Source organism: Folsomia candida, unplaced genomic scaffold, assembly GCF_002217175.1.
Source record: "Folsomia candida strain VU population unplaced genomic scaffold, ASM221717v1 Fcan01_Sc004, whole genome shotgun sequence".
NCBI classification, from domain to species: Eukaryota; Metazoa; Arthropoda; class Collembola; order Entomobryomorpha; family Isotomidae; genus Folsomia; species Folsomia candida.
The window spans coordinates 5,934,318-6,075,152 of record NW_019091196.1 but is presented as its reverse complement, the minus strand read 5'-3'; the positions used below and the strand labels follow the sequence as shown (position 1 = coordinate 6,075,152).

General features: G+C 33.7%; 17 protein-coding genes and 1 long non-coding RNA gene across 23 annotated transcripts in view; 6 read left to right on the top strand and 12 right to left on the bottom strand.

The window, feature by feature from the left end:
• The first annotated feature begins 20,166 nt into the window (after window positions 1-20,166).
• On the top strand, window positions 20,167-21,820 carry LOC110848989 (piggyBac transposable element-derived protein 4). Its single transcript, XM_022096364.1, has 3 exons — window positions 20,167-20,319; window positions 20,392-20,741; window positions 20,800-21,820. The coding sequence occupies exons 1-3, from the start codon at window positions 20,167-20,169 to the stop codon at window positions 21,818-21,820; spliced, it is 1,524 nt and encodes a 507-aa protein (XP_021952056.1).
• Window positions 21,821-25,553: 3,733 nt separating this feature from the next.
• Window positions 25,554-27,399, bottom strand: LOC110849554. The gene is made up of 4 exons (XM_035851332.1): window positions 26,370-27,399; window positions 25,940-26,116; window positions 25,787-25,860; window positions 25,554-25,708 (listed from the first exon to the last, which is right to left on the bottom strand). Exons 1-3 carry the CDS (start codon window positions 27,378-27,380, stop codon window positions 25,804-25,806), a joined length of 1,245 nt encoding a protein of 414 aa, XP_035707225.1. The 5' UTR covers window positions 27,381-27,399; the 3' UTR covers window positions 25,554-25,708; window positions 25,787-25,803.
• A 7,639-nt stretch (window positions 27,400-35,038) lies between these two features.
• On the bottom strand, window positions 35,039-35,424 carry LOC118435173. Its single transcript, XR_004834555.1, has 3 exons — window positions 35,307-35,424; window positions 35,154-35,233; window positions 35,039-35,077 (listed from the first exon to the last, which is right to left on the bottom strand). It is a non-coding gene; the product is annotated as an uncharacterized LOC118435173 (long non-coding RNA).
• Window positions 35,425-38,044: 2,620 nt separating this feature from the next.
• LOC110849219 lies at window positions 38,045-39,387 on the bottom strand. Its single transcript, XM_022096600.2, has 5 exons — window positions 39,088-39,387; window positions 38,973-39,008; window positions 38,445-38,562; window positions 38,288-38,367; window positions 38,045-38,210 (listed from the first exon to the last, which is right to left on the bottom strand). The coding sequence occupies exons 1-5, from the start codon at window positions 39,292-39,294 to the stop codon at window positions 38,193-38,195; spliced, it is 459 nt and encodes a 152-aa protein (XP_021952292.1). The 5' UTR covers window positions 39,295-39,387; the 3' UTR covers window positions 38,045-38,192.
• Window positions 39,388-40,595: 1,208 nt separating this feature from the next.
• LOC110849248 lies at window positions 40,596-42,205 on the bottom strand. Its single transcript, XM_022096644.2, has 4 exons — window positions 41,780-42,205; window positions 41,615-41,689; window positions 40,825-41,242; window positions 40,596-40,749 (listed from the first exon to the last, which is right to left on the bottom strand). The coding sequence occupies exons 1-4, from the start codon at window positions 41,810-41,812 to the stop codon at window positions 40,667-40,669; spliced, it is 609 nt and encodes a 202-aa protein (XP_021952336.1). The 5' UTR covers window positions 41,813-42,205; the 3' UTR covers window positions 40,596-40,666.
• Window positions 42,206-47,362: 5,157 nt separating this feature from the next.
• LOC110848289 (cytochrome P450 9e2) lies at window positions 47,363-49,483 on the top strand. The gene is made up of 4 exons (XM_022095469.2): window positions 47,363-47,518; window positions 47,586-48,790; window positions 48,857-49,108; window positions 49,166-49,483. The coding sequence occupies exons 2-4, from the start codon at window positions 47,605-47,607 to the stop codon at window positions 49,336-49,338; spliced, it is 1,611 nt and encodes a 536-aa protein (XP_021951161.1). The 5' UTR covers window positions 47,363-47,518; window positions 47,586-47,604; the 3' UTR covers window positions 49,339-49,483.
• A 120-nt stretch (window positions 49,484-49,603) lies between these two features.
• On the top strand, window positions 49,604-51,906 carry LOC110848187 (28S ribosomal protein S27, mitochondrial). Its single transcript, XM_022095336.2, has 8 exons — window positions 49,604-49,864; window positions 49,949-50,019; window positions 50,093-50,345; window positions 50,426-50,586; window positions 50,666-50,902; window positions 50,976-51,286; window positions 51,354-51,474; window positions 51,547-51,906. The coding sequence occupies exons 1-8, from the start codon at window positions 49,678-49,680 to the stop codon at window positions 51,706-51,708; spliced, it is 1,503 nt and encodes a 500-aa protein (XP_021951028.1). The 5' UTR covers window positions 49,604-49,677; the 3' UTR covers window positions 51,709-51,906.
• Window positions 51,714-58,769, bottom strand: LOC110848186 (nuclear pore complex protein Nup214). 2 transcript variants are annotated; one of them, XM_035851371.1, is made up of 12 exons: window positions 58,613-58,769; window positions 58,434-58,512; window positions 57,999-58,370; window positions 57,742-57,935; window positions 57,472-57,668; window positions 56,419-57,403; window positions 56,001-56,327; window positions 53,746-55,790; window positions 53,094-53,669; window positions 52,593-53,024; window positions 52,448-52,519; window positions 51,714-52,384 (listed from the first exon to the last, which is right to left on the bottom strand). In XM_035851371.1, the coding sequence occupies exons 2-12, from the start codon at window positions 58,497-58,499 to the stop codon at window positions 51,960-51,962; spliced, it is 5,691 nt and encodes a 1,896-aa protein (XP_035707264.1). In that variant the 5' UTR covers window positions 58,500-58,512; window positions 58,613-58,769; the 3' UTR covers window positions 51,714-51,959. The 2 variants fall into 2 exon arrangements, with proteins under 2 accessions (XP_035707264.1, XP_021951027.1); XM_022095335.2 differs by having other exon boundaries at window positions 52,593-53,027; window positions 58,613-58,767.
• A 16-nt stretch (window positions 58,770-58,785) lies between these two features.
• Window positions 58,786-60,197, top strand: LOC110848125. The gene is made up of 4 exons (XM_022095250.2): window positions 58,786-58,915; window positions 59,089-59,540; window positions 59,616-59,736; window positions 59,808-60,197. The coding sequence occupies exons 2-4, from the start codon at window positions 59,133-59,135 to the stop codon at window positions 59,897-59,899; spliced, it is 621 nt and encodes a 206-aa protein (XP_021950942.1). The 5' UTR covers window positions 58,786-58,915; window positions 59,089-59,132; the 3' UTR covers window positions 59,900-60,197.
• Window positions 60,184-66,798, bottom strand: LOC110848123 (mothers against decapentaplegic homolog 4). Of its 2 annotated transcripts, none has more exons than XM_022095247.2 (14): window positions 66,432-66,798; window positions 66,252-66,356; window positions 66,000-66,174; window positions 65,878-65,928; window positions 65,285-65,812; window positions 64,934-65,185; window positions 64,650-64,768; window positions 64,516-64,575; window positions 64,332-64,408; window positions 64,134-64,267; window positions 61,221-61,358; window positions 61,113-61,155; window positions 60,912-61,041; window positions 60,184-60,838 (listed from the first exon to the last, which is right to left on the bottom strand). In XM_022095247.2, exons 1-14 carry the CDS (start codon window positions 66,582-66,584, stop codon window positions 60,761-60,763), a joined length of 2,043 nt encoding a protein of 680 aa, XP_021950939.1. In that variant the 5' UTR covers window positions 66,585-66,798; the 3' UTR covers window positions 60,184-60,760. The 2 variants fall into 2 exon arrangements, with proteins under 2 accessions (XP_021950939.1, XP_021950940.1); XM_022095248.2 differs by having other exon boundaries at window positions 61,113-61,143.
• LOC110848124 lies at window positions 61,353-64,064 on the top strand. Its single transcript, XM_035851372.1, has 7 exons — window positions 61,353-61,559; window positions 61,666-61,904; window positions 61,977-62,088; window positions 62,154-62,272; window positions 62,339-63,199; window positions 63,257-63,579; window positions 63,648-64,064. Exons 1-7 carry the CDS (start codon window positions 61,433-61,435, stop codon window positions 64,021-64,023), a joined length of 2,157 nt encoding a protein of 718 aa, XP_035707265.1. The 5' UTR covers window positions 61,353-61,432; the 3' UTR covers window positions 64,024-64,064.
• Window positions 66,799-70,149: 3,351 nt separating the features above from the next.
• LOC118435315 lies at window positions 70,150-83,730 on the bottom strand. 3 transcript variants are annotated; one of them, XM_035851201.1, is made up of 8 exons: window positions 81,957-83,730; window positions 80,851-81,517; window positions 79,728-80,301; window positions 73,548-73,990; window positions 73,352-73,483; window positions 73,229-73,275; window positions 73,091-73,158; window positions 70,150-72,466 (listed from the first exon to the last, which is right to left on the bottom strand). In XM_035851201.1, the coding sequence occupies exons 4-8, from the start codon at window positions 73,942-73,944 to the stop codon at window positions 72,103-72,105; spliced, it is 1,008 nt and encodes a 335-aa protein (XP_035707094.1). In that variant the 5' UTR covers window positions 73,945-73,990; window positions 79,728-80,301; window positions 80,851-81,517; window positions 81,957-83,730; the 3' UTR covers window positions 70,150-72,102. The 3 variants fall into 3 exon arrangements, with proteins under 3 accessions (XP_035707094.1, XP_035707095.1, XP_035707096.1); XM_035851202.1 differs by having other exon boundaries at window positions 80,851-81,514; XM_035851203.1 differs by having other exon boundaries at window positions 79,728-80,287; window positions 80,851-83,730.
• A 10,723-nt stretch (window positions 83,731-94,453) lies between these two features.
• Window positions 94,454-95,678, top strand: LOC110848909 (NADH dehydrogenase [ubiquinone] 1 beta subcomplex subunit 10). Of its 2 annotated transcripts, none has more exons than XM_022096260.2 (4): window positions 94,454-94,606; window positions 94,782-94,931; window positions 95,011-95,283; window positions 95,351-95,678. In XM_022096260.2, the coding sequence occupies exons 2-4, from the start codon at window positions 94,787-94,789 to the stop codon at window positions 95,494-95,496; spliced, it is 564 nt and encodes a 187-aa protein (XP_021951952.1). In that variant the 5' UTR covers window positions 94,454-94,606; window positions 94,782-94,786; the 3' UTR covers window positions 95,497-95,678. The 2 variants fall into 2 exon arrangements, with proteins under 2 accessions (XP_021951952.1, XP_021951953.1); XM_022096261.2 differs by having other exon boundaries at window positions 94,505-94,610.
• A 3-nt stretch (window positions 95,679-95,681) lies between these two features.
• Window positions 95,682-97,344, bottom strand: LOC110848908 (proteasome inhibitor PI31 subunit). The gene is made up of 4 exons (XM_022096258.2): window positions 97,176-97,344; window positions 96,285-97,084; window positions 96,079-96,210; window positions 95,682-96,004 (listed from the first exon to the last, which is right to left on the bottom strand). Exons 2-4 carry the CDS (start codon window positions 97,067-97,069, stop codon window positions 95,857-95,859), a joined length of 1,065 nt encoding a protein of 354 aa, XP_021951950.1. The 5' UTR covers window positions 97,070-97,084; window positions 97,176-97,344; the 3' UTR covers window positions 95,682-95,856.
• Window positions 97,345-97,549: 205 nt separating this feature from the next.
• Window positions 97,550-104,777, bottom strand: LOC118435269 (trichohyalin-like). The gene is made up of 7 exons (XM_035850996.1): window positions 103,524-104,777; window positions 103,285-103,421; window positions 100,792-101,058; window positions 98,809-99,204; window positions 98,116-98,260; window positions 97,854-98,048; window positions 97,550-97,790 (listed from the first exon to the last, which is right to left on the bottom strand). Exons 3-7 carry the CDS (start codon window positions 100,795-100,797, stop codon window positions 97,609-97,611), a joined length of 924 nt encoding a protein of 307 aa, XP_035706889.1. The 5' UTR covers window positions 100,798-101,058; window positions 103,285-103,421; window positions 103,524-104,777; the 3' UTR covers window positions 97,550-97,608.
• A 274-nt stretch (window positions 104,778-105,051) lies between these two features.
• On the bottom strand, window positions 105,052-108,569 carry LOC110848409 (SEC14-like protein 3). The gene is made up of 3 exons (XM_022095617.2): window positions 107,446-108,569; window positions 106,486-106,838; window positions 105,052-105,859 (listed from the first exon to the last, which is right to left on the bottom strand). Exons 1-3 carry the CDS (start codon window positions 107,934-107,936, stop codon window positions 105,453-105,455), a joined length of 1,251 nt encoding a protein of 416 aa, XP_021951309.1. The 5' UTR covers window positions 107,937-108,569; the 3' UTR covers window positions 105,052-105,452.
• A 7,797-nt stretch (window positions 108,570-116,366) lies between these two features.
• LOC110848988 (retinal-binding protein) lies at window positions 116,367-119,485 on the bottom strand. The gene is made up of 3 exons (XM_022096363.2): window positions 118,463-119,485; window positions 117,476-117,825; window positions 116,367-116,909 (listed from the first exon to the last, which is right to left on the bottom strand). The coding sequence occupies exons 1-3, from the start codon at window positions 118,786-118,788 to the stop codon at window positions 116,485-116,487; spliced, it is 1,101 nt and encodes a 366-aa protein (XP_021952055.1). The 5' UTR covers window positions 118,789-119,485; the 3' UTR covers window positions 116,367-116,484.
• A 16,805-nt stretch (window positions 119,486-136,290) lies between these two features.
• The window catches only part of LOC110848987 (putative SEC14-like protein 6), a 6,145-nt gene continuing 1,600 nt past the window's right edge, over window positions 136,291-140,835 (bottom strand). Inside the window, exons 2-3 of the mRNA XM_022096362.2 lie at window positions 140,414-140,760; window positions 136,291-137,809 (exon numbers count right to left, since the gene is read on the bottom strand). Of these exons, the coding sequence (XP_021952054.1) occupies window positions 137,409-137,809; window positions 140,414-140,760 (748 nt within the window). The 3' untranslated portion in view covers window positions 136,291-137,408. The remainder of the gene's footprint in view (window positions 137,810-140,413; window positions 140,761-140,835) is intronic.

Below are 140,835 nucleotides of genomic sequence, written 5' to 3'. Positions count from 1 at the left end.
CACTTGATTTGATGCATCTTTCAAAAACAGTAAATTCAAGTTTATTAGATTTCATAAGGTATCGATCTGATTATTATTTAATTAATTTTCTTAAAAAAACTATATTTTCTACAATAGAATGACTACGCATCTTTAATACAAAGTTGGGTAATTCTTTCAACAATTACATATCGGGTGCAAAACTCGGCCAATCTGAATCAAAATTTATACCCGTATGCTAAATTTGTATGTTAATGAGCAAGGCACTTATATAATTGCCTCGTATGAATTTTGGACATTTTAGGCATGGCATAAACTCCGTGGGCATTTGAATCATATTATTTCTGAAATATGTATTGTAAAACTACTTCAATGAAGTACATTTTTAATTTTTGTCAGTATTTGACGCCATGAAAAAATCTGTAGAATACAAACCTTAATAAATTTAGTGTAGATACCGATCCTGTCATATCAAAAGTTTAAAAAATTTTGGAAATAAAGCATTTCATCGTTTCTACTGCCTTTCGTGGATTTTTGCAAAAGATTGTTAAGGGACAAAGGTGTTTCTGTGGCCTTAATTTTGACCATGTTGCCAGCATGGAGGATTTGTGAAATCTGTTTTAAAAAATCGTACAAGTCTTCTCCTTCAATTTTATATATGTTTCACAAATCCTCCATTTTGGCATCGATGTGAAAATCCCATCCCAAGGGGGTGGGTTTTAACAAAATATGCAGTACTCAAGCCCAAAAATTCCAAATTATGGTAACTATGTAAGATATTTGAATTTCATTTTATTATCCCGATGATAAAATTAGCCCGAGCCAGAACTTTTGGAACCGTCGTGTCCGTCCTTCTGTCTGTATGTCTATCTGTATATCGGGTTTATGATAACTTTCGTTAACCTTATCCTATCGACTTGAAATTTGGTACACATGTAGTATGGGGCAAACAATGAGTTCAGTTCGAAGATGAACAAATCGGTTAACTGGTTGACCGGTGTGGGTCGTCTGGATGGGTCGGGTATTATTGACCAAAATTTCAAAATTATCATAGAAAGCTGAAATTTGGTACAGAGATTACTAATCGCTCCTAAAAGAAGAATATTGATTAGGATTGGGAAACTTTTTGTCTGGAGGGACCCGAGGGAGTGACCCATACCGATTTAATAAAATCGCCATATCGAGTTGAAATTTGGTAGAGAGGTTGCTCTTTCCCATGAAAGAGTATGCAATTAAAAGTAAGCAGGGTCTAACCAGAGTGGCCCATAGGGTGACCCCTTTCTAAAAGTTGTTATTCTGAAAGTTGATAGACCGATATTCGAGACATTGGTCATATGCACATATATGTGTACAATACCTGTGTCCATAGTCCGTAATTTGTTCGTGATTTGGTGATGCTTTCACAGGTTCATGATTTTAGCATGTTAATCACCATAACAATTATAAAATCAGAATAAAAATATTTTTTGAAATTATTATGGAGTGTGGATGCGAGAAACCATCAAATCATGACGAAATCATGAACAAATCACGGACTATTGATACAGCTTGTAATGACCGAATTACTATTTGAATCACCCAGTAGGGTCACCCCCACTGGTTTTCTAAAACGGTCGTAGACCGTAGACTGAAATTTGGCATGATGCTGAACGGATTTACCAGGACAATAAATATCAAGTAAATTTCAAGAATTTTTTGCCGTGGGGACCTAAAAGGGTGACCCATACTGGTTTTAAAAATTGTTATTTTCAACTAAAAAATTTTGACCTTCATACCATAGCCATTTTTAAAATTACGTCTGCGTAAGACATCCAACTTTGGATGTTCAAGGTTTTAAAGAAGCGAGCTGAAATTAAGCTTTTTTTAAGCTTTTTTTGCAAAATTTCGTAGTTCTTTGTTCAGTTTGGAGTTTTGAGCAAACTACACAATTTGTCATGTGGTGAAGTCTTTATAGAAAAAGATAGGTTTTATGAAAATGAATTAAATGCTGATTAGATAAGCAGTCTTGGAAGTAGCCAATGAAATGAATTTGCTGTCAAAATAAAATATAATTTTTTCAACACAATTCACAAATTGTGTTTTTGAAAAATGCATAAAATCAAGTGGACACCTTACCAGTTATAAAGGAATTTACATAACAAATGAATTTCTTACGTAACGGAAGGCATAATTAATAATAATTGCGTTTATGAAATTCATTTCATAAGTAAATTTATGATTTATTTTGACTTCAAATTCGTTTAAAGACAATTCTATGTAAATATTCATGAATTTCGCGTTAAAGTGCATCAATTAATAAATAAATATCAGTTTTTGTAATTTGTCTGGACAAATTTTAGGGATTTGAAACTCATAGTTTCTGATAAAGATTAAATTTTCCAAAATTATAACAATATTAAATGGATTTTGGGATCAATTGTAAGTCAGCTTTTAATTTACGAGAAATTGCTTGATATATTATTTCCGTCTGGAAAAAAACAAGCAAATACAACTTTAGAGACTCAAAAAGATTTTTGTAATTTTTGATGGAGTTTTTATCAAAGTTTTGATTTGCACACGTATTTGGTTTAACACGGTCAAACTTTAACGGCTCAAAAATCCTACTTTAAGTTGTGATTGGATGTCAGTTGAGAATTTTGGATAAATTCATAACATTAACAAATAAAATCTCAGATTTGCCTTTATGGCAAATAACATATTTTCGTAACTTAAAAAAAGGATTTATGTAGGTAACTTACAAAAAATCCTACTTATGATTTAATGCCACTTGAGAATTTTGAACAAAATAATACGCAAAATTAAGTTGCAAGTTGCAGATTTTAAGTATTCAGCACGAATTATTGTCTAAAGTTTCCTGGAGTTTTAAGACTTACGAATTTTTTCGATAATCTCATTTTATATTAAATATTAACTATTTAATATTTTAATATTATTTATTTTTAATATTATTAATTTAATAATTTAATATTTACCAATAATACCGGGTAAAAATTTTGACAAAATTTGTGACCGTATTAATAAAAATTTCAGGTTTTGTGGCGCAAATACGATTGTTTACCATTCAAAAATGTTTCAGGAAAAATCAAAAGCCAAATTTTCCAGGAAAATATATAACCATTTGAACAGTCAGTAATTATATTTTGGTGTCACATATCTGAACGATACGCTAACAATTAACATCTAATTTTCAGTTTTGAATTTTTCAGAAAACAATCACATGTACTACGTTAATTCTTGAAAATGTGGTTTTCCTTGGTTTATGTAACTAATGGGATATATTTTATCGGTTTTGAAAATTTGCAGCTGGTTGATTCCAATTAATAGTGAGCCTTTCTCCGTCCGATTTATCCTATTTAGAAAATTCTCACTGCACATTTTTCTTATTCTTTTCTTGTTTTTTTGGAACATTTTTGTTTTACAGATTTTGAATGACATGAACCTTTTTTTTAAAATAATAAATTACATGAGTTTTTATGAAATTTTTGAATTGCATATGTGCCCGGATTAAAAGCCAAATTTTAACGACTCGAGAAATCATACTTTTAAGTGGTGATTGTTTGCCAGTATTGTGAATTTTGGAAAGATTTGCAATACGCAACAATTCGCAGATTAACGGATATCTGCTGAGTAACATATTTTGGTAACTTGCAAAAGTGTATGTTATGCTATTATTGGACACCACTTAAAATTTCGAAAAAATAACAGCACATTGGAATTTTCGCACTAAATATGAAATAATTCGTGAAAATAATGGTCAAGCCATTTCCATGAGTTTTAAGAATGATGTACAAACTATCCCCGATAATATATTTTACTATAGAAAAGATTGAAAGGCGTTATTTAATGCAATGATTTCCTTTTAAAATAAAATTTGCATTGTAACAACTTTAAAAATCTGAATCTGAGGTTATGTTACGGTAATTTTGACAGAATTTGTGACCGAATTAAGATAAATTTCAGGTTTATTTTTTAATTAAATGTTTTCCTTTGAAAATAACAGTTGGGCATTTTAAAAACGTTAAAAAATCGAGTTTTTCCTACGATTTCACGCCGGTTAAGAATTTTGACAAATTTTGTAGTGAAATGTGATAGCTTTAGGTTGAACTCCACTGCTTCTTGTTTCCTATTTGTTTAATTATGAATTAATTATGGAAAGGGTTTAGGAAGCCATTATTCATGTTTCCGAGCTTTTTTTTCAAAAGATTGCCTGAAATGATGTCTTTTAAACAATAATAAATAATGAAATTGTATGAAATTCTTAAAACTGCGTGTTTTGCTGGTCTATCTAATTAATAGCATAAATTTTCTCTGCTTGACAAATTTCTAATTGGTTGGTGCCAGTTGAGAATTTGTGAAAAATATGTAAAGCTGAAATAAATCCCAGGTTTATCAGTTTTTGGATCAATAATTTTAAAACATTTAGTTTTTTGGTAAAGAAATTTTCTGGTATGATAGAAGTATTTCATGCCAAAAGTGTACCAATTTTAGAAAAATACACTTTTAGCTTTTGACTTGATAAATTTTGCCAATGTGAAAAAATCAAATCAAAAATTAAATTAACATTGAAGTTGACTTAATGCAGCTTTGGAAGATGTGACAGGCCCAAAATCTATCCTCAAAAATTACTATAGAAAATAATAATTAATTTTCTATTGGCGAACCTCTACATTGGCAGAAAGTGTCGTTTGCAAATTTCATATTAATTAAATTTGAGATCGATTTGGTCAAATTTTTTAGCACACTTTACGAAGCTTTCATTGTTAGTTTATGTACAAGTGGAAGGTAAGTAGTCTGCATTTAAATAATTAATTAATAGCAATAGTTTAGATATATATCGTAAATTATGGTTATATTTTTATTTATCCTGTAAAAATCAGTTGGGACATTTTAGGTCCATCTTATTCATGAAATATTTATTGTAGAAAGAAATACCTCAAATATAGAGTTCAATTTTATCAATGTTTGACGCCATCAACAAATATGTAGAATGTTCAAATGAACATAATTTTATGTTAAGATCGATACGATCGGAAGTGGACCTAAAAATTTCGGGAAATTGTGAATTTGATCAGTTTTATTGCTGATGAGATCTTCCTGTGGATTTGTGCAAAATTTCGTAGGTTGTTGTACAGTTTGAGCAAAAGTACACAATTTGTCATGTCGTGAAGGAAAATATAGGTTTTATGAAAATGAATTAAATGCTGATTAGATAACAGTCTTGACAGCAATAATGAAATGAAATTTAGTGTCAAAATAAAATACAATTTTTAAAGCGTAATTCACAAATCGTACTTTTGAAAAATGTATAAAATCAAGTGGACATCTTACAAGTTACAAACGAATTCAATAAACGAATTTTTATTACATAATGCGAGAAATATCTGGAATAATTCCTTGATGAAATGTATTTGCGATTATTTGCGGAGTAAATTTTGGATTTGTTTTTACTTCCAATTTTTTATCAAGCAAATTCTTGGTTTAACAAGGCAAATTTTAATTTCTTACTAATGAAAGACATAACTAATAATTATTGTTTTTATACAATGCATTTGCATTTGTGAAGTATATTTCTTGTATGTTTTTACTTCCAATTTTTTTCAAGAAAATTCTATATGTAAATATTCATAAATTTCACGTTAAAGTGTAGCAATTAAATAAATCAATCCGAGTATTCGCAAATTGTAAATTTTCGTAAATTTTAGCGATCCGAAAATTGTAATTGACATTTATTTTAAGTAATTAATTAATAGTACTAGTGCACCTATTGTAAATAGTAGTTACTATTTTTAGTTATATACTATTTTTATGTAAAACATTTCATAAAGGTTAAAGGTCACCATTTTTGATTCAGAAGAGCACTTTTCAACTCCCGCTGTGCTTTTTTCCATTAAGGCTGCATTTCTTGATAAATAGCTCAACTAGATGTGAACATATTGTTATCTTGCACACTTCCGTACAATTTTTTGAACAAAGTAGTGAACTTTTGATTAAGACGAATTTTAACAATTAAAAAAAATCAGCTTCTTAAAAAATTCATTACTTTGTTCAAAAAATCATACAGAAGTGTATAGATTATCAAAAATGTTCACATTTCGTTGCGCTATCGATAGCGAATAAAGCCTCAACGGAAACAAATCATCGTGAAACTTGAACATGAGCTTTTTGGTCAAAAAATTATGACTTTTGACGTTTATGACATTTTCAAAAATCAGGATCGGCATCCAACCACAAAATTTCTGGGCTACCACCATGCAAATTTATTTTCAAGCTGTTATCGTGGTCATTGTGTGAGATAGAAAAGTTTATCCATCATGTATTTTAGAATTGTTCCGTAGTGCCTACACTCTAAAGAAAGTTATAGAAAGTTTCTACAAGGTTGTGTAAAATTTTGTCCAATATTGGGTAAAAAAGAGGATGATACAACCGTTGGTTAAATTTTACTCAACCTGGTTGAGTAATTTTTGCCCAACAAGTTGTGCAATTTTTACTCAACAAGTTGTGGAATTTTTACTCAACTAGCAACTGAAAATTGATCAGATGATTAAAATTTACTCTTCGGTTGATTAAAGTTTGCTTTTTATGCTGATTAAAATAGATTTTTTTATTTTATTGAAATTCATTATTTATTATAACTTATACTCATTTTACATTTCATAAATTCTGCATAAGTACAAAACAATTAATTGATATTACTTCAACAAATACTTACATACATACAAGTAATTTTTTAGAGACAATCTGACGAAACCCTTATCTATTTACTAACCTCTCTAGTTGCGATTAATTTAGATGTGTGGCCAACTGAAGAAATTATTTCAGCAACCAAATGTTCTTCTGGTGAACCAGCGACACCGTCCAGCAAATTTAAAAAAGCTGTCGTCGTCATCGTTCTCTGCAAAAAAATAAGCACAAATGACAAATAAATATTTTAATTTATAACTATTAGAAAATACGACAAAATGGGCTAAAAATAAATAAAACCGCCTTACCTTTTAACTTATCTGTACATTGGACTTGACCGGTAATTTTAAGAGATTTTTCAAGTTGTTGGGTCATTTTAAATTTTGAATGATGAAAAGTAAATTTACTGTTGCTTCTTTTTTAACTTGCTGCAACCAACTGACAGCATCCGTGTGGCTGATAAATAGGCAGAGTTGATTTTACTCAACGCGTTGAGTAAAAACTAATCAACTTGTTGTTCATTTATCATCCAACATTGATTAATTTTAAATTTGATCAGCAAAAAAGTCAAATTTTGTTCAATGTTGAGTAAAACTTACTTTACACAACTTTATTGTGTAAATTTTATCGTTTAGAAGCATAAATTTTGTCCACCGTTGGACAAAATTTGATTTTACTCAACCAGCTTTGCTCAACTTTGTTTAGAGTATGTTTTTGTTGGTTTTTAGTAAGTACATAATAATAATTAATTATTGAACCTTGTGCATATTGGGTAGTATTAATATTATCTCTTGAGTCGGTATGCACATGTATGTAATTATAGACAGTATTGGATTTCATATCGATATAAACGGTTTAGGATTAATCCAATCCGATCCGAAATCCGTCGGATTGATTCGAATCAGATCGGATTGGTTGGCCAATCCCCCTCGGATCAATCCGATTCCCGGCGTAATCCAAGTCGGATTGATCCGAAGACCCCAAAATCCGATCCGATCCGAACCCATTCCTATTCGCGGCACTTGAATAAACTTTGGTAAACAGTAATTTGCTACGACTTGATGCCAGCTAAGAATTATTGGAAAAGTGAAAATTCGATGTTCAGTTATAGATAAATTATGAATTTTTGAGCGTTTTTTAAAGGACTTATCTGACATAAAGAATAAAATTAAATGTTTGGACGTAATGCGTTATTGGTCCAAAAACAAATTTTTGTGACTTGAAAAGAGTTTTTGTGATGATTAAATACCAGTTTGAAATTTTGGAAAAATCCATAGTACAGAAATTATTTACAGATTAACATGTAATGATTCATGATTGATCTTCTCGCAATAAATTTTATTAAAAAATTGTATATAAATTTTTGGGATTTCTTTCTACACATATTCTTGACATGAAACATTTTCTTAAATACCTTATAAAATGTGAGTTTTTATAAAATTTTTGGATTGCATACCTAGTCTGCTACGAATTCTTTTGACAAACATTTTTTAGTATATAAAAAGAACGGTTAATAATTTTTATTTAAAATTTTCCACATGGATGCATAATATATCTGTATATATTATAAAAATACTAAGTTTCAAAATTTCCTCTTCTGGAGTGCACAAACTTATAAAACCTGACGGCAAATTAGTCGCTCGGATTACGCACGGTTTCCATTGCAGATTTATCGGGAGCTCTGCGTAAATTTAGCAAGGAAAATACCAGAATTTGCACATGGCAAAAATCATATATATCCCTGGGAGTAAGAAAATGTCGAAGATCTCATCCCCCTATCTCTGTGATGGCTTGGATTAGAACAAGTCGGCGGGAGAACGCGAGACGCTGTTTTGTTCCAAAAAGGGTTACAGTGGAGGACAAGAGTTATACGGATAAAGCTGAAAACCCCACTGAAAAACCCTTGAAGTCCGACCTATTCAAAAATGGAACTTCGATTTCAAAACAGGTCACGGCTGCGTCATAAGGTGCAAAAGTTGTCAAAAATTGGCTATGAGTTCATTTCATCGATTTTATTACATGGCTAGGTACTATGACTAGATACTATGACTAGGTACATGTTTGGTTTAACAAAGTCAAATTTTACGAGTAAAAAAAATCCTACTTTAAGTTATGTATGATAGTTGAGAATTTTCGAAAAATTTATACCGTTAATAAAAAAATCTTGGATTTGTCCTTTTCTGTCGCATAACATATTTTGATAACTTACAAATAAATAGTTTTGTGCTATGATTTCATGCCACTTGAGAATTCTGATAAATAGTTTTGTGCTATGATTTCATGCCACTTGAGAATTCTGATAAATAGTTTTGTGCTATGATTTCATGCCACTTGAGAATTCTGATAAATAGTTTTGTGCTATGATTTCATGCCACTTGAGAATTCTGATAAATAGTTTTGTGCTATGATTTCATGCCACTTGAGAATTCTGATAAATAGTTTTGTGCTATGATTTCATGCCACTTGAGAATTCTGAACAACATAACATAATAAATAATATAATTTTGAAGATTTAAAATAGTACCAGAAATATGAAATAATTCGTGAAAATGATTGCCTATAATTTCCGTGAATTTTAAAATTAAAAAAAGATTCCATTTTAATTAGTATTTACTATTAATACGGTACTTTAAGAATATTTTATAGAATACGGGATGAGGTTATGCAATTTTTTAATTCAATGTTTTCCTTGTAAACTAACAGATACATTTATTTAACAACCTTAAACAATCAGAGTTTTTCCCACGATTTGACGCCGGTTCAGAATTTTTAGAAAATTTATGTCAAAATTTCGGAAAAATTTAGGTTTATTTTCATGGCTCCATGACGCAATTATGAGCTATATAAGCTTTGGTAACCCATATTTCTATTTCTGGACGTTTTTTTTCAAGGAATTTCGTGATCTGATTTCGTTTTAACAACAAGTCAACGCGTAGTTAACAAAATTTTCAGTTGTTCTCAAAATTCGGAACAAGTATCGAATTTTCTCCAACGAATTTATTCTTTCGTGAGAATTTAAATACATACCGGTCAACGCAAATTGCATACCAAGACTCTATAATTTGATCGTGGAAAAACTAATAGCGAATTTGCAATTATTTTGCAATATTCAACATGTTGGAAAACTGGGGTCAGAAATCAAGGTAGCGTTAAATTCTAGTCCAAAATTATTTTAAAAATTATTTCAAGTCATTCTAAAGCAAAGGTTTAGTCAAAACTTGAATATCTCAAAATTTGTCAAAACTTCGCACATTTTGGCTCGTATCGCGAAAACTGACCAAGCGCCCCCCAATATTATTTCAGATTCCCTATGTACAAAAAAATACGCAAATTTTAAGCTATTAAACTAGAAAATCGTTAGAGCGCGAATTGTACTACATTTTTAAAAGTGCGTTTTTTGTTGGTTTATGTAATTAACAGCATATGTAAATTTTATTCTGCTTGAAAAATTTGTAATTGGATGATATTGATGATAATTGAGAATTTAAATAAAATATTTAATTTTTAATGGGCTCCAAAATTGAACATGTGAGAGTTTGCGATGTATAAAAAGTGTATCGAGTAAAAAAGAATATATTATACTCTTAAGTTTTGTTTTGATAAATTTGAAATGAAATCATCATTATTTGAAACCGTGGTTTTTCGTTTTCACTTAATTAATTCAATTTGTACTTAATTCATAATATCATAAGTTTTATCCGGTTAAAAATTTTTAAGGCAATTGGTTAATACCGGTTGAGAATTTGCTAAAAGTTTGTAATAGTAAAAGTTCTGGCAGATATGTAGATAAGACCTGTTTTTGAACAAATGATGTCAAACCAGACCAAATGAGTTGTTTTAGTCTAAAGATTTTCTGATATGATATAAATAGTTCCTGGATTTCATGGCAAAAGTGTATCAATTATAAATTAATTACACTTTTAAATTTCGGTTTAATAAATTTTATCAACTTAATAAAACCAAATTCACGTTTTAAAACTTTGGAAAAATTTACCATCAATTATTGATCATGAAGTACGTACGTTTATAAATTTCTTGATTTTGTGAGCAAAATTGCAAATTTGTAATACATGTCGCAAATATTTGTATTGCCGGATGTGACAGAATCAAAATCTATGCTAAAAATCGAAGACAACAACAATAATAATTTTTTCTAAAGACCAACCTTTGCATTGGCAGAAAGTTTCAATTGCAAATTTCATATTAATTCAATTTGAGATCGATTGAGACTAATTTGATGAAAAATATGGAGCATACGTTGGGAGGCCTTCATTGTTAGTTATGTATGTATATACCAGTACGAGTTTAAGGCAAGTATTCTGCCTCTTCAAATTTAAATAATTAATGGTTATAGTGCGTAGATAGCTCGAGCTATGATTTAGTTTAGTTTAGTTGTCCTTTATTCATGTGTCAATAAATATCAGTTAAATTAACTGGTTTACAATTCATGACACTATACGCTAATTCTCTGAATAAGCATGTAATAAATATATTTACACTGAAGTAAACAGTTTGGGATTAATTTGGGTTAATTGATCATTAGAATACAAACAGGAATAGAAACCAAATCGAGTGAGAGGTCCACGTTATCAATATTAAGTCACCAGGTAAGGTGACGACTTACTTAACCCATACCATATCTCTCAAAATTATTTATGCAAAAATCATACTTATGTTTAAAACACTCGATTGTATAATACATTTCGTCAAATTGATTTCTTAAAGGATTTAACATTTTTACCAATTTACGCATTAATTTTTTATAATTATCTTGTTTGTTCATCAAAACGGTATCCAATTTACTTATGAAATCGGGGACGCAATTAGGACACGCCCAGTCTTTAGATAAAAAGAGGTTACAAAAAGTTATGTCGGAACATGTAATATTGCATTTGTTTTTATGAAAAAAATTTAAACAGTATACACATTGAAGTATTCCGCTATCGTCAGGAGATCCAGCCAGGTCATCTTGAAAAAGGGCGGTATATTTGGTTCCTTTGTATGTAAACGGGAAGGCTATTTCAACTATCACTTGTCCACAGAAGTGACAATCAGGACCAAACGCTTCGTCGTCGTCCCAATGTTCGAAATCAAGTAAGTCATAAATTTCGCTGTTTTCCTTGTGAGTCATCCCGCCAGTCAGGACTATTGATTTGGTTGTGGGATGCGCGAGCATTACGGCTTCATCTACGGACATAAATTTTGTCATATTGCGACAGGGCCCGACAAAAAACCATACAATAATTAGGTGAACCGACAGATATTTAATAATAAAAAATTAAGGATCGGATCTCGCCTTGTGAAGGCACTTTAAGTGCAACAGAACGGCCAGCCCGCATACAACCGCACGGTCTCAAACTCCGACCGAGCACTTGGAAGAGGACGCTCCGTATATAAGCGGGAATCCCCTCAGAAGAAGTATGAGTGAAATGGCGTGAGCAGAATTTTCCGTCTGGAACAGTCCACTTCAGCAGGAACGGGGGGAGGCCGGTAGTTGTAGAATTTAAAAGTTGCACAGAACGGTCAAAACACGGTCGAGGCAAAAAAATTCATCTACCACTATCTTGTTGGGGTCAATAGGGAGATGATGACACTAATTACAGAGTTGGGGGTGTCGAGAAAACTTCAAATTTTTAAAAACAAAAATAATAGAGAGAGAGAGAGCAAAAGAGAATATGTGTTCCCTCTCCGTCCGGCTCAAACCCTAATAATGATTGATGAATGATGATTTAACGGTGAGTGAGAATTTTAACAAAATACGTGATACAACTGGATAGTTGTATTATTACAGTTAACTTAACACTTAAGTTTAGATAGTCACTATTTTCTAAAACACTAAAATATTGAAATTTTTATCAGATATTTGAATTGCATTATGCAATTTGACTTTGTTTTGTGCAATTTTCATACAACAATGTATCGATCTGATGATTATTTAATTAATTTTCTTAAAACTCAATTTTCCACAGCCGGGCGATAATGAAACAGCAATTCATCTCAGTTGGTATAAAATTAGACAATTCATTCAACAATTAACCTTCTGGCGTAAAACTATACCAATCTAAATCAAAATTTAAATCTCTACACTAAATTTATATGATAATGAGCTAGGCATTAAAATAATTGTCTCGTATGAATTTGGGACATGTTAGTAGTGTTTCTCAACGGGTACGAAATCCTTCATCCGAACCCGAACCCGAACCCGATACCTTTTACCCGAATCCGATATGTACCCGAATCCGATAATCCGATATGTTTGGGGAGCGATCCGAATCCGAACCCGATAAGCTCTATCCGAACCCGAACCCGAAACCCGATAAGTATAAAATACCCTCATAAGCACACTTGTACATTAATTAATTTGTATATTATTCCCAATTATTGTTCAAACTATTAATAACAAATCACAACTATGAGCTTCAATTTTATAACTTCTATCTTTTTTCAAAAAGAAACCAGCCTTCTATTGTGTATATTTCGTTCTTCCACTAATAATAATCAGTCATGGATGATATTATTATACATATATAATTGTTGTAATATTTGTGGAACCCTCATAAAATATGTAGGAAAGAAAGGAAGAAAGAATGCGATTAGGTCGCCAATTTCAACCATGTTAAAATTTCTATCCCATAATGTGTATATGGAGAGGGAGGACCCAGAAATAGTTTAAATTTGGTTACATATTTTATGAATGTTCCATTAATTGAATGACATCAGTTATGTTAAACAACTCGCAATGTTTATAAAAGTTATCGACAATTAAATCTTATCGTTCAATTTGTTATAGGGTTTTCGGATCATCCGAAGGTAAATCCGAATCCGAACCCGATAACTATCGGATACTGAAAACGTGATCCGTATCCGAACCCGATAACGTTCGGATACAGAAAACCCTATCCGAATCCGAACCCGAACCCGATAAAGACCCGAAACCCGATAACAACCCGAACCCGTTGAGAAACACTACATTTTAGGCATAGCATTCATTCTCTGGGCATTTCAATGGTATTATTTATGATAAGTATTGTAAAAATATCTGAAATATGCAAAGTATTTAACTTTTTGTCAATTTTTGACGTCATCAACAAATACGTAGGATGTAGATATGAACTAACTTTGTGTAGATCGGTTACGGGTGGGAGTGGATCTACAAATTTCGAGAAATTAAGAATTTGCATTTTTAGTTCTGATCAGATCATCTTATGCATTTTTGCAAAATTTCGTAGTTCTTTGTTCAGTTTGGAGTTTTGAGCAAACTACACAATTTGTCATGTGGTGAAGTCTTTAAAGAAAAATATAGGTTTTATGAAAATGAATTAAATGCTGATTAGATAAGCAGTCTTGGAAGTAGCCAATGAAATGAAGTTGCTGTCAAAATAAAATATAATTTTTTCAACACAATTCACAAATTGTGTTTTTGAAAAATGCATAAAATCAAGTGGACACCTTACCAGTTATAAAGGAATTTACATAACAAATGAATTTCTTGCATAATGTAAGGCATAATTAATAATAATTGCGTTTATGAAATTCACTTGACAGGTAAATTTCTGATTTATTTTTACTTCAATTTTTTTAGACAATTCTATGTAAATATTACTGAATTTCGCGTTAAAGTACATCAAATAATAAATAAATATCAGTTTTTGTAATTTCTCTGGACAAATTTTAGGGATTTGAAAATCAGTTTCCGATAAAGATTAAATTTTCCAAAATTATAACAATTAAATGGATTTTGGGATCAATTGTAAGTCAGCTTTTAATTTACGAGAAATTGCTTGATATATTATTTCCGTCTGAAAAAAAACAAGCAAATCCAATTTCTGAAATGCTATTTTCATAGTTTGATACAGTAATTTGCTATGCCCTCATGCCAGTTAAGAATTTTTTGGGAATTTGAAATTGAATACTCAGTTATAGGTATTTGCAGATTTGCCGAAATCTTATTCAAGCCATAATTTTTAATTCTGAACGCTTTATTTTTACCTAGAAATTGTCTAATACGAATAACTTCAAAAATAATAAAATATGAAATGTTTGGACGCAATGCACTATTAGCCCAAAAGCAAATTTTAGAGACTCGAAAAGATTTTTGTAATTTTTGATTGAGTTTTTATCAAATTTTTGATTTACACACGTATTTGGTTTAACACGGTCAAACTTTAACGACTCAATAAATCCCACTTTAAGTTATGTTTGGATGCCAGTTGAGAATTTTGGATAAATTCATAACATTAACAAACTAAAATCTCAGGTTTACTTGTTTGCATCCAATAACATTTTTTGGTAACTTATAAAGAAGGATTTTAATAACTTGCAAAAAATTTTATGATTTGATGTGATATGATTTGATCCCACTTGAGAATTTTGAACAAAATATACAAAATTAAGTTGCAAGTTGCAGATTGTAAGTAGCTAGCACTGAGAATTATTGCCTAAAATTTCCTCGAGTTTTAAGAATGACGAAATTTTTCGATGATCTCATTTTAAATAATATTTACCAACATTACTCTACTACGATTGGATACCCGGTAAGAATTTTGACAAAATTTGTGACCGAATTAAGATAAATTTCAGGGTTTGTGGCGCAAATATTTACCATTCAAATCACTATGAATGTTTCAGGAAAAATCAAAACCCAAATTTTCCTGGAAAATATATATAGCCATTCGAACAGTCAGTAATTGTATTTTATGGTATCTGAACACACATTACGCAACCAAAAAACATCCAATTTTCAGTTTTGAATTTTCCAGAAAAAAAAATCACAGGCACGCACTACGTAAATTCTTAACAAGGTCCTAAAAAAAGAGGAAATCTTAGTGAGGTGGTGCAGTTACAACTAATAAATAAAATTAGATTGCAGAATTTTTGCATCACCGCTGTCGGTGCCATTTTTACTATAAACTTTGCTTGTACATACGTGAATTCTTGATTTTACTGAGTAAATTGAGACTTCAAGAAGATGTTTTTGCTAGAAATTTTGCGAGAATTGGGCTAAATTTACTGAGATAAAATATAATTGATAAACTATTGTGAACTATATACGGATTTGTTTTAAAAAATTCTAAAAAGCTAATCTATAATTTCCCTTATTAATTTGGATATTCTATTATTCTTACGAACAGACCAAATAAATATTTTAAATGATTATTGCTTCCAGAAAAAATTGTACCAAGAGCGGTGATGCAAAAATTCTGCAATCTAATTTTATTTATTAGTTGTAACTGCACCACCTCACTAAGATTTCCTCTTTTTTTAGGACCTTGTTTATACTGTTTTATACTCAACGAAACCTTAGTTGAAAAATGATTTCATACAATTCTGAGAATTTTAAGTGACAGATGAATTCGTTATACGAGAATTCCTTGTATTTATTTATATTTGCTCAGTCAGTCACTCAAATTCTTTATCCGTCTGTACTTCATACATTTGTACCTGTGAGACGGTAAAAAAACTACCTGAAATCCAAACGGAACTCGTATACCAAATTAATCATCACAATTGTTTACCCATAGTTATTATAATGCTTTGTGGCTGTCTCTGTCAGTGGCCGCGGAAGCGTGGGGACAGAGGGACAATGTCCCCACGGTTGTTCGGTGTCCCCATCTGTCCATGTCATATAAACCCCTCCGTCCCCTATCCTGTAATGTTAATGTCCCCAGATGTCCCCACGGCTTCCGCGGTCACTGGTCTCTTTTCACGACCACTGTTACAAATCTTACTGCATAGATCATAAAGAAGAAGGCGAGAAAAATGCACTTGCACTTCCGTCATTCGAGGAATGGAATGATTCCTCCCCTGACTTTCTTTGTGAGCCAGATTGCAGACGTGGCGTGATTGACAGGTGTTATTCGAATATTTTGGGAATGAATCATCGTCCACTTTAAACGAAAATACTATAAATAAATTTTAAAAAACAAACTTAGGTGAAGGACGCGCTTAAAATATTAAAACAAGAAGCATTACAAAATGTCATAAATCGTTTAATATTTACTAACTTTTACTTCACCGGGGGCCCAACTAACACAGGAAAAAAGGTATACTTTCAAGGATTTGGAACAATTATACGAAATGCGTAATATGTATTTGTATATTAAACTTGCAAGATTTGAATGATTATCTTTCAATAAATCGCGACACCTCTTATAGAGGAAATTTGCTCATGTTCTGGCGTATTTTTAATAACTTCTATAATGCTGCCCTTCATATTTAATCAAGTCGTTGGTTTAGCTACATTTATTATTGATTATCATTGCTTTGAAAATTTAACAGTTGGGCCCCCGGTGAAGTAAAAGTTAATAAATATTAAGCGACTTATGACATTTTTTAATGCTTCTTGTTTTAATATTTTAAGCGCGTCCTTCACCTAAGTTTGTTTTTTAAAATTTATTTATTTAATTATTTTTCTTAGTGAGGCAAATACCTAACAACGAAAAAAATTACTAAGTATGCATTTGACCCACCCCAAAAAAGTGACCATCTGCGATATCTCAGTCATTTCTCAACCGATTTTGATGAAATTTTGCACCGATTATTGATACATAATATAGAAACGGGATCTGATCCGACTAAGCGATTACGTGATCTTGATCGGAATTATGGGCAAAAATGTAGCCTTAGAAACACATTTGTAATTATTGCTAGTTACTAGCAAACTTTATCAACAGTTTGATACCCACGAATTGTAGGGCAGTTTATCCCGAAAATTTTAAGTATAACTATATCAAAATCCGTTAAGAATTGGCTTAGTTATTCCAATTTGAAGTTCAGAAATTCATGCTCGTGCTACGAATCATTGCCATTGACAACGACGCAAGACTAATAAATTGAAAACAAATTACATTCAAAACTGTAAACAGCATAACTAATTGTTTCTTTAACATGCTTGATAAACTGCGTGAAATTGTTGTTGGTTTTGCACCTCCAGATCAGGTCTTTTGGTGTTTAGTAATCTAGGCCGGACATTTTGACCAAAATGATATAAATCGGTTAAGAAATAACGGATTTATTCAATTTTAAACACCCAGCATTTAATAAAATTATTCCGCATCAAACTACTGAAAAGGGGTAGTGCAATGCAGTTATCCAATGGGCAATCTAATTACCCAATTAAAAGTTATAAATAAACAAGGTACCTAAAAAGGGGAAATCTTAGTGAGGGAGTGCAATCACAACTAATAAATAAAATTAGATTGGAGAATTTTTGCATCACCGCTCTCGGTACCATTTTTACTGGAAGAATTAATCGTTTAAACAGAACACTTGCTCCCTCAAAAGGTTCGATGATTTTGCATAGAGTAGCCAAATTAATATATGAAATTGAAATTTGTATATTTTTTTAAACAAATACGTAGCTCATAATTATTTAGTCATTATATCTTACATATCTACCTCAGTTAATTTAACCCACTTCTCGTTCACTACACAGTAAAAATGTATTTCTTCCTCAATTTATTCAATAAAACTAACAATTCATGCATATGCAAAGAAAAATTTATACTGCATCCAGTAAAAATAGTACCGAGAGCGGTGATGCAAAAATTCTCCAATCTAATTTTATTTATTAGTTGTGATTGCACTCCCTCACTAAGATTTCCCCTTTTTAGGTACCTTGTTAGTGATTTGTGAACTTATATGCATAAAATCATATGCAATTATAAAATCTTAAACGTTGTTAATTCTCCTGTTTGTGGACGCTTGGCATACCAATTTAATTCCGCAGTGGGTGTGGATGCGTGGCATGCCAATTTAATCCCCCAGTTTCAAAATTTTAAGGATTGTTCTGTTCTGTCAAGGATGCCTTGACACTTAGCGATCTAATAATAACGTAATTCGATTGTCTAGCAACATTGGATATGTTGAGTATTGAATAGCGATGCTGAATAAACTATCACCGCACGTTAGCAACCAGTAACTTAACACGTAAATAGGTTGCCTAATGCAAATATTTCAAAAAGCTCTAATTCCGTCAGTTTTGATCCGATTAAGTCGAACAAAGGCTTACAATTTGCGTATTATCCTGGAGAATAATAAAAATGGCAAGCCCCCGGTCGGAAACACTTCCTTGATGCCAAGAAATGGATTTGAAATTTTAGGCATCGGACTTTCTACCTGAAGGAATTAGAATTTTTGAAAAAATAAAAAAAACGTATCTGTAAAACAGAATTCTCTGGTTTTTTTGTTTCAGCATGTTTTCCATGCAACGAACGGTTTGGGCGAAATCTCAGTGCGACCTTTTCAAAGTTGCAGCTGATTGCATACCTAGGCTTCGCCGTAACCATGGTGATCTTTTAACATGATCACCTTATGGTTACTTTTCCTTCACCTAAGAAAAATGTAGTTTTCCTTGGTTTATGTAACTAATGGGATATATTTTATCGGTTTTGAAAATTTGCAGCTGGTTGATTCCAATTAATAGTGAGCCTTTCTCCGTCCGATTTATCCTATTTAGAAAATTCTCACTGCACATTTTTCTTATTCTTTTCTTGTTTTTTTGGAACATTTTGTTTTACAGATTTTGAATGACATGAACCTTTTTTAAAATAATAAATTACATGAGTTTTTATGAAATTTTTGAATTACGTATGTGTCCGGATTAACAGTCAAATTTAAACGACTTGAAAAATCCTACTTTTAAGTGGTGATTGGATGCCAGTTGTGAATTTTGGATAGATTTACAATACGCACAAATAAGTAACATAGTTTGGCAACTTGCGAACGTACATTTTATGCTATTGTTGGATGCCACTTAAAATTTCGAAAAAATAACAGCACATTGGAATTTTCGCACTAAATATGAAATAATTCGTGAAAATAATGGTCAAGCCATTTCCGTGAATTTTAAGAATTATGTAGGTACAAACTATCCCCGATGGTAGCAGTATATTAAATATTATGCTGATTCCCGACACTTGAATAAAATTTAGTATCAGGAAACAGTAATTTGCTACGACTTGATGCCAGTAAAGAATTATTGGGAAACTCAAACTTCAATGTTTATCTATAGATGTAAAATTCTCGTAATTTCAATTTTCCAGCGTTTTTTTCAAGGAATTATCAGATGTGACAAGAATAAAATGAAATTTTTGGACTTAACCTCTTGACGACGAAGTACACACATGTGTGTAGTATTATATTTACCGTTCACGGCGAAGTACACACATTTGTGTAGTATTTAATTTTCCGTTGACGACGAAATACACACATTTGTGTAGTGTTTTATTTTCCGTTGACGACGAAATACACACATTTGTGTAGTATTTTATTTTCCGTTGACGACGAAATACACACATTTGTGTAGTATTTTATTTTCCGTTGACGACGAAATACACACATTTGTGTAGTATTTTATTTTCCGTTGACGACGAAATACACACATTTGTGTAATAATTGAATTTTCCGTTGACCTCGAAATACACATAAATGCGAAGTCATATTTTTTTGCAAATTCGAGAATTTCGCAATTTAATTTCGCATATTTTTTGGTGCTATTGCTTGAAAATGTCCCAAATTATTTTCACACAATCTGAAGAGATTGTGGATGAACACCCTCAATTGCATACTCCTTCATGGGTCGAAGAAACTTATTTGGAGACACAATATGAGATGGGCGAGGAAAATATCGACGACGAAGCCATTTTGGAGTTCGAAGCGGTGGATGAAGAGGATGAGGATACTTAACGTACATATGCGTGCCACCGATTGTGCTAATTTTTTAATTTTTAGGATGGAATTGAATGGGATGGCGATCACGAATATTTCTTCCCAGAGGCGGAAGACTTTCAAGAGAGCGTCTTTGTGCGAGACCCGGAGGTCAACGATGCATCATCGCCATATTTTATACTTCGTAGATTTTTAACAGAAGAAATAATTCAAGAAATAATTTATCAAACCAACCTCTATGCCAGGCAGACAAATATTCCCAAGTGGACAAATTTATCAGTTCAGGAGTTCTGGGTTTTTTTCGCACTTAATATTCTAATGGGAGTCGTTCGAAAACCAACGCTTCAGGATTATTGGAGCACTAACTCGTTGATTGCAACGTATTCGTTTGGCGACTCCATGAGTAGAGATAGGTGCATACTTAAAATACTGCTACAGTTGTACTCAAGTGTTAATCTTGAAAATGAATAGGTTTTTACAAATTCTGCGTGCCCTTCATTTTGTGAATCTGGAAGACCCTGAATTGAATCAGACAGACAGGTTTCACAAGCTTGGATCAATTTTGTCAAGAATTTTGGCCAATTTTAAGAATTTTGTGAATCCTGGAGAATTTTTAACACTGGATGAAGAGTTGATGCCATACAAAGGAAGTCTGAGCATCCGGCAGTACAATTCAAAGAAAAGAGGGAGGTTTGGCATCGAATCATTTTTTCTCATGGATTCACAACATCGCTATGTATTGGACATTATTCCATATCAAGGGAAGGCCACTACAATTCATGATCGGTCTTGGATTACAAAATATGGCTTTGGAGGTGCCATCGCTCTGACTTTCTTACAAAAAGCATACTTTGGAAAAAATCATCGCCTTATCCTTGACAATTATTTTCAGTCCCCTACTTTGGCAAAAGTTTTAGTTAGGAAGCGTGTATTCGTATTAGGCACTGTCCGGAGGACTAGAAAATTCATGCCAAAATTTAATGATCCCGTAACAAAAAAGCCAACAACTTTAAAATCTGGAGAAATCGAAACATTCTCGGATGGGGATCTCTTACTCGAAAGGTGGGGAGATCGAAGAGAGGTTATGATGTTAAATACTTTCATAGAACATCGAATGGAAGAATGTCAAAGAAACCCTGCAAACCAAAGGTTCAAGCCAGCAAGTGTCCTTGTGTATAATAAAACGATGGGATCTGTGGATAATATGGACGCCATCATTCGACCATATCAGACTCTGAGGAAGACAAAGAAATGGTATCGTAAATACGCATTTCATCTTCTCGATATTTGCATCTACAACTCTTTTGTAATTGCTGGCCACTTCAATTCTCAAATAACGAAAAACGGTTACAAGGCATATCTTCTCAGTTTAGTGAACAGTATGCTTGATGAGAATCAACTTGAACGAAGTACCAAAGGACGTCGTCCCAAGTGCCCCAACGCTCAAAAAAGCCAAATCGAGTCCACATTATCCTCAAACTCTTCAAGATGACAATGGGAAAAATAAAAGGTCAAATTGCAAGCTATGCACACAGAATAAGCAAAGAAAGGCAACAAAATATTTTTGTGATGACTGCAAGGTGTGGTTATGTGTAAAGGGCGAAATAACTTGTTTCGAAAAATTCCATAAGAAATGATTTGTGATGTTTTAGAGCGTCTTCATGTTTTTCATGCAGTTTTCAGTATTTATATTTGTGATATTGCATGATTTTGAGGTTTTTAACTACAAATTATGGTAATTATGGTCAAATTCTAAATAAACCCATAAAATTCGATTGTTTAAAAATTACGGTTTTCGGGTTTGTTTCATTATAATTAACCCAGACGGCAAGGGCATGCCTCTAATTTTAGTATTCGTCTCCAATTTAAAGCATCCTAAAGTATCTTAGTGATAAATATATTTTAAGCTGATGTATAATTAGTCAGCAACGGATTATCTTTAACAATTCACTTAGAAGATAAGAGGTTAATGCGCTATTAGTCCAAAAATTTTTTTTTTGTAACTTGAAAATTTTTTTTTGATGATTAACTACCAGTTTGAAATTTTGGATAAATCTATAGTATAAAGAAATTATTTCCAGATTAACATGTATTGATTCCTGATACATCTTCTCACAATAAATTTTATTCAAAAATTGTATGCATTTTTGGATTTTTTATAGACATATTACTAACATTTTTTTTAATACCTAATAAAATATGAGTTCTTATAAAATTTTTGGATTACATACGTGTTTAGTGAACAAACATGACCATGACCATGAACAAACATGACCAAATTTTACGATTCAAATAATCCTACTTTAAGCTATGATGGGATACAAGTTGAAAATTTTGGAAAATTTCATAGCGTTAATAATACAAATTTGAGATTTGTATTTGTCTGTCCGATAACGGCGATAACATATTTTGATAACTCACAAATGAAGGGGTTTATGCTATGCTTTGATGCCACTTGAGAATTTTGAGCAAAATAATATAACAAATTGGGTTGCAGATTTATAATATCCGAAGAAATCGTGAAAATTCTTTGCCTACAATTTTTGTGAGTTTTAAAATTTTAAAAGGTTTTTGATCCCATTTTAATTAGTATTTACTAATAATACTAATAAATAATACTTTACAAAAAAAAATTGCAGTAATATCAAACTACGAAAAAAGTATATTTTCTATGATGGCATGACAAAATGATATGACAAAACTGCGTATTTGTAACTTTTTTTTGTATTTGCAACCTTTTTTATAAATAATAAACTGCATGAGTTTTTATGAAATTTTTGAATTACGTATGTGTCCGGATTAACAGTCAAATTTTAACGACTTGAAAAATCCTACTTTTAAGTGGTGATTGGATGCCAGTTGTGAATTTTGGAAAGATTTACAGTACGCAAAAATTCGCAGATGCACGGATTCCGGACGAGTAACATATGTATTTTGGTAACTTGCAAAAGTGTATGTTATGCTATTGTTGGACACCACTTGAAAATTTCTAAAAAATAACACAGCACATTGGAATTTTCGCACTAACAATGCGATGGTGTGAAGTGTAACCCTCCGATTTGGCTGAAATTTTAAAATTAGGTGGTCCAAGCCAATACAACTAACGTTTCTTCAGGCAGTTTGTGCGATGGTGAGAGTTACTCAAAATATTTGAGGTCAAAGTTCAAAAAACGGCCGACTTTTTTCAGGCGGAGTGAGAAAACTCCACTTCCATTCTCTTCCCCTCGCTTTGATTTTCACTCCGAAAAATAATTCATTTCAACAATTTTAAATTTAATTTTTTATAGAAAAATATTAATTATTCATTCCACATGTGACTATATGATTATTTTCATAAAAGTCCACAAAACAATACGATAAACTGCACCAGCTGAATTTGATGAATGTGGGATTGCCACAATTCAGGTCGCAAATAATATTTTTTTCTCTAAAACAAACTTCGCTTACATTTTTAAACTCGGGCTTTTCGTCATCACCCCATGATCCGCTTGAGTACCAACAATATCGAATCACAGGAGCATTTAAAATATTAATATATAATTGGATATTAGAATAACCAACGCTTTCGAAATGGAAAGCAAGTTAAGTTTTTCCATGTTTATTTGCCGTTGGCGAATTTATAAATTAACTTTTATGTAAATTTGTACTAGAAATAAGTAAAAATCTCACGTATTTAATTATAAATTAAATTAAGTATGTATAATGCGTATTAATTGCTCTTTAAGCTATAATTAATAATGTTTATTTTTTATTATTTTGCATCAAAGCTTGTGCTTGAGCATGAAGGCGTATGCATGAGCGAGACGCCTGAATAAAATCAAAGCGAGGGGAAGAGAATGGAAGTGGAGTTTTCTCACTCCGCCTGAAAAAAGTCGGCCGTTTTTTGAACTTTGACCTCAAATATTTTGAGTAACTCTCACCATCGCACAAACTGCCTGAAGAAACGTTAGTTGTATTGGCTTGGACCACCTAATTTTAAAATTTCAGCCAAATCGGAGGGTTACACTTCACACCATCGCATTGTAAGTATGAAATAATTCTTGAAAATAATGGTCAAGTCATTTCCGGAGTTTTAAGAATTATGTACAAACTATCCCCGACATTATATTTTAAATAATATATAGAAAAGATTGAAAGCAATTTTTGTTTAATTCAATGATTTCCTTTTCAAATAATATTTACATTTTAACAACTTTGAAAATCTGAGTTTAAAGGTGCGTTTATGCTTCACGTAATCGTCACGTCCTCCTCCAAATCCGATTTTTTGATTGGTTAAAATTCTTAATTATCGTAGTGATAATTTAGTTCAGCCAATCAAAAAATCGGATTTGAAGGAGGACGTGACGATGACGTGAAGCATAAACACCACTTAAGCTACGGTTATTTTGACAGAATTTGGGACTGAATGAAGATAAATTTAACGTTTTATTTTTTAATTCAATGTTTTCGTTCGAAAGTAACAGTGGCCAAAAGACATTTTAAAAACCTTAATAAATCATAGGTTTTGCTACGATTTCACATCGGTTAAGAATTCTGATAAATTTTGTAGTGAAGTGTGATAGTTCTATATAGGTTTTACTCCACCATTTCTTGTTTCCTATCACGCTGGAAGAATGACGACGACATATTTCATCGTATCGAGAAGAAAGGTCACTTTGTGCATCACACAAACTCGTTCATATCGGGTTGCATCAGGATGTCGAAAACGGACGAAGGGTAGCAAATAATTCTGCAGGAAATCTCAGTTTGCATACTAATTATGAATCATAATTATCAATTAGCGAGGTCTGCGCCTGCGCATCATAATCTATGATGCGCAGGCGAACTAAATGAACTAATTGAACTAAATGAATGGTCGTTCAATTTCTTATTTTTCAAACCAATATATTTTATTTAATCGAATTACTTTGTTGGTATGAGTTTGTTGGTATGAATAGCATTTTCCAGCTATTTATTATGCATAAGCAACTTTTTCCATTCACTTTGGTACGACTTATTTAGCGCATGCTTCGCAATATTATTTTTATGTGAAATGCAGAAATTATTCGCAATTTTCCATCAACCTCGTATCCACTAGGGCCCTACGATATGTGAAATCATTCTCTGCATACATATGTTTGTATGATATATTTATTTGTTTGTATGTATCTATCTAGGTAATTATCAGCCGCAAAAAGTAAAAATGCACAGTAAATTATTTACACAAGTCAATTTCCAGGAATCTGTACCATTTCCAAGATAATTTATTAATTCATGACAAAAGTTGTTTTGCAACTAACAATTTTTTAACTAAATTTTCAAAATTATGAACTTGTAGGACTACCTACATGGACGAAACCATGCCCGATAATTTCCCGTATAAGCAAATAGATTTCAGCATCTGTGTGTTAAAAAATTCTTCAAAACACCTCATCTCACATCTTAAATGAATTATTATTTATGAAATTAATGTGGTTACCTGATTTTTCTATAGGTTTACATAGATTCGGCCATTCGAAAGGCCAGCACAAAGTTTACCACCGTTATCAGCGTCTATTCCCAAAGAAGAAACATATATGGTTATAATTTAATGTCATTAAGTAAACCCTTAACTTAAATTTTAGGTACCCACCCCAATCAACAAGGTTCGATTCAAAGTGAAAAAATCAGCCGGAGATATGTCCAACGGCTTATTGGCTAGCCTACTGACTTGACCAACAAGTCTTTCTAGGTCAGCTTGCCGTTGATGCATCCCTTTGTCAATGATAGGAAAGGGCTCGATATCGGCTTGAAATCTAAGTTCGTCTCCCTGCAAAAAACAACAAGTAAGATTTAATACTTAAGGCTGCCTTGGACGCAGGCACAAAAATAATTTCAGAATAGAATAGAAAATGGATCGGTAAATATGTGGGGAATGGGTTTCTCCACAGAATTACCGATCCGTTTTCCATTCTCTCCAAAAATGAGCCCTTAACACCATTTTTTAGAAATTCACTGTCCCAGGCACGGTTAAAGTTATTATCAATGTCTAAATGAAATTAATAAGGAATCAGTATATATACCGCCGCAAGGAGTCCAGATCCCAAACTAATGAAATTCCACATTCTTGTGCATGTCACAAGCAAGGCGATTAATAAGGCTTGAAGTTGGAATTTAATAACCATATCACTTTCATTCTCGTCCATAAGGATGTCACCATACAAGACTTTTACCATTAATGTATGCGTTATGGCCACGATGATCGAGGTCGGGAAGAACCAAAAAATTAAAAGATATTCTCCACAAACAGTATTCACTTTTTTAAGAATTTTTAATAAATTTTTTAATCTTCTGATAACTTTTTCAAGTGCCTTTGAATTGTTAACAATGTCACCACCACGGCAATGAGCATAACTGTTGCTAATATTTTCAATTTCCTTAGCCAGTTTTTCCACCTCTGTTGTCAGGTTGATGATAAAATTTCCCAAAATGATGGTAAAAATGGTAAACGATAGCTCTGTCAAGGCGTTGGAAATGGTAAGCAGAAGGTAAATAAGTTTTGTTAGAAGATTTAGGGGGATTTGCTTGTCCTTGAAATCGTTTGAGACGAGCAGTTGTTGGATACTGTACACGGATGTTGATCCGAAAACTAGAAATGATCCAGCACAAATTACAATTGCTCTAAGTGACACGATTTTATTTGCGTTGATACCACAGTTGGACATGTCCGTAAAAATATCACGGATTTGTTCACTTTTTAGGATTAAAACACTAAACAACGCAGCTTTTTGAATGTAAAATAAACTGACACAAATCAGTGCAGACACTTGGTCGGAACTCTGTTTTATATAAAATTGGATAACTTGCATAAACGTAGTAAATATCGTGATGCAATTAACCCAGCACAGAGCTTTATGCAGCATGCTCCACAATTTCTTTATTCCATGTGTCTCTTTGTTCACTGGAAGTATGATTAAAGCTTCCGAAATTTTAAGTAATACAGAGGTCTCCATTTTTTCACTCGTTACAAACAAATTTTGATAAGTATAACCAGGAATGAAATTTCTTTCACCGCAGTTTTTAAACAAGTGCATGCAATTCTATGCAGTTGGTTGCAGCTTGGGTTCCATAAGGCAATTATATTATTGCATGCCAGCCAAATCAGGTTTGAGACAAAGTTTTATGTAACTTTTGTCATAAATCTGAGAGAAATTGTATTCATACATATGTAGTTGGAGGCAGTAAAAGTCGTGTCATTATGTCAATGGCCATGTTGCATGTGGACCCGAGTCTTTTACGGGGAACATACATACATATTTAGGTTTATTGCAATACAGTTATAAAACTTGTCCTATTTTTCTTCATTCGTTTAAAGATCATGTGCTTTACAGTGTGAAGTATGCATTCGTTCGTGTGAATTTGAGACTAAATAATATGTTGAGTTTTTTGCCGAAAAATATAAAATCTCATTTCCTCATAAAATTTAGTAGTACGCAAAAAAATATACGGATTCGATGATAATATGTATTTACATACTTATGAGATTTCTAGAGTACCCTATACGCGTCGAGAATTGACAAGATACAAAAATTTTTTAAACATTTGTTAATAAAATTTGTTTAACTGCTTTAAGTGGAACATTTTGCTTATCTTATAAAAATAAGTACTTGAAAGAATATGAAGTAAAATTGGATAAATCCTAACCTCCGTGTGAGTGAAAATATGGAAAAATGAGACATGAAAACATCAGCATTATCAGCTTTACAAATATAAAGTTAGGATGGTAATTCGTTCCACATGCATTCCATAGTAATTTGTAACAAGGCGACGCGTAATTAAAAAAAATTTGCCGTTGTTCACAAAATTTGGGATAAGTAAGGGATTTTCTCCACCGAAAGATTGTTCTCCATTCTATAATATCGTGAGAACTTGCATACGTACGGGTTATCGCAAATCGCATACCAAATCTCTATAATTCGATCGTTGTTGACCCAGGTTAGACTATTTTACAATTAAATACCGATTAAAATTAATTACCGATTATATTAATACCGATTTAAATACGACTAAATTATTAAAGTTGAAAATTTTTAAAAAAATCCATAGTCCAAAAATTACTTATACATTAATATTAATTGATTCATGATAGGTCTTCTTATACTAAATTTTATGGCCCAATTGAAACAGTGTTTGGGAATTTTTTTACAGCTATTGCTCGACGTGAAACATTTTTTTAAATAATCAAATATTCGATTTTTTATGAAATTTTTTATTTACATGCGTGTTTACCTTAACAAAGTCAAGTTTTAACGGCTCAAAAATCCTACTTTTAGTTGTGATTGGATGTCAGTTGAAAATTTTGGATAAATTCATAACGTTACTGAAACAAATCGCAGATTTGTCTTTTTCTGTCCAATAACATATTTTATTAACTCATAAAAAAGAGTTTTGTGTTATGATGCAATGCCAGGTGAGAATTTTGAACAAAATAAATAATATGAAAAATAAATGTACAGATTGCAAATATCCCACATAATAAGTTTTAGAAAATGGTGAATTTCCACAAGTTTGAAGAGTTACAAAATTTTCACGATGATCTCATTCTCATTTCATAATATTTCCTAATAATGTTTGGCTCGCATTTAATGGCGACCCTAAGTGACTGAATGGGATACCCTAAAAACTAAACCGTACGGTGGACTGAATGCAATTTATTAGGATTTTAGCGATGTGAAAATCATAGTTTACGACAAGGATTAATTTTTTTAAATAATAATTAAATTGATTATAAATCAATTGTAGCTTATAATTTATGAAAAATTGTTTGACATGTTTACGTCTTGAAGATACAAGAAAAACTAACTGAATTAAATTTTTGAAAAGCTGTTTTCGCAGTCTGATCCAGTAATTTGGTATGACTCGATGCCAATGAAGACTTTTTGGGAAATTTGAAATTTAATTTTCAGTTAAAGATGTAAATTTACGGCAATCGTCAAATTTGCAAAAATGTTAGTCAAGCTATAATTTCAATTTCCTAGTATTTTTTACCTCGAAATTGTGTGATAGGAATCACTTGAAAAATAATAAAATATGAGATGTTATTTGAACTCAATGCGTTATTAGTCCAACAACAAATCCTACTGACTTGAAACGATTTTTTGTAATAATTGATTAAATACCAGTTGAAAATTTTGGACAAATCCAAAGTGCAAAAATTGCTTACAGATTAATACGTATAGATTTGTGATAGATCTTCTCACGGCAAATTTTATGAAGAAATTGTACCTATTTTGCTAATTTTTTTTACAGATATTACTTGATATGAAACTTTTTTTAATACCTAATAAAATATGAGTATTTATTAAATTTTTGAATTGCATACGTGTTTGGTTTAACAAAGTCAAATTTTAATGACCCAAAAATTCTTTGATTTGATGTCCGTTGACAATTTTGAACAACGTAATATATAAAATTAAGTTGAAGATTTAAAACTACCCAAGAAGAGAGAATAGAAATAATTCATGAAAATGTCTGTCAACCATTTCCGTGAGTTTCAAGATTTAATTTTTTTTACGACCATCGCATTTTAAACAATATTTACTAATAATACTAAGTTTTAGTAATATTTAATGTATGCAGTATACCATATTACGTCAGATTAGTCTTTTTCTGTCCGATAATATAAATATTTTGATAACTTGCAAAATAATTTTGTGCTATGACTTGAGAATTTTAAATAAAGCACAACATAAAAACGCAAGTTACAGATTATCATTTTTTCCGCAGAAATACAAAAAATACGTTAAAATGCTTGGTTTTCCACGAGTTTTAAGATTTCAACAATTTTCACTATAATCTCATTTTAAATAATATTTGCTAATAAAACTTTAATAATATTTTATAGAATACGACATTATGTAATGCAATTTTTTAATTCAATGTTTTCCCTGTCAAATAAAGGGCACATTTTAACAATCATGAAAAATCTAAGAGAATTTCGACAAAATTTGTGATCGAATAAATTTCAAGTTTCATTTTTAATTCAATTTTTTTATTTGAAAATAACAGTTGTTAAAAGTCATTTTATCAACCTTAAAAAATTATAGGTTTTCCTACGATTTCACGCTGGTTAAGAATTTTGACAAAATTTGTGCTAAAATAAAGAATAAATTCAGGTTTCGTGGATCCGCGATTCAATTACGGAAGGCTTTGGTACCAATGTTTCTATTTCTGAGCGTTTTTTTTCAAGGAATTGCTTTATATGATGTCGTTTTAACAATAATAAAATGTGAAATTGTACTAAATTTTTAAAAGTTCGTTTTTTGTTGATTTATGTATATAATTAATAGAATAAATTTTATCGGCTTGGAAAATTTGTAGTTAGTTGATGCCAATTGACAATATTACAAAAAGAATGTAATATTAAAATGACTCCCAGATGACTTCAAACGGACAAAAAAATACCTTCTATAATGTGGACCCTTACTAAAAGTGAGCCCTTCTCCCTACAATTGATCATATTTAGTATATTCTTACTGAACATTTTTCATATTATAACTCGCAGATGAGACCGTGCTTTCATGTCAAAACATTTTTTATCATTAAATTTTCTGATATGCACTCTTAGAAAACTGGTATAAAATCAATACTGACTGGAGTACATATGTGACTCTACCTGCACGGTATTAATGGGCATTACCGTTATGGTAATTAAAAATCCACCACTCAGAAACAAACTACTACCAATCCGGTAAGTTTTATGAATTTAAACATTTGTTATGACTTTTATGAAATATCATAAAGCGAAGATGTTTTTACACCACACAATTTTGCCCATGGCTTTGTTATGCTTTAATGTCGTTTGATGAAGCCATTATAGAAAAAGTTAGGTTTTAAGAAAATGAATTAAACAGAGGTTAGATATTAATTTTGATAAAAAATCACAACGTTAATAAAAGAAATCTCAAAATTATATTTTTCTGTCCAATTTTGGCAACTCATAAAAGAGGATTTTGTGTTATGATTTGATCCCACTTGAGAATACAAAATTAAGATGCAGATTGTAAATATTCCATGAACTAAGAAATGCGTCGCAAAAATATTTGCCAACAATTTCTTTAACTTTTGAGAATTTCAATTTTTTATGACGATCTCATTTTAAACAATATTTGCAAAGAATAGCTTAACGCCGGTTAAGAATTTTGATAGAATTGTGATAGAAGGAAGGTAAGTTTCAGGTAGCTTAAGAGTTATTGCCCGTTTGCAGTACATACATCGTAAGCAGTAGTTAATTTTTTTAATCTGAGCTTTAGCAATTTGTCAATTTTCGTAAATTTTATCGTAATTTACGATAATTTGTTTTCAAAATTATAACAATTAAATTAATCATGCATATTGCAAGTTAGTTTTAGTTTATGAGAAATTGCTTGATATGTTTCCGTTTTGAAACTGCTCTACAAATCCGGCTGTATTAAATTTCTGAAACGCTGTTTTCGTAGTCTGATACAGTAATTTGCTAGACTTGATGCCATTTAAGAATTGTTTGGGAAATATGAAATTTAATGTTGAGGAATAGATGCGAAGTTTTTTCAATTGACAGGTTTGGGAAAATATTAATCAAACTATATAATTTCTATTTCCGAGCGTTTTTTTACCTAGTAATTGACTGATACGAATCATTAAAAAAATAGACATGAAATGTTTGCACGCAATGAATTATTAGCCCAACAACAAGTTTTAAGGACTTGAAAAGATTTTTGAAGTACCATTTGAAAAATATTCAAGTTGAAAATTTTCGAAAAATCCGTAGTACAGAAATTACTTATAAATTAACTATTTAATATGCATTGATTCGGGACGGATCCTCTCAAAATAAATTTTATGACGAAATTGTATCTATTTTTGAGATTTTTTATTGATATTTCTTGACATGAGCTATTTTTGAAAATACCTAAAAAAATATATATATGCGTTTTTATGAAATTTTTGATTTACATACGTGCTTGGTTCAGAAAAGTAAAATTTTAACCACTCAAAAAATCCTACTTTAACTTATCATGGGATGGCAATTGCGAATTTTGGAAAAATTCATAGCGTTAATTAAATACACAAAAAAGGATTTTATGCTATGATTTGATACCACTTAAGAATTTTGAACAAACTAATATAAAATATGAAGTTTTAGATTATAATTCTCACAAACTCAATGAACTCATGTCATGAACTAAGGAGGAGAGCTTCACCACCTGCCCCTCTCAGATCTTGATGTGCTTTGCATATGTGGTAGGGTCCTATGAGTGTACTATAACCCTGAAGTGGTTTGACTCCATGGCCACATTTGCGCCCGCCACACCCACTCAAAGAGATGAAAACCACAAAAGTTACCAACTTCAAAAATCCACCAAAAATCCAATTTTGATCGGATTTTGATAAAATTTACATTTGTGTAATCCCAGATACTTGTTTGATCATATCCAGTAGCAATCTCAACTTTTTTGAAATTTTCGAAATTTTCGGGCTGATGAATTATTCGAAAAAATTCAAAATTTCAAAAAAGTTGAGATTGCTACTGGACATGATCAAACAAGTATCTGGGATTACAAAAATGTAAATTTTACCAAAATCCGAGCAAAATTGGATTTTTGGCGAGGGTTTGAACAAGTGAAAACAGGGATTTTTTCATGTTTTTGGCGCCTTTGAGTGGGTGTGGCGGGCGTAACTGTGGCCATGGAGTCAAACCACTTCAGGGTTTTAGTACACTCATGGGACACTACCACATATCCAAAGCACATCAAAATCTGGGAGGGGCAGGTGGTGAAGCTCCCCTCCTAAGAAATAATTCATTACAGCATTCTTGAGTACAATTTTTCATGATCTCATTTTGAATAATATTTGCCAATAATATTTAACATTTAGTTGTATGCAATTTTGCATTTCACTATTAATAACTACATATTAATAACATAAACATAGGTATACATTTTAACAACCTTTAAAAATCTGGGTTTATGATTTGATGCTGGTTAAGAATTCTGACAAAATGTGTGACACAATTTGTTTGTTGAACAATTGGAAATTGTGTGATGCCGGTTCATAATTTGTTAAAAGCTTGTAAGATTTAAATGACTCATAGATATGAGACCTCTGTTTGAATCAACAGTGCCAAACAAATGAGTTTTTTTGCCTAAAAGTTTTCTGCTGGGATGAATTTTGGAAAAATTTAATATCTTGGAACTAATTCTGGCTGTTGGTCGTAAAACAATATCCCTGGTCGTCATTTTTAAGAATTTTTGAGCAGTTGCTAAGAAATGGTGCAAAATTTAGAGGAATAATTTCCTTGAATTTACATAATTTACAGTGCAGACCCCATATAGCCCGAGCCAGGGACTTAGTCTCTGACCACTCCGATAACCCCCAGTGGTCAACCACTTGACCGATTTCGCCAATCTTCAAACTCGTTTCCTAACTTTGTCCAATATGCATATGGTAAAAATTTCAAGTCAATCGGTTCAGTCGTTTTGGCTCTATCGTGTTTTGGGACGGATGGACGGACGGAAATTATGACGGTTCCTTAAGCCCTGACTCAGGCTAAAAAATTACCGGCGAGAAACTGACGTTGAAAGCGATCTAATTCCAGTAAATTATTCCTCTAAATAATGCACCATTTCTTAGCAACTGCTCAAAAATTCTTAAAAACGACGACCAGGGATATTGTTTTACGACCAACAGCCAGAATTATAGATCACAAGATTGTCTGATCACGATTACATTACAAATTTGTAAAATTTCAAAAAATAGGTTAGATAAGTATGAACTTTAATCTAATTTTGGGGTGTATAGGTTTAAAAGAACAGAAAAAATGGTCTTTTTGTATGATTTGACGCCACTTGGAATTTTTTCAGAAAATCGTAACAAGGTCCCAAAAAGTTGGAAATCTTAGTGAGGCAGTGCCTACTAAATAAAATTAGATTGCAAAATTTGTATATCACCGCTCTCAATAAGAAGAAATATCGAAGTACCAAGAGCGGTGATGCAAAAATTTTGCAATCTAATTTTATTTATTAGGCACTGCCTCATTAAGATTTCCAACTTTTTGGGACCTTGTTTATTTAATACTTGTAATTGAGTTATTTACATGATAAACACGCATTCCTAAAAATTAGTGTGAACATAGCATTTGTTGTCAACGACATTAATGCCATATTGCAGCAAAAATTGCAAGTTTCTATATTGAATAACGTCACGATTTCTTAACCGATTTTGATCATCCACAGCTTTAAATTTACGGAAAAAAATACTCTACAAGACGTGGGGTTTGAATCCTTTCTTAGATGCTCCAGTGATCAATAGTAAGTGAAAATGTGTTTCCAAGGGCACATTTTTGCCCATAACTTGGGTAAAAATCAAAAATTCAAAAAGGGGATTCGATAATCGTCTTTAAACTGCTTAATAATGATCAGTGCAAAATTTCATCAAAATCGGTTGGAAAATGACTGAGATATCCTGCAAAGTCACTTTTTTTGGGTGGGGTAAATGCATACTTAGTGAATTTTTTTGTTGCTAGGTATTTGCCTCACTAAGAAAAAGCATAAACTTGAAAAAAATTATTTTCATTTTTAAAATGGAACTTTGATTTCTTTGTGGGATTGTTCAAATATATTTTTATTCACTCATTTACATTTATTAATTGGCTAAAGTTTCATGCATTTCATATTTCCGACTTATTCACAGTTTTTATGTAATTTGATTTCAGTTCTGTTTTTCACATTTATATTTTTACTGGTGGACAAATCTGAAAAAAAAATTATGACAAGAAATACTTTCAACTAATCAACAATTATGTAATTATAATTAAAAATCCAACTCACTTTATCCTGACCTGTTACGTAGAACATTTTCGTTTTGGCGATCGATTTGCAAGGATCTTTCATAATAGTGGCGTCCTTAGCTTGAAATTAAATATAAATAAAAAATCTTTGCAAATTTTGAAATTATTTTGCGAAATACATTTTTGATATTACCCGTGGTTTCTGCACATTCTCGCATGAGTTCAACCAGGGCGTCAGCTTTGCCTGCGGGAGCGTACTTTTTTAAATCTTCCTCCAACGCCTTCGTGTCCACGGTACCATCTTCCTTGGCCTATTTTTATATCATTCCAGAAATCGAAATTGTACAAAATGTGTACAATTTTGCAAAAAAAATACAAAATTATAGAAGGGACACGGATTAATTTGTTTTACAAAAATAGTGCCCGTTTGGTCTAAAATTGCGTCAAACTGGTAAATTTTGTAATTTTAAAATAATTACTTGCCCAAATCAAAAGTGAACATTATTACATCGAAATTTTCGACAATCAAAATTATTCGGTGTAAACTGAATTTGCGTCACAAATTTTTGTAAAGCGAGTTTACATTTTTTTGTAAGGTTATAAGCCGTATAATTTTTTCACTACTTTACAAAGATTTATAAAACCAGTAGATTCAAAATGGTGTTGTTCCATTTTTTTTAGTTTGGAAACTTTGTAACTCACCACAGGTAATTCTCTCATTACATTATTTCTTAAAACACTAAAAAGTTACGTCTTTTATCTTTAAACTTTTAACGCGGTGATAATTCCTTAAGATTTTTGGACAATTTTACAAAAATAAGTGACAAAATTTAGAGATGCAGATAAAATTTTGACAAAATTAGCACCATTTCTTGGCTAGCATCGAGTCAAACTGTAAAATTTTGTAGCTTAAAAATACTTCATGGAAATAAGAAGTAAACTTATCTATTACGTCAAGTTGACTGAATTCGTGTCACAAAATTTTTGTAAAGCGCTTCTACACTTTTTTGCTAAGGTTGCAAGTCGAATAATTTTTGGAATAGTTTACCGGAAGGATGACACAAAACCAGTTGATCGAGTTGCACTGCACAGAATATTTCTGCAAACTTCAGTTTAATGCTGATTGTCTAATTCTTAACCAATTTTTTTTACCAGGTGTTCTTACTTGCAAATTGCGGGTCACAATTTTAATTACATTCTTAAAACGTTAAAAACTTCATTTTTTAAATTCAACGTTGTTCGTGTCAACTAACATATATTGCAGTGTTTAAGTTACGATTGGAATTAGGGATGGTAAATCCGATCCGATCCGATCCGACTGATCGGATTTTTTTATCCAACCATATAGTATACCATAGATCTGATCCGAGTCCGTCGGTTCCATGTTATACTAAATGACCGGGTAATCCGGTCGGATATTGTCGTATTACTAACCCAAATTGGAAGAGCTTTGGAAAACTGGATAACGTTCATTTAAAAAATCCCAGATTTGTCCTTTTCTCTCCGATAACATATTTTGATAGCTTACAATAAAGAAAGGATTCTGTGCTACAATTTGATGCCACACGAGAATTTTAAATACAGCACAAGATAAAAACGAAAGTGATAGGTTATTATTTTCCACGTCGGAATTAGAAATAATTCGTGAAAATGGTTTGCTTTTCCACGAGTTTTAAGATTTAACAATTTTTCAAAATGATCGCATTTGAAGTAGTATTTGCTAATATTAGTGTAATAATATTTAATAGAATACGACATTATAATCCGCTTTTTAATAAGTTATGCAATTTTTTAATTCAATATTTTCCTTGTCAAATAAAGGGCACATTTTAAAGACCATGAAAAATCTAATTTAATGCACAAGAGTTTGAACAAAATTTGTGACCAAACTAAGATAAATTTCCGGTCTTATTTTTTAATTCAATGTTTTATTTTGAAAATAACGGTGGTATAAATGTCATTTTTACAACCTCAAAAAATCATAAGGTTTCCTACGATTTGACGCCAGTTAAGAATTTTGACAAAATTTGTGCTAAAATTCATAAAAACTTCAGGTTTCGTGGATCCGCGTATCAATTATGAGTTAAATATGTATGCACTGAAGGTTTTTGGTAACTAATATTTCAATTTCTGAGCGTTTTTTTTTCAAGGAATTTCATGATCTTAACAATAATAAGATGTGAAATTGTACTAAATTAATAAAAGTGCGTTTATTATTGGTTTATATAATTAATAGCAAAAATCTTATTCGGCTGAAAAATTTGTAATTGGTTGATGCCGTTTGAGAACTTAAGGAAAATATGTAATTTTAAAATAACTCTCAGATTTGAGAGTTCTTGAAAGAATGATGTTTTATTTTGATACATTTGAAATGAAATCATCATTATTCATCATTTGAAAATATGGTTTTTCGTTGTCAATATAAGTAATTAATAAATTTTATCGGGTTAAAAAATACTCTTGAAATTGGTTGACACCGGTTAAGAATTTGTTAAAAGTTTTTAATATTAAAATGACTGGCAGATAGTTGAGCTCTATTTTTAAACTTATGTATAAATCATAACAAGAAGAATTTTTCGTCAAGAAATTTTCTGATGGGATGAATTATGGAAAAATTTATAATCTTGAGATCCGTAATAGATCACAAAATTGTCCAACCGCGATTACGTTACTAATTTATGAAATTTCAAAGAGGTTAGATATGTACATAAAAACTTTTATCAAATTTTCGAGTTTAAATGAATTAAAAAACATTGGGTTTTATGATTTGACGCCAGTTGTAATTTTGGAATAAAATATTAATTGTGCCAAGTAAAGCATAGATTAAGTTGCGTCAACTACAGATTAAGGTGGGTTAATAAATCGAATATGAGAAAAGTTTAAACTTTACAAAGTTAAAACATTACTTTCACTTTTAAAATGGAACTTTGATTTTTTTCGGGGATTGCTCAAATATATCTTTATTCACTCATTTACAGTTATTAATTGGCTAAAATTTCATGCATTTCATATTTCCGACTTTATTCCCAGTTTTAGTGTAATTTGATTTCAGTCCTGTTTTCCCATTTATATTTTTACTTTAAGCAGGTGGACAGATCTGGAAAAAATAATTATGGAAATAAATAATTTTAACTAATCAATAATTACTTAATTATGATTAAAAATCCAACTCACTTTATCCTGACCCATTACGTAGCACATTTTCGTTTTGGCGATCGATTTGCATGGATCTTTCATAATAGCGGCGTCCTTGGCTTGAAATTAAAAATAAATAAATCTTTGGAAGTTTCGATTTTTTTTATTTCGAAATAAATTTTCATAAAATTATTACCCGTGGTTTCTGCACATTCTCGCATGAGTGCAACCAAGGCGTCAGCTTTGCCTGCTGGAGCGTTCTTTTTCAAATCTTCTTCCAACGCCTTCATGTCCACGGTACCGTCTTCCTTGGCCTATTTTCATGTCATTTAGAAATCAAAATTTTAGTGTGGTGTCAATTCCTTCAGATTTTGGGACAATTTTGCAAGGTATTTACACAATTAGGAGAAACGACTAAATTTATTTGGACAACAATAGAACCGTTTCTGGGCTAAAATTGGGTCAAACTGGTAAAATAATTACTTAACAGAAGTTAAAAGTTGATTGGATATGTGTCAACAATTTTTGTAAAGCGATTTTACATTTTTTGGCTAGGTTGCAAGCCATATATTTTTTTAAATAGTTTATAAATTATTATAGAGCTAATAGATTGTAGGTCTTTGGCATGATTTTTTTTAATAATTTTGAAATAATAACTAATAGAACTATTAAACTTGTACCATAAAATACTCTTTCAAAAATACGTAAAACACTGAAAACTTACGTATTTCATCTCAACCATGACGCACTTGATCATACACTGGAAACAAATGGTGAAAAAATTGTCGTAAACAATTATAAAGTTACAAAAATTGTAAAGTTAAAGAATTTATTATCACCTTATCGTCAAACCCATTTTTGGCGAGATCCGCAGGCATCATTTGTTGCATATCGGACTCTTTCAAGTTCAACTTTGTCTTACACTTTTCCACCGCAGCGTCCATTTCTTTCAAGTTTTTAAAATCCTTCATGCATCCGCCATCACTGCCACCAAAAACGGCACCCAAACTGCCGAAAAGGACAAGGAACGCTCCGATTTTTTGCATTTTGATTTAAATTTTTCGCAAATTTTAGACAGGAAATATTTTTGCAATATGTGTGTAATCGAAATTATGTGTGAATGTCATAATTCTACGAATCCCGAATTATTTTATATGCAGTTCTCTACCTGAGAATCATTCAATTTAATGAAGAATTTCCTGTGGAATTCTACTTGCCACTGTGTCCATTTATTTTGCAATGATGTGCAAAAAATATCTTTTAGTAAATTTGTGCACAAATATTTATTGGCACTTTGTTCCATTGTTATTTTCCAGGTTTGTGCATAAAATAAAACATGAATTATCATCTATTTTGCGTGCAAATATTCCACGAGAATGTAAAGGTTAAAGGTTACTAATTGTAATTAATTAATTTGCACGTAAAAAATTACACAATCACGCAAAATTATAAAGTTGTCTCCCTTTAAGAAATTTGCCACTCATTTTAATTTTAATGCAGGTCTCCTGAAAAATAAATTATTTATTATTAGGATTTAATTAACCTGCTAATTATTTCCTGAGTCAATTTCTTCTAACATTGAAATTGAAATCAAGGTCCAAAATGCACACATTATTATTCATGCTTTATTCTGAAAAAAGAGAAATTTATGACTCGATTTATTTTGCAAGTCAATTTTTTTTCGCAAGTCAGACAAAGAAATTTATCCCACATCAAGCTTTGCCTTGTTCGCTGTCTCCGGGTGGATTAGTTTTACCTTATCCCAACGATAACCAGTTATCCACACTCATTTCTCGCCTGAAATGCAACTATAAATTCCTCAAAACTTCTCCAAATTTTGCAAAAAATGTCGCAAATTACGGGCGACACAGGACGAGAATTATCCCAATATTTACAAGTTTACAAGTTTGACGGTGAACCCCCATTTCTGAACGTGTCAGGAAACCAGTTCCTCTTGGACATCATGAAACTCATAATTCCAGCGATGATTATCATCTTCTTATCTTTGGTAACTCTTATCCTCGTATTTCCACAAACCCTGCAGATGAAGGTGCGCCGAAGGAGAAGATCGACAGCAAATAATTACTTTTACGACCCCGACGTCTTCAACCTTGCCCAGTTAGTCGAAAGACCCAGAGTTTACACGGAATAATTAACTTAATTAGATTTATGATGATTTAATCACCAATTAATTAAATTCCTACCGAATTTGATAAGCCAACGTGCTCACCTAAACAATATTTTCTTTTTGAATAATTTATTAAAAACATTTTTCGACTTTGTAAAGTCACAATAAATTAAATAAATAAATAATTAAGTAAATATTTATGTATCAAATTAACGAGTATCGTAAATACATAAATATTTGTGTTATCACAATAAAAATAAATAAATCTTGACAAAATGTAGTACAAAAACTTATTTATAAATCGGGCTCAGCGAAATATTGCAAAGTGTGCGTTCATCCAGCATCCCATGATTTTCGGGGAGATCTTTGTCATCTAAAAGTAATTCACAAAATTACGAAAATGCAAATCTTCAATTAAATATTAATTAATTCCTCAAAAAATAATTACCAGGATTGCAAGGGACTGAAATATCGACCGGAATTATTGAAATGTCAACCGCACTGTAGAATGTCGTATCGTCCAAACGAATTGATTCCATTTGAGTCTTATCTTCACTTCCTTCGTTATCTTGACCCTCACCCCCGTCCAGGGTTGACATTGATATCGAAATTGACCTCGAGGGCGACGATGTCATGATGACATCGGTCTCGATATCATTGCTATTCGTCCTGCTGCCTGGCCGAGTTAAAAATTTGGACCGAATCCACATGCTCAAAATCATGACGGCGATGATGACCACGCCAATGACACCGGCGGAGATGGCGGCGACGACTAAGGGATTTTCTAGCTTGTCGAGGTTGTGGTTCTGGGTAGTACTTCGAATCGCGGCAGGGGAGAGGATTTGGGGATCGAGTTCTTGAGTTTTCTGAAAAAAATTGAGAGGAAAAATTGAGTATTTTGCTCGAATTATTATTTTTTGAAAAAAAAAACCCTAGAAAGGAATTATTTCTAAATTTTTTGGGCGAAAATTGCCCCAGGAAGATAAGTTAATCCGGTCTTTTGATAATTCTTGAAATGTTTTAGAGTTTTTATAATTTAAAAAAGTATGAAATTGTGTAAATTTCTTACACTGCGTCAATTTATCTTAAAACCTAATTTTATACACAATTTTTGTAATTTTTCACAAAAATCGTCCAAGTTATACAATTTTTATTTATTTTTATTATAGAAATTGTCGCAATTCATTTAATTCATGCACATATTTAGTAATTTATTTAGCTCTCTTTTTTCTTCTTACCCATAACAATCTCGCCATCCTGCTATTGATAAGTTTCTCTTTGTTAATAACACTCTGCTTAATGGCTGAGGCGACCTGGTTAAATAAATTGGAAAACATTAACATTTAACGCCATTAAACCATGAGTTTATCCACCACAAACAATATTAGTAATTTTACCCGTACCTTTGGCATCCCCGAAATGTGTGCACTTTCCATTTTAAGAAATTTATTTTTTCAGAAAATAATTCGCTCTAATTCTTGTTTATATAAAAAACTAACTTATTTTCCAACAATACACAGGTAAAAAAATCTAAAATCAAAGTCACCCAGAAACAAGAAACGGTTCAGGTTGGAAGAAAGTCTTGGAATGAAATGGATGGATTCATTCATTTGCGAAGGGTTTCATTTGAAGATAATCAGAAAAAAGAGGGAGACTTAAGGAGCAACAGGTACGAAAAGGTACTTACTTTGCTACCTGGCCCTTCATTTCTTCACCTGAAATGAAATGAAACACAATTACCTTTACCTTTACTTTTGGCTACCTTTTGTGAAAAGAGGGACCCTTTTTCACATGTAGGTACTGATATATTATCCACGCATGCATGCATTTATACCTCAATGGGAGACTTAAGTCCGCTCAGAAGAATCATAAAAGTCCAGTGCAAGCATCTCGTTCGTATTTATTTATCCTGTAATCGTGCCCTGTATGAAATTTGTGGAGGTATAGAATAGAGACACAAATCCATTTTTACAGGGATGAAATGAAATGAAGGTGTGCGAGAAAGATGAGGAAAAAATACAATTTTTCTACGCACCTATTTATTTACTACGAAACTCAAGTAAAGGTACTAAGAAGATGACGGAAGAAGATGAGCAAGATTTAAGGGACGCATCTGGAAATTTTTAAATCATTAAGAAATTTTTAAAAATGTTTAGTTTGGAGTTGAAATCTGACACAAAATATGAGGTTGAAATATCCTCTTTTTTTACTGTAGTTAACTTTAGTCTAAGAATTAATTAAGTAAGATTTACCTATACGTATTTACTTAACTGGACAGGGAAATCATTACATAGTGTTGAATTTCTTAGCTTTAATTAAGGCTTAACAATTATGGGTACATATATATTGAGTGCTTTAACACCTCGAAATTTACGAAAGTATATATGAAAAACACCACGAAATTAAGGATGTAAAGAAAGCATACCTACATATTTTCATAAGTTTGCATAAGTTTGCCGATATTACAATTCAGGTATGTAAAGGTGAAAAAAATATAAATAAATAGTAGCATAATTAATTATGCCACGTTCTTTTCTAATAGTAAATTGCATTTCATTTATTTTACTACGCACCAAAATTTCACGACGTGAGTGCGTGAAAAATGGAATATTCATTACTACTCCCATCCATCCAGGTATTAAGTTAACTGCAATTAACCTGAAGGGCTTGTATCCCTATTCTTAGTAAAGTCGGAAATAGAATTACGACCTGAATTGATGAAACCCTTTCCTGCCAAGTTTATATTTACTCATCCAAGAAGAAGAAGGAAGAAGAAGGGTCATCCTTAAGGGTTACACACTTTTTTAAGCCTCAAAAAATATGAGCCTTGAAGACGACGACCCAGCCAGCCGGCCGTCCATCCCATTAAAAAAAATCTGTGTCTCCAGCTTCTCTAAAAATTAAAAAAATAAAGACTTGTCTCTCGTGATTACGCTCGATTAGACAACTTTTTTAATGGTGGAGGCGACCGTCGGGTCACACAATTAATGGAAAATTATGGACGAAAGTAAAGTCCCATTAGTGGTTAAACTTTCTGACTTTTGTTCTTAAAAAGTTGACTAACTCGTCACAAACAAAATAATGGCGCAGGTGAAAGGTGAACTCTCTGCTCCAGATAATATTAGATAGGGTGGACACACTACTTTGGTACTTCATCATGCCTAATTAAACCCATAAATCACTGCGTAATTTTACACCATTTTATTGCCATACACGATCAACTAAATATCACTCCGGTAATAATATAGCAGTCATCCATTTTCCTAAATTCGGAAAAACAGCGTGCATAAGGCATGTGATGGATCAGATTTGTAGCGTCTTAACCCAGAAAAACGTCAAAATATCATGAAAATCAATCACATGTCTTATGCATGCACATTCCTAAATGGAATACATATCCAGGCAAAAGTCCAAAATATATATCTCCTAAGATTACAGTCAAGAGCAAAACTTTACGACATATGGAAGAGACTTTTGGGACATGTTATTCAAATGGGGAATTAAAGGCCGTAAAGTTTTGCACCGCGTACCTTTCCGAATAATTTTTTTAACGCTGTGATATAATTTTTATTGAATAAAGCGTGCAAAAGTAGGGGGTGACGTGGTAAATTATTTTTGTCGCCGAATTTTTTTCAAGGAACTACAAGTAGTGGTCTCAACGGTTCTCGGTTCTCATAGAACCGAACCGGAACCGATGGCTCGGTTCGGTTCCGGTTTATACGGAGAACCGAACCGAACCGAAACTTTTATTACCGGTTCGGTTCCGGTTCCAAGTCTTTGAGAACCGAACCGAACCGGCCGGTTCGGGTTGAACCGAACTTCATACATAAATACATTAGCGAAGTTAATCATATTTTCGAAAAAGTTTTACGAATTTCCCGAAATACACATAGTTTCCAAAATGAAATTTTGACGTGGCCGCACCTCCAAAGTTCCCAAAATGAAACTTTGACTTGGTCACACCCCCAATGTTTCCAAAACCAAATTTTGACTTGATGACACGCCCAAAGTTCCCAAAATGAAACTTTTATTTGGTCACACCCCCAATGTTTCCAAAACGAAATTTTGACCTGGTTACATCCCCAATGTTTCCAAAACCAAATTTTGACTTGATGACACCTCCAAAGTTTCCAAAATGAAATTTTCACCCCCAAAGTTTCATAAACGAAATTTTTACCCCCAAAAGTTTCTAAAATGAAATCTTTACTTGGTCACACCCCAAAGTTTCCAAAATGAAATTTTGACTTGGTTACACCCCCAATGTTTCCAAAATGAAATTTTTACTTGGTCACACCCTAAATGTTTCCAAAATGAAATTTTGACTTGGTTGCACCCCAAACTTGGAATTGTTTTCTAACTTCAATAATACATACATAAGTGGTTTTGCTGTTGACATGTATTCGAATTTGCTTGTTTAAATACAGATAAGTTATTGGCTTATATGTGAAATTTCATCAGAAACACGTGAATTAGCATTGTTTGTTGTTTATTGCATATTAATAACACTACCGGTTTGACCCGAACCGCCGGTTCGGTCCCGGTTTGGTCCGGTTGCGGTTCGGTTCCAACTAAAAAAAGTTCGGTTCTGTTTCGGTTCTTCAATTCTGGTTCTCGGTTCTAAACCGGTTCTTCCAAGAACCGAACCGAACCGCACCGTTGAGACCACTAACTACAAGGAATTGAAAGAATTAATTTTGGAAGAGACTTTTGGGACAACACATTGTGCTTATGGCTGTCCCAAAAGTCTCTTCCAAAATTAATTCTTTCAATTCCTTGTAGTTCCTTGAAAAAAATTCGGCGACAAAACTAATTTACCACGTCACCCCCTACTTTTGCACGCTTTATTCAATAAAAATTATATCACAGCGTTAAAAAAATTATTCGGAAAGGTACGCGGTGCAAAACTTTACGGCCTTTAATTCCCCATTTGAATAACATGTCCCAAAAGTCTCTTCCATATGTCGCAAAGTTTTGCTCTTGACTGTATATACGAAAGATTATGACTAGAACAATAATGAGCAACAACCGAAAAGGTTTATTCCCAGTGTTCCACTTTGTACGGGTCTAATTACATAAATCTCCATCAGGTAAATGAATATATGTACTCAACCTTTATGAAAATGGGAGCAAATCCCTTTCCTTCCCAGCCATTAAATTGGACACCTATTGTACATGCACTCTAAATATTAATTGGAAGTATTCATTAAGAGTTGACATCGTTGGCAAAAAAACAAAATTCGGAATGTTCGCAAAATATTTTTGCTTGAAAATTCATTTGCAAGCTTTAATCTCCAAGTATTTACTAAGCAATTTTTTTCAAAATTAATTTTGCGACGCGAACATGCTAACTCGTAATGAATACCCAAATGTTTCACTTTCGATTTTTTTTGCCAAGCTGGAATCACATTTTCAGATACATTTGAATTACTACCAACTAAAAACAATGTTCACTCTCGGTACAATTTTGTTACTACATTATTTAGGGTTTAAGTAACTCTTCTTGATCATATTTTAGTGTACGGTACATGCTCTTTAAATCTTCATTTCGAGATTGTCACTCATTCAGAGTTGACACTAATACCGGAAAAGGCTCATGTGCATCAACTTACGGATCAAATCATGATGAAATGCAGTGCATGTACATTTTTCTAATCTAATTCTCTCTCATCACAATTTTTTCATCACGTCAAAAAACATGAAATTATGAAACTTTCGTCACGATATTAGTATTCCATGCATTTTCTCAGATTATATTTAACAACAAAGCTCTCAAACTTTACAGGTAAAATATCACAAGTTTACAATCACCGACAGGTACAGCGATTGTATGCAGCCTGTCATCTTATTTTTTTACAACGGTGATTTTCTTTTATGCACAAAATTTGAAAAGTTTAAAAATGTTCCCGTCACATTTACAAAAGAAAAACCCGAAAAAGATCAAAGCCATAAAACAGACACGGTTCTAAAAAAAATTGAGACCGACGACCGACGCTCAAAATTTCTGTAAAAATATACACAGACTAGAAAACCAGCAGCCTGAGAGCCGTGCTGTCTGCCGTCCTTGTTAATAAATGATGCAGTCGAAAAGACGAGACAAGAGTACATTTTAATCTTATATGCAGGATTTATTCTATGATTTTAACAAGTCCAAAATCGAGACAAATGTCCCTGAGATTCTCACTAACATTACATTATTGCCGATTATTACACGATTTTTTGCATGGTGTTGCATGATTTTTCCATGATTTTTTGCATGATTTTTGCATGATTTCCAGTGGAAATTTTCCACTGGTTTCGGTGCAGTTGTATTTATTATTCGAAAACCTGGAGTTGTACATATTTAATCAAATTATTCCAAAATAGTATAATTTAATAAATTATAATACCTATTTTATTTATTTATTATTTAATTATTTAAAGATGTATCTATTTCAATATAAATATAAATTTATATTGGAATAAATAATTCTTAAATAAAATTTGTTCTGCAAAATATTCCAAAAAGTAAAAAGCGTCGCTGAATCATTACAATTTTTAAGAAATCGTCATTGATTTATAATTTAACAAATTATCTATGTTGTATGTGATAAATCGTGTGGGATTGAATTAACAAGTTTTTTTTTGTAAGTTTAACTACAATGTTTTTTTTAACTTAAATTTTTAAAATTTTAAAATTTGTTATTTACACATAAATATCACAAAAGGTTAAAAGTTCGATTTTACATAAACAATTATTTAACAAAGTGCCAGGAATGAAATAATTAAAATAAGCAAAAGATAGCATAATTCGCAACATTGGTTTTGCACAGTTTTGCATGCATAAACGTACTCCACGAACTAATCCTAAGAGTTGCATGCTAACTCTTTATTTTCAGCTTTGTTTATCCGTTTTTGCACTATGCTCGTCCTCACAAGCGTCATGTCAAGGACTTTCTGTACATATGTACATATGTTGCAAATATTGATTTCATACTCATACCTCACATTTGTACAGCAAAAACCATGCAAAAACTGAGCGAAACTGGTCTCCAACAGCATACCGACAGACAGCACATGTTCTTTGTACCTTCAGCCGTAAATTTTTGCACGCCTCGGACAAATTCTGTACAAATTGTAATAGTTTCTTAAAAACTCCATCCAGAGTAAGTACATACAAAAATCCTGTTAAAAATTTCTCCTAAAACTACTAAAATATATCAAAATTTCTAGAAACATAAAATCAATCAACATGCCTTCCTTCACCGATATCGCGTGGATCTTCACATTTCTCATCGTCTTCCTAATCTCCTACCTCATCTACTCCGCTTATCGAGAAAGTCGGTACTTCCACTCCAGAAAAATTTTCTACTTGGGCAACGATCTCTACAAGGCGATCTACTTCATGATGATCAAGAAAAAAAGCCTGGTCGACATGGTCCAGATCAATTACGATAAGATGAAACAGGCCAACGCCGGCGTGGGAGGAAATTCCGAGCGGGGCAAGAACAACTATCTCGTCACAGATTTAACCATCCTAAAACACGTCCTTGTCAAAGATTTCGACCATTTCGTCAACCGGAGAACCCTCACGATGCCAGCTACTGACATCCTAATCAAGAAAATGCTTATCTTTCTGCATGACGAGCCATGGAAAGGACTGCGGTCAAAGTTAAGCCCGACCTTCACCACGGGCAAGATTAAACGACTCTTCCCCCTCTTCAACGACAGTGCGAAAAAATTGGTCAAATTTGTCGACGAGCGGATGTCGGAGTCGGGGTCCGATGGCGAAATCGACTTGTGGGAAGGCTACTCAAAATTCACGATGGACACGATCGCCTCCGCCGTTTGTGGGATGAACTCGCAAGCTTTCAATCAAATTGAACCTTCAATTTTTGAACGGATGGGGAAGAAAATGCAAATTTCCTTCAGTGCCAAGAACATAATAAGCTTTATGGTGATGTTCAATTTTCCAAGGTTTGCAGCCTGGTTGGGGTTATCCATGTTTGGGGCGGAGATGCACGAATTTTTTGCAGGTGCGATTAAATCTTCGATTAAAGAGAGGAACAAATCAGGGCGGAAGGGGAACGATTTTATTCAGTTGATGTTGGAGGCGAGAGAAGATAAGCTGGTGAAGACGGATGAGGCTGAGTTGGACAGGTTTGAGAAGGATGCGGTTATCAAGGGCGAGGTCAAAGGGCAAGAATCTGACTTGTTATTGGATGATGATGGGATAGTTTCGAATTGTGTGCTTTTTATCTTGGCTGGATTTGACACGACGCAGTCACTTTTGCTGTTTTGTGCGTATGCTTTGGCGATTCATCCGGAAATTCAGGATAAGTTGAGGATCGCGGTGGATAAGGTTTGGGAGGAGAATGATGGCGATTTCACGTATGAGTCGGTACTCAGGATGACGTATTTGGACATGGTCATAAACGGTACGTGTAAATTCTTATGTGCCAATTTTTTTAGTCTTACTGATTTGCATGATTTTTTTTTCGCAGAAACTCTACGGTTTTATCCGCCAACCGCATTCACAGATCGAGGTTGCACTCAAGACTACGTGCTGCCTGGGACGGACATCTCGCTGAAGAAAGGAGATGGAATCATTGTCCCGATAATGTCCATTCATCATGACGAACGGTACTATCCAGAACCTGAAAAGTTTGACCCGGAGAGATTTTCACCCGAAAATAAGGGGAAAATTAACACGTATTCTTTCCTCCCGTTCGGACAAGGACCAAGAAATTGCATTGGTAATGGAATAATTGGAATTTAAGACGTTCCTCCGATACTACTGGTTGTTTTTGCAGGAATGCGATTTGCATTGACCGAAGTGAAACTCGCAATTGCCCAACTTGTCCACAATTTTGATATCGAACCCTCCAAAAGGACGCTGATTCCGATGGAGTATGAACAAGCAGGATCTCTCAAACCAAAGCATGGCATGTGGCTGTCCCTGAAACGAAGAAATGATATAAAATAAATATCATAAATATAAATATCAATTTCACGACCGAATAAAATAAAATTTCGGATAGCATTTATAAATGTAATAGTTAATTAGTGCATACCAAATTTTTAATAAGGTCTGAATTGGAATGAGTAAATTTGACATATTGCAATTTGAATACTTTTATTTCTCATAAGCTATTATTATCATCACGCACTTATCAACGCCATGCTTATCGTTAAGAAAATATTCATCTATGAAAGTTTCCCAATCTACCCAACCAAGAACCGCGATTGCATTTGTTAAACTCCTCGTGAAACAAAAAATAAAAGTTACACCGGTTTTGGTTTCATAATTTTTTGTCTCAAAATTATGAGACTTTTCCTCCTCTCCAAGCTTATCCAGCACACCCCCCGGTGTGGGGGTGGGAAGCTTATCTTTGATATCAAACGGATCTCGCGACAAATGTCGTCTCTCGGTTATCTGCGCGATTCTTACAAATGTGAGGAAGCCTGGTCGAAAAGATTGCAATCTTCTCTCCTCCAAAAAGTTAATCCAGGTAAGTAAAGTAATTAATTATGCTAATTTTAATTACAATTCCGACATGATACATAATTATTTACATTTTTCTACATCTTTTTAGACGATTTATTCTTCGAGATGGATCAGAAATATCAAACCGATAAGGTCTTGAGTGCCGTGGATGTTGATATCGTAAGTAATTTCAAACTTTGATATTTAATCGGTGCATTAATTAACTAATTGTAATAATTATTCATTCTTCCAGTACATGAACAAAGTCACAGACGTTGAATCCCTCGACGAAATGGAGGAGGCAGTTTATCGTTTGAGAAAGTCGCCCGCTTCTGCAGACACGCTCCCATCGACGAATCACGCCCTTATCAGGGCCTTCATGGCTGCTCAGAAGACCGACGACCTTCTCCGCATATTAAACGATCGCCTCAACTACGGTGTCTTTCTCGATTTCCATCTCGCCAACATTTTAATGGATGAATTTCTCAAAAGTGGGAACAATCGTGGTTAGTAATTAATAAGTATCATTCTAATGATTCAAATAATTAATGTGGATTAGAATTATGAAATATGTGTTGATATTTAGACGCTGCCAAAGTAGCAGGTCTGCTCATGCTGGAGGAAGATTTTGGTCTGCCGACTTCCAAACTATTCTGTCTCCTGTCGTGCCTCAAGTATTTGAAAGATCCGAAACCCGAGGGTTGGGAAACTGTCGAAACTCCAAAGGGAGATGATGACGAAGAAATTGTAAGAGATTAAAATTCGGTTACGTTAATAATTTTTGATAAAACCAAATTTTTATTTTTATTTTTTATGACTTTTCCAGAAAAAAGTCAGGGTTCGCTTCCTCCGAAACGTTTACACCGACCAGCACTTTGACCTCTACGAGCCGCACCACATTGTCGGGAAAACTTTGGGAAGCGTTGGCCAACTCGTTACCGAAGATGAAGCTGTCTCCCACTCTGCCCAACTCCTCGGCTGGGCTGTGTACGGAAAGTGGGAGAAAGTGAAGCAATTAGTGGACAGATTGGCATCCGCTAGAAAACCCATCTACTCAGAAGTCGTGAGTACATTTTCTAATATATTTTTGCATATAAAAAAACAATCCAAACTAATTTACATTACACAAATTTCAGCTCAAAACAGTGTCCGAATTGGTCGACAAGGCTCTCGCCGAGGTGGAAGCATCCCCAACTAAAACTCTCCCGAAACCCAAACTTCGTCAATTATACGGAATGAATTTAGATGACAAGGGTGTCGCTGCGTTCTGGGATCGGATCAAGTATCCAGCCTATGAGAAAATCCTGCCTAACATTAAATCAAAGTTGACCTCGGTAGGAGTGCTTGCCAACCAGGAAGATGGTGCATTAGTGAAGAAGGCGGAGGAACTGCTATCAGGCGCCTTGTCAGAAAGGGAAGAGCAGGAAATTGCCAATCAGATTAAAACGTATGCAAAATAAATAAGTATGCATATAATTAGCATTTTAATTAACTACATAATTTCTTCTCTAAAGTTATGAAGATTGGGAGGCAATGCGTCTGGCTGAATTGGAAAGGCAAATCCGTAGATTTAAAGCTTACAAACTGACGGAAGATATTGAAGCGAGAAAACAAGAGCTCAGAGAGAAGGAAGAAGTAAGAAGTTCAGCCATATTTTACATCAATTAAAAATGAATCGAATTAATCGAATCTCTCTTTTCTCACCAGGTAATCTTCTTCTTCGACCATGAAGAAGAATGGATGATGAAACTTCCCCCAGACCAACAAGCCGGCTACAAACTACCCGAGGATTACATTCCCTCAAATGCAGTCAAATTCGTTAAAGTCATCCCACCAAAGAAAATTAAAACGAAAAAGGCTAAAGTCTAGACGGATAGCTTTAATTGACACTTCAATTTATTAATAATGAAAACAATGCTAGATAGCAAAACTTGTAGGAGTATTTAAATAATTAGTTTTTAAGTATACATGATACGATCCTCATTTTTTATAAATTAATACATACACGTAATTTGTTGATACCACATCAGTTTGACAATAAATTAAGAAAGAATCGTGCGTCGTCTCTAAATAAATAGTCTTGTCATCTCGTCATCACTGTGCTTAAATCTATATTACAATTATCGCCAACTGCTGAACGCGCTGCCACCAAAGGATGCCGGCGGAGGGGACTGTCCTCCCCCACCACCAAATGCAGATTGTTGTTGTGCTTGAGGCTGTCCAAATGGGGACGTGGGCTGACCACCACCTCCACCAAAAATAGATCCTCCTCCTTGACCAGGAGAACCAAACACTCCTCCTCCTCCACTACCGAATCCTTGCTGCTGTTGAGGGGGCGAGGCTTGAGCCAGCGCACCAAACGAGGGTGCAGCTCCTTGTACGATCGCACCTCCAAAAATGCTTCCTCCTCCCGTCGCTGCAGGACTACTTGAGCCGAAAGCCGAACCAAAAGTAGAACCCGTAGTACCGAATGCAGGACTTCCTCCGAACGCGGGAGGTGATCCAAAGGCGGGCGTTCCACCAAAAACTGGGGCACTGCCAAAAGCTGCAAGGGAAAATGGGGGATATTTATCAAAACTGAGGGTAAGGATAAAATAAAGATAACTACCTGGCGTAGCTACTCCAAAAGCAGATGTTGGTTGCGCCACGGCCGCAGGGGCAGGAGTTCCAAAAGCACTGGCTGTATTGAAGTGAAAAATATTTTAAAATTAGTTTTGAAACCGAGTTTTTATTCATTTTCAAAACCAGCGCACCTTGACTTGTCGGAGATGCAAACGAAAATCCAGATTGCGCCGTGCTACCACCTCCTCCACTAAACAGTCCTCCAGTCGGAAGGGTCGTCGTCCCTCCAAATACAGATCCACTAGTAATTCCACCACCGCTGAATGGCGAAGCTGGTGCGGCTCCACCTCCAAACACTGAGGTTGAACCCCCTCCAAATGGTGAAGTCGCTGCTGCTGTTGCTGGGGGTGAAGTTGAACCGAACGCAGATCCGAAGGCGGACCCACCAGTCGAAGCAGGTGTTCCAAAGGCTGAACTTGTCCCAAAAATGGAAGTCGTTCCTCCTCCAAATCCACTGGAAGAAACGGCAGGAGTAGTCGCCGACCCAAAAACTGCGGAACCCCCAAATGCTGGCTGTCCTGTCGTTGTGGCACCACCAAATACCGATGTAGATCCAAAAGCACCTACTAATTTGGGCACATATTGCAAAAATTATTACTCAAATTGTGTATCGTTAATAAATTCCTCCTCACCTGCTGTACTTGGTGACGTCGGCGACGCGAAAGAAAATCCAGTCGTCGCCTGTGTCGTACTTTGTACTCCCCCTCCTGAAAACAACCCACTTTGTGGAGTACTAGGCGTCTGCTGAGATCCGAAAATTGATGAGGCCGCATTAGTAGTGGTCGGAGTTGGTTGACCACCAAAAGCGGACACTGATGTGGGTGCCACGACTGCTGGACTTGATCCGAAAAGGGACCCTCCCGACGTGACTGTAGCAGGCGTTGGAGCCCCAAAAATTGAAGTAGGAGCAGATGAAGTTACTATCCCCGCAGAACCAAATATTGAAGACGAGGCTGGAGGATTTGAAACCGTCGATGTCACCACCGCTGTTCCGAAAGGTGACGTTGCTCCTAAAGCGGATGAAAGTCCAAACGTAGATATTGGAGCGGTAGAAGTAGGTTGTGGTAATGTCGTAGTAGTTGAAGTAGTAGAGACCAACGTTCCTCCTCCAAACAGACTTGATGCCGGTGGCGTTACTGTGGTCGACGTCGTCGTCCCGAATAAATTTTTACTCACAGAATTCCCACCGAAAACTAAATTGGTGGAACCTGCAAGTCCAACAAATACGAAAAATCATAACCATTCACAAAAAAAAAATCCAAAAAATAATAATTTAACAATTACCCGTCGCGGGGGTAGTTGCAGATACTGCTGTTGATTTACTTAAATCAATGACCGGTATCGTTTGCTCACTACTTTTAGTTATGTCGAGAGCACCAAACAGAGCAGATGATAATAATGTCGAGTCCAGCGTCTTGGTGGAAATTGTAGTCGCAGAAGATTCTTCTTTTTCCGGAGGTGTTACAGCCTCCACTTCGACCGAGTATGGTTTCGATTTTGGAATTTCTTCCAGCAGCGGCGGAATTGTTGCCGTTTTTCCTTCATCTTCCCAATCTTCCTCCTTCGGTTCGGGTGCCTTGGTCGTCTTCGGAATCACATAGCCACCCAAGAGGGACGACGTCTTATTACTTACAGGAGTTGTAGTAGTAGTAATAGTCGTACCGCTCCCAAATAAATTCGGAGGAGGGCCCGACTGTGCCCCCGTCAAAAATGGTGTAGTTCCTCCTCCCGATTTTAATCCACTGCTCAAACTGAGATCAAAAGTTGGCAGGGAGGCGAGCGGACTTTGTCCCCCCGTGGCAGGTTTGTTGTTATTGCTGACACTGCTGCTTGTTAGCAGACTCGTCAAGGCTGGCGAGCTAGTGGAAAAAGATGCTGTTGATGAAGGAGCCGCAAATAGTGACGAGAATGCAGGTGGATTTTGTGAGATTGTTACTCCTCCACCTCCTCCAAATATTGATGTCGGCCCAATCGGCACTGTCATGATTGGAGGAGCAACTGATTTCTGTACGGAGGAAGAAGTCTGAAGTCCTGATGCTGTCGTGGTTTGAGTTTGTGGTAGAGTGGGGGCGGACGAACTGGACGATAAGGTAAATCCGAGTCCTCCTCCCAGGAAAGATTTTCCAGTAGCATCACCCAACAAAGATGACGAAACTGACGCACTTGTCTTCGCCGTCGTAGTCGGCGCACCAAAGGGTGATGTCATTGAAGAAAAATTAAAAGTATTCGTCGACGCACCAAATAATGATGGTGGAGGATTTGTAATTGTACTAGTCGTCGTAGCTGTAGCAGATCCCATCGAAAATCCGAACGACGAAGAAACCGCAGTAGTCGCTGGGAATGAAACGAGGCTCGGAATTTTAAGTGGTTCCTGACTTGATGGCGCTGACGACAACATGGCCGCTAACATGGGGGAAGAATCAATCGAAGAGAACTTTACTGCTGGTTCTTGCTGCTGCTGCTGAGGACTAAACGGTTTAACTTTATCGTCTCCAAATGACACTTGTGGTTTCGAAGGTACTGGTTTAACCAGAGGGGATGCTCCTCCTTCCTTTTTAACCTCTTTCGCTACAGTTCCCGTCAAAATAGACTTGATCTCATTGTTCTCTCCATTACTGCTGCTGCTCGTTCCAGCCTTATCGTCTAATTTTTCGATGAAATTCCTACTCCTTGCCGCTGCCGCGGCGGCCCTTCCCTTCACACTCAGATCGTACGGATCCACAACACTAGGCCCGGAAATCTCGATGTTCTCCACTCTTGAGACAATCTTGGTCAACGAGTCTAACTTCTTGGCCGAAATGCGCATAGGTTTCTGATCCCCTAAGAACAAATGTGTGGTGTCTCGTCCCCCTCCTAAAATTCCGGCATCCTTCAACCTGTTCAGTTTCACGCGAGACATTCCAGCCGTTAGATCGTCCACGGTCAATTTTTCAGCCACGGAGGAGGGGACTTTCTCCTTCTCCGCTTTTATCTTGGGCACGTTACTTTTCGGCACGGTGATTACGGGTCGCTCCTTCAACAAGGGCTTATTATTCCGGTTAGCCTTGTTGTTTTTGTTGATAATGTCGTTATTATTATCCAAAAAGTTGTAGTTATATCCCATCGAGGGGACGTCGAAGGCACGGTGGTCTTCGATCCCGGCAGTTTTATTAAGCCCGATCTGAACGCGGAGGAGGTTGATGTTATGGGCGAGTCGTTTAATAATTTTTGAGTGATTGGCCAAGGTTTGGTAGATACTTTGTATGATGGCAGAGTTCTGGAGGGGGTTCTGTTGATGGGATTGCAGTTTGAAGAAACGTTCACACTCTGCAGTTTGGCTTCGGATGTATCTGAATAGAAAAATAAGGGACACAGTTAGTTAATTGGCATGACTTTTGTAAAATTGGAAATTTCAGTGGCATTCAAAAAAATTAATTCAAAATTTGACACGACAAATTTCGCAAGAACTTGTTCTCTCTTGTTTAACAAAATCCGAAAACGTAAAATATGACCAACTTTCTTCACAAACTTATCACAATTTTTCCTCCTCCATCACTTACTGATATAATTTTTCAATTTCTCCAAACTTCGTCAACCTCCCAGCATCCATTGGTTGCGCCATGAGTAACTGAGCATATTTTGGATCCTTATTCCTCTCCTCGAGCGCCTTGGCATATTCAAGTTCCGTGTAATGGCTTACGATCCGCTCTTTAATTCCGTTTACTTCCTCCTCTTGAACATCCTTTGTTTCACGTAGAGTTGAGGTAAAGTCTTCCATCAAATTTAGCCGTGACACGACGCCGTCTTCAACCTCCTTCCGAACTTCGTTGAACGTCTGGACAGTCTTCTGATGAGTTTCTGCCCTTCGTGTGTGAAACATTTCCAACCTGACAAAAATTAACAAAATTGTTGGGCTTGACAAAATTTCCTACCCAAACTGAATTAAGTTTTTAAATTATTTCATAAATATTTAAGTACCGTTTCTGAAACTTTTCCACTTCTAAGAGCACTTCATCCATGTCAGGTTCGTCATCGCCGCTACCAGCCTCGCGAAATCCTCCTTGTGCCCGTTTCTCCTCCACCATCCGTTTCAAGTCTTCGACCTGTTGTAAGTTTGGAAGTCCAGTCGTAGGGAGTTGTTTCATATCGAAAAGTGGTGGCTGTTGTTTTACAGGCGCCGAAATTAGTTGAACTGGTTGTTGTGGTGGTGGTTGCGCGACTACTTGATCGCTTTTTGCAGGGTCGACAACAGCTTTATTAATGACAAGCGGATTTATTAGCGGTGGTGGTGCAGAAGTAGCACCAAAATTTGACAATGGGTTAAAGTTGAACCCGGTGGTTTCTGGTAAAGTCTTTTGGGGTAAGATACTTGATGAAGGCTGATTTGTAATTAAATTGAACGGGGCAGTCGTCCCCTTATTAATTGATGGCAGTCCAAACTGAACAGGAGGAGGAGCAGCAGCAGGAGCAGCAGGCTGACTGATTTCTTCCTTTCTCTTTTGAGCAAAAATTTCAGTTGGCAGGGCTCCCACAACCTTTTGAAATACAGAGGGCGCATCTCCTTTGGAATTCACCAAGGCGAATGATGACAATGCTCCTGCTTCTGATAAAACGAACACGACTGGAACACCGCCATAGGATTCCGTCTCGTCAAAAACTACACTCTCCTCTGATCCCGTGAAGAGAGTCGCTCCAACGGCGAAACTGTCGATTGGAATGGCTGCACGACGATTGTCATTGAGGTCGGCGATTGTCCAGTTTTCGCCACTACTAGCTGCGCTGAGTCCTTTTCCGAGGAGGACGACATCATTAATGGTGTTGGACGTGGCGACAATCACATTCCAGGCGAGGAGGGGGACGAAACTACATTTTGAGGCGGGATCAACTCTGTCAGAGACGAAAACGTCGCCGAAATTGGTGTAGGTTGGCGGACCCCCTTTGACAAGGTCGAGTTGCATCAGGTCTACAATAATGATAAGCCTTGATGAGCAATTTTTAGTTAAGTTTAATTGTGAATCAAGTTTTACCCACCAATATCTTTCCCGTCTACGACGTAATTTATTATAAATTGTGTAGTGGACGTCCAAAATAGAGCTGTGGGTGTTCTTGCGCTCCCACCCGGGCCTGGAATTCGCTTAGCTTCGGCACAATCCAATTTTAATTGAGATAAAGAACCGTCCGCTTTTCCGACGACGAGTTGTTTCCCTTTTGGACTCCAGCACATTGATCTGCACAAAATGCATAATGCATTTAATTTGAGTAATTACGAGTAATGCTAACAAAATTGATTCAAGTTCTCACCTCACAATACCCTTGTATGAACACATCTCCACCGAATTGACCCCCTTGATCGTGACTATTTGAAGAAATCCGTCATCACAATTAATTGCCAACATGTTACTCATATTTTCGCCCGGATTCCAAGAAATACCACAAACTTTTGACCCATCTTTAGGCGATGCGCGAACCTCAGCAATTGGGTCGCACTTAAAACCCTGATCAAAATTCAGTCATTATTATTAAATTAATCATCACTTCATAATCATTCATTTACTAACCGGCGTAATTAGGAACTGATCCAGTTTGAATATTAAAACAAATCCGACCCCATTTCGCACCGTGTCCACGGCGAGAAACTCTTCCCCAACGGAAATGGCGACCAGTGTGGGAGGTGGCGCAGAAGGGAAAGAAGCGATCGCAAAGGGGACTTGACTCAACTCAACTTGTTTCTGATGACTTTTCCCTCCCGTTGTTTGCACCGCTAGGACATCCGCGACGCGAAGGAGGTGAAGACCTTGTCCTTGTCCGGCGACAAAGAGAACACCAAATTTTGAAGAACACGACAAACTTTGCGATGAGCGAGATAAAAGTTCCGAAGCCGGGGATGGCGATGGGAGAAGAAGTGAAGGGTACGATTTGAAAAACAGGTGCTGCAACATTTAATTTGGTTTAATTAACTAATTATACAACCTTTAATAATTGATAAAACTCACATCCACAAAAAATGAAGCCGGACCCTGGACAATTATTGGAGCAGCAGCAGGGGGTTGAGCAGCCATTTTATCTTAATTTCTAGATGACAATTACAATGTAAAACATATTTAAATACAAATTAGTTAAAAATTTGTCAAACTCAAACTAAAAATAAATAAAAAATCTTGCTTCGCCTCACATTTCAATCTTTCACTCCAGAAAAAACGGTCATAGGTCAACTTTTCGCCAAAGTGAGTGATTCTTCTTGCTCCACAATTAATTACACCAAAATAATTATAGCACTTAATTAAATTAAATATATTGCAGTTTAAATAAATATTGAAATTGAACAAGTGCACGTTTTTATACGGCTCTCTCACTTTGTGACGATCGCGGCTCTACTGGCGCCTATTACCATCGCTTGAGACGACAGATTCGCAAAAAGCCAGTCAAGATTTCCCCGGAATTATTATTTTTTTCAGAAATCAATTTTTGATTTTTGGTAAGTTTTACTTCAATTTTGTGATAACAGCCCACAGAGTTGATAACATTTTATCATTGCTTACTCAAAAACGATTCAAAATTTCAAGTTTTAGCAATCTTTGACTACATTTTTTATTTGACACATGAAATTAATTAATTTTGCAATTCTGAGTTTTTTTTGCTAATTTGCAGATGTCCTTCCCCTGTTGACAATATCTTGTCCCCTTTTCCCAAATATGAAGATTACCGACTGGATTTTACCCAAAACTTCATCACCATCGACCGCATCGCCGAATACCAGTACCAGCAGTAGTACGCAACAGAAGGAGAATCGTCATAATAATAGTTCCAGTAAAATGCCACCTAAAGAGAAAAAGTCGACGGGAGGAGGTCATAGTTCATCGTCGCCACCTAAAGAGAAAAAACCCACCGCATCGTCTTCCTCCGCTGCAGAATCGTCGACACCTCGACAGTCAACATCTGGCAGTAGTGGTGGCACGACGACGACGACACCGCGATTGCATTCCACCAAGATAAAGCAAGACGTGACCTTGCCACAAACTAAGGTCAAAATTATTATGAAATCGTCCCCTGAAATTGACCAAGTTGGGAACGATGTTCTCTTTCTCATTTCAAAAGCGACGGTAAACATCGTAAACTTAAAGTTACTTAATTATTGATTAATTCAAAATTTCAAAGCTAATTATTCTGTAATACAGGAACTCTTTATTGACCACATTACCACCCAAACTTACACCCAGTCTCACAAAGTGAAGAATATCGAGTACCGACACTTGGCTGAGATGGCACATAAACATCCAAACCTGGAATTTTTAAGGGGTACAAATTAAACAAAATTGTCCTAAATTTTATAATTTTTCTTCAAAATTCACGAATTTTACTCCATTTAGATATCGTCCCAATGAAAATGACGGCTCGCGATGCTTTAAAAGAGGTTGCAAAACACCGAGCTCACGCTAGCCGAGAACTTCTTGGCGATTAAATTATGATAATTTAATTTCTTCTACTTAATTAACTAGTGGTAGTTAGTTAATTTCTTTGTGGGTAGTTTTTCTGTATCACTTCTTAAGTTGTGGCTGTTTTTTTACAAATTTTGTTATGCATTACCCAACTTGAGCCTATTTTAATCTAATACGTTTCCCATTATAATTACATATAGATAATAGAGACGTTGAGCGAGCGTTCAATTTTATGATTCAGTTAAGTAAATTGCTACATGATTTTTTCAAAAATTGTGTGTATAAATTTCCAGAAAATAATAATATGTGCATCACCAATCATTCTTTATTCCTTGAATATATATTTTTAATCTCATCCATCACATTGCTCGCTCTTCTATTATTAACAATAACAACGTATTAATCCAGTATTATGATTAATAATTTCATAAAAAATCTGTAATAATTATTTTTAGTTTGATCGTGAGAAATCCAAAGTATAAAAAAGATAATATTGCCCTCCTCTTGCTGCTCTATCGTCACTTGTTGAAAAATTATAAATTAATACAGTTTTAAAGGAACCAAACCAAACCACTTCACCCACAACGTGGCGTTCATACGTAACTATTTTTATTACAAAGTTTTTTATCCAATATTCTCATAAATATCAAATCCGGCATAAAACACGTTGATTTACTGATGATTCAAGATAGCAGAAAAACAAACAAATACTTTCACTTTTGGTTGATTGGTGGTTTGGTGAGAATAGAAAAAATAAAGTATCTTAAATTTAATTGATTAAAGACGATAATTAAGACGACGATTCTTCTAGGATTAGTTCATAATAATTTGATTCATATAAATTGTCCAACGCAAATAAATACATTTTCGCTTCTTTCTTTTTCCTAGTCACTTCGCGGTCCATCGATTGGCATCGTGTGTAAAACTTCGTCCAATAGTTGCAATGCGCGATGTAGGTGAACCTAAATAATCAAGTTTAAAACGTTAATTGAGTCCAAATTAACTGGTCATTTATTTTTGGAGTAGATTATTTACCTCAATCCAGCAGGGCGTCTCCTTAATCGACTGTCTCGGATAGTCGGGCCCCCAACCTTTGACAAAACTTAGACGTAGGATGCATAATCGCCTCAAGTCGTCGACCCCGATTCCCGCAGCGGCCGTGAGACTAGTTAAATTTACATATTCTCATTTATTATTTCCTGCAGTAAAATTTGTGTAGTAAATAAATTGTCAAACCTCATCGCAATTCCTGGCGCGATCCCTCCAACTGCACCATGCCCTTAAACAATCCGACTTCTTGTAGATCCGATAATTGTTATGTATTTGAATTGTCACAAATTATACCTGGTATATGTCCAGCCACGGCGGCGGCTTGTGCCTGTGCAGCTGCTTGCGCTGTTTGGGCCTGCTGCTGCATTTGGCGATGGCACTGGCGAAGGTCGAATACTTTGATGTACGCGGAGGGATAAACTTTATGGACAGCTGAAAGGAAAACCAGAAGTAGTTAGTAATGCCCCAACGTACTTCACACCAAGAAACAATTGCCGGGTTTTAAAATGGACCCATCCACCCCCACCTCTAGTAAAATGACCCATGTTGGGTCACCATCCCCCTCACCACCAATTATTAAGAGGATGAAATGGGAAAGTGAGGTAAAGAACGGATGTACGATTCTTATGACAGGTATGTTTATTATATTACTGATAAAATTATGCAATATTATTATTGAATGGGGGCTTAATAAGTTTGCAATTTTTGTATCTCTTAATAATTATGATTGTATGAACAGGTCTAGCGAAGTCGGGGAAGACCACGATTTCGAAGGCCCTTGCTGAAATGCTCAAATCCAACAAGGTTCCCGTCAAAGAGATAGATGGAAAGTATTTGAGGGCTGGTCTCTGCAAAAATCTTGATTTTGACGAAGAGAAGGATAGGTCGGCGTTTGTTCACTTGGCTAGTGAATACGCAAAAGGGTTCACAGAAGAAGGGTTTGTGTCCATCATTTCCATTGTGGCTCCATTACATGAGGTGAGATATGAAAAAATGTGATATTGCATGATTAGGTTGCTAATTTTATGCATTTTATGCATGTATTTTTAGGACAGACAGAAAGCCAGAGATTCTCATGAGCGAGATGGACTAAAGTTTGTAGATGTCTTTGTGGATAGGTCAAGATCGGAATGTGATGCAGAATCTGGCCTGAGTAGAAATGGTAAAACTTTGGGTCATGCATTAAATTGGATTTTGACTCATTTTGACTTTATTTTGTTTGTGTAGTCATGAACCCTATTGATGCGGACTACGAGCCACCCACAAATCCAGATGTTCATCTCAAACGGATTGGCAACAACGTGGATGAATTGACGAGACATCTTGCTTCGAGATTAGTTGGATATGTGAGTAAATAGTTATGGAATGCACAACTGAATGAACTATTATTCATCATTATCTGTTTATCGTAGAAAATTGTTCAACCACTGTTCGCTCAACCTCAGTCGCCGTTTTCTCCATCCATTTCTTCACCCAGATCAACAGTTCCTTCTCCCTTTACAGCAACACCTTCGCCCTCCTCAACGACATATTCCTCTGATTCGGACTTTGGTGCTGGAGAGTTGGACGACGAAGGGGATAGCGTCCCAAAATTCAAACTACCAAGGAAGAGTGATATCCGAACAATATTCGACTATGTGAAAAGTGTTCTTGTTCAAAGAGGTTTTGTTGGAAAGGATGAAGAAATCGACAAACATCCCCTATTTTTTGAGCTAATGGGGGAATGGAGGAGTCACTATAATATTCATAAAGAAAAAGGAGTCGAAAAGTTTTTCCCAGTCCAACTTCATAAGTCAACTCAGAGGAAATCAGCTACACCCACAACAACCCCAACCAAAGGTGCGAAAACCCCCCAAAAAGACGATGTCGGAGAAAACAAGTGGGATGAATTCATTCCTTTACATTGGAACGGATCAACGTTGTGTTACGGCACTATGCAAAAAGGATTCCCTCATCTCAAAAAATGCAAACAATGTTGGTCGAAGGAAACATCAGAAGGCTTTTTGTGTAATAACCATTCAGCAAACCGATGTCAAACTGTCGCCGTTTTGCGTGACATTAATGAGAAGACCTTTCATTATCATGCGGCGTTAAACATTATGAGCGTGAAGAAAACAGAATGGACGTCAGACCTAGTTAAAAAATATGCTTACAACAGCATTCCCCTACAAAAATACCTGTCGGATCATCGTAACGCACAATTCACTCCTATCTATGAAAAATCTATTCTTCTCTCCTCTCCGGAACGACTCCCTGTCCAGCATTCCATCACAGTAAGTTACCGATTTAAGTGTGTAAAAAGTTAATAACAGTTGTATTTGTATTTGTAGTTGTCAGTCGCGCTCATCACATTGTTCAGAAACATGGAAAAAATCGAATCAGATGCACCCATCAGACCGCATTCGTTCTTACATAAACAGTTAGTTATGTCCAACGCTAATTTGGCTGTGGTGGAAAAGATTTTGGAAGAGAATGGAGTGGCTTTCACCGTGGAATATGATGATGATGATAGCAGCTCCCCATTAATCAACAAAGATCGATATTGTTCAAAACTACCTAGGGTATATTGTGGAGTAGAATCCAACAACAAAGTCAATGTTGGATTGAAAACGTCCAGGAGGAGGGAAGAGGAGGATCATTCTGCTTACACCCAGTTAGTTTACATACTTGCATATATCTAAATCAATTTATCATGCTAAAATGCTTGTTTCTCTAATGTAGTAGTGACCAATTCAAATCAGGACCCATCTACCAAACCCCCCTGTCAGATGAGCAGCTAGCGATTGCAAATAACATTGGCACAACTAAATCTTTTAAACAGTGGACGGATCAGCAGAGGGATCTATTCGATGTGGTGAAACAAGATTGCACAAGGAAGGAGGGATTGGGTCATGCAGCTCTTGTTCTTGCAGAAATGAAGGGCCAATCCTACAATGGCATCCTCATTCAAAGGGACAATAAGAAATACGAGAATGTACAAACTATTGAGAAAGGGGACAGAGCTTTTGTACAGGCAGTTTTTAAGCTTTTAACGGGAAAATCCCTTACTGTTTTAGTTGAGCATACCGATAATATGAGTTTTAATGTTGATATATAAATAAAGGCATTGCATTTATTTGCCTTCATACGTCCCTCAAACATATGGTTACTTTCTTCGCTCTTATCTCCTGTCCAACGCATTCAATCTTTTATGTACTCCTGACTCACCATCGCCCGGAGCGCGCCCCGCTTCACGGTCGAGGTAATAACTCTGCACGAAGACGGAGTGGTCAGACATGCAGCGCAGCCAGACGTCACCTTCCCCTTTCAACTCGAGTTGTGCCCCTTTTCCGATGTGCAGTCTGAGTTGGAACGATAATTATTTTAATTATGGATCATGATTTGATAACCATGTATAATAAATACCTCGCTTTTTCGCTCTGCTCTGTTCGATGCACATTGCTCAGTGCGCCGAGACAAAATCTATTTCCGCCAGAAGGATCCTAAACACACAAAATATAAAATACTTTTTAGTGTACTGTGCGAATTTTACTGTGCAAAATTAATTTGCAAATGTTTTGTCTTTGAATTCTTTATAAACATCACTTACGACATATCCGTCAATCGTAACACTTGGCAAGCTCGATGGGACTTTAAACGTTTCTCCAACCTGTCGAAACAAAACATCAATCACGAATAATTAACATTGCATTATTATTCACTTGACTAAATTAAAGTTTGTACCTGCGTATCCAGCTCAAAATATGCAATCGAACACCAAAATTCTGGCTGCGGTTGGGCCGACAACATTGGTCCGCCACTTCTTATGTTATCGTCGTGATATATTTGTTGTTGATGGAGGGCTAATGATCATACCCCGGACAAATATTTTTTTATCCTACCCTACTCGTGTTGAGCTCAACATGAGTAGGGTAGGATAAAAAAATATTTGTCCGGGGTATGCTAATGATTAGTTAACAATTAAATAATTAAAATATAAATTAAATAGCATGTTCATTGCAACGTACGGTATCCGGGATGAGTCCGAATATCAGACATGGGTTGCTGCATGGTCTGCGTGTACTGTAACGTGCTCGTAGGACCGCCCCCACTCCAGGACGAGGGAGAATTATAGGTACTGTTCCCAGCTGAATTGTTCGTCACGGTAGTTACCGCGATCCCAGTGGAAGTAGAGGATGAGTGACTCGTCGAGGCGGATGGCACGACGGGGACGACGCCAGAATTTCCAAATTCGACTCCTTGATTGTACTGGGAACGACCTGAACGTTTTTTTAGATTTTTTTTTAATTGTAAATTTAGGAGAAATTTTAAGAATAAAACAAGAAGTATTAAATTTCCATAATAAACTAATTAATTACCTCCCCCAGAAAAGAATCCGTTCCCATCCTGTCCAATAATCGACCCGACCGGACCACTTGGCGTGTTTTGAATTGGACCCCCCACGAGCGGGGACGTCGCCCCAATCCCAACCAAACCTACGACCGAAGTACCACCTCCAGAAGAATCTCCTCCCACCTGGACAGAAAGTCCGGCATGCACCCCGGGTCCTGGACCTCGTTGTGAGGCATATGTAGGCCCCGGCGGTTGAGGCGGATGATGTTGCACGGTCGGCGACTGTATCGAAGAGCTACTTGCGCCTTGAATATTATTATTCGAGATGGACGACGACGTCGACGGACCTCCCGGCGACATGAGTCCTGAATCTGATGAGGCGACCGACGCGATCCCACCCCCACTGCTGGTGTTCACGTTTAGACTGATGGGCTGACGACCGCCACGGTCCATCATAGATTCGACAGAGGAAGGACCGCCACTTCCTCCAGCGGAGTATTCATCTTTAATCCGGGTGCTCCCACCGGGCGATTGGATGCTTAAACCGGAGAGGTCTAAAATTTTGAAAATTGGTATTAATTCGGGATGAATTTTTACCGAATTTTACTCATTTTCATACTTTTGCATGTCGTATCGAACGAGCCAAAGTGATCTCTTGACAATGACGAGTCTGGAAAAAGCACAATTTTGTAAACTTTGCATGCACAATTAATTAATCAATAATTAATTAACTATACTTACCAATTCCTGGAGAGACGACCCTCTCGTAATGATAAGGATTAACACAGACGGAATCACACTTGAGGTCAAACGCAAATTGACAATATTTCACGTGTTTCAACTCATTTTTGTGAAGGTCCGGCCATCGCCAGATTCGGGCGTAGATAACGTGTGGAAATCCTTTCCGGCCAGCGACCTAAAAATATAAGTACATTATTTCCATTAAATTAACTCAACTTTATAATTAATTAAATTAAAACTTTACAAAAATACCTGCAACCGACCGTCCAACGTTCTCTGAATTGTGACACATTTACTCGGCTGGGCACCATTTGTTGTAATGGCAGCAATCAAACTGTCCAATTCGTCGCGTTTTTCCTTAATTTTTAAACAAAAAATACAATTTCATAACCACTCCAAAATTTAAGTTTTCCAAAACAAAATTTTGTTTACCTTTAATTTCTTGACCAAACTTTCGATCGCTCTTTTCGCAAAACTTTCCGACTCGCCCCCTTGACGATGACACATCAAAGAGTGGACGATAGATAAGCAAGCATCCGCACTGGTTGGGGCCCCTTGGGCATTCATCCCCCCAAAGTCTCCCATCACCTTATTTATTTTCACCAAAACGCTTATCCAACCTTTAACAAAATTTTGCCAAATTTGCAAAAAATTTGTTTCTCTAATTCGCACAATCAACGATTCAACAACTTCTTTTCAACAACAATCAAATGACTAACATGATGACGACGTGCAAAATTACGAAGAATTCATTTTTACACGAAATAAAACCTACAACAAACAAACAACAACTAATCCTCGCAAACTTGAAGCATTCGGGAAGAAAGGGTGCAAATTGGGGCAAATTGAGATTCGCAAATTCACACCGAATTTATTTTTCGCAACTTTCACCCAACACAACAAACAAGCAATCATCATTATTATGTCGTTAGCTTTGCACAATTTTATTATTATTCTGACTTCCTGGGCTGATTACCGAGTTTTCCGGTCTTCGGAGATTGAAGATAAGACGTCCTATTATTAATAAATAAAAGCTATTTTGCAAATTACACACAATTTCATGCCAAAAATCATACTCAAAATAATTGCAAGAAAATTGCACCATGTTTTCACAAATTATGCACAAACCTGGAAAATAACAATGGAACAAGGTACAAAAATAAAGAAGGGTATCTGTTATGGTGATCGTTTTGGGCTAAATTTCGATGAGTTTTGAATTATTTTGATAAGAAATTAAGGCGATTTTTTGGGCTAATATATCTTATCAAAATTCGTTTGGTTGTCAGTGGTTTTTGATTGGTAAATAGAGCTCAATGATTCTTACCCCGATTTAAGACTTGGGGAACCGTTTTGCCAGTCTGTCTGTTCGTCTGTCTGTTCATTTTCAACTTTGTCAAATGAACCCCGATTAACTGCAAACTTGGCGAGTTGGCAAATTATACTATCAAACAATTATTCAGCATGTCTACTATAACTCCAAGGGTCCTGTTTGAGTCACTTCCAACCCATGAATGTAATCAATGTTTTTTTCTTGTCGGGCTTTGGTTTATAAACATTGGAAATTTTATGCAAAATTGTAGCAACGCGCAACATGGTTACCATTTTATTAATACCTGTGGTAATTTTGCATGGTTTCCATTTTATTCCCTGTTTTTTGATGCATTTGAATTTATTGCTCGAAATCTAGAAATGTACCATCTTAAATTCTTTGATGAAAAATCACCAATAGTATGATCATCAACATATGCAAATATTTACAAAATCGTTCGTGGGCTTCGTATTTTAATTTGCGTTTTTGTTTTTGGCCTATCTAAATACGTGTTAAACATAGCCCAGGAGAATATTTGTTTCTCCACTTGTGGGCATGTACCATTGCTGAAATTTTCAGGAATGGTAGTTTGAAAGTTGTTTGATATCGTATAAAAAAATCAGAAAAATCGTTCGTGGGCTTCATCGTTTTATAATTCATCGAAATTTAGCCCAATACGATCGTCTTAATAGATACCAAGCTTTATTGATATATTTGACAATTTGTTTGGGTGTCATTTCAGGCAAGTTTTTGAAAAAAAGCTGGAAAAAAAACGGAATGTCTTTCTAAAGCCAAATTTTCGCAACTATTATTATTTTTTTCATATTAGTCTTAGCATCAACTAAATCAACACCTTCAATTTTACTACAAGCATAAATTTTGTCACGATTCTTAACCGGCGTCAAATATGGCCTAAACTCAGATTTATAAAGGGCGTTGAAACTTTCTATTTGACAATGAAAACATTGAGTTAAAAATTCACACAAAACTTCATATTGTATTCTATTCTTCAAAACGAGATCATTGGGGAAATATTTTAATTTTTGAAATTCACGGAGATTCACATTTTTCCAATTATTTCATGTAATCAAAAATCTCATCTGCAGCTCATTTTCACAATTTATTTATTTATTGAAAACTCACAAATGGCATCTAATCTTGGCATAAGATTCGTTTTTCCAAGTTATTAAAATGTTATTCGAAAGAAGATTAACGAAATCTGCGATTCGATTTATTAACATTATGAAATTTTCCCAAATTCTCAACCGGCATTAAACTATAATTTTTTAAAGTGGGATTTCTAGGGTCGTTAAAATATGGATGTTGAATCAAGTAATCTGTAATTCAAAAATTCCAATATTACGTAAAAAAAATTGTAGAAAAGTTTTCATGTTTTCACAAATTATGCACAAACCTGGAAAATAACAATGGAACAAAGTACAAAAAGAATATTTATGGACAATTAAACAAAATCTTTTTTCCCCATTATTGCAAATAAATCGACAAAGTGGTAAATAAAATTTCACTGGAAATTATTCATTATATTGAACAACTTTCAGGTAGAGACCTGCATATAAAATAATTCGGGTCGAGTTATATCACATTCATATAATTTCGATTACTGCGAAAATATTGCTTGATCCAGATTTGCAAATTAGAAATTGAGATGCAAAAAAATCGGAGCGTTCCTCGTCGTTTTTGGCATGTTTTTTGCGATACCGATGACTGAATTGGCGGATGTTTGATTGACTTTTGACTTTAAAAAATTAATAATTGTGGGTAAATATTACTTTGTAATCTATATACAACATTATAAATTTTTCAAAAATTCTGGCATCAACTTTAATACGATTTTTTCAAGCAGATAAAATTGATCTAAAAAATTATCAAAAGTATAATTCTTTTGTACTCGATACACTTTTTATGCATTGAAAAATCTCAAACCTAAGTCATTATAAAATTTCATATTTTCATTAAATTCTCAAGTGGCATTGACCAACTACATTACTGAAATAATCTTTCTGACAAATTTAATTTAATTTAATTTAATTTCATCTTTTTCTATTTTATTAATTTGCTAAAGCGAAATCGTTCCAAGTAATTTCTTGAAAAAAAACGTTCACAAATATATATAAAGTCCCGCGTTAGCTTTTCCGTAATTAATTCATAATTGAAGAAAAACTCAACTTGTAATTAATCCTAGTTTGATACAAAAATTTTATCAAAATTCTTAACCGGCATCAAATCTAGCATAAACTCAGATTGGTTAAGGTTGTTAAAATAAATACATGCTGTTTGACTAGGAAAACATTGAATTACAAAATTGCATACAAACAATTTCGTATCCTATTCTAATATTGCTTAAAACAATATAATCGGAAAAAATTTGAATTCTCAAAACTCATGAAAATTGCTTGACAAACATTTTCACGATTTATTTTAGTTATTCGTGTGAAAATTTCAATCTGCACGTTATTTGTATACGATACTTTTTTTGAATTCTCAAGTGTATTTGTAATCATGACATATTTGTAAAGTAGGCTTTAAAATAATTTTCAAAAATATGTAACACTACGGCACCAGTAAATCTACGACTTGTTGTATTTATATAAATTTCTTTAAAATTCTTAATAGGCGTCAAATCATGGAAAAATTTTTTGAGTAGTTAAAATTTTAGAGTAGTTAAAACCAAACATGCGTGTAATTCAAAAACTTCATAAAAACTCAAAATAGTCCGTACTCGAAGTCCATGTAACAAAAAAGTACACAATTTCATGCCAAAAATTCAATATTATGTAAAAAAAATCATGCCAAGAAATCACAATTTATTCCTCCCCGAAATTTCATTCTTGTTCAAAAACACGACGATTTTTATTCATTTTTTTCATGGATAAAGTACTTAAAACAATCAATTTTTGTTGCATATTCGAGAAAAAGTTGGTTATATTGGTTAGTAAATACAATTCACATTCGGTTCTTTGGTGTAAAAACTTTAGAATTATAGTTTTCCAAAAAGTTTTTTTTTTCATGAGAAGTGATGATTTTTTTTATTAGGCATGGTTCAGGATTAATTAATTATAAACAATTAAATAACAATTATCAATTAACTAACAATTAACAAACGTGTCATTTTACGGATGGAGCAATCAAACTTTTGTATGTAGAGGTTAATCTGGTCAAAGACAACGAGTGGTTTAAATACGGTTAAAAAAGTAGCCGGTGGTTGGTGCCTGCGCGGATTTAAGATAATTTTTTTCAAGCTTTCATTAATTAATTAATTATTAAATATTTGGTTAAATGTTGTCGGTAAAAAAGGCACTATTTGGCTACTTGTGGTTTGATTTGGTTTGGTTTTTTTAGGTCAACGTAACAACTTTCTTGGTTAATTAGTGTGTATAATTAGTAATTTAATTTAAATGTAAATGGGCACTCGGGAATGATATGACTAGATATGATTAATTAAGAAATTAATTAATTAATTAATTATTAGATAAGTGCTTATCCAGACAGAAAAAGCGGTGAGTGTGACGATAACCAGCCACCTAGGTCAAGTGTCAGGTTGCCATTTATTATTACGCTCACGGGTATAATTTCACGGTTGCTTTCTCCATCCGACCATCCACTTTCACTTTCTCCTCTTTTCTCCGTAGCAATTAATCTAAACTGACAAATGGGAATGCAAACCAGGTTCAACCCAGATTATTTTTTGACCATATTAATTTTGAAGAGATACTCGTTAGAAACAACATTTAGTGATGCACTTGCGAAAATGCGCAAAATTCAGCAAGTTTTGGGCGCCGCAAATTCGCGAACACAAGTTACCGTTTCTCAGCGGAATTTGTGCTTGTGGCAGCAGTTGCACGTTTTTGCAAACTTTTGCAAAACCGAAAAAACGTTTTTCTGCAAAAAACTTAGTTTTTGTAAACTTGCGACGCCCAGACTTTTTGCTGAATTTTTCGCACCTGCAAAAGTCTCCGACTAATCCTAAACGTTGTTTCTAAAGAGTTGCTCTTTCGAACTAACATGGTAAAAAAAATCTGGGTTAAACATGGTTTGCTTCCCAATTGTGAGTACGTTTTAGTTAGTGAGTTAGTGAGTTAGTGAGTGAGTAGGTATTTAGGAATATATGTATGTAGTTGAGTAGGTAGTTGAGTTTGAGTATGGTAATAATAGGCGCATGGTATTACAGTTTACAGTTATGTATCTTATCCAATTTATACTATTTAGGTCCTGATAACGAGAGGACGATTCAGTAAAAATCATCACAAATGGAGCATCAGATAAGGTATACAGATAAGGTAGGCAGATAAGCGACTCCTCTTCCTCCGACCCACCCAGTCCTGTTAGAATTAGCTACATAACTATATTTAAAATGTATTTACATAATTAAGTTAAATTATGGTTTGTAAGGTCACGTCATATTATTACACTTGTTCCAAGATCAAGGGTTCGGTTTCGGATTTGCGGGTTCATTTGGGAGTTTTTTTTCGGAGAGGATTTGGTTGATAATTTTCGGAAATTTTCGGGTGTGGATTTGGGTAAATTTTCGATTTTGGGCTTGCATTAGCTTTTTTCAGTAAATTTTCCATCGTAGATTTGGTTTTAAATTTTTCGAGTAAAATTTTTGGATTCGAATGACGAGAATTTTCAGTATTTTTAGGAAATTTCGGACTAAACGCTTAATTTCAGACATTTTGCATTGATTTGTGGCTTAATTTGTGGCATGATTGAGGTGATTTGGTTTACATTTTTGGATAAATTTTGAAATTTTCAATAGTATTTTCGAATTTTCAATTACACGTTCGAATTCGAATTGACCGACTCTTGTCTCGGCGTGGATCGCTTATTTGTCCCGGAGGCGGTCGGGGGTCGAGAACTTTCTCCACCTGCGCCACCGGAAGAAGCCGCCGTGTCGGTGGAGGGTTGCCGGTGGGGGCGTGGTCTTTTATTCCCTGCTGCCTGCGGAGGCGGTGGTGGGGCCGAATCGGGGGGAGCATCGCCCCCCGAATTCACTGAAGCTTGACTCCCACGCCGAGATCTTTGTCCGCCTGGACCAGAACCGCCTCGCAGCAGGGTTTTAGACCCCTTCAGTAACGATACGTTCATCAAACGGGGGTTCGGTGTGTTGAAAATGGTACGATTTTCTTGAAATCGGGCTCTAAAAGATGGGAACAAATATTTTATTTGTGTACAAGAATGAATTTTTTTAGGAAACTTTTGTAATGTAACAAAATTACCACCGAGTGTGCCCAAATTGGAAATTAATTTATGTTTATTGACCGGATTTGATCAACTTTGGTAAATATTTATTACCAAAGTGTAGATCTCAAATGGCCATCGGTGTCAATTTTGTTACCAAATTGTACATATATCCCAACTGTAGGTTACTCTAGATCTTAATTATACAACGCTCGTCTTAATTAACTTAAAAATTGCATACATCGCTTTTCATATACAAAACTATATATTTCTTAAAAAATCTCTCAACAAAATCTTGCAAAAAATGCTGCAAAAAACGTTGCAAAAAAAAAACATTCTAAAAACTCTGGAGTATCAAATCGTACCAATCTTAATTACACAACGCTAACCAAAATTTACTTACAAAATTACAAGCGTCGCTTTTGATACACAAAACTTTATAATTTCTCAAAAAATCGCTTTTGATACACAAAACTTTATAATTTCTCAAAAAATCTTTCAAATAATGTTGAAAAATTTATTTTTACAAATGTAAAAAAACTCTTAATAAATATATAATTTTTTAAATAAAAAAATCTCATACTTTGCAAACAGTCGCATCACCACGCACAACGTAATCGACATGAGGACAAGTCCGATGACGACTCCAATCTAAAAATCGTTACAAAATTAACTCCTAAACAAACTTAATTAATTAATTACCACCCCAATTAACACTTACCATGGTCGGATCCGCCTGTGGGGGTTGGACTTGTTGAATCCGGGCTTCTACACAAAATTATCAAATTACTTCCACCCCCATTAATACATAAATTCCTCAGAAACTTATTTTCCCCTTATTTACCTCCACACAAATCGGCATTATCCGGCCTGGGTAAGTAACCCAGTTGACATTTGCACATGCTAATTCGACACTCCGTATGATCTCCGGAACATTGTTCGGTCGTATTACATTTTCCTCGCAGGGGGACAATCGCTACGTAGACAAAATAATTCATGTATGTAAATATTTTACGTAACTACCCGGGTATTTCCCTTACCCGTATTGTTCCTGTGTTGCAAATGCTCCGGAACGGGCATTGTGTGATGATTTTCGGGTGTCGTAACGGCCGGCATTTCAGTCGTGGTCGAGGACATTCTGAATTTCGCCATTTTTTCGACCTCCGTCGTCGCCATTTCCTTCCTCGTCGTCGTTGGCATCGTCGTTGTCGTCGCCTTATCGTCAATTGTGACCTTATCCGTGGCGTCATAATTTGCCGTCGTCACTTTTTCACTAGTTTTCGTAATTTCAGTCGTCGCCATCGAGGTCAAAGTTGACGGCGTCGTGGTGGACGAAAATGTCCCACTTTCCGTGACATCTCTCCTAACCAGGCTCCCGCTGCTGGGCGTCAGAAGGACAAAGCCGTACAAGAACAAGGAGAGAAGCGTCATCGTCATCTTGTCCCAGAAAAAAATGGATGATCCAAAAAAAATTATGCCTGCACTGTAATAAGAAAATTAAGGCCAATTTTCACTAATTGCTCTCCATCCAAGAAAGACATTATTTCTAATTAACAACTAATTAAATTAAGTAAATCTTTTGTTGCTCGCATTTTAAATGAGACAATGTCAAGTCGTTTGCGGCACAGTTTTTTTTCTTCGAACGAGTTACTTCCCAATTCCCAGGATTACTTAATTCGCATCTTTTCTTTCCTCTATCGCGTTTCCATTTTCCGGCCACTCGAAACTTGAGAATCGCAACCCTTTGAATAAATTATTTATTCATGGACAGCACAGCAACGATGTAACATTTGCATCCTCGCTTTGCGCCAAGTCTCTGTCGAAACTTGTTACTCTAGGCTGACAAATAAACCCCGTTATTCGAGATCTTAAGTAACAATGTGATGGGGTCCGTACAAAAGGAGGGACCGTGCAGAAAGGATGACAGTTATGCCTCCTTTTCTATTGGTAACCTTTGACCTCGTGGTATCTCTACCAGGTCAAAAATGGGGTCATGAGGTCAATTATATATATATACACCATGACATCCTTTCCAGACGACCCTATTATTGCGTAAAATTTTCCATTCTATGTATATGAAGTTTCCCACTTTAAACAACCAGACAAAGGGACACGCTAAATAATGTGGTCATTGTTTTGAGTGCACTGTAACCACTTGCAAGAAATAACGGCAAGAAAGTGGTAACAAAATTGTTACCGATTTGTTACTGTGTCGAAATGAAACGAAATGACACGAAATGCACTGCATTTAATGCAGTTTATTGCACCTCACTTTTCTTTCTTTTCACAGGGCAAGAAATGTACCAAAGCCGCAAAAAACGAAACACTGAATTTGGTAAAAAATTTATTACCGGTTTGTTACCGAACAATAATTGTCCACGAAATCCTATAACAAGAGCAATTTATTTGTGTGAAAGTATCAATTTTCTCCACAAATTCTCACCAAAATCCTTACCAACACTGTGAAAGCCAGCCTAAATTTTCCCACTACATTATTTAGCGTGCCCAACACACCATAATTTCCATCCAAGTATCTAAACCCCAACTTATAAATTACATCGAATTACATGTAAAATTCACAGAAATTGGCACCAACCACCAACCAACATTCCCTCCGATCCAAAAGCCAACTAAATATGTACGAATGTATCTAGGTAAAATTCCTCCTGTAAGAAACGACTTATCGTCCGCTTAAGAAAAAAAACTTGCCATTGTTTGAATCAATACTGCTAAAATATTCATCAGAAGGGAAAGAATACGATGAGAAAATAAAGTGGGCAAGGAAGAAAAATGAAAAAAATGAAATAAAAACAATTGCTTTCGCTTGGATGGTGGGTAAATAGGGTTAAAAAATTATGTATATATCCCACTTTTTTTGTTCTTGCCGTGGGATTAGGATTATTTGGAGGGAGACGACTTAGTTAGTAATCCATCAGAGAAATTAAGTAGGCAGTCGGGCCGGTGGTGGAAACGAGGGATCAAAGGTATGAAATTTTGTGAGAGAGAAAGTCAAGCCGACTTTAGACCAGGCTTAAGAAGACCCGGGTGAAAGTGAGATGGGGTATGAAAATCGGGGAATATTTCGTTATTTATGTATGTATATAATATGTAAGGTGTATGGATGTAGCTTGTTGAATGAAATGAATAGCGGACTAGGGTTCTGGTTAAGTGGGTTTTTTGTTGAGGTGAAAATTTGGGGATTTTGTTTCCTGGTGAAAATTTAGTTTTTACTTTTTTTTGTGAAAGTGAGATTTGGTATTTTCTGGTGAAAACTTAGTTTCGAGTTTTTTGAGTGAAAGACAGATTTCTATTTTGTGTTAAAAATTCAGTTTCTACTTTTTGATGAAAGAAATTTTAAATATTATGTTAAAATGTTCAGTTTCGAATTTTTTTGTTGAAAATAAGATTTTTAATTTTCTTGTAAAATTTCTGATTATTTTTCCGTTGAAAATTCAGCTTCTAATTTGATTTGTTGAAAGTTGGATTTTCCTATAAAATTTCTAATTTTCAATTTTCTGTCAACAACTTAAATTTTTTGGATTAGAAATTTAGTTTCCAATTTTTGTTCCTTAGCTTTCAATCGAATGGAACCTTTAGCTACATTTTGGTCTATTAACATTCTAGAATATTTTTAAAGTGCTGTGAACCTCAGCAAATTCTAGCAAAATTTGTAAATTTCTTTATATTATTTTTCTAGACTTCTTTAATTACTTAATAATAACACTTATTAGTTATTCCTAATGTGACACAGGGACTGATTACAGCTAATATTTTGATGCAAAGTCGTATGTTCACCAAGTTCAGAGAATCTCAAAATTTTTTACGCAAATACCATCAATACCATCAATATGTTTTAACACTATTTAACAGGTTACATTTTTGTTATTTTGAGTGATTTAAATGTCATTACTGAAACAACAAATAGCTGCACAATAAAATAGTACTTGCAGGTTGGCAACGATGCGCTCTAAAAATATTACCGACATAGCTTATCGGTCCAGTCCGATCCTATTTTGAAAACAATGTTACACATTCGAAATAAAAATTACTTGGATGACTTTAACATCCTTATATTTCATACAATTTGCAAATTAGCAGGGAGGAATGACCAATTACATTTGTTGAAAAATAGGATTCCTACATTGAAAAAGTACTGACAAGGTCGAAAAGATTATGATTTTTTTACCTCAAAGCCCAAAAGTCACATTCCAGGACATTTTTTTCTTTGTGTTTTTATTTTTATTAAGTAGAGACAACTCATCTTGAGCATTAGAATGCGAATCGAATGCGATGCATTCGAATCGCGAATATGCGAATCGCCGTTGTGCTATTTCTTAACGCAGTGATTTATTGAAAATGCAATTTTGAAATTTTGCCCCATAAGCCAAATGTTATAACTTTATAGCCCATCCACATTTCAACTCTCACCGAGGTGTAAAGATGTGAAAATCATCCAAATAATTCTGGAAGTAAAATGTAATGAGGTTTGAAATACCGATTTTGCGTGTGTGTTTTTTGTGTCAGTAAAAGCCACAAGAAATTTCAATCTGCTAAAAATATCGTTCCAATTAATATTTCTACAATTTACCTTGAATGATGCTATTATAGGAAAAAAACTTTGATAAACGTATGTATGAACTATCAACTAACTAAATGCATCTCTACGTAAATATGTAACCCTGTACTGACGGCAAATTTTAAAAAAATTGCAAAATTTTCAAAATTTTCAAAATTTTCTCAAGCCTGCAACGCACTAAATAATATTCACGCTTTCATTATAATTGTAACTACTATAAGATCAACTCTGTATCTCTTCCATTTTAGGATATGGATATGAATATGAATATGAAATACACATATGAAACACACATATGAAATACACAAATATGAATTTCATAAAATTGAGCAATTTTGAACAAAAATTTTATGAAAACGTTTTTGTGCTGGCGCAATTTCACCCAGAAAATAAATTCCCAATTTTACCATTGTTATCATTACTTTTTTCAAAAAAATTCCACCCAATTTTCAAAATCTGACCCATTTTCATACGATACGATACGAAACACTGCAACCATTTACTTATGAGGAATGTCTCGCGTGGGAGGAAGTGAGATGAGAATACAGAGCCAAAAAGTCGATTGTTCTCTCATCTCCACATCCTCGGGTCGATATCAGACTCGTCACCTCTCCACCAAAAATTTTATTGCGGCTTATTTTATTCCGCTATGCATCACTTTCTTCAACTTTAATTCGAAAATTCACACCCAACTAAAATTTCACAGAAGCTTAATGAATTGAGTAAAAGTTAAAAAATAAAATAAAAAACTTTCTCTCTTCATTACAACACTGTAAATAATTTGGTAACAAAATTGTCACCGGACGGGTGAAATCACTATTTGTAAAATTCTCAGGGCATTAAAATTGACATTTTGGGCATGAAAATAAATTCCCTAAGCATTTATTTGGGTATTAATTTAAATTCTGGGCAAGCAGGGTAAATAAATCGGGCATGCCATACAAAAATTCTCAATTTTCCCTGCACCGTTAAAAATCTGGTAGAGTTACGTACGTACTCCGTACTGGCTTTGGTTTGGTAATAAATTCCTACAGGATTGGTAGTAGACTGTTTCTGAGCGGTAAATTTTTCATTTCTACAACATTTCGGGGACCATTCGTTATTACCGTGTCGTTAGAGTCAAATATATATGTACTCCGGTAAGTAAGGATTTAATACCAGTTTTCTAAGAGTGTGGGCATATATACAACTCCACCACGTTGGTAATAATTTGTTCCTCGACGGTGACTGATCAGGTAAAGCGTTTCACCAATTATTTGTGGTATGATAAATATACATATACCAGTTTTTTATCCACGGGTAACTCCACGAAATTCTACTCTGTTACCAATTTCTGTAAATAAAGTTATCATCCTATTTTTAAAATCTCTTACATTTGCTTAAAAAAATCATTATCAAATTGGCAGCAGAACATATTTATGTAAACGGTAACAATTTGTCAGAAATCGTATGTTTAAAATCATTTTGATACTTTGGTTCCCACATTATTTAGAGGAATATACAAAATTCACAGCTAAAGTCGTCCTCCTCTCAATCCTCACCCTTTTTCTAACTTTTACTGTAAATACGAAATCTGAATAACAATAGTGCGTCTAGCCCACCTAAAATTCTCATCACACTTCGTCAAACCCCAAAAAGTTTGTCACAACTTTCTCCTCTTTCTTTACATAATTTTACTGTTTTTCTTGAAAAAACACGTACGTTAGAAGGAAAAATAAATAAATAATCCCCGTCTCCTCACGAGCAACTAAATATTTTCGTCTCAACTTTCTTCCAAAAGGGAAAGTTACGTTGTTCAAAGTTACGTAACAGGACACAAGCCGGCTTAAGTACACATACGTAAGAAGAAATTTTTGGGGCACGTTGCCCCTCACACGATCAAGGTTTGGTTTGGTAATGCATATTTTATTGCTGCATTTGCTCGGTTTTTGGTTTTTGTGGGCAATTTGATAAGGCTTTTGATATGTATGAAATTGGCAATAATTGAGTACTTCATTACACAGTTGGGCAGGTTTAGCTACAAATTTTGGTACCAATTTTGGTACCAATTTTTAACCAGGACAATTTCCTGATGGGTTTTTTGATATAAAATTTCTGAAGCTGATGAATTGTTACCAATTTTGGTCAACATGTGTTCCGATGCCAATTTGATAATGTTTTTTTATATGCAATTGACCATGATTTGTAGACAAGTTCAGGTACCAATTTGATCAATTTAGTCAATAAGTGCATACATACATACAATTTCAAGATGCCCTTTTGATTTTGACAAATTGTTACTAATTTGATCGCATTTTGTTACCTGTTTAATCACTATTTTACCAACTCAGATAATGCCATGTACAAAATTAGACAAGTTTAGGTGCCAATTTGATCAAAATATTTTTACCAGTTTACCCTACACAATTTCAAGATCTCCTTTTCATATATTATTCCCCACGAAGTGTTACCAATTTGGTCTCATTTTGTTGTGAAATACAACTTCAAAATGCACTTTTCATATCATGTTCCCATGTTATCATGTTACAAATTTGGTCACATTTTATGTCACCTATTTAATCCCATTTTTCCCCCAATTCATACAACAAAATCCTCCCAATTTCTATCAATTCACCCCATAAAATCTGTCCCACTTTCTCCTTACCTTTCTCAATTTATCGCTCCTTCCTTCTTCCTCCGTCGTAAATATTTTCCAGTCTCTCAATCCTTCCAGAATCCTGATATAGCACCAGCACCACCACCACCACGTGATATCGCAATCTTCATTAATTCCCCACCACGACTACATACCCACGAACCTCGCCAAGCCAACAAATCCCATCACCAGCAAAGAACCACCACCACCACCCAGAGTGAAAGTTACGTCTTAAATGTTCCCCAGCTCCTCGTTTTCCTCTTCGACTTTCACCTTTTGTTTTATCCTCGGAACCCACTGAACCGAAACAACAGCGACTTTGCTTTCTCCTTCTCAGAGTCAGTAATGAATTGACAAAGGCAAAGGCAAAGGTGAGATGAGATGAGAAAGCACAAGGCAAGCAGACCTGCTTCCTTCCTTGCTCCTTTCTTCAACGGGTTACTTGCTTGTCTGTCACCTCAAATATTTTCGGGGAACTTATTTATCAGACAAATGATCCCAGTCGGTATATTCTCTCCTCTCGGTGATTGATGTCCTCTTTGATTCGTGTTGTTTTCCTGCTCCTTTCTCTGGTAAGAATGGGCTGAGTAATAATGGATATGTTAGACGTGTTTCTCACGGATTTTGGTAAAAGCAGGGGTAAAAAATCGAGTAACTTAGCACAAACAATGGTTAGTGTTTGTCAATTGCGCAAAAGTACGATAATTGTTCTGAGAAGGTATTTGGCTATGCGTTCAGTTTAATATTACTTAAATAATTTTGTGGCGAAACTGTTGTAAGCAAAATTTCTAAACTATTGAGTTGACAGACAAACAAACCTGCCAAGTAACCTTCAGAATTTGTTGCGACTAATAATAATGGACGAACAGTAGTGTGTCACTTGACCACTTTTGCAGAATTGGCGAATTTAAGAAGGTTTAAAGACGGCAAAAACGCGAATTTTCACCATGCGAAATTATACGGTTTTAACCTCATGGTGAAAATACGCGTTTTTTACACCAACTTAAACCCTTCTTAAGTTCGCCAATTCTGCAAAAGTGGTCAAGTCCCAGAATAGCTGTTACATATATGTGTTTAGTTTCTCGATTTTTTAGCCCTAGTTTCACAAAGATCCGTGAGAAACACGTCTAACCTGTGTATTGTAGGTGAAAGTGGGAGAATAGAAAGCTCCGTATTCTTCTCTCTTTTGTGGGTGAGCGATGAATGGATTATTATTCTTCTTCTTATTATTATTATTATAAAGTGGTGTGAGAGCCGGATTTGTTTTTTTTGGTCGGAGGTCGGATGTCGGACGTTGGAGGTTGGACTTTCACTTCCTGCAGGGGAAAGATTGTGCTCTTTTTTTGGAAAGATTCACGGAAAGCAATCACTTATCCGTTGGTCGTGTCGTAAAGGATGAGTTGATAGTTTTATGTATACTTTTTTATTTTTTTCTGGCCGATGGTTGCTGTTTTTTGAGCGGATGGATATTTGTATGTTTTAGGTTTAGTTATCAATTTGAAGGAAAAAAGTAGAGATAGGGAAAAAATTGGTTGAGTGAAAATCTATCTAAATCGTAATCCTAGGATTTTCTGAGATATTGCGCAAACAAGTAAGGCAAAAAGGTTTACAAGGTATTGGTTATGTTTTCGGCTTCGTAAGGATTACTGGAATTCGCTGATGTGTTGCAATTTTCTGGTTTGGTTGGTGGGTTTGGGTTGTTGGGAGAGAGACTTTTTCGTTTTTTTGGTCTTCTCCTTTGATAAATATTTTGAGAGAAGAGAAGTGGTTACAATTTGAGGGGATGAAGAATAAAGCTGCTTTTGGGAGAGGATACACTAAATAATGCGGGGGAAATTTTTGACTTTTTTTATTACCGGGCGGTGACAATTTATAGGTGAGCAGTAAGTTTATGAAATAATTGGTTTGAGGATGTAATTAAAATTTGAGTAAACCGATTTGCAGTTGTCTGCTACCAGTTTGGTAATTGTTCGGTACCGGTTTGGTAATTGCTCAGTACCAGTTTGATAATTGCTCGGTATCAGTTTGGTAATTGGTCGTTATCAGTTTAGTACCATATTTTGTTACCAATTTAGTTGATAAGTCTGTGAAATAAAATAAAACTCTTTTACCACAACAATCAAACCTGTCTGTTACCAATCAAAAATACGAAATATTTTCGCGCTATACCTAATCACCTATACGTTTCGTCACACATCGCCCCTTACCTACCTTAAGTAATACTAATTTTATCCCCACATTATTTAGCGTGTCTCCACGACTGTTTTAACTCCTTGTCTCTCTTTTCCTTCTTATTCCAGGGCAGGGCGTGGTTTCGTTAAACCAAACCAAATAAAACAAAAAGCCCACAAAATCCAGAATCAACTTGTTGTCGTCTGTGTCCCACCTTGTCAAGATATTTATCGAATTTTCTCCCCTTTATTTGTCCTCTTCTCTCTCCGCTAAAACCTGCAAGATTTTGTACACGAATTTTTTTGCACACAAATTTATTTTTGCACACAAGAATCCTCTCTCAACTCAGTAACCTTCCCGTGAAGAAAATGTCAACATTTAATACGCAGCAGGTGAATCCTATTCACGGGACACGTTTCCCCCCTAAAAAAAGAAACTCGGCCACTACACGAAAAGGTCACCAGCATAAATCCAGTCTAGTCCAGGATCGAATAAAGTAGCCTTTTTGTCCACATCCACACTTTAATTGATACCCAGACTTGATCTCGGATATAAAACAGGTCCGAGTAGCAAAAACCAATCCAACTCCGCAGCTCCGGTGGGAACGGGAGAAACACTAGACGAGAAATTGATGCAATTCTGGTCTCAGATTCTCACTGAAAGCAACTTCTTCCTTAGTTCCTTTCCTCCCATTTCCGTTTATCGACGGTGGTAATAGTAATAAATCTAATTATTTTACAGCTCTCTCGCTGGTTCGTCACGAGTTATTTATTTGCACCACTTTCGGCTATTCGCAAATTTAATTCGATCGAAATTTCATGTATTTGTAAACTTTAAAACTTTCACTCGTAGATAGTTAAATAAACAGTTTCGAGTTGTTTGTGTTTAACTTTCATGAACATCAATTTCGCCTAAACTTTGTGTCCCCCCTTGACGATAGGCAGGCGGATAAGTACACGCGAAATTGAGACACATGCACACACACACACGGAGAAAGAGAGAAGTCAATAATTTATAATGTTCACTTCATTCGACGAAATGTGCGATCAATACTTTCACCACGTTTACAATTCACATTTCCAATCATATCTTGACACGAAATTCGGACAGGTAGACAGACAGAGGGGAAAATCTAATGTATAAATTTATTTGTGTATGTATGTACATACGAGAAGCAATTACTTTTTGCAAGTGCAAAATTTAGAGGGGAGAGAAAAAGAATCCAATAATTTTTAGCAGCACTATGATGTCTTATTTTTTGTGAAATGTACACATTTTTTGCACGGCATGAAATTTTTTGCAAGTTTTTTTAGCAGAAATTAGTCGATATTTGGTACAATTTGTATTGTTTTCCCAAAATGCCCCCACTTTGTTCAGAAAATTATGGCAAATTTTTAGCACCTACTGTGTAGCAGTTTTATATTTTCTGAAATGTTCACATTTTTTTGCACAGAACAAATTTTTTGCAAGTAATTTTAGCACAAATTTGTCGATGTTTTTTTACAATTCGAATTTTTTTCCCAAAAATTCCCCCCACTTTTTTACAAAATTAGTGGAAAATTCCCCCCAAAATTTCCCCTTCGTTTATTCCCAACAAAAGCTCAACTTTCTCTCTTCTTCTCCTCCTCCTCGTATGGTTTGGGGAACACTGCGAAGTGGGAATATCTCATTACGGAATTTTTTTCGACTTTCTCCTGCTTTCTCCTCGACACATAAGTAAACTAGCTACCCGACCAGACCAGGCAGCCAAGTAGAGTAGAGAAAAGTAAGGCAGCGATCATGCCGTGAATGCGATATCGTCGTATCGTCGTCCATATATTTCTTCAGTGCGTGCGCTCGGCTGGAGTGAAAGCAGGCTGCAAGAAGGAAGGAATCCAATCCTACACTGCAGTACTTTCTCCCTGCAGTGTCGGGAGGGTCGGGAGGAGGCTTGAGTGAGAGAGGTGGACTGCTCTATGCAAAAAGTGTATGTACAAGGAACGGCCAAGCGTACTTTATGGGAGGGTGGGACACTTTATGGGAAGATTTTGTGTGTCCGTCCGTCCGTCTGTAGGAATAATGAGTCTTGAAAGAATTAGCTTTTTTCGAATAAAAGTAAAAGGCGTTGTAGGTCATAAGGTCACGGCGACGGGGTGATGAGGTCAACGATCAAATATTCGACATTAAAGTTTTGACCCTTTTAAACGTAGTTTGGGGTCGGAATTTTAAAAATCGCCATTGTTTCGACGAATGATGACCCCGCCACATTGTTGGCGAGGTCAAAGGTCGAAAATGTTAAATTTTTAATTTCGCACGTTTTATGTAGACGTTTGCTAACGAAAGACGACGTAAGGGACGGATATCTCGTTTGGTTTCACGCTCTTGCTACATTTCGTTTGCAACGGTTTATTTCCTATTTTACGAGTAGGAGGAGGGCTCCCTCCTACCAAGTTTCATTACAATACAGACAGTAGAGCTGTACAATGGGCATGGGAATAAATAAACGCCTGGTAAAAATCTTACCAATTTTGGGCAAAAAATATGTATTTTAGAAATAGGAACTATCCTGAGATGGGAATCTTAATTAGAGAAAAATTCCACAATTCTTTCAACAATTAAATACCGGATGCAAAACTATACCAATCTGAATCATATACTAAAGTTGTATAAAGAAAGTAAGCCATTAAAATAATTTTCTATTAAGAATTTTGGGCATTTTAAGGCATGGCATAATCTCTTGATGATGAACACGCAGAGCATTTCAGTCATAAATATTTATAAAAGTTTTTAAAAAAATTTAAAACTTTAAAAAAATTTAAAATTTAAAAACAAAATTTAAAACTTAAAAAAAATATTTAAAAAGAAATAACTCTAATGCGTGATTGCAAATTGAAGTTTTGTTAACATTTGACGCCATCAAGTAATATATGGATCGAGAAACTTTGAAAAGTTGTGCAGATCCGTATTTCTGGCAACCGAAATTGTTTCCTTAAAACTGTTATATTTTTATTTACTGGTGATCCTATTTTCTTATGAATTTTTGAAATTTTTTTGTAACGTAGGCTAGACATACATACATACATATTTTACATATTTTCTAATAGTTATACAAAATTATTAATAAAAATAAATTAAAAAAAGCTTAAGTAAACGAAGAAAACAAGCTGTTATCGTCGTTCACTAAAATAAAGTTTCTAAATCCGTGTTCATATCACGGTTTATAATTTTCGGTTAATAACCGAGCAAAGTTGGGACCAATTTGGTCGCATTTTATTACCATCTTCGGTTCTAATAAATTTCAATTTCTTTCTCTACCCTTTTGGTAACAAAATTGTGAACCAACGCGGTATAAAAGTCGTGTAATATTGCCCAAAGCCCAGAAAATAAATCCTCTGGATTTTGACCATGCCATAAATTCCGTGGCCATTTATTTCGTCAACATGCCAAAATTTGAGCAAGTACAACTCTAAATTCAGCACAATCAGCAGCAGCTTCTCCGCATTTTGACCATGGCATAAATTCCTTTGCCACTTATTTTAACAATTTCCTACTCATGGCATAAATTTAAGTTTAAGGGAAAATGGGACAAACTTGAGCCAAGTACAACTCTAAATTCTTCACAATCAGCAGCAGCCTCCTAGTCTGGCTTGTTTTTCGGTCTGAATGACTCCAACAGCAGCAGCAGCCTACCAGGTTTCTGTAGCCAACCCGTTTTCGGATGGGAGAACAACGACGATGGGAGCCATTAAATTCTGGTGGGAAAGGTTTCACTGCTTAATACCCGAGACGAGACGTGGTATCGTCGCCACACATTAAATGCACTTTTTTGTTTGACAAAAACACTAAGCTAGTTTTACGTAACAGGTTATTTTTCCCAGGGACGGAATACTTTCGCTGGTATTTCGAAAATAGCAAGACTTTTTATAAAGCGAAACTTATTTTCAAAATCTTTTTCAAGTACAATTCTTATTCTTATATATCATGAGACCACATCTAATCTTAATTTTTAGTAATAATAACACTTAAAATATTATTGGTGGCATAAACACCTCGCAAAATTTGTAAAATGTGAAATATTTTGAAGAAAAGTTTTTCTGAAATTTATACGAAGAATGATAACATAAAAATTGCAGGTCATTTTTCCAGGGTCGAAAAATATTTTCTTTTAATATTTCGAAAATAGTAAGATTTTTTATTACGGGAAATGTACTTGCAAAAATGTATGAAGTGCAATCCTTAGTTATAAAGACTGACAAGACCTGCTTTTGAATTCTAAATAATAACACTCTTAAAATATTATTTCTGGCATGAACTCTTCTCAAAATTTTAAAAACGTCAAATATTTTTAAAGAAAAGTTTTCCTGAAATTTATGCCAAGAATACATAATAACATGACAATTACAGATTATTTTTTTTGCGGGACGAAATATTTTTTTGATATTTCGAAAGTGATAGGATTTTTTATAACTGGAAATTTGTGTATAAAATTTTGTAGTATGTATTAATTTGATTTGATATGTGCGATACCTATAACCTACTTTTTAAGTTTGGGATAATAACACTCTCAAAAAATATTATTGCTGGCATGCATGAACACCTCTCAAAATTAGTAAAATTTGAAATATTTTTAATGAAATGTCAATTTCTTAAAATTTTAATGAAGAATAATAACATGAAAATTGCGGGTTATATTCTTTTCAGTGACAAAATATTTTCTTTCGAAATTTCGAAACTAATAAGAATTCTTATTGCGGGAAATTTTATTATACACTTTTGAATTGCAATTCGTAAAATTTATAATTCCAAGAAGTGCCAGACCTACTTTCAATTTTGTATTAATAACACTCTTAAAATATTATTGCTGGCATGAAAACCTCGACAATTTATAAAATTTGAAATATTTTTAATGAAATGTGAATTTCCAGAATCTATAGGAAAGTCATAAATACTTATTTTTAAAATACCCAAAATGCGTACATTGCAATTTAAAGTTTTGTCAGTTTTTGACGGCATTAACAAATACGTAGAATATAAAGTTTAATACCTAATTGTGTCTAGATTCAACTTTGGTATAACAAATTATTTCTTTCAAAATGCTATTTTCTATATATTTTTGATCAAATTTTCTTATGAATTTTTTGCAATTTTTTTTGTAACGTAGGCTAGACATACATATTTGCTAATAGTTATTATTACAGAATAATTTTGTCCAATTATGGCCGCATGAATAACCATATCATTCTTTTAAAAGAAAACTAATAAAATATGAAAATTGTCCTAAAAATAAGCACTTTTGGGATATTAATTAGTTAACCGTACCATTTTTAATGGTCCAATCAAAGAAGAGGAGAAGTATAAATTAAAAACTTTCTCCAACCGCAAAACTGCGAAAAATTTCACATATTTTCCAAAGATCACAATCTCAACCTCATCAATATTTTACCCACATCTCCTTTTAATTCATATTTCCTCTCATTTCCTCCCCTCTAAAACTGTAACATACACATTTTATCTCATAAAACTTTCCCCACTTTCACCACCACATTACATACATTCTCCTCTATCCACCCAATCCACCCAAATTGAGACGCCTGCCCAAACCATTTGCTGGCTGCATGTGTAACACACGAAAAAAATCCCACTTTTTTTCACCCACCTTTCTCTCCTCGTTCCATGATAAATGCTTCCTCCAACGGAATGATGACTTTCTCCGGATCCCCGAAATATGCAAATTTCCACTACATACTCTGCCCGTTAGTGTAGCGTTTCGCATAAAAAAGTCTTTAACAGGCATGCATCAACTCAACTCAACCGTACGCCAAACGGAACGCCAAGCCCAGACCGGGCCAGGCAAATTTCCACTCTTTCCAGCAGGATCATTAGGTTGACGAATGAAATGAACGAGGTATGTATTGTGTGTGTGTGTGTAAATACGTAGGTTAGGTTTGGCAGCGTTGGTATTCGCAAAATAAAAGACAGACAGCAAATGAATGAGGAGAGAAAGAGAGAGATAAACAGCCTCAAACTAAAGCTGCAGCTTAGTTAAATAATGAATAAAAGGAGAGCGAGGTTCTCACGAGTTGATCACATTTTCGGAAAATGAGAGGATGAGTGAAAGCGGGGGAAGGGTGGCGTAAAAATGATGTGTTTTTTGCGTTTTTTGGCAAAAATTTAGCGATTTGTTCTTCTGTTTTTTAAATTTTTTTCTACAGAATTATGTATGTGTGAGGACGGATGATGTTAATTTGATGCGAATTTTTATGCTAACTTGAGGAGTTCGTTTTACTTTTGTTAGATTTCAAGTTTGACTCACATTTTTTTCAAAATCACGTTTAGAAAGTAATTAAATACCTTGGTACTATTCAAACTTGATCCTTTTCATTATTTTTATTGTAGAATTATGTATGAGGATGGTTAATTTGATATGGATTTTATTTATGCTTCACTCCCTGCTAACTTGTAGAATGGATACTTTGATTCATCTTACTTTTGTTAGATTTAAAGTCCGACTTACATTTTTTCGCAAGATTAATAAAGCAATTCAATAATATTCAGATTCTATTTCCTTGATGTGCATATGAAGAAGCACTTACATGATATTTGAAAATTTTGTATTTCACAGGAGCTAAATATTCAACTTTTAAGCACAAAAAAACGTGGTCTGAATTTTCAGAAAAAGTATCAAAAAAATGCATGGATTTTCTTAAAAGACCCGTTTTTTAGGCACCTGCTGGTATGGTGGATGGAGATGGAAGCAGGCCAACGTTATTATTACGGGGAAGGAATGTGCAAGTGAAAGTGAAAACGAAATCAAATCCGGAGACGAAAGTAAAATAAATGTAGCAATGTGAGCAGCGCTTCCTTTGCCCGCTGGGTTTTACGAGAGTGGGGCCCATGCGGATAAAATGTCAGCACCTTCCTTGCATCAAGGTCAAGGGGCGACCTTAAGGTCAAGTTATGGTCACCCGGTAAAATCCCAGTACTATAACTTAAATAACTTAAATCTCCAAATTGGTAACAAATCGTGGTAATAATCGTCACAAAAAAATAGCTGTTATTCCATGAGGAAATTCTATCACGTAGTTCTTTGTAACTTTGGGAAAATTCGAAAATTTACAAACTTTTATAATATTTCTAAACAAAATTATTTTTAGTTAAAAAAAATACGGATAAAAAAATCTGAGATGTTATCTGGCAGAGTTAATCTACATGGCATAAAAAAATCATTTAAATAAATTTTGTCTTTTTTTATATTTTTCTGAACTAGCTTATAATTTTTTTGAAACTTGCTCAGATCAAGGGTGTCTCTTTATTTTGGGGAAAGTTTGTAAATTTTTTTTACAAAATTTACGGATTTTACAAAGTTACCAAGGTCTGCACAAGTAAATTGCCTCAAAAAATCGTCACCACACGTGCATGACAGTCCTTGCCCTGGAATGGCCTGACATGTGACGTCCTTTCTGTATGCCAGGTGCCCTATGACCTCGGGAGTACACAGATTGGATTATAATGAGACGACTGAACAGAATACTCGACTATTTTTGCGGAACAATTTCTTTCCCCGAGTTTTTCCAGCTTTTACCTCAAACCTTTCAACGTGTCATTCTTCACTTACAATGCGATACAACAGATAAAAAAGAACGACGACGAGGACTCTTATCAAATTATGAAATCATTTCCATAAAGAAAACTCTTAGAAATTTAGGGATACAATTTTCTCATGAATTAAATTCGACTCTCCCGTGGCGGCGGCGACATGTGTACCAAATTGGTGACGAAAACAATATAATTGTCTTTTTGATATCAATTGAATACACTTTATTCCGTTTGGATAGACAACATCTTGAGTGAATTTGTACGTAGTAAAACTGTAATAATTTTCATAATTGGAGTCAATCTGTGACAAGTTTTTAATTTGAAATCGCCACTAACAAGTTATGAATGATGTGAAAATAATCATAGTCAAATTGATTACAAAGCATAACCAAGTTATTTATCTGACTAAATTACATAGTTGCAGAAAATTATCAAATTTTTACCAAAATGTTACCAAATTTTTTTAAATTATGACCAAACTGGAAACAAGAAATTCGAAAAATGAGTCTTTGGTAGCAATTACCAATTTCATTTAATTGTGCCGAAGTTACATTTCCTTAAAATTGTTTTTGCCCTTTTATAAATATGAAAATTATAGAAATTTTATGAATTTTATTGTTTGCAACGAAATTAAATCATTTCACAGGACGCCCGAAACATCTTTATTTCACATTTATATAAATAAAACCTTCACCTTTTTTATCGGTGTCAAGATTTGACAAATTTTATTATTAGACGTAAAACTATTTACTAGTAATGCATAAATCTGGTATGATTTGGTATTTATCGTTTTACAAATAAATCATGGTCGAAAAGTAATTGGAGTACGTGCAAGACTAATTTGATAAAAAAAGTATGACAAAATTGGTATTTAAATAAAATACAAGATTGGTAAAAAAATATGATCAAATTGGCATTTAAAAAAATGACCAAATTGCTACAAAATATAACCCAATTGGTAAAAAAATATTACCAAATTGGTATTTATAAAATGATCAAATTGGTACAAAATATGAACAAATTGGTACAAAATATGACCAAACTGGTAAAAAATTTGTATTACCAAATTTGTATTACCAAATTTGTATTTATAAAATGACCAAATTGGTAACAAACACGACCAAATTGGTAAAAAACACATCACCTCACACTAATCTAGGACTAAGTAGGACTTACCAATCCTATATTTCTAAGAGTGTCATCATCACTCCATTTGACCTTTTCATCATACTTACTACTTAACACGATCCATTTTATAAACTCGCCGTCATCCCATCATTTATAGATCTTTTCCCCTAAAATAAAACCCAACCTGGTCTACACTCTACATGTGACAGATTGTCACCAGCCTAACTTTTTTGTTGTTCCACCCGACTGACCACACCTGCACGAAAACTGCATAAACTAATGTAACCAATCAACCAACTAACTAATCCTGATTAATTAATGGACGGTTTAATTATCTCGGTAAAAAAAAACATGGACATGGAATTAATGACATGAAAGCAGCATTTTCTATCTATCCAAACCTTCCTGTATTTTCGCAAAGAATGAATAAATACATAGATAAAAGTGGAAATTTACCAGAAATTCTTCTTCTTTGTCTTTGTCGACATCATCATCGATTTAATTTTGTTTGAAGTACGAACGACTATACAAACTCCATTCTTTCTTTCTCTCTCTCCTCGTGAGAGGATAAATTGATTGGGGAAAAAGAATATAAAAGAGGAAGTTGTGATGAAATGAAAGTTGGATCAAAATGAAGAAGAGTGGAGTGATTTTTTTGGGAAGAAAGTACACCCTAAAAAATCATCCGGTAACAAATTTTTACCAAATAGTCAATGTCACACTTTACAGATTGTGATAACAATCGTTACCTGAAGTAAAGGAATTACCAAGTTGGTAACGGTTTTTTTATCAATTGCAACAAATATGTATGCAGAAAAAATACAATATGCTTCATGTTAGAATTGCACGGCGATGAATTTATATTCCGGTCGGTGACTTTGCTTTTTGCTTTTTGGTCGCAAAAATTTTTACCATTCGGTCGCTATAAATGTTACCATTCGGTCGCTATAATTTTTACCATTCGGTCGCAATAATTTTTACCATTCGGTCGCTATAATTTTTACCGCTCGGTTGCAATAATGTGTACATTTGGTCGCAATTATTTTTACCACTCGGTCGTAATTCTTTTTACCATTAGATACACAAATCCCATCCAACTTGGTAAAACGTTCGATACTGCATAATTCTACTACCGCATGATTTAGAGAAATCAGGAGAATGTGAGAGAGAGAAAGCACTCGGGAAAATTGAGACTCGTTCGTCATTCATGGACTCAAAGTGGAAGTGAATTGTGAAAGTGGATGATAACACAGGATGGATGGATCGGGTTGGATTTATTTGGTGAAAGTCGGTCTGTGGCTGGCTGGTTGGTCTCATTCTCTGGAGAAATGGGGATCCAGAGAGAGAAAACGCATTATTCATTTCTTCTTTCCAGCCAGCCTCTCCTCATATCTCATCCGTTCCCAGTCCGGGACAGAGAACAGGACATTTCACCAGGGAACAACTAGTTGAATAGAATCTGATAAGAATTGATGAGCACGATAAATAAATATTTCTTCGGATGCGCGTGTTACATGCCAAAAAATGACTTATGTATGTTTCGACCTCGACAAGGTCAGGGGGAACAGGAGGAAAAACAAACTTGTATAAATTTATTGAGGAGTTTTTAAATATGAAGGAAAAAAATATTGCGAATATTTTTTGCAAAGAATTACGCCATTTATTGTATGTTCAGAATTTATGGGATAAAAATTTTAACCCTTTAAACTGTAACGACGACAATTGTCGTTTTATAAGAAATGGTTTAATTCGGGAGTACGACAAAAGTCGTCCTGAAAAATCGTGGTCATGGCGCGGAAGGAAGACAATTGTCGTTTCTAGGAGGTCATTGATTTTCACCATTTTCTCTCCGCGACCGAAAATTTGTTGCAATTTTGAGGGATTTCTCCTATGCCAACACAATGCTAAATTTGAAGATTTTCTTCCCAAAAATTTGGATATTTCCCTATACAACGCAATGTTAAATTTTTGATTTTTCAGTTTTTCGAGTTTTATTAAAAACTCCTGAATTTCTCCTCCCGCGCCATGACCACAACATACTTATAGTGTCCCCGATTTAATGCATTTTCTTGTCGTCAATCATACACGTTAAAGGGTTAAACTAGATGCGCTTATTGTTCCGTTCAAAAATGTTTACGATAAGTCCATACTTGATTTCGTCTCGTAATGTTTACAAACTTGCGTGAACCGTTGTATTCGACAAGAAATTATGATATTTTTGATGGGGGTTACATACCAAAAACTGGCTTATCGACCTCAACAAGGTCAAGGAAAAGGAGGAAAAACGAACTCATACAAATTTATTTAGGAGTTTGTAAATATAAAGGAAAAAATATTGCGAAAATTATTTTGCAGCGAATTACGTCGTTCGTTGTATTTTCAGAATTTATTGGGAAAAAATTTAAAACCAGATTCCTTTTCTTGGTGATCATTTTTGGTGCGGAATGTTTACGATAAATTTGTAGCCTGCTTACGTAATTTTCCTTCGTCTACTTGCGTAAACCGTTGTATTCGACAAGAAATTATGATATTTTTGATACTAAAAAGTGACTTATCGACTTCGACAAGGTCATTATTTTCTCATTTATTTGGGAGTTTGTAAATATGGGAAAAAAATATTGCGAATATTTTTTGCAGCGAATTACGTCATTTGTTGCATTTTAAGAATTTATGGGTAAAAACGTGAAACCAGATTCCTTGTGGTGTATTGTGTGAAACGTTTACGATAAGTTTTTACACTTAATTTCCCCTCGTAATCTTTATAAACTTGCGTACATTCGACAAGAAATTATGAAAAAAATATTCTGAAATTCTACTAAAGGAGAAAAACAATACATTTGCAGCAAATTGCGCCGTTTGTTGTATTTTCAAAATTTATGCAGCTAAAATTTCAAAATATGAGATGATGAAAAATCGTGCGACTTATAAGAACAAAACGTGTGTATAACAAGTAATGGTGCGTTTTTTAGAAGATTTGCGTCAGTCTGATTAAAATTTGTAATCTGGTTTTGTTCGAATCTTTGCTTGTATGTAAAGTTTACATACAAGCAAAGATTCGAACTTCTGGAGGTTTACATTGTAAACCCCAGAAGTTTTTTTTTTAGTTTTGAGTAAGTTGCAAAAATCTGCGTGAATTGCAATATTTTCAACCACCACAATTGAACTTTTATACATTAAAAAATATGTATTCCTAATAAAGATCATACATATAGGCTTATATAAACACATTTAAATTTTGAAATATAAATTTTAGTTAGCTAACTATATGCATAAATTATGTGAAGTATGAATGAATAATATATGAATATATGAATGGTTATTAAAGTTAATAATAACAAAAAAATATTCGAAAGTTATAATTATGTTTTTTTTGTATTGACTTTGCGTCATTTGTTTTATTTTTAGAATTCATACGGCCAAAATTGTAAATCAGATCTTTCGAAGTTATTTTTTTAGTACCTATCTTTTAGAGTTGCAAATATTGTAGGTTGAATTTTTTTCTAATTTCGACACTTATTTGCTCAACCACAACCACAGCAAAAGTGTACGAGTTTTTTGCATGCATTTTTCTCTGCAGGTTTTACATCAGGTTATTTCCCCAGGATATTTTATTGGCCCATAAATTACGATAAACGAAACGTGTATCTAATTTATTACGTGTCACGCTATACGGGTGACACGACCCTTTTATTTTGCACAATGCAGTTCTCCTACCTACACAGACCTGATTTCCTCCTGCAATCAATCAAAATCAGGACGTAGCCTATTTTGTCACGTTTTATTATTCCACCAGAAAGAAAAATGGGCATCAGCAAAATACACACTTAGCAAAATCAGAGTGAAACCGAGTGAGAGAAAGTGGGTGAAAGTTGGTAAATATTTGTTCTGGGGCGGATTGAGACACCGTGCAACCCGCCAGGTTTGACTTGGGTTTGGATTGGGCTGGAGGAAATAAAATAAGCTGAAAATTTCCAGTTTTTTAAAGAAATTTTGGAACCCTTTCTGGGAATAAGGTAGGTGAGGTTTTTAAATAATTGTGCTGTGAAATTGTATTTGCGTGTTAAGACACTATTTTTGCGGTCGGTTGGTTTCAGTAGAATTAAGAAATATATAGTTGGAAAATTGACTGAATTTTAGTTCTTTCTCCTCAAATTTATTTGCATTTGACTATTTTTACCTTAATTTCAGCAAAAATGTCGGACCACTCCCCCGCCGAGGATTACGACTTTAATAAACATGACCACTCTGCTCCGCCGAAGCAAGCTCCTCGGGGTGCCGGAGTAGATACGAGCGATTGGCTTATTTCTCTCGTGGACCGGCCTGTGACCTGGTTTAGAGGTAATAAAATAAATTAACTCATCATCGTCGCCTTATCATTGTCGACGACCTTATCATATAATGACTATTTCTCTTGCAGAAAAAATTGTGACCCCGAATCAAACAAAGTACCCGTGGTATCACGAACGGCTCCGCCGCGTCCCCACCATCGATCAATGCTATCTTGACGACCAATTGTGCATCTACGAAGCTGACATGCAATACAGGCGAGATAAGAATGTGGACAATGAAATCCTGAACATTTTACGTTATCGGATGGACGATTGTGTCCGTGAGGAGTATCCCGATTATGAAAAGTGCTTCCCACTCAAGGAAGCGTATGAAGTTGCGGCGGCCAATTGGTTCACTAAATGTACATAGCACCTCAAGTTTATTAATTATTAATTTATTACCTTATTCACTGATAATTACTATTCTAGACGGCGATCTTGGTGCTATACATAACGTCAAGTATGCATTCATGAAGCAGAAACATCGCCTCTTGTGGGAGCGACGCCACGGAAAAGTCGGATGCGGAATGAAAAGCAAAGACAATGAAATTTCCGCGGAGGATAACGACCATTAAAAAAATTACCAGAAATTTCAAATATGCGAGTGTAGTGTGTTCAGCGGGCTTAAAATGATTGTAAATTGTAGCTTTTGCCAACAAAAATGAGTCAAAAATTTATAAAGTAGACATTCTGCTGTATAAATTCGTTAATTTAGTAGAAATAATAAAGTACATTACATTTCTGTTAAAAACTGGAATTAATTTTACGCGTATGCTTATTATTATTTCAGAAACGCCAAATATTTAGGACAATACAATATAGTAAATAAACTATTGCACAAAAAACGGCAGAGAAGTAGCGAATCGCACGAATATAATATTTGTATTCATAAATTGTTTAGATAAACTCCTCCACAAAACGAAAATGTACAAATTTTACATAAACATATCATCATAATCGGAAGATGGAGGCCGTTCCACGTCTGGATTTGGCATAGCAAACATCCCACCGGTTCCTCCATCCGGTCGAGTCGGATTTGGGGGTCCGAAAGGGTCAAATCTTGCTCCGGGAGGGATTCCACCTCTACAAAATCAAATATATTTACATAAATTTCATCCTCCTTGCAAACACCTCAATTTTTAGAAATATTCACTCACGGTAAACCTGGCATAATTCCACCTCCTCGTGGCTGTCGAAATCCTCTCGGGTCTAACACATTTCCGGCCCCAAATCTGCCTAAAGGGTCCAAATCTGACCTCCCAAGCCCTCCACCGATCGGAGGAATATGCCTTCACGAATACAAATCACACTTTATCATTAAATTTCTTCATTAATTAATAATTGCAGTATTTATTTTCCTTACAATGGACCCAACGGCATTCCCGGCCCGAGGGGGGACGGCCTGCGCCCAAAATCTGGATAGACAAACCTCTCATCCAACAAGGGATCTCTACTTTGTCGCCCTTCCCCCTCCGTCGTCGCCGCTGCCGGAGTCGACGTCTTTTTTGACCCATCATCATACGGTCCTTGGACTGGTGGTTGACCCATCACCCTTAATCCTAACGGTTCCATAATATTCTCATAAAGCTGCGTCTCCAATCGGTCGGCATGTTCGTACACGTCCGTCGCCCTATCTCTACTCCCTTCACCATCAAAGACGGAAGTCCTGATAAAATTTGGAATTTGAAACGTCGCCGCAGCACTATTCTTCTCCACGCCGGAAGTAACCTTTGAAGCTGGTCGGTTCGGATTATTCGCCGGCGGCGTAGAATCCACACTTGTCGCTGGTGGTGGCGTAGTCGTAATCGGAGATCGAAACAGGGTCACGGCCACCATGTCGTTGGCCGTTAATTCAATCACTTTAAGTTCATATCGCAAGTGAGGGTTCAGTCTGTCGTAGTAGAAGAGGCTCAAACTTCTCGTCGCCGAATTTGGATGGGACGAACCATGTTGAGGCCAATCAGGGGGGAGCCGTTCCGTTAGTTCGTTGGTCGCTGAGTTTGGGACCCTTTGAAGCAATCCGGTCCTAATTATGGACCAATGAAGGGTGAGGACAAAGGCGTCAAGGCCATTTTCAATATTCGCCTTCTCCAAGTCGTACGCTAGTTCGAGTCCGGCTGGGATTTTGACGGCTTGTGAGGTCGACATATTAGTTTAATTCTCCTGTAAAATTACATTTAAAATTTGAAGGTGGCATTTTATTATTAATAAATTATTACGATTGAATTTAAAATTATCGAATCAAAACAAGTACCTCGAAAATTATCAAAATAACTTCTCGTCGTCCAGGAGTTAATCACTGGAAAACTTTGTATCCTTCGACTTATCGTCACTTCCGGCCAACTCAAGCAATTAATAAACTATTTAAAAAGTATACTAAATATTAATTAATATACGTATATTTTTATGAAAATTTAGTACAAACTTTTCCAAAAATTCGAGACGTATCTAATGACTTTTATAAATACGTCCTCTCTCAAAATCCGCCCAAGTGGATTCAACCATACGCAAAATCTCATCTCACAAACCATCCATGCAATTTTATTCGCAAAAGAGCTCATTTTGGCACAAATTAATTTTTCATACATTTTTCCTTCTATTTTCCATACTATTAAAAGTCTTATTACAAAAATTCGTACAAATATTAAGCTCGTTTTTTACAAAATTATCCGATAATGATCCAATTTTCAAATCATCTCTTCCTCATCTTCGTCTTCATCCTCATTTTCAGCACCGGAATCTTGCTCAAATTTGTTTGAAACGTGCGAAATTTTTCTCGACATTTTCCCAGTGTTATTATTTTTCGCCTTTTTCACATTTTGCATAAAAGTCTTGAAATCAAAACCGGCCAAGGGTCCGCCAGGTTTTCCTAAAATAAAATACAAATTGCTCCCAAAATTTACCATAATTTCCAAAAAAAATTATGTATTACCAATTCCCGTAGCCTCTTCAAGTTGTCCCACCCAAATTGCTAGGGATCTTTCCACTTCGAACGAGGAAACGTGGGCAGCGTCCAATTTCTCCTTTTTCAATTTTTCTCGAACCTTACGCAACCAAAGGAGAGCATATTTCCGTACAATTCTTTGCAGTCTTTCCTCCCTCAATTTTCTTTCTTGGATCATCATCGCTGTACAAAAAAGATAAGTAGTTACCTTATCTTATCATTAAAATTAGTCGGCATATATTTTTTTTACGAAGCCGTTTCCTCTGTTGTTCGATTTTAGCTTCTCTGATCTCCACGCGACGCGCCCTCTCGATCAAGGCGACCTCCTTGGCGCAAGCGGCTTGGTCAGCGTGGGTCTGCATACTCGTCAGCATGGCTTCCCAACGAAATTTTTTCTAAATTAAAATTTATGATGAATAAAATTACCATTAATTATGAATTTTTTTTATGAAATTTGTATTCATATGAAAAACTATTATGAAATTTCGATCTTAAATTAATCTTAGCGTATTTTAAAATCATGCAAAATTATTTATGGACTTCAACTTTGTCAGTATTGAATTTTGATTTTGCAAAAATCAGAATTTCGAAATTTGCATCTTTTAGATGAATTTTCTGAACAAAATTACACCTGCCTGTAGTTTCCATTTAAATTCCACTTCTGGTTATTTGTTCATTGTCTTGTGCAAATTCAAAATCTGTTTCTTTTCAACTAACTTAAAAAATCACTCTTCTCGACGCCGATTAGAAAAATTTCTGGAAATTAACTTGATATTCTTATTACTCGAAGATGGTTCCGAATGTTTCCTCCTTCAGACCAAATTTCAGCATGGAATAATGAAGCTCTCAATTTTAAAAATAAAATTCAATTTTACAAAATATTTTTTAAAAACCAAACCTCACAAATTTTCATTCAAACAAATTTTTAAAAAAAGTCACCCACAATTTCATCCTTCTCATTCCTCTTGTCCTTAATCGCGGCCAGTTTATTGTCCCTGGCGCAGATCGTTTTCACGTCGAGGTCTTCCTTCACCACTAATTTCGCCAATTTTGCCTTCCTCGCCATCGCCACTTTATTTTTCCTTTGTGCCTCCAACTCCGCATTTTTTGCCAGTTTTGCCACCCTGGCGGCCTCTCGGGTTGAATTAAGGGACGCAATCTGGCCGGTCCACCCTTCTCGAGCACGGTCATATTCGACCATGGCCAAATTACGTTTCCGACGCTGGATTGATTTTCCCTGTGATAAGGTCGCTTCGTAGCGGCGTTGCCGTTCGGGATAATTTTTCGCCTCTTTTTCCAACATGATTTGCTCACGGCGGAGTTGGGCGTGTCGCTCGGCCTATAATTTCATGAGTAATAAGTACATATTAAATTTCATTAATAACGAGCAGGATTTTTTTTTCAAAAATTTGTTCTAATTTTTTATAATTGCTGCGATGTGTTTTTTTTAAATTGAATAATATTGTAAGCAGTTTATGGAAATACGGCGGAGCTAGGCGTGTCGCTCGGCCTATATAATTTCATAACTAAGTATTTACATACGTATTAAATTTCATGGTTTATATTAATAATTAGTAGTGTTTTTTTTTTAATTTTGGGAAACTTTTTAGAAATGACACAAATTATAATCGTGAAGACAGCAACTCAAGATCTGAGAAATGAGTATATTTATGTAAGTTTTTAGAATTTATCTAAAAAGGTCTTGAAATCTAACAAATGTGAAATGAATTTTTAAACGCTTTTAATCTTATGAATTAAAAAAAAATTCTAGTTTTTGGGATTGTTTTTAAAAACGACTACAGGCATACAAACCATCTTAGAAATGAATAAATTAATTTCACTTTTCACAATTTTTCTATAAAGGTGTTGAAATCTACCAATTACTGAATTTCTAATTTTTTTAAATTAATTACGAGCAGGATTTTTTTTTCACAAATTTTTCAATTTTTTTTGTATTATTGCTGCAATGTTTTTTTACGGGGAAATTTCAATAATATTGTAAACAGTTTATGGAAATAAAGAACGGTATAAGAATTTTAGAAATACGTTACGTGAAGGGAAATTTCTTGCGAAAAATGAATTTTGCCAGTTATACTTTATGCACAGAATTATAAATTAATTCAAAATTAAGATGATGGAAAATCAGAAATTTAAAATTTAAAAAAACGTACTCATTTGTTAGGCATTCACTTAATTGTATGCACTTCTCAAAAATTCACAAATTGTATTTTCAAAATACGATATTTTATTTTGACAGCAAATTCCATTTCATGGATTTCAAGACTGCTATCTAAGCAATCATTACTTAATTTCCCTCAAACTTATATTTTTCTTTAATGGCATCACCACCTGACAAAATTGTAATTGCGCCTACAAATAAAACCTCATCTCGTATGCAACATTTCTTAAAAATTCAGAAACATATTGAAAAAATTTATAAATACTTTAAAATATTTTAATTTAAATTTAATTTAAATCGAGTTTGAAATTCATTTTATGAAAATTTTTACTCTACTTTTGTCACGCAAATGACGCTGACCTAAAATAGTTTGAAATATTCATAAAATCTGTAAAATTATTTACTGACGATGAATCCATCCATCTTTCAATTTTTGCAAATTTGTCTAATTTCGTAAATATAATCTAGGATTAATTGTCATATACTAATTTTAATTGAGATTAAATTTTAATTGAGATTAAATTTTAATTGGGATTAAATTTAAATTGGGATTAAATTTTAATCCGGTCTGTATCCGTTAAGTAATCTAATTATTAAAAAAATATATATTTCAAAGAAAGAAAAATTATTTCAAATTTCTTCCAATTTATGAATTTTGTTGCAATGCATGTAATTTAATCGAAGAGCACTTTTAGCTCTACTCGAGGTCACTCAAGGTCAAAAATGAGCCCACAATTAATTGCTTACCTCCATTTTGTGCCGAAACTCGACCCCTTCTCGAAGTCCGGTAGCGTAAAGGAAATCTCGGTACTGACTTTGGTCCCTTTGCGAACAAACCACGGATCCGGTCGGATCGATGAGTTGGTTTCGTTTCAGGAGGGATTTGACGTACGGGGTGGAAAAGTAGTTGGTCAATCCGGGGTCGTGGAGAGGGTCGTAGGGACACTTCGAGTGGGTGGGGTCAACCAGAATAAAGTCCGGCTTCTTGCGATTCGATGCCGGGATTGGTTTGAGCTGCAAAAATCTTGTTAATTAACTCGATCGTAATTTAGTTACGAGAAAATCGTAGGTTAAAATTCGACCAATTTAATATTTTTAGGAAACTTTAAAATTTTGAGGGTGCTACGTTTTACGAAGTTTAATTAACTTCATTATGATTTAGTGAGAAGAAAATTTAGGGAAAAGATTTCTAGGTTAAAATTTGAAAAATTTAACAATTTTTTGTAAATTCCAAAATTTTGGGTACGCTAAAGTTTACTGCAACCTTTGTAATGCTGTTGCATAAGCAACTTTGCATTCCAAAGGTCAAGGGATTCAAACTACATAGATTTAGTTTGCATGTAAGGGTCGTATGGATTCTCATCCATCACTCCATAATGAGAGTAAGAGTGGAAAACCATAATTTTGTATTCACTTTCCATATCTACCAGTTAAGTTAGTAAAGTAGATTTTTCACATTGATTATACTTCATAATGTGGACAACATTAATTGTGAAGTAATTAATCAATTTGATCAATGGGTAGGTATAGAAATTGAAAACAATGAGAAACATATTTAGTATAAGTAATGACTCGCCACTCATGGTTATCCAAACCGTAAACTTGAATGCACTTGAGTGCAGGCAGAGCACACTACATTATGAGCATAGGATAATAGATATATACGGTAAGCAGAGAGAAGAACAGAAGGGTAGTTTTAAACACGGAAAGAGCAGGTTCAACTTTTCCAACCATCAAGGTTATTAGTATTTAAGATCATTTAGTTAAAATAGAATTAGTTCCCATTTTTAAGTAATGTTAGGAAATATAAATATATCATTAGCTCTCCCTAGTGGTCTCAACGGTTCTCGGTTCTCATAGAACCGAACCGGAACCGATGGCTCGGTTCGGTTCCGGTTTATACGGAGAACCGAACCGAACCGAAACTTTTATTACCGGTTCGGTTCCGGTTTCAAGTCTTTGAGAACCGAACCGAACCGGCCGGTTCGGGTTGAACCGAACTTCATACATGAATACATTAGCGAAGTTAATCATATTTTCGAAAAAGTTTTACGAATTTCCCGAAATACACATAGTTTCCAAAATGAAATTTTGACGTGGCCGCACCTCCAAAGTTCCCAAAATGAAACTTTGACATGGCCACACCCCCAAAGTTCCCGAAATGAAACTTTTATTTGGTCACACCCCCAATGTTTGCAAAACCAAATTTGGACTTGATGACACCTCCAAAGTTTCCAAAATGAAATTTTCACCCCCAAAGTTTCATAAACGAAATTTTTACCCCCAAAAGTTTCTAAAATGAAATCTTTACTTGGTCACACCCCAAAGTTTCCAAAATGAAATTTTGACTTGGTTACACCCCCAATGTTTCCAAAATGAAATTTTTACTTGGTCACACCCCAAATGTTTCCAAAATGAAATTTTGACTTGGTTGCACCCCAAACTTGGAATTGTTTTCTAACTTCAATAATACATACATAAGTGGTTTTGCTGTTGACATGTATTCGAATTTGCTTGTTTAAATACAGATAAGTTATTGGCTTATATGTGAAATTTTATCAGAAACACGTCAATTAGCATTGTTTGTTGTTTATTGCATATTAATAACACTACCGGTTTGACCCGAACCGCCGGTTCGGTCCCGGTTTGGTCCGGTTGCGGTTCGGTTCCAACTAAAAAAAGTTCGGTTCTGTTTCGGTTCTTCAATTCTGGTTCTCGGTTCTAAACCGGTTCTTCCAAGAACCGAACCGAACCGCACCGTTGAGACCACTAGCTCTCCCACATATTTATTAATATAAGCATTTTGGTAAATCAATATTTTTCAGTCGGTATTGATATAAATAAAAGATATTTATAATTCTCCTTAAAAAGTGAACATCTTCTACAAATTTATTGCACAAAAGTCACAAAATAAGGGACATCCACGAAAGTGGGTGTGGATCGGGACACGCTAACCCCATAGTAGAACAGGGGGCGTTACATTACTCATACTGAAAATGTTGACAAATTCTGCAAGTATGCAGTTTCAATGCAAATGCGTTCAACTATAACTCAAGCTACATTACATGATGTCAAGTCCGCTTCAAATTTTTGTAAAAATTTCTAAAATTCTGAGTAAAAACCTGTAGTATCTCATTAACGCATGCAATGAAAATTAACCAGAAAATTTGCACTACAAAATCAACCCATTCCAAAATTTTACAAACAAATATCAAAATGCATAAATTATTTTTTACCCACCGAACTACCCAACGCACCGCGAGACCAGTAAGCACCATTGTTAACGTTAAGTTGAGGTCCTATTTAACGGCCATCCGACCCAGGACGGAAGTACAATTTCTGGAGGAAATGAACCCTTCAGTTTCTCAGTTTCCATTCTAAAAAATATGAAGAATTCAATTTGTACGTAAATAAATCGAGTAGAAAATCTAAAAAATTAAAAAGATTTAAAATTATAAATCCCAACAGAAAAAACTTACGCCCGATAAGTTGTCATCTTTGCGTTGCAGTCCTGCCGAGCCGCCTTGAGGTTTCCCGATTTTCCCGAAAACCTGTCCGACATCTTATCAACAAAATGGGGTGAAAAAGTGACAAAAAGCAAATCCGGTGTGTATGTATGACAAACTGACAAAATACTCAAAAATAAAACGACATAAAAAACTTGCAAGAAAAATATTTTTACTGAATTTTATATTTATTTATGTAATTATTTATTTTGTCAATGTAACGCGACAATGTAGATTGAAATGAGTTGCCATGTTATATGAAAGCAAATAGAAAATTATTACAGATAGCAAATTATTTTTACGTATATAGTATGTGGAATGAGGAAAATAAAATTCGATAATGCAATTAGTTACGTTTCTACAAAAATAAATTTTATTTTCAAATTTTTTTTCTGAAAAATTCATAGCGATCTGCAAAGGAATTGCTGTCATATTATGATTAACGTAGGACTCATCGCTAAAATCGTCAAAATGAACACGTTTTAAAATCATTTCTGTTCTTTATTGTTCTTTATGGAATTTATTTTAAAATTCTGAACCACAAGTACAGAGTTTTGAAGGAGGAGAACTCAAGTCAGAAAAATTGGAACCCATCGAAGCTAGCTTAAAAAAATTCATCGACATTCTATTAATTGACTCACGGACGGCAAATTTCCAGAATTTAAAAGTAAATTTTAAGAGCCGAGAAATGATTTAAAATGAGCCGATTTGGGTGACTACCGACGTACGGTAAGAATATAGGTATTCAAATTTTCAATCTTACAATGGAAGTCTCCCAACGTATGCTCATGGATTTGGACCAAACTAGCGTCAATCGATCACAAATATAATTAGTAGGAAACTTGCAAACGACACTTTCTGCCAATGCACAGGTTTGGCGGAGATATTTGCATCCAAAGGGGAGAAAGTGCGCCGCAAATTTGGAAAATGACAAATTTTCCAGCCTTGGGTGGGGGTGCGTTTTCTACTCTTTTTATGCAAATATCTCCACTAAACTTGAGCATTGGCAGATAGTGCCATTTGCAAATTTCATACTAATTATATTTGGGATCGATTGACGCTAGTTTGGTCCAAATCCGTGATCCGTGTCCAAATCCGTTATCTATGCTAAATAGGATTGTTGGATAGAGCACGTGACCCAACGTGCTGGCTGGATTCAATAAAATCCTTGATGAATGGTGCTGGACCAAACGATGGATGGATTCACCGTCGGCAAATAATTTTACACATTTTATTAATATAGTCAATTGTTTTAGATTGGGTTTGTTTGTATCACACAGGAGATCAGAAATTTCCAAAATGTGAATTTCAAATTAAATTTTAATTAAATTTAAATAAACATTTTTTCTGGTTCTTTATCTAACAAGTTTTACATACGAGATGAGGGTTTTTTTCGCACTAATCATGCTGTATGATAATACTACGACTTACATATGTAAAATTCTGAGCAGAAGAAATGAAAATTTTTTCCGGAAACTAGAAATGATATAATCTACATATATTTATTAAACAATTGTCGCGCTAATAACGTTTATTTTTTTCAAAACTTCATTCACACTTTCTCCTGTACAAAATATGATCACATCCGATATCAATTAGCTCGGCTTTTTGTAAATCCAAATCGTCCACAACTTATATATATACATTGATTTTTATTTCTTAAAATCAATTTTAAAATTCCTGATTATTTTCATACAATTCCTCTAATCAGGAAACAATATCCAGTTTTCTTAAGAAATCTACTTACACACTTGAATTAATGTATTTCATTTATTTGACTAATGACGCTAAAGTTTTCATCCTATAAAAACATTTTTTATAGATTTGCATTATGCATTTCATACGGACATTTCACCTATTCATCGGACATCCTCGTAAATTTAACCTGTCAATAATAAACCCTTAAATATTTTCAACCATGCTTTCGCTAAAATGATGATCATATCCGGTATCAATTAGTTCGACATCTTGTAAATTGTCGTCTTCATCTTCACCCTCTTCCACGACTTGGACATAATACTTGACCATTTTCGCCTTGGTGTAGCTGAAACTGTTGTCGAAAACGAGCTGGTACTTACCCACCGTTTCGCACGTGATGGTTCCCTCCTGCATCGAATTGTGCGAGTCAAGGCGACGCCACGGCACGAGCGTGGAACCACGTGGGCACACGACTTGAAATCCAATGTCGTGATCTTCCGTGTTAAAACGCCATCGGATCTCGGATCTTGAAGAGGTTGTGAAGACGTCCATTTTATACTTGTCGCGTGCTCCGACTTTCACCTTTTTGAAGCCGTGGGAGTCGATAACGTCTGAAAATAAGGAGAAAAAGACAAAGGCCCATTATAAAAAAATTAAGAAAAATTGGAAAATATTGTAAAATAAAAAAAATGTATCGAATTAAGGAGGAAATTATAAAAATTTATGAATTTAAAATATATATTTATGTTTCTGTAAGTTTCTGAGAAGATATTTGCGGGAAAAAATAACATCTCGTTTACTTCAAATAGTATAAAGTATTTAAAAAAAATAACTTATGACGTCAAACTGGACAAATTTCTGACTTTCAGCAACCTTTCCTTTGAATTAAAAAAATTTTGAGAGAATTTATGCCACAGTTTTCATTAACACAAATTATGCCCAGTTCATTTCATCTATAATGAATAGCAGATAGCATTCGAAATATTGAGAAAATAAAGCAAATCTTTTTCTGTGATTTTTGCACTAAACTCCGTGTAAACACTTTCAAATTAAAGAGGTCAAAGGTCAATTACAAAATTTCGGTTTTAGACTACACTAGGAATAAAAATTACGGATTAAAAATTGTCCTGTTCGCTATTTTCATGTACACAAATTACAGATCATTTCATTTTCATAGCACTTACACATCACAAATTATTTTAAAATTGACTTATTTATATAAGAATAGAAAACCCACCATCTGTAAAGAACGATAAGGCAATTGGTCCATGACTCCAAACACACGCCTCCGTCCCCTCCGCCCCAAAGATGTCCTTGCTTATCAGCGTGCCGCCCCACCGGACGGGAACTTTATTCAATTGTGCACACTTTGACCTCAGGACGCGTTTCCATTCCTCCTCGTCCTGACCATAAATATCGATCTTCGCCAAGGTCTCTTTCGGCAGGAGATGCTTCACCAGTTTGAACGCCAGGGCGAACACGCTGGGCGCATTAATGATCAACATGACCTTCAAAGATTCCGGATAATTCGCGCTGAGAATGGCCTGCGATTCCTTGACAAATTCGCGAACCGGTTGATACATGATTTCCCTTAAAAAAATAATGAAAATAAAATTGTTACTTGTAAATAACAAAAAAAAACGAAAATAAGACTATTCTGTAGAATTGTATTACAGATTTCCCGAAATTTTTCTAAATTTCTAGGAACTTGGAGGTCACAAACTTTTAATGACCTGAATTTCTAAAATCAAAACACTGTGCATGTAAATAATTGGGCTGGTACAACTACCACTTTTTTAATGTTTCCAGATAATTTGCTCATCTTCGAACTTAATTCATAATTTTGAATATTCTACGTGTGTGCAAAATTTCAAGTCGGTTGGATAAGGTTTACGAGCGTAATCTACACACAGACAACCATGACGGGTGCATAAGCCCTCGCCCGAGGCTAAAATAAATTTATTCTGTAAAATCATACGACAACTTCAGCCAGACTTCCGGAAATTCCTCTCAATTTGCTGGAACTTTGACTTTCAAGTCATTAACCTCTTTGTTTTTAAAGCCGTTATGAAACCTAAGGTCAGAAGGTCATTCAAATTTTCATTCTTATATAATCTAATCTAATCATAATTTTAAAGTTAAAATAAATATTACACGATTTTACCAAATATTTTAGATAAGTACTTATCTCACTCACCTGATCGAATAACACTCCATATCGACCAACTGAATAATTTGTAATCCTTTCTTGCCCGTTTCGGCCTCCTTTTCTTTCAAGAAATTCGCCACGGATTCCATCCACGCAAAGTAAAATCGTAGAAATGCCTGCAGTCCAATATCCGCTATTGTGTCGCGATTTTTGTAGCGACCGAGGGGCAAGCAAAGGATGGGATTTCCGTCCTCGTCATCCCCAAAATATCCGGTCGGGTTGGTTTTCTTGTATTTTTCAGGAACTTCGCCCTCTCGGTCTAAAATCCCGTCGATTCTGTTCTCTCGACGCCACGCGAGCGACGCCAGTAACATTTCGTGGGCTTTGGAAACGTCCAAATTTCTGGCGCGGAGCCATTTTACGAGGTAATAGTCGTCCTCAAAGGTCTCGTTGGGTGGGGGTGACGCCTTTTCGGCGATCAGGAGGGAACGTAACTGACCTATTTTTACAATTTCTTCTGAGGTGAATTCGCGAACCATTTTTCTGGCGAGATTTTCACAGATCACTTTTTAACGCCAAAATTTGATAGGGATGATAATCTTCCGCAATTTTTTTTAGCTTGGCGACAATTCACTTAGAAAAAAAACTTTTGCAATTTTTTTATACCTAAATCTGTCCAAAATTGAGTACTTATTTTAGACATTCGCAGTTTTTTCCAATGTGAATTCGCGAACCACTTTTTGCACGAATTTTTAATATATCGTAGCACGACTTCCAAAATATCTCAAGAATTATTACCTATTTTATATATTTTTTTATAAGAATCTGCACAAAGATTGAAATTGCTACTCCAAAAAGTATATCATCCACAATGTAAATCCGCCAAAATCTCGCCAAAATTTCTTGTAAAAATAACGATTTTCTATGAAGACTGCTCAAGAAATTGCCCAAGTTCAATTTAAGCCAACATTTTTCTGATACAAACTAAATAATATATCTGACATTTATGCATCCACAATTCTCAATGACTCCTTTATGCAAAGCAAGACATTTTTTTTACGTATTTACTTATCATCAATTCGGGTCATGAGGAACCCATCTAATCAATCAATTCATTATATTGGGTCCAAGTCCAGACAGACTGTAGTAATCTTATTTTGGCTCGATTCTAATTGGTCAATATTGATATCCTGACATGCAAATTACCAAAATTATATTAATATGCATTTAAGTACCACATGCATGCATACGATTACATGGATATTTAATTATCCTAATTTTTCCTCACTATACTTTAAAAAACCAAAATTCGAAATAAATAACAAAATAAAATAAGATATGATTTTGATTTTGATTCATGCATACAAAATTACGCAAAACGCAAATTTATATTTACGGGATCTTATTTACTTACATACTAAATTTGCATAAATTGGTTTTGTTTACAAAATATTTTCAAAATTTCATCTTTTATTTTAATAAATTTTTCTATTTTGTTGCGAAACAAAATTTATCTAACAATGAGGAGGTGTGAGGTGGTTATCGCCGATATCCACCGGACTAATTTTAAATTGTTCACGTTCAAAAATAAGTGGACCCGTATTTTTATTTTTTCGTTTTCCTGAATGGGCATGTTTACGTCCTTGGCGGAATTTTCAAAAAAAATTTCAGCCAAAATTCGGAATTTTAAAAATGCTGTAACTTTTCGAATTTTAACCCGATTTCAAAAAATAAACCCAATTTGTGTTCAGAATTACATCCGTGAAAAAATAAAAATTCATTTTTAAAAAACTTTTAATTTTCAAAAAATTATCGATTTTTGGGCTTATAAAAATTCATAGTTGTCATATTTGTAACGAATATTTTTTAATTTGTAACGAATGTTTTTTAATTTGCATTATTTCATAAATTTCACCTGTCATTAATTAATTAGTTCGACATCTTGTGAATCTTCGTCTTCATCATTTTCCACAATTTGAACATAATGTTTGACCATTTTTGCCTTGGTGTAGGTGAAATTGTTGTCAAAATCGAGCCGGTATCAATTGGCATGTAATTTGGATGCCTGACAATTTACTTCATAAAAACACATATTTAGTATAGTACCGGAGTCTTCTTTGCATACTAAATTTGCATAAGGTGATTTTTGTTTAATGAAATCCGCAAAAGAAGTCTAGATTATGTATTTTCATCAATTTTCCTATTTTTTATGACACAATATACTTGATAACAAAAATCTGAGATATAATGTTTGACTTTGATATATTTTATTTATTTCCCAAATGGCATTCAAGTTGTAATACTTATGAAAACATTATTTGTTTTTAATTTGCATTTTGTATTTCATAAATTTAACGTATGTCAAAAATTAACCTTCGAATTGTACAGAAATTTTCCAAAATTCGAAATAACTATTAAAATATATAGTTTTATATCTTTTATATATCTTGTAAATGTCTTGATAATGAATAGCAGATAGCATTCGAAATATTGACAAAATAAAGCACAACTTTTTCTTCGACTTTTCCACTTAACTCCGTGTAATCCAATTATTAAATATAGTTTTATTTCGCCAAAGTATTTCTTAACTCAAGTTCATGTAGTTTAAATGCATGAAAAATTACTCTAGACATACATTTATCAACAAGGTCTTACTTACATACTTAATTTGCATAGATTAATTTTTAGTTTATAAAATCTTTCAAAAAATTCGAGATTTTCTAAATCAATTCTTCTATGTATGAAGAAATATCAACATATTCATGCATACTACCAAATGAATCTTTTTAAACTTCTAAAATAATGATCAACTTTATTTACTTGACACATGACGCGCAAATTTTAATACTTATGGTTTATTTACACACAGTTTGATTGCTTAATTGATTTAATTTTTAAAATTGCTGATTATTGTAATCAATCCTTTTATTTACAAAACAATATCAATCGAAGTCCATCATTTAAATATTTAATTACCCTGAACTTAACATGGATCTATTTTAACTTTCAGAATAATATATCTTGTTTATTTTACAAATGGCTTCCAAGTTTTCCAAAATTCGAAATAGCTATTATAATACAAACTTGCAATTCGTCCAGAAAAATTGAAATATTTCTTAAAACAGAACTTTATGTAATTTAGATATCTGAAAAATAACTTTAAACACATTTATTTAGTAACGGGATCTTATCTACATACTCAATTTACATAAATTGATTTTTATTTTATGAAATCTATTTAACAAGTACTGAGTATTTTCATCAATTTTTCTACTCATGAAACAATATGTATTAACGCCTAATAAATAAGCTTTTCAAATTTTTGAAGTCAAAATACATTTCATGTGCTTGATAAATGGCGTTCATGTTTTCATATTTATAAAAACGTTATGTAAAAGAATTTGTATTATGCATTTCATTAATTTAACCTGTCAATAATTAACCCTCGCCTATTTTCAGCCACACTTTTACCAAAATTCTGCTCACATCAGGTGTCAATTTTTTCCACATCTTGTAAATTCTCGTCTTCCTCTGCAAGATGTCAGTTACACATTAAATCTGCATAAATTGATTTTTATTTGATGAAATGTATCTTTAGAATTCTGAATTATTTAGATCACTTTTTCTATTAATATTAGAAGTACACTAACGGGAAATCTACTTAATCTTTGTAAATAACTTATTTTATTTATTCTTATAAGTGGCGTTCAAGTTTTCATACTAATTTTTTTTTAATTTGCATTACTTTATAAGCTTAACCTGTCGATAACTAACCCTCAACTATTTTCAACCTCACTTTCACCATAATTATGTTCACTTCCGGTATCAATTAGTTTGGCATCTTTTAAATCGTAGACGTGGACGTGATCTTCTTCAACAAGTCGAACATAATACGTGACCATTTTTTATCTACGTGTAGGTGAAACTGTTGCCAAAAACGAACTGGTATCGTTATCAATTAACATGTAATTTGGACACCTGAAAAATTACTTTAAGCTCATACCATACGTATTAACAGGACCTTATTTGCGTGGTAAAATTGCATAAGGTGATTTTGATTTTATGAAATTTACCACAACAAAAGTCCCGGATTAAATATGCGTTTGAATCAATTTTTTCGAAGTTAAATTTTTCATGCATACCGTGATAAACTAAAACTATCTAAAAATGGCCAGAATATGAACAAGAATTGAATTAATACATTTAGATTTCATGCTCATGCATCATAAACAAAAACATGTTGCTCAATTTTTAGCTTATGAAATTTATTTAAAGACTTAGGACTATTTTTCTAAGACGTAGCACTAGCACCCCCAACCCAAGTGAAGAACCTATTTAAACTTCGTGAATTTTATATTTTATTTAAATAAAATTTCCAATTGGTGTTCAAATTTACCAAAATTTATATTTGGACAATTATTTTTGTCAGAATTTTTGAGGTTAATTAAATAATTTCAACATTCATAAATCTTGCAATGCGAATCCCTGGAACGAGGTAAATTTGAAATTAGTATAGTATTTTCATACAAATGCAAATTAAAATCGGGCGCTTGTAATGCATTAACGTGCGTAACTTCTGTAGAATTATTTTACATAATCTCGTATAATTTTATAAGGATACGAGGATATTTGTAAAACTGTGTAATTATGGTAATTTATAGACATTAATAGAGATCAATTTAATTAATTTAATTTAAGTTTAATTAAATTTAATTAGATTAATTAAATTAATTAAATTAAATTAATTAAATTAAATTAATTAAATTAAATTAATTAAATTAAATTAATTAAATTAAATTAATTAAATTAATTTATAGACTGTAATTTATAGACATTTGTGTAAGTTTACAATGGCCGTAATCTATATAAAATTGTTTAAACTTGTGACTTTTGTAACCCAGTAAAATCTGCAAATGTAGATAATTATTTTTTGCGAATTTGAACAAATTAGGATGTGAAATCAAGTTTATCAGATCCTCCTTATCCTCAGTATCGGATCCTCCAGTATTTGATAAAAGTTGGACGTCTTTACGCGTTTTTGTGTAACTTGCAATAACGCCAATTACCTATGCAGGTCAGTCAGATTCGCAAGCCAAGATTTTTAAAAACCTCTTCATTTTGTAGAAATTTGTGAAATATTTAAGTCATCAATTAACATGTAATTTGGACACCAAAAAATGCTTTAAACACATTTATTAAAGAGATATCTTTAACATATTCAATTTGCAGTCTTATTTTTGTTTCTTGAAATCTGTCAAACAAATTCTGGATTATTTTACTCAATTTTTGTATTCATGAAATCTAACCTGACTTTCACCGGCAAATCAATCTTATTAAGCTTTATAAAAACTAACAAAAGGTATTTATTATAAACTGGCGTCTAAATTTTCATTTTTGCAAAAACCTTATTTTTTAATGTGTATTATGTCTTTTATAAATTTACCCTGTCAAAATAATTAATCCTGACCTATTTTCAACCACAATTATGCTCACTTCCGGTGTGAATTAGTTCAACATCTTGTAAATCGTCGATGTCTTCATCTTCACCCGTTTCAACACCTAGGAAATAATGATTGACCATTTTCATCTTCTTCTACATAGCTGAAACCGACGGCGAATCTACTTAAACTATCTTAACGAATTATTTATTTTATTTATTTTTACAAGCGGCGTTTAAGTTTTCATATATTTTTTAAATTTTTAATTTGCATTACGTTATAAGCTTAACCCGTCAATAATTAATCCTCAACTATATTCAACCGCACTTTCACCAAAATTATGATCACTTCCGGTATCAATTAGCTCGACATTTTGTAAATCGTGGAAGTCACCTTCTTCAACAACCTGAATATAATACTTGACCAATTTTGTCTTTGTACGTGAAGCTGTTGCTCAAAACGAGCTCGTGTCGTTATCAATTAACATGTAATTTGGACAAAAGAAAAATTACTGTAAGCTCACACGTATCAACAGGACCTTATTTGAATACTAAATTTGCATAAGATGATTTTTATTTTATTAAATTTACTAGAAAAAACTTCCGGATTATGTGTTTACTCAATTTGTCTATTTATGAAACAATATCTCCGAAAGTTGAAAGATACATATCTACTTAATTTGTAGATAATATATTTTATTTAATTACCAAATTAACGCCATCGAATTAATCTTTTTAAACTTTGAAGTAATGATAAATTGTATTTATTTTACAAGCGACGTTCAAGTTGTCATATTTGTGAAAACATTTTTTAATGGGAATTACATAAATTTATTTTCTCAAAAGCTAACCCTCAAAGGTTACAAAAATTTACAAAAGTTTGAAATAGCTAATTAACATACAACTTTTCAATTCGTCAATAAAAATTTCAGAAAACTGAAATTCATGCAATGTGGATACCTCTATGACATTTTTACATGTATTTCTTACGTAAAAATGTCTAATTTTAATTCCTCAACCATGTCTGACAAAGTAGCTCTAAACACATATTCATTACCGAGATCTTATTTGCATATTCAATTTGCACACATTAATTTATAATTTATGAAATCTACTAAACAAATTCCAGATTATTTTAATCGATTTTTCAGATTATTTTAATCGATTTTTCAGATTATTTTAATCGATTTTTCCATTTATGAAATCCATTTATTGAACTTCACCGTGAAAACACCTTTTTTAATCTTTTCAATACTCACTAGGGATACCTTTTCTATGATATTTGAAAAATGAGTTCTAATTTAACTTTTCGTATGCACGATGATATGTTTTGATTACAAAGTGCAAAAATTTTTCTGCAAAACCAATTTGCTAATTTTTTAATAGCCTTCAAAGTTGGCGAAAGTGGTGGTGGAATAGGCAGAGTGGGAGTGTGTGGAGATGGGGGCGGTCGTATCCCTCGCTATACACTACCACCACCTGTTACGGTCATTATGATCTGGTTATTTTTCGCTACACAATTCTATGTTTAATCTTAAAATTATGGACCCAAGTTGAACTAGGTTTGAATGGCAAAGATAATTCTTTAGATTTTATAATTCTCCAGCGTTTTAAATCCACTTCACCAATGTGTATTAGAGATTCTCTTGTAAAATTAAATCTTTCGAACACAAAATCTTCTATATCTTTTAACTTCTTCAGTTTGTTGCCATTCTGGTCGATGTACGTCTTCATCCGAGAAATTGTTGCATAAGTTGATATTTTAGGGAAACGTCTAGTTTTAAACAATTTATTTGACTTAACACTGTCGTAAAACTTTAAATCTTTATCATTTCTTCGAGATTATAATTATTATGTTCGATACTTTCAATTTCCCATTCCTGCGATGACGATTCTTCGGAAATTGTGTCGGTTTGAGCTGCACTGTCACCGTAAATGTCAATTACATCGTCACTGGAAATTTCCAATGCATCGAGCGTTTCACATGTACTGGTTGAAAAATTAAGTAAATTTTTGATTAAAATCAGTCCTTCACTTGCTAAGTCGTTAAGATTTAAGCCACTGTCAATTATCCAGCGGGTACTCCAGCGGTGTCATATTTTAGTTCTACTAATTCTAGTAACAATTCGCACACTTTAATGATTTTCGCCATATTTAGAGTGGTAATTGCTAATATGATTACTTAATTGAACAATTTTCAGAGAATTTTTAACAAAAGAGAAAGAGCAGATGACTAAAATAACAATAGGATTTAAGTATTTGGTGCGCAAACTGATCTTACCACTTCGCACAATGCCATCAACATGCATCAATTTTTTTCATTCACTTAACTAAATTTTCTTACAATTAATTAAATTTCAAGTAAACATAAGTTACTAAATTTATCAAACATAAGTTACTGATGGATTTCCTTGGGTCACACAGATAATAATGACCGTCACAGGTGGTTAGTGTAAAGTGGGGGGCACGACCGCCCCCATCTCCACCCGCTCCCACTCAACCTATTCCACCCCCACTTTCGCCAACTTTGAAGGCTATTAAAAAATTAGCAAATTGGTTTTGCAGAAAAATTTTTGCACTTTGCAATCAAAACATATCATGGTGCATGCAAAAAGTTAAATTAGAACTCATTTTTCAACTATCATAGAAAAGGTATCCCTAGTCAGATATTATTTACTTGGAAAATGGCATTCAACTTTTCATAATGCTGAACATCTATCTCAGCCAAAATTGCATTCTCAAATGTTCATTTTTAAGTATTTTTACAATCAGAATTGCCACGTGGCTTCAAAATTACGCTGTTTTTTTGTGCAATTTTTCCAACAAAATATAATTTAAGTAAAATAATGTATGTAACTAAAATAAACCGTTACAACGCATGTAACCAAGGGGTGAAAGGAGTGTCATACGTCAATGTGAATATCAAATTGTTCGAAAATTTGTTAAGATTGACACTTCTGACGTGTTTTCGACTTTTGTGTCTTATTTGTGTCAAATTTAACAGTTGATAACCCTTATGTGACCTTTATATGACCTCTGAGGTCAAAATGGAGGTCACCATTGAATTCGGGGTTAAATTTCAGTTGAAATTGAAATAGATATGTCCTATGACCTTTACATGACCTCTGAGGTCAAAATGGAGGTCACCATTGAATTTGACATTGAAAAATAGTTAAAAATGACGTGTCACATGTCAAAACTGACAAGTGACACTTTTTCGTCACTTTTCGTCACCGTGACGATGTCATCGTCACAGGTGACGTCCAAACACAAAATGACATGAATTTTCGAATTCCTCATTGAAAAATAGTTAAAAATGATGTGTCACATGTCAAAACTGACAAGTGACACTTTTTCGTCACTTTTCGTCACTGTGACGACGTCATCGTCACAGGTGACGATGTCACAGTGTCCATCTTCGAACTCGTCCTGTCCATTGACGTTAGGAGTTTACGTTCAAAATTTCAAGTGTCTATGTCTTTTCGTTCAAAAGTTATCGGAGCTACGGACAGACAGACGGACGGACGGACGGACGGACGGACGGACGGACGGACAGACAGACGGACATAACGATCTTATAAAGGGCTTTCACCCCTTAATAATTATGGCATCTATAAAAAATTCCGGCTTATTTTAATCAATTTTTCTATTTACGACACAACATCCCCGTGCATGGGAAAGGAAAATGATCTACTTAAGCATTGGTGATATTCGGTATCAATAAGGTCGACATTATGTAAATCTTCGTTTTCATCATCACCATCTTCCACAACTTGGACGTAATACTTGACCATTTTCGCCTTCGTGTAGCTGAAACTGTTGTCGAAAACGAGCTGGTACTTACCCACCGTTTCGCACGTGATGGTTCCCTCCTGCATCGAATTGTGCGAGTCGAGACGACGCCACGGCACGAGCGTGGAACCACGTGGACACACAACTTGAAATCCAATGTCGTGATCTTCCGTGTTAAAACGCCATCGGATCTCGGACCTTGACGAGGTTGTGAAGACGTCCATTTTATACTTGTCGCGTGCTCCGACTTTCACCTTTTTGAAGCCGTGGGAGTCGATTACGTCTGAAAATAAAATAAGGAGGTCAAAAGTCAATTATTTATAAAATTTACGGAAAAAATTGTATCGAAGTAAGGAGAAAATGGTAAAATTTATGAGTTTGAAAAATATTTATGTTTCTGTAAATATTTGCACCAAAACCCCAAAATCCCCCCATTTAATCAAACATCTTACTTAATTTAAGAAGTATAAAGAATTACAAAAATTAATTTATGACGTCAAACCGGACAAATTTCTGATTTTCAGCAATCTCTCATTTTGATTACAAAAAATTATGAGAGAATTTATGTCACAATTTTCATTTGTACAAATTACTGCACAGTTAATTTCATCTATCCTGAATTTTTTCAAAACACTTTCACATTAAAGAGGTCAAAGGATAATTATAAAATTTCAGTTTTAAACTACGCGAAGAATAGAAACGACGGATTAAATATTGGTCCCAATTTTCATTTACACAAATTGCAGGTCATTTCATTTTCACAACACTTTCACATTGACGAGGTCAAAGGTCAACTATTTTAAAATTGATTTAAATTCTAAATTCGAAATGTAATATAAGCAAACCCACCATCTGTAAAGAACGATAAGGGAACAATCCCACTCCAAACAGACGCCTCCGTCCCAGCCGTCCCAAAGATGTCCGTGCTTTTCAGCGTGCCTCCCCACCGGACGGGAACTTTATTCAGATGTGCACACTTTGACCTCAGGACTCTTTTCCATTCCTCTTCGTCCTGTCCGTAGATGTCGATCTTCGCCAAGGTCTCTTTCGGCATGAGATGCCTCACCAGTTTGAACGCCAGGGCGAACACGCTGGGCGCATTGATGATCAGCATAACCTTCAAAGATTCCGGATAATTCGCGCTAACAATTGCCTGCGATACCTTGACAAATTCGCGAACCGGTTGGTACATGATTTCCCTTGAAGAAAATTAATGAAAATAAAATTATTACTTGTAAAAAAAACGAAAAAAAAATATTCTATAAAATTGTATGACAGGTTCAGACAGATTTTTCATAATTCCTCTAAATTTCCGGGAAGTTGAGGGCCGCCAACTTGTAACAAGCTGAATTTCTAAAATAAAACCTAAAGTGCAACCTTATTTGGCCCGAGTCAGGTAGTTATTCATAATTGAGCTGGGTGTAATACGAATGCGACCACTACAACGTTTTTTATTTTGTCAGAAAATTTGCTCATCTCTGAACTTGTTTCATAATTTTGCAGATTCTGCATGTGTGCAAAATTTCAAGTAGGTTAAATAAGTTTTACTAGCGTAATCAATAGACGGGCAGACAGAGACAGACAACCATGACGGGTACATAAGCCCTGACTTGGGCTTAAAAGTAAAATACAATTTTACAGTTATCACAAAAAAATAAAATTATTCCGCAAAAATAGTATGACAGGTGCAAATAGATTTCCGGAAATTCCTTCAATTTCCGGGAACCCGTGAAAGTCACCAACTTTTCATGACACCAGTTTTTAATGCCCTTGGTGAAGTGCTTTTAAAACAAATATTACATGATTTTTTGGATAAGTACTTATCTAAAATCTCACCTTATAGAATAACACTCCATATCCACCAACTGAATAACTTGTAACCCTTTCTTGCCCGTTTCAGCCTCCCGTTCTTTCAATAATTTCGTGACGATTTCCATCCACGCAAAGTAAAGTCGCAGAAATGCCGGCAATCCAATTTCCGCCATTGTGTCGCGATTTTTGTAGCGACCGAGGGGTAAGCAAACGATGGAATTTCCGTCCTTATCATCCCCAAAATATCCGGTCGGGTTGGTTATCTTGTATTTTTCAGGAACTTCGCCCTCTCGGTCGAAAATTCCGTCGATTCGGTTCTCTCGACGCCACGCGAGTGACGCCAGTAACATTTCGTGGGCTTTGGAAACGTCCAAATTTCTGGCTCGGATTCATTTCACGAGGTAATAGTCGTCCTCAAAGGTCTCGTTGAGTGGGGGTGAAACCTTTCCTGTGATAAGGAGGGAACGCAACTGACCTATTTTTACAATTTCTTCCGAGGTGAATTCGCGAACCATTTTTTGGCGAGGTTTTCATTGATTTTTTCGGTGTCAAAATTTAGTAGGGGTGATAATTTTACTCAATTTTTTTTAGTTTGAAGACAATTCACGTTTGCAAAAAACGTTTTGCATTTTTTTGTACCAAAATCGAATACTTGTTCTAGACATTCGCAGGTTTTTTCCAAAGTGAATTCGCGAACAACTTTTTGCATAAATTGTTAGTATATCGTAGCACGACTTGCAAAAAACCGAAAAAATCTGTTCTTAAAAATTATCTCCAAAATTATTAATGTGATATTTTTTTTACAAAAATCTACCACAAATTTGATAATTGCTACTCCAAAAAGTATATCATCCACAAAAAAAATCCGACTTTATTAACAAGTTATTGTTTTAAGCCAAAATCTTTGCAAAATTTTCTGTAAAAGTTGATTTTGCGTGAAAAATAATTCCAGAAATTGCCCAAGTTCAATTTAAGCCAACATTATTCTGATACAAACTAAATAATATATCTGACATTTATGCATCCACAATTCTCAATGACTCCTTTATGCAAAGCAAGACATTTTTTTTACGAATTTACTTATCATCAATTCGGGTCATGAGAAACTCATCTAATCAATCAATGCATTATATTGGGTCCAAGTCCAGACAGACTGCAGTAATCTTATTTTGGCTCAATTCTAATTGGTCAATATGTATATTCCGACATGCAAATGACCAAAATTATTTCAGTATGCATTTAAGTACCACATGCATATAAACGATTGCATAAGTATTTAATTATCCTGATTTATTCGTATACTTTTCGAGTTTTATATACAAAAAATTTCAAAATTCGAAATAGATATTAAAATAAAATTAGGCAAACTTTTGCCTGAAGAAGTTCACTGCATGCGGATGAAAGCTTGCAAATAAATTATATTTCGAACAAAATGTCCTTTGAAACCGATATAAATTTACCAAAAAAAAATTAGGCAATTTGGATACCTGAAAAGTCACTATAAACCCATATTTATTAATGGAGTCTTATTTATTAGATACTCCATTTGCATAATTTAATGTTTTTTTGTTATGTTTTTTTAAAATAATTTCAACATTATTTTAATCAATTTTACAATTCCATCAAATCGATTATGACTAACGTAAAGTCCATCTACTTACAATTTGAAAATAACATATTTCGCTTATTTTACAAATGGCGTTCAAGTTTGTCATATTTGTAATCACATAATTTGCTTAATTTGCATTATTTCATAAATTTGGCACTTATTATTTGGTAAATACTTCACTATTTTCAATCACACTTTCCCCAATATTATGCTCACATCCGGTATCAATAGTTTGACATCTTGTAATCGTCGCCTTCATCGTTTTAAAAAACTTGAACATAATATTTGACAATTTCACCTTTCGTTTAGCTGTAACGTTATTAACTGGGTCTTATTTACATACTCAATTTACATAAATTTATTTCTATTTTATTAAATTTATTTAAAAAATTCGGATTATTTTAATCAAATTTTTTCTATTTATGAATCACATCCGTTAACCATGCACGACAAATTAATCTAATTAAACAACGTGAATGCTGTATTCTATGTAATTGACAAATGGCGTTCAAGATTTCATTTTGTAGAAACGTTATTTTTTAAATTTAAATTACGTATATAAAACATATTTCATAAATTTAACCTCTCAATAAATATCCCTCGAATTTTACACAAATATTCTAAATTGCTAAACAGCTATTAAATTTTTAATTTGCCAAGAAAAATTAAAATTCACTCCAGTTCAGGAATTTGAATATTTGAAAAATTACTTTAATATCTGTTACCGAGATCTTATTTGAATAGATTAATTTTTATTTTATGAAATTTTACAAAATTTCGGATTATGTGTTTCAATCAACTTTCAACTTTTCTATCTACACACAACATCCGCAATACCAGAAAACCTAGATCTACTTAATATTTGTCTTTGATATATTTTATTTATTTTCCAAATGGCATTGAAGTTATTATATTTGCAACCACATTATTATTTTTAATTTTCATTAGGCGCCGTCCATAAATTACGTAACGCAAAAGGGGGGGAGGGGGGGTCTAAGGCTCCAATGATATCGTGCCTATGTTACACATGTTAAAGGGGGGGAGGGGGTCTAGAAAATCGCGATTTTTGCGTTACGTAATTTATGGATGGCCCCTTACTTCATAAATTTATTTTCTCGATAACTAACCCTCAAATTTTATTTTAAAAATTGCCAGAATTCGAAATACCTATTATAATACAAATTCTCAATTGGTTAGTAAAAATTGAAATATTCCTTAACTCAAGTTTATGTAATTTGGATACCTGATAAAATTACTCCATATTCTCCGTGTATGAAATCCATCCGTTTACTAAAAATCTGGGCTCCGTTCTTTTTTAGTAATCACCAGTAAATCAACCTTTGTAACATGAATCAACCTTTTTAAACTTTTATAATGCTCAAATGTTATGTATTTGATAAATGGCGTTTAACTTTGCATTTTTGGAAAAACATATTTTTTAAGTTTGCATTTTGTATTTCAGAACTTTAACCTGTCAATAATTTATCCTCAACTATTTCCAACCACACTTTCGCCAAAATTATGCTCACATCCGGTATCAATTAGTTACTGTTGCAATAAACGAGCTGGTATAGTCATCAATTAGCATGTAATTTGGATGCCAAAAAAATGCTTTAAACATATTTATTAAAAAGATATCATTAACATATTCAATTTGCATAGTCTTATTTTTGTTTCTTGAAATCTAAACAAATTCCGGATTAATTTCATCAATATTTTTACATTTATGAAATCTAACCATTGACTTTCACCAGCAAATCAATCTTATTAAGCTCTGAAAATAATAACAAAAGATATTTATTGGAAACTGGCGTTCAAATTTTCATTTTTGTAAAAACCTTATTTTTTTAATGTGGATTATGTATTTCATAAATTTAACCTGTCAATAATTAACCCTGATATATTTTCAACCACACTTTCACCAAAATTATGCTCACTTACGGTGCCAATTAGCTCGACATCTTGTAAACTGTTGTCTTCATCTTCATTAACTTGATCATTTTCGCCTAGCTGAAACTTTTTTAACCGGGATATCATTGCCATATTAAATTTGTATTATAAAATCTATTAAAATTTCGGATTACTTAGATCAATTTTTTATTGTCAACATTCTATGGGCGAATCTATTTAATTTCTGTAAATTATTTTATTATTTTTTTTACAAACGGCATTCATGTTTTCATACTTTTACCAATATAATTTGCATTATATATATTTTGTAATCTTAATCTGTCAATAAGTGACCCTCAACTATTTTTGATATCGCTTTCACCCATTCTGTGTCAATTAGTTTGTCATCTTTTAAATCGTGGACGTCACCCTTTTCAACAACTTGAATATAAACTTGACCATTTTTTGTCCCCAATAATATTTTTAATTCATCATGGAGTTGCTTGCAAATTCTTGAGATTAATAAAAAAAATATTTGTCTTCGTGTTCAAACTGTTGAAACTGTTGCCAAAAACGAGCTGGTATCGTTATCAATTAATATGTGATTTAGATACCTGAAAATTCATTATAATCTATAATTAATTATAATCTATTAATTATAAATATTCATTATAAAAAATCCACCAAATCGAATATTTCAACTTCCAAATGCACGTATCTACATAAATGTTTAAAATCACAATATTTTCTTTTATTTTATAAATGGCGTTCAATTTGTCATATTTGCAACCATAATATTTTTTTTGATTTGCATTATTTCATAAATTTAATCTGTCAATAATCAATTAGTTCGACATCCTCTAAATCGTCGTCTTCATCTTCTCCTCTTCAACAACTTCAACTTGATGATTTTCTTCATGATTTTCACCTTCGTGTAGGTGAAATTGATGTCAAAACGAGCCGGTATCAATTTGCATGTAATTCAGATACCTGAAAAATTACTCCAAATATTTATTACCCGGATTTTATTTCATTTATTACCGGGATGATTGATTTACTGATTTATTGATGATGATGATTGATGATGATTGATTGATTTATTACCGGGATTTTAATTGCATACTAAAATTGTATAAGTTGATTTTTATTTAATGAAATCTGTAAAAGAAATCTGGATTATGTATTTTAATCAATTTTTCTATTTATGAGACAACAACTCTCTAGTCTATAAATCGATCTATTTTTACTTTGAGCCTAACGTCTTTTACAAGACATTCAAGTTGTCATAATTGGGAAAACATTCTATTTTGAATTCGTATTTTGTATTTCATAAATTTAGCACGTCAATAATTAACACTCGAATTTTCCAGAAATTTTCCAAAATTCTAAATAGCTATTAAAATAGATATTTTAAATTCTCTAAAGTATTTCTCAACTCAAGTTCATGTAATTGGTTTTGGATGCCTGAAAAATTACTCTAGTATTTGCTACCGGTGTCTTATTTGCATAGTCATTTTGGACATATTAATATTGATTTTATGAACGTTACTAAAAAATTTCAGATGTTTCAATTAATTTTTCCACTTACGACACAAAATTCAGAATAGCAGGATCTACTTAATATTCATTGATCTATTTTAATTGTTTATCCAATGGCGTAGAATATTTGTGAAAACATTGTTTTTTTTGTCAATTTGAATTACTTCATAAATTATTTTCGCAATAACTAACCCTCAAATTTTGCAAAAATTGCCAATATTTTAAATAGCTAATTAAAATACAAAATTTCAATTAGTCAAGAAAAATTGAAATATTTCTTAAAACTGACGTCCATGTAATTTGGATACCTGACAAAATTACTCTAAGCGGATTTATTGACGGGACCTTATTTACATATTGTTCAATTATAAAATTTGATATTATTATAATACAAGTTTTCAATTTGTCAAGAAAAATTGAAATATTTCTTAACTGGAGTTTATGTAAATTAAATACCTTAAAAAATAGTCAAAACAAAATTATTAACGGGACCTTCTTTACATACTCAATTTGCATTAATTAATCTTATTTTATGAAATCTATCATAAAAACTCCGGATTTTAAAATCAATTTTTCTATTTATTTAACCATATCCGCTTATGATACCATTCGAATGAATCTTTTTACTCTTATAAACAATGACAAATTTTATTTATTTTACATGTGACGTTAAAGTTTTCATATTCGAAAAAACTGTTTTTTTAAATTTGCATTATTATTTATAATCTCATGTGTCAATAATCAACTATTTTTAACCACACTTTCACCGAAATTATGATTACTTCCGGTATCAATTAGCTCAACATCTTGTAAATCGTCGTCATCATCCCCTTTTCAAAACCTGACCATTTCCTCTTTCGTGAATATAGCTGAAACTTTATTATTAGTACCGGAATATCATTTGCATACTAAATTAGCATCAATTTATTTTCATTTGATCAAATCTATTTAAAAAATTCGGGATCATTTGAATCGATTTTTCTATTAAACAAATTGGAAAGACTAGACTAACCTAGTTAAGCTTTGGTAATGATTTTATTTTATTTATTTCACAAATGGCGTTGACGTTTCCATATTTTTAAAATAATAATTTTTTTTAATTTGCATTATTTTATAAATTTAATCTGTCACTAATTAACCCTCAACTTTTTTCAACCTCACTTTCAACAAAATTCAACTCATTTCCTGTATCAATTAGCTCGACATCGTGTAAATCATCGTCCTGATCTTCAGCCTCTTCAACATCTATTATAAAAGAAACCCAAAAAAGGAAAGCTTAGATGAGACTAAGAAGTGCGACAAAAAGTATTTAATAAATTTCTTCTCCAGTGAAGGACATACAATTTTAATATTTCCAGCATTAGCGCCCCATTTCATTCACTACCACGTACATACAAGTATACAATAACTATCAAATTTGAAATATAACTGTAGAGAGAAGTATTAAAATCATTTGTGAATTTTTCTTGTCACTAAAAAATTATGAATGCTTACAAATATACTTAAAGTTGATACATGATATACAGGTGTAGCCTAACATGGTCTACTTTTAATAATATGTACATATATGCATACATGTTGCTTATGTACAGACATGTGAGTACATTCTTAAATTAAATAGGGGCGCTGATGCTGGAAATATTAAAATTCTATGTCCTTCACTGGAGAAGAAATTTATTAAATACTTTTTGTCGCACTTCTTAGGAGGGGAGCTTCACCACCTGCCCTTCACAGATCTCGATGCCCTTTGGATATGTGGTAGGGTCCCATGAGTGTACTAAAACCCTGAAGTGGTTTGACTCCATGGCCACATTTGCGCCCGTCACACCCACTCAAAGGCGTCAAAAACACGAAAAAAAGCCCTGTTTTCATGTACTTTAAATGTCACCAAAAATCCAATTTTGCTCGGATTTTGATAAAATTTACATTTTTGGGATCCTAGATACTTGCCTGATAATATTCAATAGCAATCTCAACTTTTTTGAAATTTTGAATTTTTTCGAATCTGCTCGAAAATTTCGAAAATTTCGAAAAAGTTGAGATTGCTATTGAATATTATCAGGCAAGTATCTGGGATCACAAAAATGCAAATTTTATCAAAATCCGCGCAAAATTGGATTTTTGGTGGATTTTTGAAGTTGGTAACTTTTGTGGTTTTCATCCCTTTGAGTGGGTGTGGCGGGCGCAAATGTGGCCATGGAGTCAAACCACTTCAGGGTTTTATTACACTCATAGGACCCTACCACATATCCAAAGGGCATCGAGATCTGTGAAGGGCAGGTGGTGACGCTCTCCTCCTTAGTCTCATCTAAGCTTTCCTTTTTTGGGTTTATTTTATTTATTAGTTTTTATTCGCAATTGAAGAGTAATTTACGTGACCACCAACCATATTACTAATGACCTACTCTTTAACAGACCCAAGCATCACCTAGATACTAAATGGGTTCAGAATTGAAAATTTGCTGGGCCGACCTTAGCAACTCAACTTTGGGCAGTGGTGGGAGATGTTACATTTCACCACCATCAAAACTTTCTCACTTTTAAACCGATTTTGTCTATTTTAATTTTGTATTTTTATAGAAAAAATGTATCAACTTTTTATCCGTGTACTTTTTTCATACATGCCTTAAATTTTTTCAAATCTCCAAAAAACACACTATTGGTTGGGTTTCTATTGAATATCTCATAAACCGTTGGATGCTTCAGGCGGCCAAATCAGGGCTCTACTTGATGTAGCCATAATTAACTCTGGCCAAAATTTCGTTAAAATCGGTTGGAAATTGACGGAGATCTGAAAAAATTAAGCTTTTCAAACCTGTAGTGAATGCTTACTTAGATGATTTTTTTCCATATAGTAACTATGGCCTCATCTAAGAAAAATACAAATTTTCAATTCGGCAAAAAAAATTGAAATATTTCAAGTTCATGTGGTTAGAATACCTGACAAAATTAATCTAAACACATATTTATTACCGAGATCTTATTTATATACTCAATTTGCATATATTAATTTTTAATTTGTGAAATCTGTCAAACAAATTCCAGATTATTTTAATCAAATTTACCATTTATAAAATCCGCCCATTCAATCAAGTTTGCCGTTTTATCACTTTTTAAAATTTTAAAATACTCTAATTTTATTTATTTTGCACCTGGCGTTCAAGTTTTAATTTTTAAGAGTACGTTGTTTTTTAATTTGCATGTTCTATTTCATAAATTTAACTTGTCAATAATTTATCCTCAACAATTTCCAACCACACATTTATCAAAATTGTGATCACTTCCGGTATCAATTGGTTCGACATCTTCTAAATCGTGGGCGTCTTCAGCGTTTTTAAAAATTTAACACAATTCTTGACCATTTTCGCTTTCATGTAACTGAAACATTTGTAACTGGGTCTTTCAATTTGCAAAATTGATTTTTATTTTACGAAGTTTATTAAAAAGTCCGGAATATTACAATCGACTATCATGCATCGTCCATCGTAAAACCTATTGAAACTTTGTGAGCTGTATATCTTATATGGATAAAATTTCCAAATGGTATTCAAGTTTGCCCAAATTTGAATTTGGAAAATTATTTTTCTAAAAATTTGTGGGTTTAATTAAATAATTTTGGCATTCATGATGTTGCAAAGCGAATCTCTGGAAAGCGAAAAAAAATCACAAATGCAAATTTAAATTACACTTTGACTCTTGTAATGCATTAAAGTGCATAACTTCTGTAGAATTATTTCACAAAGTCTCAAATAATTTTATGAATTTACGCGGAAATTTGTAAAACTGTAATTTTTGTAAAATTACAAACATCTGTACAAGTTTACAATATTCGCAATCTATATAAATTTGTGTAAACATGTGTTTGTAACTTGAATTGAGTTTGTGTTATCATTGGTCATGGATGCAATTCCTGAGAATTTTTGTAACCCAGTAAAATCTGCAAATTAGGATTGAAAACCAAATTTACACAGATTCTCCTTATTTTATAGCAATCTGGAGAAAGCTGAACGATTTTATTGGGTTACATTTCCTCAGTATTTGACAAAGTTAGAAGTCTTTTGTGATTTTTCATCATTTTTCATCAACGATGCATATAGATTATACCTGGTACTTAGGTCGTCCATTTTCTATACGTTTGTAGAAATTTGGAAAATATTTTGTAAAAAATTTCCAGAATTTACATACATCTTATTGAGTGAATTCCCACAACTAACATGCATAATTGCAAATTTATAGGAATTGTAACATTTTATTTTTGAAAAATTATACAATTCATGATCACAACATTCGCGATCGCGACTTTATGATTGTGGATAAAAAGGGAAAATACATCACGCTTAATGTCAAGTTGTCATGTCCTTCATAACTTTGCAGAGAAAAGTGGCTAAGCCTCCTAAAGGAGACCTAGAAGGTTCAACTCCATAAGGATGCGTAAGCCACGTTGAGAGCCAATAACAGACGACGGCAAGGTTTTCGGGCCTTTTCACCATAACCTCTCAGTTTTTTCAGCTTCTTAAACAATCACAAATATACATTAAACAATCACAAATATACATTAAACAATCACAAATATACATTAAACAATCACAAATATACATTAAACAATCACAAATATACATTAAACAATCACAAATATACATTAAACAATCACAAATATACATTACACAATCACAAATATACATTTGTTTCGATTTTGGCGTCCAACATGTACAAATTACAGCATTTTTGACAAAGGTGAACTCCGAAAATTAAAAAATACATAATAAATCATATTTAATTTAAAAACTTTTCTGACTGGCTGGCGCTGGGTGGGAGGGGTCGAAAACCACGCCGTCCTCTGTTATTGGTTCTGGCTTATGCATTCTTAATACACTGCATCTTCTATATGAATGTATGTTCAATGACTTTGGAACCTTCGCTCAAAAAAAGAATCACCTCGTGATAAGTGCGCCTGGCATGGATTCGATCATATTCACATTTCCAGATAAGATCAAATCAGGATTTGTCTATAATAAAAAGTGTCATCTTTGCAAAAATAATTAGCCAGTAACGTAATTAACTAGGAAATTTTTAAACTGGGAAAAACTTGTGTACACAATTTTTACAAAACCATTAAAGATATGAGCTATATTTTGACTCAAGTTTTTCAAACATGTCACATTTTGTAGAAGTTTGTAAAAAAAATGCTTTGCAAAACGCGTGAAATTTACATTTAAAATATCTAGCCGAGTGTGAATTGCCACAACAAATATGCATAATTGGAGGTTTACTTCCATATTTTAGAAATAAAATTTTCTGCTTATCAAACCATTAATTAATTGGTAAAATTCCCGCTGACCTAGTTAACTTTTAAATAATGACCAATTTTATTTCTTTGACAAATGGCGTTCAAGTTTACGCATCAAAATTTACAATAAGTCGACGAATAATTAACAAAATTCTAAATTACTAACAAAATTTCCCGTTGCTTACAAAATTCTGAATAAGTAATACATTTTCTCCAACGAATCAATTCAATCGTGTGAACTGATGGGTTAACAAAAATTGCACACCAAAATTCCATAATTCGATCTTGGAGAAACTACCAAATTGGGAAACTACAATTATTGTTAATAATGTAATTCAGTCCGATATTTGTAAACTGTGCAAAAATATGTACACATATTTTTGCACAACTATCTATTAAAGACACGGATTTAACCTGTGTTTATAATAGATTTGAGAAGTAACGTTTTTTATTTGTACATTTCACAAAAACTGTTATGCAATCAGTTGACTTGAAGTTGGATCGAGAAAATCCGAAAACTACCAATAAATTGTATTTAAAAAATGTCCTCCCAAACCGTGCAAAATAGGATATCTAATCAAGCATTGCCAATAATGTATTTTATTTATTTGCCAAACAGCATTCAAGTTATCAGATTTGTAAAAACATTATTTTATTAAATTATTTGTGAAAACATTATTTTATTAAATTACCTTTTTTATTTCATAAATTTAACCTGTCAATAATTAACTATAGAATGTTACAGAAATTTTCTAAATTCGATATATCTATTTTAATACGAATTTTTAATTCGTAAAGAAAATTGAAATATTTCTTATCTCAAAATCATGTAATTTGGACACCAGACAAAATTACTCTAAACACATATTTATTACCGAGATCTTACTTACACATTCAATTTGCATATATTAATTTTTAATTTATGATTTTTAATTTATGTTGTCAAACAAATTCTAGATTATTTTAATCAATTTTCCCATTTATAGAATCCATCCATTGAAGTTTCGAAGTAAAACAACCTTTTTAAACTTCGAAAATATCCACATTTTATTTATTTGGTAAATGGCATTCAACTTTTCATATTTGTTAAAAAAATTTTTTTTTAAGTTTGAATTTTATACTTCATAAGTTTAACCTGTCAATAATTTATCATCAACTATTTTCAGCCACACTTTCACCAATATCATGCCCTGGTGTGCGGATGATGCCACCCGATCAATCGCACCCCATCAATCGCACCCCGGCTAACGCACCCCACCATTGCCACCCCTAGGATGATGCCACCCCCGATCATTCGCACCCGAGCAATCGCACCCCTGTAGATGCCACCCCTTATCAATCGCACCCCTAGGAGTATCCCACCCCCGATTTTGTGTACCGGAACCAGACAGGTTGTTCTGGTAGGGCGTCATCGTTTTTAAATAATGGATAATGAAGGATTTACACATTAATCCTGCTACTAGTAAAAATAAAGCAAACGTGTACGTATGTATGTACATATTACTTTCTTAATGCTTCCCTAAGGCGAGTAATTTATTCAAATATCATCAGGCTTAATAAATTAAATTCATATTTCGACAAAAAATCTATAAAAAATTAAAAATCCGTAAAAATTGAAACACATAAGTCAATATCAACGAAAATAAATCTGAGTTAAAATATAAACAAAAGTCAAAATATAAACAATTAGGTCTACAAATTAATCAGTTCAGCTTTATTTTTACTACAGAGCGTGAATCAAGATACAAAACTCACTTTTATTTTTGAGATAACAAGTGTTAGAGACACTTGGGATTATTGAAATTTACACGTGTCGTACCCAGATAGTCAAGGAACAGTTTGCAAAATCACTCTTAGTTCTGTGCAGCAACATGCCCCCACTCCCCCCCACGGAGTGCGAGGTAGCCGTAAAAGAGTTTTCCAAAGATGAATTGTACCATAAATTTTTTTTAAGAAACTGGCGACAACTGAATTCAAGTACCAGTCAAAGCCATGTTTCCATTGTATTAAATGGCACTATCATAAAGAGGCAGAAATTATTGGCTGGAGTTCCACCTCCACCAAAGTGGCGTTCAAGATCAGTCAGGATCGAGCATGAGTTATACTAGATTGCAAATTTCATCAATAAGGAACATCCGTCACCACAGAAAAGTATGCAAAATGTTGGGGGTGAGTCAGGCAATAGTTTTTAGGATCAGTCACTTTGACCTAAATATATTAACGCGGAGGAGGACCCGCTGTACGCCCCCACGCCGTCTTACATCGCGTTTTTCGAAGCAAATTCGCGATAACTGCATGAAAACTTATTTTCCAGAAATAAATTTTTAACTGCAATTACTCTTGGCGAGTCGCATGACATTATTCGGATGGATTATTTTAGATTTGAGTACTTGAAGCAGAGATTTTCAAGCTGACGGCTCGGGCGCTAAGTGGGTTTTGGAAAACTTTTCAAAACGGGTAGAACAAAATCACTCCAAAAAAGTGTCAAAGGTGATAATGGCGTAGAAAAAGCGATTGCACCTCGTTAGACAAACTAATGGGCTACCCATTGAAGCAATTTATAAAATTCACAAACGAAAAATAAAGCTGTAGAAAAATAAACAAAAGTGAGTTTTGTATCTTGATTCACTCTCTGTAGTAATAGGATTAATGTGTAAATCCTTCATGAATTCTTAGGATTGTGTCCATTATTTAAAAACGATGACGGTAACTCAAAATCTCACTCATGAGATAATCCTAGCATTGTTTTATAACCCCAATAAATTCAGCAACATATCGCATATTTACACTCATTTATTTGTGCCTGAAAATTTGTCATGCCCTCAATCTAGTCTCAATTAGTTCGAAATCTTCTAAATCGTGGTCGTCTTCATCGTTTTCAAAAACTTGAACCATTTTCGCATCGAAACTTTATTAACTGGGTCTGATTAGATTTTATTTTATGAAATTTATTTTAAATTCCGGACTAATTTTTTTATCTTAGGACATATCTTAGGACATATCTTATCACCCGTCAACGAAGGATCTATTTAAAATTCGTGAATTTTATATTTTATTTAAATGAAATTTCCAAATGGTGTTCAAATTTGCCCAAATTTGCATTTGGAAAATTATATTTTTCAGAATTTTTTAGGTTAATTAAATAATGTCGACATTCATAAATTTTCATAGGGAATCTCTGGAAAGTGGCAAAAAATCACAAATGCAAATTAAAATCGCGTGCTTGTAAGGCATTAAAGTCCATAACTTCTGTAGAATTGTTTTCCATAATCTCGCATAATTTTATGAATTGATGAAGATATTTGTAAAACTGTGTAACTTTTGTAAATTTATAAATATCTGTGCAAGTTTACAAAGGCAAATTACCATTGGTAATCGATATATTGTGATTGACTTAAATGGAGTTTGTGAAGTCATCGATCATGGACGCAATTCATGAGAATTTTTTTAACCCCGTTAAATCTGAAAATTTATACAATTGTTTAAACAAATTTGAAGAAATTTGGATGGAAAAACAAATTTACATAGATCCCCCTTATTTTGTAGCAACCTGGAAAAAACTTACTGTACAGTTTTATTCGGTTACAACAAATTCCTCAGCATTTGGCAAAGCTAGAAGCCTTTAAACGTATTTTTTAAAATCATGCAACTTCTTTAATTACACTTTAGGTTTGTTCAGAGTCTGATAGTTAAAATAGTTTATGTACTAGTTCCATAATTTTTCAAAGATCTCTTCATTTTGTAGAGTTTGCAAAATATTTGCAAAATTTGCAGAATTTAAAACATCCGAGGGAATGAATTTCCATAACTAATATGCATTATTGCACATTTTGAAATTTTAACAAACATTGAATTTGCACAGTATTTGACAAAGTTAGACGTCGTTACGCGTTTTTGCATATCTTGCAACAGCAAAAATTATATGTTTAGGTCAACCGTCAAGGTTATATGTAAGTTAAGTTTTTCAAAAAAATTTTCATTCTGTAGAAATTTGTAAAATATTTTTTTGCAAAAATTGTACAATTGACAAACATCCGAGTGAGTCCCATCCGCAAATAATTTAATTTTTGCAAAATTACACAGTTCAGACCAAGTTGCCGACCAAGTTGCCGACTGGAGTGACTCTAGTGGAGTCAAACATTTCTCGGGAAGTCTGTTTTATCATCACGTTCCCGAAACGCAGAAAACTTTCGAACCCTACATGTTCGAGTCTCCCCTCTATGAAAAGACAGATATGGTAAAATAAATATGTCAATTTTATAAAAAATTATTGTCACAAAAGAATTATTCATGTATTAAATCACTGCAAATTGATGATCTATGCAAAAAAATGAACACGTTTCGATTGTTACCTACAGTTTTGTAAAGTTCATAATTTTTGACAAGAATTGTTGACGTAAGTCACAATTAAATCGAACAAACCGAAAGATCTGACATATGTTGAAATCAGTAACACTTTCAAATAAATTCGTAAGTGGCTCCTAATCCTAAAATTTAAATAATAAAGTAAATAATAAAATAATTATTCATATTAAATCCTGCAAATTGATGGTTTTCACTAATATGAGACGTTTTAGGTCACATTAAGTTAACACTCCGAACCACTTACGCAAATTCGGTCATATGTATGCCTATGAAAAAGAAGTCATAACCCGTGATGAAACTTATTTACACTCACAATGGGGACGTACGTAAACCATGTTCAACCCTAATTATTTTTTAGCATGTTAGTTTGAAAGAGCAACTCTTTAGAGACAATATTTAGTCCGGCACTTGCGCAGATTCGAAAATTTCAGCAAGTTATGGGAGCCACAAGTTTGCGAAAACGCTCGGTTTCCCAGCGAAATCTATCTTATGGTAGCAGTTGATCGTTTTCGCGAACTTGCGGGGCACTCAGCTTTCAAAAATCTATTTGCAATTCGCCAAAAAAATCAAGTTCTTCTTCACTCAAATTTATGTAATTTGGATACCTGACAAAATTACTTTAAACATACATTTATTACCGGGACCATATTTATATACTAAATTTGTATTTGAAGAAACAAATGACATCTATTTAATATTTGCATTGATATATTTTAATTATTTGCCAAATGGCGAGAAAGTTGTCATATTTTTAAAAACATTATTTTATTAATTTATACCTTTTTTATTTCATAAATTTAACCTATCGATACTTAACCATCGTATTATACAGAAATTTTTCAAATTCGAAATTTAGCTATTTTACTATAAATTTTTAATTCGTCAAGAAAAATTGAAATATTTCTTAACATGTATTTTGGATGCATGAAAAATTACTTTAAATACGGGATATTATTTGCATTCTAAATTCGCATAGATTAAATATTATTTTATGAAATCTATCAACAAAATCAAATTTTCTAATTATGAAACAGCACCCATTAAGTTGTTCCATGCTAAATAACCTGTTCAAACTTTATAGATAATAACTAATTTAATTAATTTGACAAATGGCGTTCAAGTTTATGTATCAGTATTTGTGACAACTTTATTTTTGAATTATATTATTTAAAAAATTTAACCTGTCAATAATTTACCCTGGAATTTTACAAAAAATCCTATGTGCATATAAAAAATTAGTCATAGTCAATAATGAAACTATTTGCACACAGTTTGATTAATTGATTTTATTTTTAAAATTCCCAATTATCTAAATCAATTCTTTTTTACAAAATAATTATCAACCAAGTTTATCAATTATTCAATGACTCCAAAAAGTGATCTATTTCAACTTTAGAAATTATATATTTTCTTTATTTGATTAATGGCGTTTAAGTTTTCACACTGAAAAACTAGTTTTTTACGTTGCATTAATTTATAAATTGAATCGGTTAATAATCAAGCCTCAAATTTTACAAAAAAAAAATTCAAAATTCGAAATATGTGGCTATTAAAGAAAATATTTTCAATTCACCAAAAAATGATTATTATTATTAAGTTAATGTAATTTGAATATATAAAAAACGGCTTAAAACGCATATTCATATTAACGGTATCTTATATTGCATGCTCAATTTGCATAAGTTGATTCTTAGTTTATGAAATCTATAAATAAATCCGGAACATTAATTTTAATCTATTTTTTGTTACGTCTCACTAAATCATAATTTAATCTATTTAGACTTCGCGAATAACATTTTATTTATTTGCGAAATGACGTTCAAGTTTTCACATTTGTAAGAATATTATTGTTTTTAATTTGCAGTATTTCATAAATTTAATCCATCCACAATCTAGCTTCTAATTGTTCAAAAATTTTCCAAAACTTTTATTAGCTACAAGAAATATTAGAATACCTATTTCTTTTTCGAAGTTTATGTAATGTGGATACCTTACACAATACTATAAACAAATTTCTTAGCGAGACCTTATTTATATGCTACATTTACATAAATTTGTATTTTATGAAACCTATCAAAAAAATTTTGAATTTGAAAATAAGTTTCTCTCTTTATGAAACAATATCCGTTTATGGATACTATCAAATCAATCTTTTTAATCTTTTAAAAATGAATTTGATTTATTTAAAACATGACATTCAAGTTTTCATGTTTGTAAGAACAATTATTTTTTTAAATTTACATTATTTCATAAATTGAACCCGTCCATAATTTAGCATCTAATTATGCAAAAATTTTGCAAAATTCAAAATAGCTAACAAAATCAACATATTAAATTTGTCAAGCAAAATTGAAAAATTCTTAACTGAAGTTTATCAATGTATTTTGGATACCTTACAAAATACTCTAAACTGAAAAACATTTTTTTTTAATTTTCATTATTTTTCTTAGGTGAAGCTATGGTGATCTAATGATTAAAAAACACCTAAGTATGCATTTACTACAACGTTCAAAAGTGACAAAACCACATTACTTTACCATTTCTTAACCGATTTTTGCGAAATAAGTGCCGAGAGTTAATTATGATAGTCTAGTTTTGGATTCCAACTCGGTCGGTTGTGAGCCTACCCATTCCTAAGATATTCTCAAAAAACACCCTCCAAAAAGTGGCATTGCTTTATACGAAAAAATTGAGGACCTAAATCAAAAATGTACTGTGAAAAAAAGTTTCTAAATATTTTTAGCTTTCAATTAACTTTGAGATAATCAAAATCGGATAAGAAATGGCAACAATATTCATAAATGCAAGTACCACTGGTCACGTGGTATTGCTATATGGTTCGTTGCTATTGCAAGTATTTTAGTCGCACTTCCCTTCGCTTCACCTAAGCCGCCCGTTTTAGGGATCTATCTTGTATAAATTTAACCTGTCAAGAATCCTCAACCATTTTCAACCACACTTTCACTAAAATTATGCTCACTTCCGGTATCAATTAGCTCGACATCTTGTAAATCGTCGTCTTTAACTTCACCTTCTTCAACAACTTGAACATAATACTTCACCATTTTACATGGCTGAAACCTTATTCTCGGGATATCATTTACAGATTAAATTAGCATAAATTGATTTTTATTTTATGAAATCTATTTAAAAAATCCCGGATTGTTTAGATTAATGTTTTTATTAAAGACAAAGCCAAATCTAATCAAACTTTGTAATTATATTATATTTTATTTATTTTACAAATCGCGTTCAACTTTGCACATTTTTAAAAACGTAATTTGTTAATTTGCATTTTTTCATAAACTTAGAATGTTAACAGTTAACCCTCAGCAATTTTAAACCGTACTTTCACCAATATTATGCTAACATCAGGTATCAATTAGCTCGACATAAATGTAAATCGTCGTCGTCGGCGACGTCTTGGACACGTTACATATTTATTTGAAACTTTATTACCCTGATATAATTTACATACTAGATTTGCATAAATTGATTTTTATTTCATGAATTAACCCATAGCTATTTTTAATTAAAATTTGTCAAGAAAAAATTAAAATATGTAATTTGGTACCTCTAAAAAATTACTCTAAACAAATTTATTAACGGGACCTTATTTGCATGTTCAGTTTGTATAAAGTAATTTTTATTTTACTCAAAAAGATCCTGATTTTAAAATCAATTTTTCTATTTATATACATTACAATACCCACTAGTGGATACTGCCCAATCAATCTTTTTAAATTTTTTAAATTATGATAAATTTTATTTATTTGACGAATGACGTTCAGGTTTTCAATTTTAATGAAAATATTATTTTTTAAATTTGCATTATGTATTTCGTAAATTTAGCCTGTCAATAATTAACCCTCAATTATTTTCGACCACACGTTCACCAAAATTATGATCACTTCAACAATTATGACATCCTGTAAATCATCGTCTTCATCTTCACCCTGTTCAACAACTTGGACATAATACTAGCTCTTTTCGGCTTTGTGTAAATAGTTGAAACTTTATTACATGGATACCATTTACATATTAAATTTGCATAAATTGATTTTTATTTTATGAAATCTAATAAATTTATTTCAAAAATTCCCCATCTTTTATATCAAATTTTCTATTCGAAGCACGCCGTTGGATAATCTAATTAAGATTGCAATTTCTTTTATTTAATTTATATATTTTGCAAATGGCGTTCAACTTTTCATATTTAACAAAAAATTGGTTTTTTAATTTGCATTATTTCATCAATTTAACACTTCAGTAATTATCCTTCAACTATTTTCAACCGTACTTTTACCAATATTATGCTCACTTCCGGTATCAATCAGCTCGACATCTTGTAAATTATCGTCTTCATCCTCTTCCACAACTTGGACATAATACTTGACCATTTTCGCCTTGGTGTAGCTGAAACTGTTGTCAAAAACGAGCTGGTACTTTCCCACCGTTTCGCAAGTGATGGTTCCCTCCTGCATCGAATTGTGCGAGTCGAGCCGACGCCACGGCACGAGCGTGGAACCACGTGGACACACAACTTGAAATCCAATGTCGTGACCTTCCGTGTTAAAACGCCATCGGATCTCGGATCTTGATGAGGTTGTGAGGACGTCCATTTTATACTTGTCGCGGGCTCCGACTTTCACCTTTTTGAAGCCGTGAGAGTCAATGACATCTAAAAATAAGATAAGAAGGGAGGTCAAAGGTCAATTACAAAATTTCAGTTTTTATTATCGGATAAAAAATGGCCAAAGATTTTATGCAATTTTCAACTACACAATAACTACGGTAAAACCTGTATTTCATCTCTAATGACGTGTTTTCATATGTAAATTACAACTTTCCGGCATTAAAATCTTTCAATATTTTAATACCCAAGTTCAATAAATAATTTCCTTCGTGGTTACTGACCGAAGTAATTATACTTTCAGAATAAGATAAGGGGAGATCAATTATGAAATTTCAGTTTTAATCTTTTATCAGGTAAAAAATACCCAAATGTCTTTCCATTGTTCAATTGCAGAATTAAACATATTGAATCTGTAATTCGTTTATAATTACAACTTTTCTTAAATTATCACTTGGCGGCATTGAAATCTTATAAAAATTTTCGGTTTTTACTCGTCATCACTTAAAAATGCCCATAGACTTTTTTGTAATGTACATTAGACCAAGCAGGTCATGGTTTTAACATCTGTAATTCTTTTCAAATGATACACTTTCATAAGTTACAACTTTCGGCATTAAAATTTGACTTAAAAGTTAAAATTTAAAATTCAAAATTTAAAATATTTTAATACCGAAATTAAATAAATAATTAGCCACCGCGTGCTGACCGAAGTAGTTATACTTTTGAGAATCATGTTGCACATCAAATTTTCACTTGGAAAATTATTTCTGTCAATTTTTCGTCAAAATTTTTAATTTCACATAGCGAATCTCTTAAGAAAGTGGTAAGAAAATAACAAATATATATATTTTTTAATGCGTATCAAGTCAAGTGAGCACCTTGAATACAAAGGAATGAATTTCTTACATAAATGCGAGAAATTCCTGGAATAATTTTTCTTACGAAGTGCATTTTCAAAGCAAATTTCTGATTTCATTTTGAATTAATTTTGTTCAATCACACGATTACACGATCTTGTCACTCTGCAAAGTGTAAGAAAGGGAGTAGAAAAGTCCAAAATGTGAATTTAAAAATTTCACAGCTTTTTGCAATTGTTTTTACGAAATGTTGCATAATTACGAGATGATGATTAGTAAAGCACAAATATACAAGTTTGTCATGCAGTGACGCCATTGCAGAAAATTATAGGTTGTAAGAAAATGAATTCAATAATAATTAGATAGCAGTCTTGAAAGCCATGAAGTTTAATTCTTGTCCAAATAAAATTATGAAATTTTTTTAACACAATTTGTAAATTGTATTTGTGAAAAATGTGTAAATTCAAGTGGACACCTTGCATACAATTTCTTACATAAAGCAAGAAATATCTGAAATAATTTCTATTAAGAAGTGCATTTGAGAAGTAAATTTCTGGTTTTTCATGGTTTTAATTTTGGATTGAATTTCAATTTTGTGCTGAAAATATAATACTGGGAAAAATGATTTTTCTGTAAAAAAAACGTCCCTGCACGAAACGTATTTTTGACACATTATGCTTAAATCGTGCTGCATTTCCATTGACTGGTTACAATTTTTCAAAAAAACGTATCGAATTTGTACGAAACATGAGTAAATTAGAAGTGGAATGAAAATGAAAATTTGAGCTTTACCTACGATTTTATGTACCTAAACATTTTTATCTAAGACATGTAACAAACTTGAAAATTTTGATTCTTTGAGAAAGTTAAAGCCCATAAATAATTTTGTATAATTTAAAAATATTAACCTTCAATTAAGATGTAATCTTCAACTATTCATGCTTCGTGCTTAATAATTCGTGAATAATTCATAAATTATGAATCATAATTCGTGCTTCGTGGTTAATGCTACCAAAAATTTCGGTAGGAAATCATGCAATCAAATCACTATTGCTGAGGCCCTAAGAACTGAAACCTCCTACAAGAATTTTGAACAGAATTGAACACCTCAAATCGGCGACCAAAATTTGGAAAAAGTTTGAAAACCTCAAAATCGATGGCAGATAATAGAATAGAGGACTAAATGATTAATTCCCTCCCTGCTCTGTAGAATTAAAAACAAACTTCCCCCTAGCGTTTTTAACGTAATTAACTTGACAATTTTACCAACATGATTTTCGCTCGTAAAATTACTGGTGACAAAATTTATTGTGTTACGAACATTCGAGTCAACTACATAGATATTTCTCCAGAATTTCAGGTTTAATAAAATCTATTTTTTGCGGAATTCCATGCAAACTTCTGCCAATTCACCATTCTGATTAAGTACACTCCGCGGTTTGTAACGCATTAAACTGCATAAAACTTGTGTAAAATTATTGTACAAAATTTCACAAAATTGTATTTCTTGGCTTGGTAAATTTACGAAGTTGATTTTCGTTCGTAAAATTACTGGTGGAAAAGCTTATTAGGAATATTTGAGTCAACCACCAATTTCTCAAGAATTTCAACCCTAAATCTTAACTCTTATTTCACTGTGTAATTCCATGCAAATTTTTGCCAACTCCAAAATTTGCTTGCATCTTGTATCCAAAATTTTTGCCAACTCGAAAATTTGCATACATCTTCCATGCAAATTTTGGCCAACTCTGAAATTAGCATGCATCTCCCATGCAAATTTTTGCTAACTCACCATCCGTAAAATAACTGAGTGGTATGGGTCCATCCAACCAAACGTTGACATCGTCCGCCCCCCAGACGTCGGTGCTCTTCAGCGTGCCTCCCCACCGGACGGGAAGTTTATTCAACTGAGCACACCTTGACCTCAGGACGTCCTTCCATTCGTCCTCGTGCTGACCGTAAATGTCCATCTTCGCCAAGGTCTCTTTCGGCAGGAGATGCTTCACCAGTTTGAACGCCAGGGCGAATATCTTGGGCGCATTGATGATCAGCATGGACTTCAAAATTTCTGGATAATTCGCCTCCAATACTTTCTGTGTTTCCGCAATATATTCGCGAGCCGGTTTACATGTGAGTTCTCTGAAATGAAAAATAATTAGTGGCGCACATTAATTATCTGATAAATATCAAATTTTTTGGAAAATTTCAAAATAC

Excerpts from the sequence above, each read along its gene's own strand:
- LOC118435315 (XM_035851203.1), bottom strand. The coding sequence starts at position 73,944 with ATGACGATGACGCTTCTCTCCTTGTTCTTGTACGGCTTTGTCCTTCTG. Across the intron at positions 73,484-73,547 it reads GCAACACAGGAACAATACGG|CGATTGTCCCCCTGCGAGGA; the intron begins GTAAGGGAAATA and ends TTGTCTACGTAG. Across the intron at positions 73,276-73,351 it reads TAATGCCGATTTGTGTGGAG|AAGCCCGGATTCAACAAGTC; the intron begins GTAAATAAGGGG and ends AATTTTGTGTAG.
- LOC110848187 (XM_022095336.2), top strand. The coding sequence starts at position 49,678 with ATGAGACTTTTCCTCCTCTCCAAGCTTATCCAGCACACCCCCCGGTGT. Across the intron at positions 50,346-50,425 it reads CAAAAGTGGGAACAATCGTG|ACGCTGCCAAAGTAGCAGGT; the intron begins GTTAGTAATTAA and ends GTTGATATTTAG. Across the intron at positions 50,903-50,975 it reads AACCCATCTACTCAGAAGTC|CTCAAAACAGTGTCCGAATT; the intron begins GTGAGTACATTT and ends CACAAATTTCAG.
- LOC110848989 (XM_022096364.1), top strand. The coding sequence starts at position 20,167 with ATGTCCCAAATTATTTTCACACAATCTGAAGAGATTGTGGATGAACAC. Across the intron at positions 20,320-20,391 it reads CCATTTTGGAGTTCGAAGCG|GATGGAATTGAATGGGATGG; the intron begins GTGGATGAAGAG and ends TTTAATTTTTAG. Across the intron at positions 20,742-20,799 it reads GACTCCATGAGTAGAGATAG|GTTTTTACAAATTCTGCGTG; the intron begins GTGCATACTTAA and ends GAAAATGAATAG.
- LOC110848289 (XM_022095469.2), top strand. The coding sequence starts at position 47,605 with ATGCCTTCCTTCACCGATATCGCGTGGATCTTCACATTTCTCATCGTC. Across the intron at positions 48,791-48,856 it reads TTTGGACATGGTCATAAACG|AAACTCTACGGTTTTATCCG; the intron begins GTACGTGTAAAT and ends TTTTTTTCGCAG. Across the intron at positions 49,109-49,165 it reads AGGACCAAGAAATTGCATTG|GAATGCGATTTGCATTGACC; the intron begins GTAATGGAATAA and ends TTGTTTTTGCAG.
- LOC110848409 (XM_022095617.2), bottom strand. The coding sequence starts at position 107,936 with ATGGTTCGCGAATTCACCTCAGAAGAAATTGTAAAAATAGGTCAGTTA. Across the intron at positions 106,839-107,445 it reads ATGGAGTGTTATTCGATCAG|GGAAATCATGTATCAACCGG; the intron begins GTGAGTGAGATA and ends TATTTTTTTAAG. Across the intron at positions 105,860-106,485 it reads CTTATCGTTCTTTACAGATG|ACGTTATCGACTCCCACGGC; the intron begins GTGGGTTTTCTA and ends CCTTATTTTCAG.
- LOC110848908 (XM_022096258.2), bottom strand. The coding sequence starts at position 97,069 with ATGTCGACCTCACAAGCCGTCAAAATCCCAGCCGGACTCGAACTAGCG. Across the intron at positions 96,211-96,284 it reads GGAATGCCGTTGGGTCCATT|GCATATTCCTCCGATCGGTG; the intron begins GTAAGGAAAATA and ends GTATTCGTGAAG. Across the intron at positions 96,005-96,078 it reads GGAATTATGCCAGGTTTACC|AGGTGGAATCCCTCCCGGAG; the intron begins GTGAGTGAATAT and ends TTGATTTTGTAG.
- LOC110848125 (XM_022095250.2), top strand. The coding sequence starts at position 59,133 with ATGAAGATTACCGACTGGATTTTACCCAAAACTTCATCACCATCGACC. Across the intron at positions 59,541-59,615 it reads TTCTCATTTCAAAAGCGACG|GAACTCTTTATTGACCACAT; the intron begins GTAAACATCGTA and ends TCTGTAATACAG. Across the intron at positions 59,737-59,807 it reads AAACCTGGAATTTTTAAGGG|ATATCGTCCCAATGAAAATG; the intron begins GTACAAATTAAA and ends TACTCCATTTAG.
- LOC110849248 (XM_022096644.2), bottom strand. The coding sequence starts at position 41,812 with ATGGAAAGTGCACACATTTCGGGGATGCCAAAG. Across the intron at positions 41,243-41,614 it reads GGATGGCGAGATTGTTATGG|AAAACTCAAGAACTCGATCC; the intron begins GTAAGAAGAAAA and ends AATTTTTTTCAG. Across the intron at positions 40,750-40,824 it reads TTCAGTCCCTTGCAATCCTG|ATGACAAAGATCTCCCCGAA; the intron begins GTAATTATTTTT and ends AATTACTTTTAG.
- LOC110848123 (XM_022095247.2), bottom strand. The coding sequence starts at position 66,584 with ATGGGAGACTTTGGGGGGATGAATGCCCAAGGGGCCCCAACCAGTGCG. Across the intron at positions 65,813-65,877 it reads GTTCGATACGACATGCAAAA|ACCTCTCCGGTTTAAGCATC; the intron begins GTATGAAAATGA and ends TCAAAATTTTAG. Across the intron at positions 60,839-60,911 it reads AGACGCCCTGCTGGATTGAG|GTTCACCTACATCGCGCATT; the intron begins GTAAATAATCTA and ends TTGATTATTTAG.
- LOC110848909 (XM_022096260.2), top strand. The coding sequence starts at position 94,787 with ATGTCGGACCACTCCCCCGCCGAGGATTACGACTTTAATAAACATGAC. Across the intron at positions 94,932-95,010 it reads GCCTGTGACCTGGTTTAGAG|AAAAAATTGTGACCCCGAAT; the intron begins GTAATAAAATAA and ends TTTCTCTTGCAG. Across the intron at positions 95,284-95,350 it reads GGCCAATTGGTTCACTAAAT|ACGGCGATCTTGGTGCTATA; the intron begins GTACATAGCACC and ends TTACTATTCTAG.
- LOC110848186 (XM_022095335.2), bottom strand. The coding sequence starts at position 58,499 with ATGGCTGCTCAACCCCCTGCTGCTGCTCCAATAATTGTCCAGGGTCCG. Across the intron at positions 58,371-58,433 it reads CGGCTTCATTTTTTGTGGAT|CACCTGTTTTTCAAATCGTA; the intron begins GTGAGTTTTATC and ends TAAATGTTGCAG. Across the intron at positions 53,028-53,093 it reads GACGTCACCAAGTACAGCAG|TAGGTGCTTTTGGATCTACA; the intron begins GTGAGGAGGAAT and ends TGCCCAAATTAG.
- LOC110849219 (XM_022096600.2), bottom strand. The coding sequence starts at position 39,294 with ATGCAAAAAATCGGAGCGTTCCTTGTCCTTTTCGGCAGTTTGGGTGCC. Across the intron at positions 39,009-39,087 it reads AAAATGGGTTTGACGATAAG|TGTATGATCAAGTGCGTCAT; the intron begins GTGATAATAAAT and ends ATTTGTTTCCAG. Across the intron at positions 38,368-38,444 it reads AGAATGTGCAGAAACCACGG|CCAAGGACGCCGCTATTATG; the intron begins GTAATAATTTTA and ends TTTAATTTCAAG.
- LOC118435269 (XM_035850996.1), bottom strand. Across the intron at positions 98,049-98,115 it reads ACAACAGAGGAAACGGCTTC|CGATGATGATCCAAGAAAGA; the intron begins GTAAAAAAAATA and ends TTTTTTGTACAG. Across the intron at positions 97,791-97,853 it reads TGAAGAGGCTACGGGAATTG|GAAAACCTGGCGGACCCTTG; the intron begins GTAATACATAAT and ends ATTTTATTTTAG.
- LOC110849554 (XM_035851332.1), bottom strand. The coding sequence starts at position 27,380 with ATGCACTTGTTTAAAAACTGCGGTGAAAGAAATTTCATTCCTGGTTAT. Across the intron at positions 26,117-26,369 it reads GATCTGGACTCCTTGCGGCG|GGAGACGAACTTAGATTTCA; the intron begins GTATATATACTG and ends TGTTTTTTGCAG. Across the intron at positions 25,861-25,939 it reads ATCGAACCTTGTTGATTGGG|ACGCTGATAACGGTGGTAAA; the intron begins GTGGGTACCTAA and ends CTTTGGGAATAG.
- LOC110848988 (XM_022096363.2), bottom strand. The coding sequence starts at position 118,788 with ATGTTACTGGCGTCACTCGCGTGGCGTCGAGAGAACCGAATCGACGGA. Across the intron at positions 117,826-118,462 it reads ATGGAGTGTTATTCTATAAG|GGAAATCATGTACCAACCGG; the intron begins GTGAGATTTTAG and ends ATTTTCTTCAAG. Across the intron at positions 116,910-117,475 it reads CTTATCGTTCTTTACAGATG|ACGTAATCGACTCCCACGGC; the intron begins GTGGGTTTGCTT and ends TTTTATTTTCAG.
- LOC110848124 (XM_035851372.1), top strand. The coding sequence starts at position 61,433 with ATGGACCCATCCACCCCCACCTCTAGTAAAATGACCCATGTTGGGTCA. Across the intron at positions 61,560-61,665 it reads ATGTACGATTCTTATGACAG|GTCTAGCGAAGTCGGGGAAG; the intron begins GTATGTTTATTA and ends TTGTATGAACAG. Across the intron at positions 62,273-62,338 it reads CTTCGAGATTAGTTGGATAT|AAAATTGTTCAACCACTGTT; the intron begins GTGAGTAAATAG and ends TGTTTATCGTAG.